This window comes from Salvelinus namaycush, chromosome 28, assembly GCF_016432855.1.
Source record: "Salvelinus namaycush isolate Seneca chromosome 28, SaNama_1.0, whole genome shotgun sequence".
NCBI classification, from domain to species: domain Eukaryota; kingdom Metazoa; phylum Chordata; class Actinopteri; order Salmoniformes; family Salmonidae; genus Salvelinus; species Salvelinus namaycush.
This window is the reverse complement of record NC_052334.1, coordinates 33,134,880-33,279,058: the sequence shown is the minus strand read 5'-3', so window position 1 is coordinate 33,279,058 and position 144,179 is coordinate 33,134,880. Positions and strand designations below refer to the sequence as shown.

The following is a 144,179-nucleotide window of genomic DNA, read 5'->3' as shown; positions in this document are numbered from 1 at the left end:
CGGCCTTGGTTGAACCTGTCGGTGGATTTTCTTACCGATCTTCCCCCCTCACAGGGTAACACCACGATCCTGGTCATCTCAAGTCCTGCCATCTCCTCCCTCTGCCCGGTCTCCCTACGGCCCAACAGACTGCGGAGGCCTTGTTTACGCACGTCTTCCGGCACTACGGGGTACCTGAGGATATAGTGTCTGATCGAGGTCCCCACTTCACTTCGAGGGTCTGGGGGTCTCGATCAGCCTTATCTCTGTGTTTCATCCCGAGAGTAATGGGCAGGTGGAGAGAGTGAACCAGGATGTGGGCAGGTTTCTGCGGTCTTATTGCCAGGACCGGCCGGGGGAGTGGGCAGCTTTCTTACCCTGGGCCGAGATGGCTCAGAACTCGCTCCGCCACTCCTTCACTAACCTCTCCCCCTTCCAGTGCGTACTGGGGTACCAGCCGGTTCTGGCGCCTTGGCATCAGAGTCAGACCGCGGCTCCACCGGTGTACGACTGGTTCAGGCGCGTGGAGGAGACATGGGTCGCCGCCCATGTTCACCTCCAGCGGGCCGTGCTGCGCCAGAAAACCAGCGCAGACCGTCACCTTAGTGAGGGCCCGGTGCGACTGGGTCTGGCTCTCGATCCAAAACCTGCCCCTCCGCCTGCCCTGCCGGAAGCTGGGCCCACGGTTTGTGGGGCCATTTAAAGTACTGAGGAGAGTGAACGAGGTTAGTTACAGGTTACAGCTTCCCCCGATTACCGTATTAACCCCTCGTTCCATGTGTCTCTCCTCAGGCCGGTGGTGGCTGGCCCAATCCAGGAGTCTGAGGTGCGGGAGGTTCCTCCGCCCCCTCTGGACATCGAGGGGGCTCTGGCGTACTCTATTCTCTCCATACTGGATTCGAGGCGTCGAGCGAGGGGCCTTCAGTACCTCGTGGAGTGGGAGGGGTACGGTCCGGTCCGGAGGAGAGGTTCTGGGTTCCGGTGGAGGACGTGTTGGACCCTTCAATGCTGCGAGAGTTCCACCGTCTCCGGCCGGATCGCCCTGCGCCTCACCCCCCAGGTCGTCCCCGAGGCCGGTGTTGGCGCTCTGCTGGAGCCGCGCGTCAGGGAGGGGGTACTGTCACGACTCAACGTCAACGACGTTGGTCAACGTCAACGACGTTGGTCAACGTCACCGGTTTTCTAGCCAATGCCGCTCCACCTTTCATTTTCCATTTGTTTTGTCTTGTTTTCCCACACACCTGGTTTACATCCCCTCATCACTCTACGTGTATGTTTTACTCTGTTCCCCCCATGTCTCTGTGTGTAATTGTTCGTTACGTTTATTGTGTGACGCGTTAGGCTGTTTTTTTCCGGGTATTGTTTTGAACCCGTGGTATTGTATTGTTGTACATTATTTTGTGTGACAGGTGCGCTATTCACTTTTTCCTCTGGCTGGAGTGTTGGGACGCTGTTGCGTCCGACAGATTTGCTTCTGCCAATTAAAGTGTGCCTGTTCACTCATCTCTGCTCTCCTGCACCTGACTCCAGTTGACCAGTTGCGCACACAGTCTGACAAGTTCTTTAGCCATGTTCTGGCTCTCATCTCTCCCAAGGTCAGCACTGGTTTTCCCCTGCCTATGTGGGAGGCACTAGCCATGGATTTAATCCCTTGCCAGGCAACCCTTTTATTTGTATTTTTTTATTTCACCATTATTTAACCAGGTAGGCCAGTTGAGAACAAGTTCTCATTTACAACTGCGACCTGGCCAAGATAAAGCAATAAAGATAAAGCGACAAATACAACACAGTTACACATGGGATAAACATACGTACAGTCAATAACACAATAGAAAAATCTATATACAGTGTGTGCAAATGTAGTAAGAATAGGGAGGTAAGGCAATAAATACGCCATAGTGGCAAAATAATTACAATTTGCATTAACACGAGTGATAGATGTGCAGATGATGATGTGCAAGTAGAGATACTGGGGTGCAAAAGAGCAAAAAATATAATATGGGGATGAGGTAATTGGGTGGGCTATTTACAGATGGGCTGCGTACAGGTGCAGTGATCTGTAAGCTGCTCTGACAGCTGATGCTTAAAGTTAGTGAGGGGGATATAAGTCTCCAGCTTCAGTGATTATTGCAATTCGTTCCAGTCATTGGCAGCAGAGAACTGGAAGGAAAGGCGGCCAAAGGAGATGTTGGCTTTGGGGATGACCAGTGAAATATACCTGCTGCAGTCCATGCTAAGGTTGGGTGTTGTTATGGTGACCAGTGAGCTGAGATAAAGCGGGGCTTTACCTAGCAAAGACTTATAGATGACCTGGAGCCAGTGGGTTCGGCGACGCATATGTAGCAAGGGCCAGCCAACGAGAGCATACAGGTCGCAGTGGTGGGTAGTATATGGGGCTTTGGTGACAAAACAAATGGCACTGTGATATACTACATCCAATTTGCTGAGTAGAGTGTTGGAGGCTATTTTGTAAATGACATCGCCGAAGTCAAGGATCGGTAGGATAGTCAGTTTTACGAGGGTATGTTTGGGCATTTACAAAATAGCCTCCAACACTCTACTCAGCAAATTGGCCTCCAACACTCTACTCAGCATGAGTGAAGGAGGCTTTGTTGCGAAATAGGAAGCCAATTCTAGATTTAATTTTGGATTGGAGATGCTTAATGTTAGTGTGGAAGGAGAGTTTACAGTTTAACCAGACATCTAGGTATTTGTAGTTGTCCACATTTTGTAAGTCAGAACCGTCCAGAGTAGTGATGCTAGTCAGGCGGGCGGGTGCGGGCAGCAATCGGTTGAAGAGCATGCATTTAGTTTTACTAGCATTTAAGAGCAGTTGGAGGCCACGGAAGGAGTGTTGTATGGCATTGAAGCTCGTTTGGAGGTTTGTTAACACAGTGTTCGAAGAATAGCCAAATGTATACAGATTGGTGTCGTCTGCGTAGAGGTGGGGTCCGAGAATCACCAGTAGCAAGAGCGACATTGATATATACAGAGAAAACAGTCGGCCCGAGAATTGAACCCTGTGGCACCCCAATAGAGACTGCCAGAGGTCCGGACAACAGGCCCTCCGATTTGACACACTGAACTCTATCTGAGAAGTAGTTGGTGAATTAGGCGAGGCAGTCATTTGAGAGACCAAGGCTGTTGAGTCTGCCGATATGAATGCAGTGATTGACAGATTCAAAAGCCTTGCCCAATTCGATGAAGACGGCTGCACAGTACTGTCTTTTCTCGATGGCGGTTATGATATCTCCACCCTTTGCTTGTATGCCTCCTTGTCCACCAGTATCTGTCTTTTGATCTCACGTTGTTTGTTTTTCTATAGATTTCTCTGATTTTCACTCTCAAAATCACAAAATTAGATGGGCTAAGTCCACAACAATGCTTAAACCACATCAGTCTGATTGGGTGTGCCGGTCAGGGCCTGGCTTTCAAGTCGATGAGCCTTGGTCCACCCAGGCCCATCCATATCTACACCCTGATACAAACAGCCCATGATGACAATTGCACATCACAAATAGGCTACTAACCAACACTTCGGTCTAAACTTTTTCAATACCTGGTTTGCATACCATTGTTGTCTTAGTTAGCATTTAGTGATAGATATAAGTTGAAACGTCTTTCCTACCCTACCGGCTACCGAAGTCATTCATCTGTGAGCTGATCCATGTCAAAACCAGTTGAGAGCTGCACACTCTGGCTGCCTGCAGATTATATTTTGCTGAAACTAGGCTTTGTGTGCGGTGCACATGAGAATATACTTCACGTGCTTTGCGATTTATGTTGGAAACTTTGTGCATGATTTCTCTATTGCACTACAAGTCGTATACCTCCTACACTACTTTGATACGCATCAGTAGGGCTTAAGGAGTGAGTCTACGCAATGCCAACTGAAAACAAAATGGGTATACGGTTTATACCTGCGTATACCCTCCACTACACCACTGTCCCTTTGTGTTTTACAAAAAGTGCACTCTCCTACATGAGAGCTCTGGTATTACGGTTGCTGTCCTTTCAGAATCACAAACCTGGCACAACCTGAAAGTGAATAGGTTTGCCACTGTGCAAACATGTCTATAATAGATAAAGGCTGTGAAGATTTTGTTTCAAGAAAGGAGTGTATATATTTTTGGCCTGGGGAAGCGCTTTTATGCGCTGACTTAATGGAAGCTTATAATTATGAGTTTTTTTTACTCCGCTGGTCTCAGGAAGAAATGATGAGTCCTCACTGTCCGAGACAGAGTCAAGACCAAATACAAATGTATCCAACAATGAGACAAGACCGAGACGCTCAATATGTGGTCTCGAGAGAAGATTCTGAGTACTACAACAACTGAGTACAACAACACAAACATAAATATCAAGATCTTAGGTACTAGTGCCAATTCTATATGCAGGCTGTATGACGTAATTGAGGTATGTACATATACAGTTGAAGTCACTTAGGTTGGAATCATTAAAACTCGTTTTTCAACCACTCCAAAAATGTCTTATTAACAAACTATAATTTTGGCAAGTCGTTTAGGACATCTACTTTGTGCATGACACAAGTAATTTTTCCAACAATGTATTTCAAGGCCTACCTTCAAACTCAGTGCCTCTATGCTTGACATCATGGGAAAATCAAAAGAAATCAGCCAAGACCTCAGAAAATAAATTGTATCTGTACAAACAATAGTAAGGAGAAACGTTCTGTCTCCTAGAGATGAATGTACTTTGGTGCGAAAAGTGCAAATCAATCCCAGAACAAGAGCAAAGGATCTTGTGAGGATGCTGGAGGAAACAGGTACAAAAGTATCTATATCCACAGTAAAACGAGTCCTATATCGACATAACCTGAAAGGCTGCTCAGCAAGGAAGAAGCCACTGCTCCAAAACTGCCATAAAAAGCCAGAATACGGTTTGCAACTGCACATGGAGAAAGTCCTCTAGTCTGATGAAACAAAAATAGAACTGTTTGGCCATAATGACCATCGTTATGTTTGGAGGAAAAAGGAGGAAGCTTGCAAGCCAAAGAACACCATCATAACCGTGAAGCACAGGGGTGGCAGCATCATGTTGTGGGGGTGCTTTGCTGCAGGAGGGATTGGTGCACTTCACAAAATAGATGGCATCATGAGGTAGGAAAATGATGTGGATATAATTGAAGCAACATCTCAAGACATCAGTCAGGAAGTTAAAGCTTGGTCGCAAATGGTTCTTCCAAATGGACAATGATCCCAAGCATACTTCCAAAGTTGTGGCAAAATGGCTTAAGGACAACAAAGTCAAGGTATTGGAGTGGCCATCACAAAGCCCTGACCTCAATCCTATAGAAAATTTGTGAGCAGAACTGAAAAAGCATGTGTGAGCAAGGAGGCCTACAAACCTGACTCAGTTACACCAGCTCTGTCAGGAGGAATGGTCCAAAATTCACCCATCTTATTGTGGGAAACTTGTGGAAGGCTACCCGAAACGTTTGACCCAAGTTAAACAATTTAAAAGCAATGCTACCGAATACTAATTGTGTATGTAAACGTCTGAACCACTGGGAATGTGATGAAAGAAATAAAAGCTGAAAGAAATAATTCTCTCTACTATTATTCTGACATTTCACATTCTTAAAATAAAGTGGTGATCCTAACTGACCTAAGACAGGGAATTGTTACAAGGACTAAGTGTCAGGAATTGTGAAAAACTGAGTTTAAATGTATTTGGCTAAGGTGTATGTAAACTTCCGACTTCAACTGTATCTAGTTATGAGGTTGGGAGATTGAGAACCTATCTAGCTGGCTAGATAAAGCCAAATTCATGAAAATGCTAGGTGGATAGTATTACAGAGAAACAACAAAACACTTGTTTTATTTTTTGATTAAGAAGGAATCAATAGGCTACATAGCTTAATCAAATGAATTTACAAACATACCACCTGCGAGTCCTTGCCTGATAATCCTTGCCTGGTCCAGTCAGTGTGCCCTCTCCGCAAAATACCGCTGGCAGATATTTTCTATGAATAATTATGATAGAACGTGGGCTAAAAATGAAGTTGAGTAATTCATTTAACATCTGAAAAAAAAAAAACTGGACAAATCTGAGGGGGCACATACCCTTGTGCATGAGGCCACTGTCCACGCTAGCCACTGGGAGGATGCTCTTGTGCATCCTCTGCTTTAGTATGTAATTAAGGAGAGGAGGACACTCCTTTGTTCACCTACTATCATTTACACTATCCTCAACCCCTCAACTACTTAGTGGTTTACGGGTCACAGAGGAGAGGAGGACGGAGGAGACAAGGAGAGGATGGCATAGCCACGGGAAGATGTTTTGAGTAGGGGGTGCTGACTGAAAAAAAATCACCTTTATTATAAAGTTACTACTTTTCCAATATTTCTCTATTTTCTTTCTCTCTGCATTGTTGGGAATGGCCCGTAAGTAAGCATTTCACTGTTAGTTTACACCTGTTGTTTACGAAGCATGTGATGAATAAAATTTGATTTGATTTCAAAAGAACTCCATCTCCACCGCAGCCCCAGCCCCCCTACTTCCTGCAGCTATGGAGGATGGGCTTTAGACCAATTGAGAATCTCCCAATGCCAACCATAATGACACAGTGATAGACATTTTAAATGCTACTGCTCTTTCACCATTTCAGCTACAAACATTAAAACAACTTCAACATTTTCAAAACTTTATAAATTATAACTATTTACATTTTCATTAATTAGCATAAATAACCCACCAACAGTAATATTATAGGTCTAACTCTAGAACCGTTCAAGCTAGAGACACCCAACCAACTTTCACCTGTTCCAGCTATCCTATTCTATCAACCACCATATTACTTCAAGACAAGCTAGCAAGCACACACATTTTCTTTAGGAAATGTACTTTTCGAGTATTCACTTGATCTTAGTCACCGCCGGTGAATTATAGCTTCCATGTGAGATCAATAGGCCTACTACTACGGACGAGGAATGGACATATGAACTGAATTGCGTTGTGGTAAAAAGCTTATATTTACCGCAAGAGGTCGCTATATGAGCTGCTTATGTGTAAAACTTTTCTTTGCCATTTACCAGGCAAAATATCCCCATAAATATATTTTGAACAACATAAACTAGACTACCTGTATAATTATTATTGTTTGAAAAATGTCCCCATCATGCTCATGGAATCAACCTTCTCTGAGGAGGAAGGTAGAGAGAATAATTGTCTTAAACTCTTCAAATTGTAAACCAGTGAATTCATATTAAAGACAATGATTATAGACACAAAGGCTACTTGTGAATTCATATCAAAAGACAATGATTATAAACCCAAAGGCTATTTGTATTGCTGACAGTCACACCCTAACATGTAGAAGAAGAGGTCTCAGAGGTGTAGTTTATGGGAAGTTTCTGATAAACTGTAGGTTTCCATTTGATTGGAAGGCTGTACAGGTGGTTTGGGGGATGCGCAGTGTTGCCTAACGTCACACTCGGTGGTGGTATAAAAGCCCCTGGGTTTGTCCTCTAGTCATTCATCTTGAGAAAAGGCGGAGGCAGGAAAGCTACATTACGCGTAATTGTGGCTGGGAAGAAACCGATAACAAGATGACTAAAATTGTGATGGCTTGCATTGGATTTCTTCTCCTTGCCATGCATATTTCATCACAGGTAAGAAGTTTTCTTCTAAAATGATGTACTTTTTACCATGTTTGTTTCAGATTAACCCAGATTTGAATTAGGCTACCCATTATTCTGGAGAGCAAATGTATTTCAACAGGACCGGTGCAACTTTCATTGCTTATTAATCAGACATGTGTTACCATAAATGTATGATTTTTGACATTGACAAGCGAATGATGGCCTCAGATGTTTTCAGTCAGTATGATTGACGACATGTTAGCAAGATCTAGCGTGCCAGGGCAATGTGGAACGGTGACGCCTCTCTTCAGTTAGGTCAAGGATTCAGTAGCCTAAGGTTACTACGACATGCATAGGCTGACTAATGTAATTTGAGCGCGACGGTGTATTTTTATCCTCCACTGCGCAATTCAAATGCAGGACGTTGCCCGTTACCCTATAGGCTATGGAAAGCATTGTCCACAAGGTGATGGCACTTACGACATGTCTAAGTTTTCTAAGGTGCATTTTGTTGGAACATATTGCCATAGGGCTATTGTGTTTTTACTGCCTAGGCTACTCCGTGTGCCTAGCTGAACGTTTGCTTCTTTTAAAATTAGTCGGACGGAAGTAAGTCCTATTGATGATTGTCCCGATTCGTCAAATGTTTCAGGTTTACGTGTTTTTCACATGTGACAAGCCCCTCTGCTCTTCTGTTTTAGGTCCACGCGCAAAACGCTACCACACAGTCCCCTGCCATGAATGCTACGACCAAAGCTGGCGGCGCGAGTTCCAACATGACCAAGATGCCCGACGTCACCAAGAACAACAACATTCCCAAAGGAGCCAGTGCATCCTTGAAGTCCAGCTCGGTCGCGCTCATCATACCCATCATGGTGGGGGGCTCACTACAGGGGCGCTTCTAGAGGGCTGTTGAGCAGTGAACAGACACCGGCAAGACTTTAACAGATGGGGAACACTTTTTTAAATGCATTTCAGAAAGGCAGTCATGTGCGTTCCTAACCGACGCGTTTCGGTGGAGTGTATGCTGGAGGATAACCCACTTCTACTTCACTGATGGGAATTGTTATTTGCCCTCACAACTTCCGGCTGCTTCAAACCATTAGGCCTTCACACCTCACACACTGGCCCCATGCCCATAGGCTGAATGGTACGGTCCTCTCCATGGAGGCAGTCCATGATGAGGATGTACTGTACGGAACTCTGCTCTTTGAACCGTTTGGTCCCGCTGTTCCTGTGTAGACACCAGGGGGTAGTTTAGTAATTTCTTAAGAAGTTAACATATCTCAAGAAATGTTGGTTGAGGCACTTTGAAAATAAGGTATAAATGCACTAACAGTGGTATTTCTGCAACTGCAGTGAGTACGTTGTCAGAGGCTTGATGTACACTTGTGATTTATTTCTAGAATATGGAGTTGTATGAGTTAGCATATGTGAGATTGAATTATGTAAATCATGATGTGATATGCTTAGATTTGTTTTTAAGGCCAGGTTCAATAAACCGTTGAAATGTAGGCTACTTGTGACAATTTTCTTGTATAATAAAAATACTTTAACATAATGTTGCCTTCTCGTCTCTAAATTCTAAAGCTTGACCTGCCAAGTAATTTGCTCAGTTCCACTTGTCTCCAGCCCCTTTATTGATCACATAGCTAAGCTTTGTGATCAGGGCTTTTTAAGGTAGACAAGGTTTGACGTGCCATAATTTAAATCCTTATTTTAGAATGGGGTATAGGAATGTTCGCCTTTGGCCAGTTGTGACATTTATGCCATGTCAACTAGGACATGTCTTGGCCTAAACAGTTAGGCTTCCTGACAGTAGACTCACTTGTAGGCTGCTTTAATTAGATTGTACTTTACCCTAGCTACATTGACTTGTGACCAGTCATTTACAAACTAGCCTACAAAGATGTTCAGGGGAAGGCTGGCTGTAAAGTATGTTTGAACTAACTAGTTGACACTTGGTCTTGCTGGTTGGCTCTCAGCCAAAGGGATGGATAACTTTTTAGAATGGTGACGTTGATCCCATAAGTCTCAACCGGGCGTTCTAAGCTGACTGGGGTAAGGTCATACCAAGGATGATTGTGATATTTATAGTTTTACCTCCCTTGAATCAAACAATGTAATTTGACATTACTGCCATTAGCCCTTACAGTTCTAAATTCTGTCCTAGATCTGAGATCAGGACACTTTTGTAAAATGTATTTACTACTTTGGCACCATCTCTTTTTCAACTGATACTGTGGGACCTTCAAGCAACGTTTGAGTCTCACCTTTCCAGCGGGGTCGTAGTGTGTAGACTGTTCATATGCTACAGACAAGTAAAAGGCTGTTCAGACCAGTCCCAAGATGGTTGTAGAGAAACTGAATGTGTTCGCTAGTGACGTGAGTAGACTGGTTTTCAGGATGTCTCATGGTCTTACTAACACACCTTACACACAGGCAGATGCGGTGGATTGAGATGCATCCAATGCAAAAAAAATACCTATCTTAAACTGATTTGTGGGGATTTAATGCTATTCAACTAAGGGGTTTGAAACGATGCTGTAGATTGGTCATTTTCTATTTGTTTTTGGGGCTTACCTGTTTTGCATGTTAGGCATTAATGTGTCACATCAGTTTGTAAAAAGTATTAATAAAGCCGTATACAAACACGGTCTCTTTTTGCTTAAGGCAGCTCCAAAATCCAGGTGTTTCAATCTTGCTCAGTGCTTTCTGTGGTGGGGTAGCCAGCGGAAAATATGTAGTACGTGTCGGTAATGTTCTCTAGTTGCACCATGATTATCTCTGTACTGTCACTCGTGGGGAGGGTAGACCTTGAAAACCATAGTTACCATTAGTGTCCATCCGAGAAGGCTCAAGGTCATTGGCCACAGTTAAAATCACGTTATATCTACAGTAGCTTTGATTGGACTGTCAACATACTTTCAAAATCTGAGCTACCAGTCATGAATCAAGTCGACAATCTACTGGCAAATCATTTTAAATCCTTGTCATATTAAGAGAAATTATAGTGCATCGGTGCTCATTGGACATAAATATTACACAAGTTGGAAATCGCAAATTCAACATAGTGGTTTGGAAGGAATCAGTGAAAGTGGGGAACTGCAAGCATGGCAAAGCGTTCACTAGCCTGCTATTCAGTGGAGTGGCTGTGTGGTCTCAAATCTGGGATTAAGTGTTTTCCAAGTTTTAAATGGATAAACATTCAACATTGGCCATGCTGTCAATGAAGCATGATTTGTGCCATGCTCAAAACAACTGACTCGGATCTGCGAAGTCTTGAACTCACTGACGTCAAGTTAACTGGGAATTCTGTAAAAAACGAGCTCCGCCTGGGAAATATGTTTTGAACGGTCATCCAACTCGTAATTGTAAATTGGGAACTCGGGCCTCTTTCTAGAGCTACAACCTGAAGATCAATGACGTCATGATTTTACCTGTTTTTTTCCCCCGAGTTCCTAGTTGTCTCGAAGGCACCATACATCCAGAGAATGCCGGACTTTGATGACAAAATTTGCCCACGAAGGACCGCCGTGCCACCTTCCTGTTCAAGTGAGGACAGCACAACAAGGTGAGTCCAAAAATGTTGTGTATGCCACTGCATAAATGATGTAATATGCCAGGGAGATATGTGTACTGTAGCTAAGAAAGTAATACTAAGTGTATGTTGTGTAGTAAGATGTTAGTAGCCCATGTGCCTCACCCTAATCATTTGGTCTATTTACCCCTCTTTATTTATCCAATGGTTCTGACTTGGTGTACATGGGTTCATCTCCTTAAATCCTTGTTTTCCTGCTTTTGATGAGCGACGCTCCGTCAAGGTGTATTGGTTGGCAGCAAGATACAGGTGCCTGATGGTTTGCACCAGTTCATTTACACCTTCAATTGGAATCAGAACTTTGCCATAGATGTGCAGAAGTGTTGTTCAAGAAACATAACAGATCACATCAAGATGAAACAAGTCCCTCTGACATTTCTACATATGTATATCCTTGGGGCTCAAGTGGAAGGAGTTTGCATTGATTTTACATCCATTTGTTTTAATTTGAATCCCTCTCTTTTGCATCCATCTCCTCCCTGCATGGTGTTTCCTACTTCACCACCTTTGAGGTAAAGTAGGCTGTTTATCATAACACATCTAAAGGAACAGCATGAAAGCTCATATCTGCTTGTTGTACATGATAGTTATGGTGTGTGCATTTTAATATCATTTTGATGCAAACCTAAGCTGGAAGTGAAACAACTGAGCACAGCGGTCGGGCTGGTTTACGAGGCTAGGAAACACTGGGACTAGATGATGAACTGGCAGGTGATATGTTCTTTAAAGGTTCTAAGTTATTGAGTGTTCAAAATGTAACTTGGTGGAATCCGCAATGACCCAAGGAAACTCTAAGGTTTAGTGATTATTTTTCTGCCTTTGAATATCATTACCTCAGTCACAACAGAACCTTACCATGCACGTCACTGACCAGTAACACTCACTTGGAATGGAAGAAGTAAAAAAACAGGACATCTGTGGCTTTCCATATGCCCCAGTGGTGGAACACTTCTTTACCACGCTGTGCTGTGAAAACAAGCACCAAGGATGGTTGAACTGAACTCCTGATAACTTTTACTTATTTCAAAGGTTGAGAGGGAGCATTAGAACCATTGTAAACCAGATTTGCCTTTGGTGGCATGTTGAGGAGGGAGGCCATTCTGAAAGGTCAACTGATAGCATCAGGGAGCAAACAACCATATTGACCTTTGATTATTGCTCATATAGTAAAAAATCATGACCCAGTGAATTTGCTTTGACATAAAAAGGCAACAAGCACTTCCTATAGAATGCATCTCTAGCGGTGTATAGCCACCGAAAAACGATATAAGGGGAAAAAGTCAGTCACTCAAATCAAATCAAAGTTTATTTGTCACGTGCCCCAAAAACAACAGGTGTAGGTAGACCTTACAGTGAAATGCTTACTTACAGGCTCTAACCAACAGTGACATTTTTAAATTAAAAAAAGGTATTAGGTGAACAATAGATAAGTAAAGAAATAAAAACAGCAGTAAAAAAAGGCAGTGAAAAATAACAGTTGCGAGGCTATATACAGGCACTGGTTAGTCAGGCTGATTGAGGTAGTATGTACATGTAGGTATGGATAAAGTGACTATGTATATATGATAAAAAGAGGGGTTGGCGGGTGGTGGGTGGTGGGTGGCGGGACACAATGCAGATAGTCCGGGTTGCCAATGTGTGAGGGCACCGGTTAGTCGGGCTAATTGAGGTAGTATGTACATGAATGTATAGTTAAAGTGACTATGCATATATAATAAACAGAGAGTAGCAGCAGCATAAAAGAGGGGTTGGGGGGGCACACAATGCAAATAGTCCGGGTAGCCATTTGAATACCGGTTCAGGAGTCTTATGGCTTGGGGGTAAAAACTGTTGAGAAGCCTTTTGGTCCTAGACTTGGTGCTCCGATACCGCTTGCCATGCGGTAGTAGAGAGAAAAACCTGTGGCTGGGGTCTTTGACAATTTTTAGGTCCTTCCTCTGACACCGCCTGGTGTAGAGGTCCTGGATGGATGTCAGCTTAGCCCCAGTGATGTACTGGGCCGTACGCACTACCCTCTGTGGTGCCTTGCGGTCAGAGGCCGAGCAGTTGCCGTACCAGGCAGTGATGCAACCAGTCAGGATGCTCTCGATGTTGCAGCTGTAGAACCTTTTGAGGTTCTGAGGGCCCATGACAACTCTTTTTAGTTTCCTCAGGGGGAATAGGCTTTGTCGTGCCCTCTTCACGACTGTCTTGGTCTGTTTGAACCATTCTAGTTTGTTGGTGATGTGGACACCAAGGAACTTGAAGCTCTCAACCTGCTCCACCACAGCCCCGTCGATGTGAATGAGGGCTTGCTCGGTCCTCCTTTTCCTGTAGTCCACAATCATCTCCTTAGTCTTGATCACGTTGAGGGATAGGTTGTTGTTCTGGCACCACCCGGCCAGGTCTCTGACCTCCTCCCTATGGGCTGTTTCGTCGTTGTCGGTGATCAGGCCTATCACTGTTGTGTCGTCTGCAAACGTAATGATGGTGTTGGAGTCGTGCCTGGCCACGCAGTCCTGGGTGAACAGGGAGTACAGGAGGGGACTGTGCATGCACCCCTGAGGGGCTCCAGTGTTGAGGATCAGTGTGGCAGATGTGTTGCTACCTACCCTCACCACCTGGGAGCGGCCCGTCAGGAAGTCCAGGATCCAGTTGCAGAGGGAGGTGTTTAGTCCCAGGATCCTTAGTTTAGTGATGAGCATTGAGGGTACTCTGGTGTTGAACGCTGAGCAGTAGTCAATGAATAGCATTCTCACATAGGTGTTCCTTTTGTCCAGGTGGGAAAAGGCAGTGTGGAGTGCAATAGAGATCGCATCATCTGTGGATCTGTTTGGGCGGTATGCAAATTGGAGTGGGTCTAGGGTTTCATGGATAATGGTGTTTATGTGAGCCATTACCAGCCTTTCAAAGCACTTCATGGCTACGAACATGAGTGCTATGAGTCTGTAGTCATTAGAGCAAGTTGCCTTAGTGTTCTTGGGCAATGGGGCTATGGTGGTCTGCTTGAAACATGTTGGTATTACAGACTCAATCAGGGACATGTTGAAAATGTCAGTGAAGACAACTGCCAGTTGGTCAGCACATGCCCGTAGCACATGTCCTGGTAATCCGTCTGGCCCAGCAGCCTTGTGAATGTTGACCTGTTCAAAGGTCTTACTCACGTCGGCCATGGAGAGCGTGATCACACAGTCGTCCGGAACAGCTGATGCTCTCATGCATGCCTCAGTGTTGCTTGCCTCGAAGCGAGCATAGAATTGATTTAGCTCATCTGGTAGGCTCATGTCACTGGGCAGCTTGTGGCTGTGCTTCCCTTTGTAGTCTGTAATAGTTTGCAAGCCCTGCCACATAAGACGAGTGTCGGAGCCGGTGTAATACAATTCAATCTTAGCCCTGTATTGATGCTTTGCCTGTTTGATGGTTCGTTGGTGGGCATAGCAGGATTTCTTATAAGCTTCCAGGTTAGAGTCCCGCACCTTGAAAGCGGCAGCTCTAGCCTTTAGCTCAGTGCGAATGTTGCCTGTAATCCATGGCTTCGGGTTGGGGTATGTACATAGAGTCACTGTGGGGACAACGTCCTCAATGTACTTATTGATAAAGCCAGTGACTGATGTGGTGTACTCCTCAATGCCATCGGAAGAATCCCAGAACATGTTCCAGTCTGTGATAGCAAAACAGTCCTGTAGTTTAGCATCTGCTTCATCTGATCAATTTCTTTATAGACCGAGTCACTGGTGCTTCCTGCTTTAATGTTTGCTTGCAAGCAGGAATCAGGAGGATATCATTGTGGTCATATTTACCAAATGGAGGGCGAGGGAGAGCTTTGTACGCGTCTCTGTGTGTGGAGTACAGGTGATCTAGAATTTTTTTCCCTCTGGTTGCACATTTAACATGTTGATAGAAATTAGGTAGAACTGATTTAAGTTTCCCTGCATTAAAGTCTCCGGCCACTAGGAGCGCCGCCTCTGGGTGAGCGGTTTCCTGTTTGCTTATTTCCTTATACAGCTGACTGAGTGCGGTCTTAGTGCCAGCATCCGTCTGTGGTGGTAAATAAACAGCCAAGAAAAGTATAGATGAAAACTATCTTGGCAAATAGTGTGGTCTGCAGTTTATCATAAGGTTCTGTACTTCAGGCAATCTAGAGACTTCCTTAGATTTCATGCACCAGCTGTTGTTTACAAATATGCACAGACCGCCGTCCCTCGTTTTACCGGAGTGTGCTGTTCTATCTGGCCAGTGCAGCGTATATCCCGTTAGCCGAATATCAATGTCATCATTCAGCCACGATTCCGTGAAACATAAGATATTAATTTTTGATGTCCCGTTGGTAGGATATTCGTGATCGTACCTCGTCTAATTTATTGTCCAATGATTGCACGTTGGTGTGTAATATTGACGGTAACAGCAGCTTTCCCATTCGCCTTCTGTGAATTATATTAATCATTCATTAATCAAACTTTTACAGATGCACAATCAAGAGCATCCTGTCGGGCTGTATCACCACCTGGTATGGCAACTGCACCGCCCTCAACCGCAAGGCTCTCCAGAGGGTGGTGCAGTCTGCACAACATATCACCGGGTGTAAACTACCTGCCCTCCAGGACACCTACAGCACCCGATGTCACAGGAAGGCCAAAAAGATCATCAAGGACAACAACCACCCGAGACACGGCCTGTTCACCCCGCTATCATCCAGAAGGCGAGGTCAGTACAGGTGCATCAAAGCTGGGACCGAGAGACTGAAAAACAGCTTCTATCTCAAGGCCTTCAGACTGTTAAACAGCCATCATTAACATAGAGAGGCTGCTGTCAACATACAGACTCAAATCTCTGGCCACTTTAACAAATGGACTTAATAAAGGTATCACTAGTCACCTTAAATATCACCACTTTAATAATGTTTACATATCCTACATTACTTATTTCATATGTCTATACTGTTCTATACCATCTACTGCGTCTTGCCTATGCCGCACAGCCATCGCTCATCCATATATTTATATGTACATATTCTTATTCATCCCTTACATTTGTGTTTATAAGGTAGTTGTTGTGAATTTATTCGATTACTTGTTAGATTTTGTCAGAACTGGAAGCACAAGCATTTCGCTACACTCGCATTAACATCTGCTAACCATGTGTATGTGACAAATAAAATGTGTTGCTTGTCGAGCGAGGATTGGAAAATGTGTGTAAAAACACCAGACAATTGTTCAGCACAGTGCTTTAACACGTATATTGTCTGGGCCTGGGCCTGTGTGCATTACATCACCTGAAAAATGTCAAAACATCAGCCTGTTGAACAACAAACCTTTCATACATTTGTAATGATGCTTCCATTTGTTTTACCTCTGACACAAAGTTGTCTGATTTAATGTTGAGAAGAAAACATTCAGTTCTGTCACGACTCCCGCCGATGTCGGCTCCTCTCCTTGTTCGGGCGGCGCTTGGCGGTCGACGTCACCGGTCTTCTAGCCATCGCCGCTCCACCTTCCATTTGTTTTGTCTTGTTTTCCCGCACACTTGGTTTACATCCCCTCATCACTCTACGTGTATATTATCCTCTGTTTCCCCCATGTCTGTGTGTGTAATTGTTCGTTACGTTTATTGTATGACGCGTGTGGCGGATGAAGATGGGTAACATAGATAATTAAGATTTATTTGCATAATATGCTTATGTGATATACTTGTTATTAGAATGTATCCCTTTGGACTCTAGTGTTGGCAGTTGCACTTTTCCCTCAGCTAGGGCTCAGTCACTTGGGGCCCAGAGAGGGGAGAGGTCAGGCTTGTCTTTCACATGTCCCTGGTGCTATGCAGAATATCAGAAAGGGAAGAGGACAGAATGGAACATTGTCTTCATATGTGAATGTGTCTTTTCCTATTCTTAAACCATGTGAAGGGATGGCGTGATTAATGGGGAACCAATTACTTGTCTCCACAATATCTGTGCGCAAGTCACTCCTTCCTTTGGCATTGGGGGGAGGTGTATGGCAGTGTCTGGAACCATTGTATGTCCTCTCTGATGTTGCACTTATCCTGGGATAGTGTATGACCTAGAAGCTCACTCCCCTCAGTGAGCTTGTCCAGGAGTGGGGTCAAGAGGGGGTTTACTTGAGATGGGAGTATCTAGAGTTGACAATTGATTTATGCCATTAGATGAGTTGGTGTTTTTGTGCTATGAAGCACCAGGAACGGGAACAGAACCTCGTCTTAGGGACCAAACTGAACGATCATTTATAGTGAATGCTATCTGGCTATGGGATACTCCCCTCTCAAGTAAAAGTCTTTCTTTGTGAACTGTTCCTAAATATCTGTGGTTTGTCATGTCAAACGGGGGTGGATCTTTGCTATAAAAGATCTCAGTAGCCATTGTGTTGACACTCTCAACGGTTCATTAGAAATGGTGAATCGTTGAAAGTCAGTGCTGATGCAAAATTCTTATTATTAAAGATGTAGTTTAAGTATAACTCTGACTGGTGTGTGAAGTTTGTCTCTCCTCATTTGGTAATACAGAAATTAACCACCACACGCGTCAGGCTGGATCTTCCGGGTATTGTTTTGAACCCGTGGTATTGTATTGTTGTATATTATTATTTTGACCAGTGCGCTATTCGCTTTTGCCTTTGGCTGGAGTGTTGTGACGCTGTTGCGTCCGACTGATTTGCTTCTTCCAATTAAAGTGTGCCTGTTCACTCATCTCTGCTCTCCTGCACCTGACTCCAGTTAACCAGTTGCGCACACAGTCTGACAGAATTACACACCACCATGGAGTCAGCAGGAGCAGGTACCCCGGTTATAGGGGTCGAGGAGCGCATCAGAGAACACGCGGCGATGCTGCAACATCTCGGCATCGCGATAGACTGCGTCGTCCAGACCATGGACCGCTGGGAGAGACAGAGAGTCCCTCCAGCGCCTCCACCAGCACAACAGGGGTTACCACTACTCGTCCCTCCTGTACCCGGTCCCAGTGAGATGCGTCTCGCCCTTCCCAGGGAGTATGATGGGACGACGGCACAGTGCCACGATTTCCTGCTACAGCTGGACCTATACCTGGCCACCGTTTACCCGGCTCCCTCGGGAGGAAGAGGGTGTCCGCCCTTGTCTCGTGCCTCTCGGGGAGAGCTCTGGAGTGAGCTAACGCCGTGTGGGGAGAAGGAGATGCGGCGTTGGACGACTTTGAGGAGTTCACCCGCCGCTTCCGGGCAGTCTTCGACCACCCGCCCGAGGGTAGAGCGCCGGGTGAACGTCTCTTCCACCTGAGGAAGGGGACGAGGAGCGCCCAGGAGTTCGCCCTGAAATTTCGGACCCTGGCCGCAGTAGCGGGATGGAACGACAGGGTCTTTATCGACCACTACCGCTGCAGCCTGTGCGAGGATGTCCGTCGGGAGTTGGCCTGCAGGGATACCACCCTCACCTTCGACCAGCTGGTGGACCTGTCCATTTGGTTGGATAACCTGCTGGTCACTCGCGGACATCCAGAGAGGGCTCTGTCGGTTCCCTCTCCCAGCACCACCGCGCCGGTGCCTATGGAGCTGGGAGGTACTGCGCTCAGGGAGGCCGGAGGAGGGGCTTTCACGTGCACCATCTGTGGCCGCAGAGGTCACACTGCCGGTCGGTGCCGGGTTGGTTCCTCTGGGGGTCGAGGCAGCAGGTAGGGCACTCTGGCGTCACCTCAGGTAAGCCTGCACCACTCTCATCCAGAGCCCTCTGTTGTACACCTGTTTGTGCATGTTTACTTTCCTGAGTTTTCCCCGCATTCCCAGCATAAGGCGCTCGACGATTCAGGCGCGGCTGGGAATTTTATCAACAGAGCATTCGCCCATAGGCTAGGGATCCCTATTGTTCCAGTGGTTAGGCCTTTCCCAGTTCACGCTCTGGACAGTCGACCATTAGGGTCCGGGTTGATTAGGGAGGCCATCACTCCCCTGGGCATGGTGACGCAGGGGGTCACGAGGAGAGAATCAGTCTCTTCCTCATTGACTCTCCTGCGTTTCCCGTGGTACTAGGCCTTCCCTGGTTAGCTCGTCATGACCCCACCATTTCATGGCAACAGAGGGCTCTCACGGGGTGTTCACGAGAGTGCTCGGGGAGGTATTTAGGGGTTTCCGCTGATGCTACTACGGTGGAAAGTCCAGACCAGGTCTCCACCAAGGGCATTGCCCCCGGATATTCCGATTTGGCTCTTGCCTTCTCTAAAAAGAGAGCAACTCAATTACTACCCCATCGTCGGGGGGATTGTGTGATTAACCTCCAGGTAGACACCGCACTTCCCAGGAGTCACGTGTATCCCCTGTCACAAGCGGAGACGGCGGCTATGGAAACGTATGTCTCCGAATCCCTGCGTCAGGGGTACATTCGGTCCTCCACTTCACCCGCCTCCTCGAGTGTATTTTTTGTGAAGAAGGAGGGAGGTCTGAGCCCGTGTATTGACTATCGCGCCCTAAACTGGATCACTGTGAGGTACTGTTACCCGCTGCCTCTCATAGCCACAGTGATTGAGTCAATGCACGGGGCGCGCTTCTTCACCGAACTAGATCTCAGGAGCGCGTACAACCTGGTGCGTATCCGGGAGGGAGACGAGTGGAAGACGGCACACAGTACTACCTCAGGGCACTATGAGTACCTCGTCATGCCGTACGGTTTGATGAATGCTCCATCAGTCTTCCAAGCCTTTGTAGACGAGATTTTCAGGGACCTGCGTGGGCTGGGTGTAATGGTGTATATTAATGACATTCTGAAATACTCCGCTGCACGCGCCGAGCATGTGTCCCTGATGCGCAGGGTGCTTGGGTGACTGTTGGAGCATGACCTGTACGCCAAGGCTGAGAAATGCCTATTCTTCCAGCAGTCCGTCTCCTTCCTAGGGTACCGCATTTCCACATCAGGGGTGGAGATGGAGAGTGACCGCATTGCAGCCGTGCGTAATTGACCGACTCCCATCACGGTAAAGGAGGTGCAGTGGTTTTTAGGGTTTGCCAATTACTACCGGAGGTTTATCCGGGGTTTTGGCCAGCTAGCGGCTCCCATTACCTCACTGCTGAAGGGGGGTCCGATACGTCTGCGGTGGTCGGCTGAGGCGGACAGGGCTTTTGGTCACCTAAGGGCTCTGTTTACCTCGACTCCCGTGCTGGCCCATCCGGATCCTTCTTTGGCATTCATAGTGGAGGTGGCTGCGTCCGAGGCTGGGATAGGAGCCGTGCTCTCTCAGCGCTCTGGTATGCCACCGAAGCTCCGCCCCTGTGCCTTCTTCTCGAGGAAGCTCAGCCCGGCGGAGTGAAACTATGATGTGGGGGACCGGGAGCTGTTGGCTGTGGTTAAGGCTTTGAAGGCGTGGAGACATTGGCTTGAGGGGGCTAAACACCCTTTTCACATCTGGACTGACCACCGCAACCTGGAGTACCTCCGGGCTGCGAGGAGACTGAATCCTCGTCAGGCAAGGTGGGCCATGTTTTTTACCCGTTTTGTGTTCACCCTTTCCTACAGACCAGGTTCCCAAAATGTGAAAGCAGACGCACTGTCCCGGCTGTATGACACAGAGGAGTGGCCCATGGATCCCACTCCCATACTCCCAGCCTCCTGCCTGGTAGCGCAGGTAGTGTGGGAGCTGGACGCGGACATTGAGCAGGTGTTACGTGCAGAGCCCGCTCCCCTCCAGTGTCCCGCTGGGCGTCTGTACGTTCCGTCTGCTGTCCGTGACCAGTTGATCTATTGGGCCCACACGTCATCCTCCTCTGTTCATCCTGGGATCGGTCAGACGGTGCTCTGTTTGAGTGGGAAGTACTGGTGGCCTACCTTCGCCAAGGACGTGAGGGTTTATGTTTCCTCCTGCTCGGTGTGCGCCCAGTGTAAGGCTCCTAGGCACCTGCCCAGAGGTAAGCTCCACCCCTTACCTGTTCCACAACGGCCTTGGTTGAACCTGTCGGTGGATTTTCTTACCGATCTTCCCCCCTCACAGGGTAACACCACGATCCTGGTCATCTCAAGTCCTGCCATCTCCTCCCTCTGCCCGGTCTCCCTACGGCCCAACAGACTGCGGAGGCCTTGTTTACGCACGTCTTCCGGCACTACGGGGTACCTGAGGATATAGTGTCTGATCGAGGTCCCCACTTCACTTCGAGGGTCTGGGGGTCTCGATCAGCCTTATCTCTGTGTTTCATCCCGAGAGTAATGGGCAGGTGGAGAGAGTGAACCAGGATGTGGGCAGGTTTCTGCGGTCTTATTGCCAGGACCGGCCGGGGGAGTGGGCAGCTTTCTTACCCTGGGCCGAGATGGCTCAGAACTCGCTCCGCCACTCCTTCACTAACCTCTCCCCCTTCCAGTGCGTACTGGGGTACCAGCCGGTTCTGGCGCCTTGGCATCAGAGTCAGACCGCGGCTCCACCGGTGTACGACTGGTTCAGGCGCGTGGAGGAGACATGGGTCGCCGCCCATGTTCACCTCCAGCGGGCCGTGCTGCGCCAGAAAACCAGCGCAGACCGTCACCTTAGTGAGGGCCCGGTGCGACTGGGTCTGGCTCTCGATCCAAAACCTGCCCCTCCGCCTGCCCTGCCGGAAGCTGGGCCCACGGTTTGTGGGGCCATTTAAAGTACTGAGGAGAGTGAACGAGGTTAGTTACAGGTTACAGCTTCCCCCGATTACCGTATTAACCCCTCGTTCCATGTGTCTCTCCTCAGGCCGGTGGTGGCTGGCCCAATCCAGGAGTCTGAGGTGCGGGAGGTTCCTCCGCCCCCTCTGGACATCGAGGGGGCTCTGGCGTACTCTATTCTCTCCATACTGGATTCGAGGCGTCGAGCGAGGGGCCTTCAGTACCTCGTGGAGTGGGAGGGGTACGGTCCGGTCCGGAGGAGAGGTTCTGGGTTCCGGTGGAGGACGTGTTGGACCCTTCAATGCTGCGAGAGTTCCACCGTCTCCGGCCGGATCGCCCTGCGCCTCACCCCCCAGGTCGTCCCCGAGGCCGGTGTTGGCGCTCTGCTGGAGCCGCGCGTCAGGGAGGGGGTACTGTCACGACTCAACGTCAACGACGTTGGTCAACGTCAACGACGTTGGTCAACGTCAACGGTTTTCTAGCCAATGCCGCTCCACCTTTCATTTTCCATTTGTTTTGTCTTGTTTTCCCACACACCTGGTTTACATCCCCTCATCACTCTACGTGTATGTTTTACTCTGTTCCCCCCATGTCTCTGTGTGTAATTGTTCGTTACGTTTATTGTGTGACGCGTTAGGCTGTTTTTTTCCGGGTATTGTTTTGAACCCGTGGTATTGTATTGTTGTACATTATTTTGTGTGACAGGTGCGCTATTCACTTTTTCCTCTGGCTGGAGTGTTGGGACGCTGTTGCGTCCGACAGATTTGCTTCTGCCAATTAAAGTGTGCCTGTTCACTCATCTCTGCTCTCCTGCACCTGACTCCAGTTGACCAGTTGCGCACACAGTCTGACAAGTTCTTTAGCCATGTTCTGGCTCTCATCTCTCCCAAGGTCAGCACTGGTTTTCCCCTGCCTATGTGGGAGGCACTAGCCATGGATTTAATCCCTTGCCAGGCAACCCTTTTATTTGTATTTTTTTATTTCACCATTATTTAACCAGGTAGGCCAGTTGAGAACAAGTTCTCATTTACAACTGCGACCTGGCCAAGATAAAGCAATAAAGATAAAGCGACAAATACAACACAGTTACACATGGGATAAACATACGTACAGTCAATAACACAATAGAAAAATCTATATACAGTGTGTGCAAATGTAGTAAGAATAGGGAGGTAAGGCAATAAATACGCCATAGTGGCAAAATAATTACAATTTGCATTAACACGAGTGATAGATGTGCAGATGATGATGTGCAAGTAGAGATACTGGGGTGCAAAAGAGCAAAAAATATAATATGGGGATGAGGTAATTGGGTGGGCTATTTACAGATGGGCTGCGTACAGGTGCAGTGATCTGTAAGCTGCTCTGACAGCTGATGCTTAAAGTTAGTGAGGGGGATATAAGTCTCCAGCTTCAGTGATTATTGCAATTCGTTCCAGTCATTGGCAGCAGAGAACTGGAAGGAAAGGCGGCCAAAGGAGATGTTGGCTTTGGGGATGACCAGTGAAATATACCTGCTGCAGTCCATGCTAAGGTTGGGTGTTGTTATGGTGACCAGTGAGCTGAGATAAAGCGGGGCTTTACCTAGCAAAGACTTATAGATGACCTGGAGCCAGTGGGTTCGGCGACGCATATGTAGCAAGGGCCAGCCAACGAGAGCATACAGGTCGCAGTGGTGGGTAGTATATGGGGCTTTGGTGACAAAACAAATGGCACTGTGATATACTACATCCAATTTGCTGAGTAGAGTGTTGGAGGCTATTTTGTAAATGACATCGCCGAAGTCAAGGATCGGTAGGATAGTCAGTTTTACGAGGGTATGTTTGGGCATTTACAAAATAGCCTCCAACACTCTACTCAGCAAATTGGCCTCCAACACTCTACTCAGCATGAGTGAAGGAGGCTTTGTTGCGAAATAGGAAGCCAATTCTAGATTTAATTTTGGATTGGAGATGCTTAATGTTAGTGTGGAAGGAGAGTTTACAGTTTAACCAGACATCTAGGTATTTGTAGTTGTCCACATTTTGTAAGTCAGAACCGTCCAGAGTAGTGATGCTAGTCAGGCGGGCGGGTGCGGGCAGCAATCGGTTGAAGAGCATGCATTTAGTTTTACTAGCATTTAAGAGCAGTTGGAGGCCACGGAAGGAGTGTTGTATGGCATTGAAGCTCGTTTGGAGGTTTGTTAACACAGTGTTCGAAGAATAGCCAAATGTATACAGATTGGTGTCGTCTGCGTAGAGGTGGGGTCCGAGAATCACCAGTAGCAAGAGCGACATTGATATATACAGAGAAAACAGTCGGCCCGAGAATTGAACCCTGTGGCACCCCAATAGAGACTGCCAGAGGTCCGGACAACAGGCCCTCCGATTTGACACACTGAACTCTATCTGAGAAGTAGTTGGTGAATTAGGCGAGGCAGTCATTTGAGAGACCAAGGCTGTTGAGTCTGCCGATATGAATGCAGTGATTGACAGATTCAAAAGCCTTGCCCAATTCGATGAAGACGGCTGCACAGTACTGTCTTTTCTCGATGGCGGTTATGATATCTCCACCCTTTGCTTGTATGCCTCCTTGTCCACCAGTATCTGTCTTTTGATCTCACGTTGTTTGTTTTTCTATAGATTTCTCTGATTTTCACTCTCAAAATCACAAAATTAGATGGGCTAAGTCCACAACAATGCTTAAACCACATCAGTCTGATTGGGTGTGCCGGTCAGGGCCTGGCTTTCAAGTCGATGAGCCTTGGTCCACCCAGGCCCATCCATATCTACACCCTGATACAAACAGCCCATGATGACAATTGCACATCACAAATAGGCTACTAACCAACACTTCGGTCTAAACTTTTTCAATACCTGGTTTGCATACCATTGTTGTCTTAGTTAGCATTTAGTGATAGATATAAGTTGAAACGTCTTTCCTACCCTACCGGCTACCGAAGTCATTCATCTGTGAGCTGATCCATGTCAAAACCAGTTGAGAGCTGCACACTCTGGCTGCCTGCAGATTATATTTTGCTGAAACTAGGCTTTGTGTGCGGTGCACATGAGAATATACTTCACGTGCTTTGCGATTTATGTTGGAAACTTTGTGCATGATTTCTCTATTGCACTACAAGTCGTATACCTCCTACACTACTTTGATACGCATCAGTAGGGCTTAAGGAGTGAGTCTACGCAATGCCAACTGAAAACAAAATGGGTATACGGTTTATACCTGCGTATACCCTCCACTACACCACTGTCCCTTTGTGTTTTACAAAAAGTGCACTCTCCTACATGAGAGCTCTGGTATTACGGTTGCTGTCCTTTCAGAATCACAAACCTGGCACAACCTGAAAGTGAATAGGTTTGCCACTGTGCAAACATGTCTATAATAGATAAAGGCTGTGAAGATTTTGTTTCAAGAAAGGAGTGTATATATTTTTGGCCTGGGGAAGCGCTTTTATGCGCTGACTTAATGGAAGCTTATAATTATGAGTTTTTTTTACTCCGCTGGTCTCAGGAAGAAATGATGAGTCCTCACTGTCCGAGACAGAGTCAAGACCAAATACAAATGTATCCAACAATGAGACAAGACCGAGACGCTCAATATGTGGTCTCGAGAGAAGATTCTGAGTACTACAACAACTGAGTACAACAACACAAACATAAATATCAAGATCTTAGGTACTAGTGCCAATTCTATATGCAGGCTGTATGACGTAATTGAGGTATGTACATATACAGTTGAAGTCACTTAGGTTGGAATCATTAAAACTCGTTTTTCAACCACTCCAAAAATGTCTTATTAACAAACTATAATTTTGGCAAGTCGTTTAGGACATCTACTTTGTGCATGACACAAGTAATTTTTCCAACAATGTATTTCAAGGCCTACCTTCAAACTCAGTGCCTCTATGCTTGACATCATGGGAAAATCAAAAGAAATCAGCCAAGACCTCAGAAAATAAATTGTATCTGTACAAACAATAGTAAGGAGAAACGTTCTGTCTCCTAGAGATGAATGTACTTTGGTGCGAAAAGTGCAAATCAATCCCAGAACAAGAGCAAAGGATCTTGTGAGGATGCTGGAGGAAACAGGTACAAAAGTATCTATATCCACAGTAAAACGAGTCCTATATCGACATAACCTGAAAGGCTGCTCAGCAAGGAAGAAGCCACTGCTCCAAAACTGCCATAAAAAGCCAGAATACGGTTTGCAACTGCACATGGAGAAAGTCCTCTAGTCTGATGAAACAAAAATAGAACTGTTTGGCCATAATGACCATCGTTATGTTTGGAGGAAAAAGGAGGAAGCTTGCAAGCCAAAGAACACCATCATAACCGTGAAGCACAGGGGTGGCAGCATCATGTTGTGGGGGTGCTTTGCTGCAGGAGGGATTGGTGCACTTCACAAAATAGATGGCATCATGAGGTAGGAAAATGATGTGGATATAATTGAAGCAACATCTCAAGACATCAGTCAGGAAGTTAAAGCTTGGTCGCAAATGGTTCTTCCAAATGGACAATGATCCCAAGCATACTTCCAAAGTTGTGGCAAAATGGCTTAAGGACAACAAAGTCAAGGTATTGGAGTGGCCATCACAAAGCCCTGACCTCAATCCTATAGAAAATTTGTGAGCAGAACTGAAAAAGCATGTGTGAGCAAGGAGGCCTACAAACCTGACTCAGTTACACCAGCTCTGTCAGGAGGAATGGTCCAAAATTCACCCATCTTATTGTGGGAAACTTGTGGAAGGCTACCCGAAACGTTTGACCCAAGTTAAACAATTTAAAAGCAATGCTACCGAATACTAATTGTGTATGTAAACGTCTGAACCACTGGGAATGTGATGAAAGAAATAAAAGCTGAAAGAAATAATTCTCTCTACTATTATTCTGACATTTCACATTCTTAAAATAAAGTGGTGATCCTAACTGACCTAAGACAGGGAATTGTTACAAGGACTAAGTGTCAGGAATTGTGAAAAACTGAGTTTAAATGTATTTGGCTAAGGTGTATGTAAACTTCCGACTTCAACTGTATCTAGTTATGAGGTTGGGAGATTGAGAACCTATCTAGCTGGCTAGATAAAGCCAAATTCATGAAAATGCTAGGTGGATAGTATTACAGAGAAACAACAAAACACTTGTTTTATTTTTTGATTAAGAAGGAATCAATAGGCTACATAGCTTAATCAAATGAATTTACAAACATACCACCTGCGAGTCCTTGCCTGATAATCCTTGCCTGGTCCAGTCAGTGTGCCCTCTCCGCAAAATACCGCTGGCAGATATTTTCTATGAATAATTATGATAGAACGTGGGCTAAAAATGAAGTTGAGTAATTCATTTAACATCTGAAAAAAAAAAAACTGGACAAATCTGAGGGGGCACATACCCTTGTGCATGAGGCCACTGTCCACGCTAGCCACTGGGAGGATGCTCTTGTGCATCCTCTGCTTTAGTATGTAATTAAGGAGAGGAGGACACTCCTTTGTTCACCTACTATCATTTACACTATCCTCAACCCCTCAACTACTTAGTGGTTTACGGGTCACAGAGGAGAGGAGGACGGAGGAGACAAGGAGAGGATGGCATAGCCACGGGAAGATGTTTTGAGTAGGGGGTGCTGACTGAAAAAAAATCACCTTTATTATAAAGTTACTACTTTTCCAATATTTCTCTATTTTCTTTCTCTCTGCATTGTTGGGAATGGCCCGTAAGTAAGCATTTCACTGTTAGTTTACACCTGTTGTTTACGAAGCATGTGATGAATAAAATTTGATTTGATTTCAAAAGAACTCCATCTCCACCGCAGCCCCAGCCCCCCTACTTCCTGCAGCTATGGAGGATGGGCTTTAGACCAATTGAGAATCTCCCAATGCCAACCATAATGACACAGTGATAGACATTTTAAATGCTACTGCTCTTTCACCATTTCAGCTACAAACATTAAAACAACTTCAACATTTTCAAAACTTTATAAATTATAACTATTTACATTTTCATTAATTAGCATAAATAACCCACCAACAGTAATATTATAGGTCTAACTCTAGAACCGTTCAAGCTAGAGACACCCAACCAACTTTCACCTGTTCCAGCTATCCTATTCTATCAACCACCATATTACTTCAAGACAAGCTAGCAAGCACACACATTTTCTTTAGGAAATGTACTTTTCGAGTATTCACTTGATCTTAGTCACCGCCGGTGAATTATAGCTTCCATGTGAGATCAATAGGCCTACTACTACGGACGAGGAATGGACATATGAACTGAATTGCGTTGTGGTAAAAAGCTTATATTTACCGCAAGAGGTCGCTATATGAGCTGCTTATGTGTAAAACTTTTCTTTGCCATTTACCAGGCAAAATATCCCCATAAATATATTTTGAACAACATAAACTAGACTACCTGTATAATTATTATTGTTTGAAAAATGTCCCCATCATGCTCATGGAATCAACCTTCTCTGAGGAGGAAGGTAGAGAGAATAATTGTCTTAAACTCTTCAAATTGTAAACCAGTGAATTCATATTAAAGACAATGATTATAGACACAAAGGCTACTTGTGAATTCATATCAAAAGACAATGATTATAAACCCAAAGGCTATTTGTATTGCTGACAGTCACACCCTAACATGTAGAAGAAGAGGTCTCAGAGGTGTAGTTTATGGGAAGTTTCTGATAAACTGTAGGTTTCCATTTGATTGGAAGGCTGTACAGGTGGTTTGGGGGATGCGCAGTGTTGCCTAACGTCACACTCGGTGGTGGTATAAAAGCCCCTGGGTTTGTCCTCTAGTCATTCATCTTGAGAAAAGGCGGAGGCAGGAAAGCTACATTACGCGTAATTGTGGCTGGGAAGAAACCGATAACAAGATGACTAAAATTGTGATGGCTTGCATTGGATTTCTTCTCCTTGCCATGCATATTTCATCACAGGTAAGAAGTTTTCTTCTAAAATGATGTACTTTTTACCATGTTTGTTTCAGATTAACCCAGATTTGAATTAGGCTACCCATTATTCTGGAGAGCAAATGTATTTCAACAGGACCGGTGCAACTTTCATTGCTTATTAATCAGACATGTGTTACCATAAATGTATGATTTTTGACATTGACAAGCGAATGATGGCCTCAGATGTTTTCAGTCAGTATGATTGACGACATGTTAGCAAGATCTAGCGTGCCAGGGCAATGTGGAACGGTGACGCCTCTCTTCAGTTAGGTCAAGGATTCAGTAGCCTAAGGTTACTACGACATGCATAGGCTGACTAATGTAATTTGAGCGCGACGGTGTATTTTTATCCTCCACTGCGCAATTCAAATGCAGGACGTTGCCCGTTACCCTATAGGCTATGGAAAGCATTGTCCACAAGGTGATGGCACTTACGACATGTCTAAGTTTTCTAAGGTGCATTTTGTTGGAACATATTGCCATAGGGCTATTGTGTTTTTACTGCCTAGGCTACTCCGTGTGCCTAGCTGAACGTTTGCTTCTTTTAAAATTAGTCGGACGGAAGTAAGTCCTATTGATGATTGTCCCGATTCGTCAAATGTTTCAGGTTTACGTGTTTTTCACATGTGACAAGCCCCTCTGCTCTTCTGTTTTAGGTCCACGCGCAAAACGCTACCACACAGTCCCCTGCCATGAATGCTACGACCAAAGCTGGCGGCGCGAGTTCCAACATGACCAAGATGCCCGAGGTCACCAAGAACAACAACATTCCCAAAGGAGCCAGTGCATCCTTGAAGTCCAGCTCGGTCGCGCTCATCATACCCATCATGGTGGGGGGCTCACTACAGGGGCGCTTCTAGAGGGCTGTTGAGCAGTGAACAGACACCGGCAAGACTTTAACATTTGCGGCCTAGATGGGGCAAACTGTTTTACAAAGAGCACATTTTTTAAATAAATCAGAAAGGCAGTCATGTGCGCTCCTAACCGAAGAGATTCGGTGGAGTTGCGTGCCGGATGAGAAACCCATTTCTACTTCACTGATGGGAATTGTTATTTGCCCTCACAACTTCCGGCCGCTTCAAACCAGTAGGCCTTCACACCTCACACACTGGCCCCATGCCCATAGGCCGAACGGTACGGTCCTCTCCATGGAGGCAGTCCATGATGAGGATGTACTGTACGGAACTCTGCTCTTTGAACCGTTTGGTCCCGCAGTTCCTGTGTAGACACCAGGGGGTAGTTTAGTAATTTCTTAAGAAGTTAACATATCTCAAGAAATGTTGGTTGATGCACTTTGAAAATAAGGTATACATTCATGTGGCACATGCATGAACAGTGGTATTTCTGCAACTGCAGTGAGTACTTTGTCAGAGGCTTGATGTACACTTGTGATTTTTATTTGAAGAATATCTAATTGTTTGAGTTGGCATATGTGATATTTAATTGTCAAAATCAGTGTTGTGATCTGCTTAGATTTGTTTTTAAGGCCAGGTTCAATAAAGCTTTGAAATGTAGGCTACTTGTGACAATTTTCTTGTATAATAAAAATACTTCACCATAATGTTGCATTGTCTCTAAATTCTAAAGCTTGACCTGCCAAGTAATTTGCTCTGTTCTACTTGTCTCCAGCCCCTTTATTGATCACATAGCTAAACCCAGGTGTTTTTAAGGTAGACTAGGTTTGACGTGCCACAATTTAAATCCTTATTTTACAATTGGGTATAGGAATGTTTTCCTTTGGACAGTTGTAGCATTTATGCTATGTCAACTAGGACTTGTCTTGCATTCCTTTTGTGGCCTAAACAGTTCAGTTGACTCACTTGTCTGCTTTAGTTAGTTGACTTTACCCTAGCTACATTGACTTGTGACCAGTCATTTACAAACTAGCCTACAAAGATGTTCAGGGGAAGGCTGTCTAAGGTATATTTGAACTTAAACTAATAGTTTCTTGACACTGGGTCTTGCTGGTTGGCTCTCAGCCAAAGGGTTGGTTAACTTTTTTTGAATGGTGACGTTCATCCCATAAGTCTAAGCCGGGGGGTTCTACGCTTTATTGCATGGTTTATAAGGTCATACCAAGGATAACTTCACTACTGCCTTGACTCAGACAATGACATGATTTGACATTACTGCTATTAGCCCATACAGGTTGTTCTCAAGTGTCAGATCAGGGAATGTTAACTTTTGCCACTAAACAATCTATTTTTCAGATGGTACTGGGGGACCTTCAGGTGAGGTGTTTGAGTCTCACCTTTCCAGAGGCTTCATAGTGTGTAGTAGATTGTTCATATGCTACACAAGTTAGAGGCTGTACAGACTTCAGACTAGTCCCAAGATGCTTGTGGGGGTTGTGGAGAAATTGACTGCTATTGTGTTCGTGAGGACTTGAGAAGACCGATTGAATTTTTTTCCGGGATGTGTCATGATCTGACAAACACCTGTTACCTTTCACGTAGGCTGATGCGGTGGATTGAACTGTCTTTTTTAAACTGATTTATGGGGATATAATGCTAATCTATTTTAGGAGGTTTGAAACGATGCTGTAGATTGTGGCAATAGTCTGGTAATTTTAGATTTATTTAAATTTGTTTTATTTTTTGGGGTTTGGCATGTTATTTTGGTATTAATACGTTTCACATGTCAGTTTGTTTAAAAAAAAATGTATTAAAACCGCATACAGTGTCTCTTTTGCTTGAGTAAGGCAGCTCCAAAATGTAGGTTTTTCAACCTAGCTCAGTACTCTCTGTGGTGGTTGGGCAGCCAGTGGAAAATACGGAGGGTTAATGTTCTTTTGTTGTGCCTCGATTAGCTCAGTGTTCTGTCACCGCCAAGTCTAAGGGTAGACCTAGAAAATTCAAGCCCCTTGGGTGCTGCCATAGTTACATTAGAAGTGCCCATCCATAAAGGCTCAAGGTCATTGGCCACAGATAAAATCACGTTATATCTACAGTAGCTTTGATTAGACTGTCAACATCATACTTTCAAAATCTGAGCTAGCAGTCATGAATCAAGTCGACAATCTACTGGCAAATCCTTTTTAATCCTTGTCATACTAAGATAAATTATAGTGTATCGGTGTTCATTGGACATAAACATTGTTGGAAGTTGGAAATGGCAAATTCAACAATGAGGGGTTTGGAAGGAATCAGGGACAGTGTTGACTGCTGTTGGTACAGCTTTATGTAGTCCCTGTTTGTGGGCACTGTTTGCCACTGTTATAGTGCAATTTATGTATTGTTTAGTGGCTTTGCTTGCATGCATCCCACAATTTTTTTGTTGTTGCCCCAGCAAGATTTACATGCTAAAATCACCACTGGTTCCAATCGAGTAGTTTCGTGTCCCTCCGCTCCCTGTGAGCAAAGCATCTTCTCAGTTACCTAAACCACCTACACCATGGATTCTATGCATCAACCAAATGGGTTCATCTCCTTAAATCCTTGTTTTCCTGCTTTTGATGAGCGACGCTCCGTCAAGGTGTATTGGTTGGCAGCAAGATACAGGTGCCTGATGGTTTGCACCAGTTCATTTACACCTTCAGTTGGAATCAGAACTTTGCCATAGATGTGCAGAAGTGTTGTTCAAGAAACATAACAGATCACATCAAGATGAAACAAGTCCCTCTGACATTTCTACATATGTATATCCTTGGGGCTCAAGTGGAAGGAGTTTGCATTGATTTTACATCCATTTGTTTTAATTTGAATCCCTCTCTTTTGCATCCATCTCCTCCCTGCATGGTGTTTCCTACTTCACCACCTCTGAGGTAAAGTAGGCTGTTTATCATAACACATCTAAAGGAACAGCATGAAAGCTCATATCTGCTTGTTGTACATGATAGTTATGGTGTGTGCATTTTAATATCATTTTGATGCAAACCTAAGCTGGAAGTGAAACAACTGAGCACAGCGGTCGGGCTGGTTTACGAGGCTAGGAAACACTGGGACTAAATGATGAACTGGCAGGTGATATGTTCTGTAAAGGTGCTAAGTTATTGAGTGTTCAAAATCTAACTTTGGAATCCGCAATGAACCAAGGAAACTAAGGTTTAGTGATTATTTTTCTGTCTTTGAATATCATTACCTCAGTCACAACAGAACCTTACCATGCACGTCACTGACCAGTAACACTCACTTGGAATGGAGGAAGTAAAAAAACAGGACATCTGTGGCTTTCCATATGCCCCAGTGGTGGAACACTTCTTTACCACGCTGTGCTGTGAAAGCAAGCACCAAGGATGGTTGAACTAAATCAATCAAATATATTTATAAAGCCCTTTTTACATCAGCCGATGTCACAAAGTGCTGTATAGAAATTCCTGATAACTTTTAATTATTTGAAAATGTTGAGAAGGAGCATTAGAACCAGTGTAAACCAGATTTGCCTTTGAGGGCACGATGGGGAGGGAGCCCATTCTGAAAGGTCAACTGATAACAACAGAGAGCAAACAACCATCTTGCCCTTTGATTGTTGCTCATGCAGTAAAAATTCATGACCCAGAGAATTTGCTTTGACATAAAAAGGCAACAAGCACTTCCGATAGAATGCTACATGCCTTTTCATATTTCTCAAGGTATGTCTGGGTAAGCAGAATGCATGCATTGATGTCAATATGAATGTTGCATGTTAGTTTAAAATTACGATTCAGCTCTTAGTGAATAACAATATAGGCCAAAGCAATATTCATTTACCCCGGTGCCTAAATAGACACTGAGCGTACAAAACATTAGGGCACCTTCCTAATGTTGTGTTGCACACACTCAAGCCGGTGTTCAAGGCACCTACTACCATACCCCGTTCAAAGGCACTTTAAATCTTTTGTCTTGCCCACCCTCTGAATGACACACATACACAATCCATGTCTTAATTATCTCAATTTATGATGTCTCCTCTCCATCTACACTGACATCAATAATGGATCATAGCATTCATCTGGTCAGTCTATGTCATGGAAAGAAGCAGGTGTCTTTAATGTTTTGGACTCTCCGTGTATAAGGCATGTGTTCAACACACAAAGGGAATTGATAAAGAAACCACTTTTTTCTTCTCCAAAAAAAGCCTTCTTGGTTTAAACTAAATCTTCAAATTCTCTGTTTGTAAAACTTTGAGAGGAGTTGAGCTCTGATCTGGATTTTGTGTCATTAATCTGCTCTTACCTTCAATCGCTGTTAGATGCTCAAGTTATGGTCACTGGTGGTGCATTTCTCTACAGGATTTAATCCGGTCTTTTACCCAAAAGGCCATCTATCCGGGCCGGCACCCTGTCTCACTGGGCAAAGGCTCTGGTATACCTGCTCTCACTTGGGGCCAAAGCCAGGCCACTGGTACTTTTCAGCTGGCATTTACAATACGAAGCAACTCTTGATTATGCAGAGGTTATTGATTCTGCTCTTCATAAGTCCTCACTGTCAGCCCTAGATATAGAAACACAATTTCCCCAGTATAACATAAGAGTGTATGCACTAGTGTAATACCGGTGTTACAGTCGAAAAGCAGCATGGGAGTGCTCACTGTAAGATGGACAGCCAGCTTAGTGGTGCTCGCATGTTAGTGTTTACATGTCGCTCTTCATTTGCAAACTAGTCTACAAAGATGTTCATGGTACTGTAGGGCTGTCTATCTGCATAAGGTATGTTTTAACTAAAACTGGAATGCTACCTTGACACTGGGTTTCGCTGGTTGGCTCTCATCCAAAGGGATGGTTAACTTTTCTAAACTTTTTAGAATGGTGACGTTCATCCCATAGGAGTCTAAGCCGGGGGGTTCTAAGCTATATGGAATGGTTTTAAGGTTGTTACAAGGATCATTTTGCTATTTGATTTAGAATTTCAAGACTCCCTTGAATCAAACAATTCAATTATTTTTTATCTTACTGCTATTAGCCCATACAAACACTAACAGATTCACTACATGGAACAGTCCCAAAAAAATCAAAAGGAAGTTTGTTCTGAAGTGTCTGTCTTAGATCTGAGAAATCAGAAAACTTTGTGCATTTGATTTTAGTTGGTAATTAACCCTTTTTGACACTAAACAGTCTATATACTTTTTCCCCCCAACTGGTACTGGGGGACCTTCAGACGAGTCTTGTGAGGCCTGTGCATGTCCCCACGCAAAACAAGCAAAGTGTTTGAGTCTCACCTTTCCACAGAGGGGTCATAGTGTATAGACTGTTCATATGCTACAGACAGAAGTTAGGCTGTACAGACTTCAGATGAGTCCCAGGATGCTTGTGGGGGTCGTAGAGAAAAATGGCAATGCCATCGTGTTCGTGAGTCATCTTTCCATAATAGTTTTTAGGCCAAAGCGTTTTGTATGCTACAGACGATGTGAGAAGACCGAATTTTGGGGATGTCTCATGGTCTGACGAACACCACCGTCACCTTTCACCACATAGGCGGATGCGGTGGATTGAGACGCATCCAATGCATAAAACATATCTCTAGCTTAAACTGACTGATTTTTATGGGGATTTTTTAATGCTAGTCTATGATGCTGTAGATTGTAGCAATAGTCTGTGGTTATTTTAGATTTGTTCCAATCGAGTAGTTCGTTTCCCTCTTCTCCCTGTGAGCAAAGCATCTTCTCAGTTACCTAAACCACCTACACCATGGATTCTATGCATCAACCAAATGGGTTCATCTCCTTAAATCCTTGTTTTCCTGCTTTTGATGAGCGACGCTCCGTCAAGGTGTATTGGTTGGCAGCAAGATACAGGTGCCTGATGGTTTGCACCAGTTCATTTACACCTTCAGTTGGAATCAAAACTTTGCCATAGATGTGCAGAAGTGTTGTTCAAGAAACATAACAGATCACATCAAGATGAAACAAGTCCCTCTGACATTTCTACATGAGCATCGCTAAAAGGTCCTCAAGTGATTCATATGTAAACTCAGCAAAAAAATAAACATCCTCTCACTGTCAACTGCGTTTATTTACAGCAAACTCAACATGTGTAAACATTTGTATGAACATAACAAGATTCAACAACTGAGACATAAACTGAACAAGTTCCACAGACATGTGACTAACATAAATGGAATAATGTGTCCCTGAACAAAGTGGGGGTTAAAATCAAAAGTAACAGTCAGTATCTGGTGTGGCCACCAGCTGCATTAAGTACTGCAGTGCATCATCTCCTCATGGACTGCACCAGATTTGCCAGTTCTTGCTGTGAGATATTACCCCACTCTTCCACAAAGGCACCTGCAAGTTCCCGGACATTTCTGGGGGGAATGGCCCTTGCCCTCACCTTCCGATCCAACCGTTCCAGACCATGACGGACCTTCCACCTCCAACTCGATCCCGCTCCAGGGTACAGGCCTCGGTGAAACGCGCATTCCTTTGACGATAAATGCGAATTTCGACAATCACCCCTGGTGAGACAAATCCACAACTCGTCAGTGAAGAGCACTTTTTGCAAGTCCTGTCTGGTCCAGCAAAGGTGGATTTGTGCCCATAGGCGATGTTGTTGCCGGTGATGTCTGGTGAGGACCTGCCTTACAACAGGCCTACAAGCCCTCAGTCCAGCCTCTCTCGGCCTATTGCGGACAGTCTGAGCACTGATGGAGGAATTGTGCGTTCTTGGTGTAACTCGGGCAGTTGTTGTTGCCATCCTGTACCTGTCCCGCAGGTGTGATGTTTGGATGTATCGATCCTGTGCAGGTGTTGTTACACGTGGTTTGCGACTGCGAGGACAATCAGCTGTCCGTCCTGTCTCTCTGTAGCGCTGTCTTAGGCGTTGCACAGTATGGACATTGCAATTTATTGCCCTGGCCACATCTGCAGTCCTCATGCCTCCTTGCAGCATGCCTAAGGCACATTCACACAGATGAGCAGGAACCCTGGGCATATTTCTTTTGGTGTTTTTCAGAGTTGGTAGAAAGGCCTATTAGTGTCCTAAGTTTTCATAACTGTGACCTTAATTGCCTACAGTCTGTAAGCTGTTAGTGTCTTAACGACCGTTCCACAGGTGCATGTTCATTAATTGTTTATGGTTCATTGAACAAGCGTGGGAAACAGTGTTTAAACCCTTTACAATGAAGATCTGTGAAGTTATTTGGATTTTTATGAATTATCTTTGAAAGACAGGGTCCTGAAAAAGGGACGTTTTTTTCTGAGTTTATATCCTTGGGCCTCAAGTGGAAGGAGTTTGCATTGATTTTACATCCATTTGTTTTAATTTGAATCCCTCTCTTTTGCATCCATCTCCTCCCTGCATGGTGTTTCCTACTTCACCACCTTTGAGGTAAAGTAGGCTGTTTATCACAACACATCTAAAGGAACAGCATGAAAGTTGAATCTATGCTGAATCTAATCTACCACGCCCATAAATCCACTCCTTTTATACTCTGTTCCCAAGCACTAGATGACTAGTTCTCATAGCCTTTAGCCGTACCCTTATCCTACTCTTCCTCTGGTGATGTAGAGGTTAACCCATGCCCTGTAGCCCCCAGTTTCACTCCTATTCCCCAGGCGCTATCATTTGTTGACTTCTGTAACCGTAAAAGCCTTGGTTTCATGCATGTTAACATCAGAAGCCAACTCCATACGTTTGTTTTATTCACTGCTTTAGCACACTCCGCCAACCCTGATGTCCTAGCCGTGTCTGAATCCTGGCTTAGGATGGCCACCAAAAATTCTGAAATTTCCATCCCCAACAACAACATTTTCCACCAAGATAGAACTGCCAAAGGGGATGGAGTTGCAATCTACTGCAGAGAGAGTCTGCAGAGTTCTGTCATGCTATCCAGGTCTGTGCCCAAACAGTTGTTGCTCCTACTTTAAAAACATAAGCCTCTTACTGTTGCCGCTTGTTATAGACTCCCCTCAGCCCCCAGCTGTGCCTTGGACACCATGTGTGAATTAATTACCCCCCATTTATCTTCAGAGTTCATACTGTTAGGTGACCTAAACTGGGATATGCTTAACACCCCGGCCGTCATACAATCCAAGTTAGATGCCGTCAATCTCACACAAATTATCAAGGAACCTACCAGGTACAACCCTAAATCCGTAAATGCGGGCACCCTCATAGATATCATCCTGACCAACCTGCCCTCTAAATACACCTCTGCTGTCTTCAACCAGGATCTCGGCGATCACTGCCTCATTGCCTGTGTACGTAATGGGTCCGCGGTCAAACGACTACCCCTCATCACTGTCAAACATTCCCTAAAAAACTAAAGTGAGCAGGCCTTTCTAACCGACCTGGAAGGAAATTGACCTCATTTTGTCAGTAGAGGATGCCTGGTTATTCTTTAAAGTGCTTTCCTCACCATCTTAAATAAGCATGCCCCATTCAAAAAATGTAGAACTAAGAACAGATATAGCCCTTGGTTCACTCCAGACTTGACTGCCCTTGACCAGCACAAAAACATCCTGTGGCGTACTGCATTAGCATCTAATAGCCCCCGCAATATGGAACCAATATACACGGGCAGTTAGGAAAGCAAAGGCTAGCTTTTTCAAACAGAAATTTGCATCCTGTAGCTCAAACTCCAAAAAGTTCTGGGACACTGTAAAGTCCATGGAGAATAAGAGCACCTCCTCCCAGCTGCCCACTGCACTGAGGCTAGGAAACACTGTCACCACCGATAAATCTACGATAATCGAGAATTTCAATAAGCATTGTTCTACGGCTGGCCATGCTTTCCACCTGGCTACCCCTAACCCGGTCAACAGCTCTGCACCCCCCACAGCAACTTGCCCAAGCCTCCCCCACTGCTCCTTCACCCAAAACCAGATAGCTGATGTTCTGAAAGAGCTGTAAAATCTGGACCCCTACAAATCAGCTGGGCTAGACAATCTGGACCCCCTCTTTCTAAAATTATCTGCCGCAATTGTTGCAACCCCTATTACTAGCCTGTTCAACCTATCTTTTGTATATTCTGAGATACTTAAAGATTGGAAAGCTGCCGCGGTCATCCCCCTCTTCAAAGGGGGAGACACTCTAGACCCAAACTGTTTACAGACCTATATCTATCCTACCCTGCCTTTCTAAAGTCTTCGAAAGCCAAGTGAACAAAGAGATCACCGACTATTTCGAATCCCACCGTACCTTCTTCGCTATGCAATCTGGTTTCCGAGCTGGTCATGGGTACACCTCAGCCATCCTCAAGGTCCTAAACGATATCAGAACCACCATCGATAAAAGACAGTACTGTGCAGCCGTCTTCATCGACCTGGCCAAGGCTTTCGACTCTGTCAATCACCGCATTCTTATTTGCAGACTCAATAGCCTTGGTTTCTCTAATGACTGCCTCGCCTGGTTCACCAACTACTTCTCAGATAGAGTTCAGTGTGTCAAATCGAAGGGCCTGTTGTCCTCTGGCAGTCTCTATGGGGATGCCGCAGGGTTCAATTCTCGGGCCCACTCTTTTCTCTGTATACATCAATGATGTCGCTCTTGCTGCTGGTGATTCTCGGATCCACCTCTACGCAGACGACACCATTCTGTATACTTCTGGCCCTTCTTTGGACACTGTGTTAACAAACCTCCAGACGAGCTTCAATGCCATACAACACTCCTTCCGTGGCATCCAACTGCTCTTAAATGCAAGTAAAACTAAATGCATGCTCTTCAACCGATCGCTGCCCGCACCTGCCCGCCCGTCTAGCATCACTACTCTGGACGGTTCTGACTTACAATATGTGGACAACTACAAATACCTAGGTGTCTGGTTAGACTCTAAACTCTCCTTCCACAGTCACATTAAGCATCTCCAATCGAAAATTAAATCTAGAATCGGTTTCCTATTTCGCAACAAAGCATCCTTCACTCATGCTGCCAAACATACCCTCGTAAAACTGCCTATCCTACCGATCCTTGACTTCAGCGATGTCATTTACAAAATAGCCTCCAACACTCTACTCAGCAAATTGGATGCAGTCTATCACAGTGCCATCCGTTTTGTCACCAAAGCCCCATATACTACCCACCACTGCGACCTGTATGCTCTCGTTGGCTGGCCCTCACTTCATTTTAGTCGCCAAACCCACTGACTCCAGGTCATCTATAAGTCTTTGCTAGGTAAAGCCCCGCCTTATCTCAGCTCACTGGTCACAATAGCAGCACCCACCCGTAGCGCGCGCTCCGGGAGGTATATTTCACTGGTCATCCCCATAGCCAACACCCCCTTTGACCGCCTTTCCTTCCAGTTCTCTGCTGCCAATAATTGGAACGAATTGCAAAAATCACTGGAGCTGGAGTCTTATATCTCCCTCACTTAAGCATCAGCTGTCAGAGCAGCTTACCGATCATTGCACCTGTACACAGCCCATCTGTAAATAGCCCACCCAACTAACTCATCCCCATATTGTTATTTATTCTTTTGCTCCTTTGCACCCCAGTATCTCTACTTGCCCATTCATTTTCTGCACATCTATCACTCCAGTGTTAATGCTAAATTGTAATTATTTTGCCACTATGGCCTATTTATTGCCTTACCTCCCTAATCTTACTACATTCACACACACTGTATATATACAGTGGGGCAAAAAAGTATTTAGTCAGCCACCAATTGTGCAAGTTCTCCCACTTAAAAAGATGAGAGAGGCCTGTAATTTTCATCATAGGTACACTTCAACTATGACAGACAAAATGAGAAAAACCCCACTGTATTTTTCTATTGTGTTATTTCTATTGTGTTATTGACTGTAAGTTTGTTTATCTCATGTGTAACTCTGTGTGTTTTTTGTGTCGCACTGCTTTGCTTTATCTTGGCCAGGTCGCAGTTGTAAATGAGAACTTGTTCTCAACTGGCCTACCTGGTTAAATGAAGGTGAAATAACCCTTTTTTTAAAAGCTCATATCTGCTTCATGTACATGACAGTTATCATGTGTGCATTTTAATCATTTGGATGCAAACCTAAGCTAGAAGGGAAACAATTGAGCACAGCGGTCGAGTTGGTTTACGAGGCTAGGAAACACTGGGACTAGATGATGAACTGGCAGGTGATGTAAAATCAGCAAAAAAAGAAAAGTCACTTTTTCAGAACCCTGTCTTTCAAAAATAATTCGTAAAAATCCAAATAACTTCACAGATCTTTATTGTAAAGTGTTTAAACACTGTTTCCCATGCTTGGTAAATGAACCATAAACAATTAATGAACATATACCTGTGGATCAGTCGTTAAGACACTAACAGCTTACAGATGGTAGGCAATGTCCGTACTGTGAGACGCCTAAGACAGCGCTACAGGGAGACAGGACAGATAGCTGATTGTCCTCGCAGTGGCAGAAAACGTGTAGCAACACCTGCACAGGATCGGTACATCCGAACATCACACCTGCGGAACAGGTACAGGATAGCAACAACAACTGCCCGAGTTCCTGGTGTAACACAATCCCTCCATCAGTGATCAGACTGTTCGCAATAGGCTGAGAGAGGCTTGTAGGCCTGTTGTAAGGCAGGTCATCACCAGACATCACTGGCAACAACGTCGCCTATGTGCACAATCCCACCGTCGCTGGACCAGACAGGACTGGCAAAAAGTGCTCTTCACTGACGAGTCGCGGTTTTGTCTCACCATTGGTGATGGTCGGATTCGCTTTTATCGTCAAAGGAATGAGCGTTATACCGAGGCCTGTACTCTCTGGAGCAGGATCGAGTTGGAGGTGGAGGGTCCGTCATGGTCTGGGGCGGTGTGTCAGAGCATCATCAGACTGAGCTTGTTGGCATTGCAGGCAATCTCAACGCTGTGCGTTACAGGGAAGACATCCTCCTCCCTCATGTGGTACCCTTCCTGCAGGCTCATCCTGACATGACCCTCCATCATGGCAATACCACCAGCCATACTGCTCGTTCTGTGTGATTTCCTGCAAGACAGGAATGCCAGTGTTCTGCCATGGCCAGCGAAGAGCCCGGATCTCAATCCCATTGAGTACGTCTGGGACCTGTTGGATCGGAGGGTGAGGACTCGGGCCATTCCCCCCAGAAATGTCCGGGAACTTGCAAGTGCCTTGGTGGAAGAGTGGGGTAACATCTCACAGCAAGAGCTGGGGAGTCTGGTGCAGTCCATGAGGAGGAGATACACTGCAGAACGTAATGCAGCTTGTGGCCACACCAGATACTGACTGTTACTTTTGATTTTGATCCCCCTTTGTTCAGGGACACATTATTCAATTTCTGTTAGTCACATGTCTGTGGAACTTGTTCAGTTTATGTCTCAGTTGTTGAATCTTGTTATGTTAATACAAATATTTACACATGTTAAGTTTGCTGAAAATAAACGCAGTTGACAGTGAGAGGACGTTTCTTTTTTGCTGAGTTTATACAGTTGAAGTTGGAAGTTTACATACACTTAGGTTGGAGTCATTAAAACTCATTTAACCACTCCACAAATTTCTTGTTAACAAACTATAGTTTTGGCAAGTCGGTTAGGACATCTACTTTGTGCATGAGACAAGTAATTTTTCCAACAATTGTTTACAGACAGATTATTTAACTTATAATTCACTGTATCATAGTTCCAGTGGGTCAGAAGTTTACATACACTAGGTTGACTGTGCCTTTAAAAGGCTTGGAAAATTCCAGAAAATGATGTCATGGCTTTATGTAACAGTCATCGTTGCATGAAGAAGTGGACCAAAGCGCAGCGTGGTAAGTGTTCATGATTTATTAATAAAACTGAACACTAAGTAACAAAACAACAAAGAGAACGAACAAAACCGAAACAGTTCTGTCTGGTGCAGACACAAAAACAGAAAACAACTACCCACAAACACAGGTGGGAAAAGGCTACCTAAGTATGGTTCTCAATCAGAGACAACGATAGACAGCTGCCTCTGATTGAGAACCACACCCGGCCAAACACACAGAAATAGAAAACATAGAACACAAAACATTGAATGCCCACCCCAACTCACGCCCTGACCAAACCAAAATAGAGACATAAAAAGGATCTCTAAGGTCAGGGCGTGACACTTTAGAAGCTTCTGATAGGCTAATTGACATCATTTGAGTCAATTGGAGGTGTACCTGTGGATGTATTTCCAGGCCTACCTTCAAACTCAGCGCCTCTTTGCTTGACATCATGGGAAAATCAAAAGAAATCAGCCAAGACCTCAGAAAATAAATTGTAGACCTCCACAAGTCTGGTTTCCAAATGCCTGAAGGTACCATGTTCATCTGTACAAACAATAGTACGCAAGTATAAACACCAGAACAACAGCAAAGGACCCTGTGAAGATGCTGGAGGAAACGGGTACAAAAGTATCTATATCCACAGTAAAACGAGTCCTATATCGACATAACATGAAGGAAGAAGCCACTGCTCCAAAACCGCCATAAAAAACTGACATCTGCACATGGGGACAAAGATCATACTTTTTGGAGAAATTTCCTCTGGTCTGATGAAACAAAAATAGAACTGTTTGGCCATATTGACCATCATTATGTTTGGAGGAAAAAGGGGGAAGCTTCCAAGCCGAAGAACACCATCCCAACCGTGAAGCACGGGGGTGGCAGCATCACGTTGTGGGGGTGCTTTGCTGCAAGAGGGATTGGTGCACTTCACAAAATAGATGTAATCATGAGGTAGGAAAATTTTGTGGATATAATGAAGCAACATCTCAAGACATCAGTCAGGAAGTTTAAGCTTGGTCACAAATGGGTCTTCCAAATGGACAATGACCCCAAGCATACTTCCAAAGTTGTGGCAAAATGGCTTAAGGACAACAAAGTCAAGGTATTGGAGTGGCCATCACAAAGCCCTGACCTCAATCCCATAGAAAATGTGTGGGCAGAACTGAAAAATCATGCGCGAGCAAGGAGGCCTACAAACCTGACTCAGTTGCACCAGCTTTGTCAGGAGGAATGGGCCAACATTCTCCCAACTTATTGTGGGAAGCTTGTGGATGGCTTCCCAAAACGTTTGACCCAAGCTAAACAATTTAAAGGCAATGCTACCAAATACTAATTGAATGTATGTAAACTTCTGACCCACTGGGAATGTGATGAAAGAAATAAAAGCTGAAATAAATCATTCTCTCTACTTTTATTCTGACATTTCACATTCTTAAAATAAAGTGGTGATCCTAACTGACCTAAGACATGGAATTTTTTATTTAATAAAAAAAAAAAATCACAGTTCAGGAACTGTGAAAAGGTGAGTTTAAATGTATTTGGCTAAGGTGTATGTACACTTCAGACTTCAACTGTATGTCCTGTAATGGTTCTAAGTTATTGAGTCTTCAAAATCTAACTTGGTGGTTTCCGTGATGACCCAAGGAGACTCTAAGGTTTTATGATTCAATTTCTGCCTTTGAAAATCATTACCTCAGTCATAACAGAACCTTTCCATGCATGTCACTGACCAGTTCCACTCACTTGGAAAGGAAGGTTTTACATATTCCCCAGTGGTGGAACATTACCACTTCTTTACCACGCTGTGCTGCGATAACAAGCGCCAAGGATGGTTGAACTAAACTCCTGATAACTTGGGGCATGTTGGGGAGGGAGCCCATTCTGAAAGGTCCTCTGATAGCCTCAGGGAGCAAACAACAGTCTTGCCCTTTATTATTGCTCATGCAGTAAAAATTAATGACCCAGTGAATTTGCTTTGACATAAAAAGGCAACAAGCACTTATCAACTATCCCATACACAAATACATCCATACACCCAGGCATGCAAACACCACCCAGACTGACGGTATCCCCTTTCCCTTTCCCAGTCTTCATAGCTGTGGAAACTTCCTCCTATCCTGATCACATGACAAAAGCCCCATTGTCCCTCCAAGGCTTGCATTTTACCTGTGTCAGAGGTAGATTCAACTCAAGGGCTTTCTCCTAAAATCCCCTCTCCTGGCTCTCTGTCTTTCTTTTATTTCCCACCGCTACTCTATTATATGTTGAATCCAGAAATGGGGTCCTCAACTACTTTCCTAGTCCTTCAGCCTCTCTTTCTCGCTTTCTTCCCTTAGTTCATTACGACCACATGTGCATGCTTTCTCGAAACTGAGGACTGTTGTTTGAGGTGACGTGGAGAGTTGGGTTTGGCCACTTTCACTCTAGTCACCATTACATGACCACTTCAATCCAGTGTGTTCCACTCTCTTTAACCCCGACCTCCCCTGCAACATCACCCACCTAAATCCTACCTGAAACCTGAGTGGAGGTGTGGGAAGTATAGGTTGGGGATTAAAAGCAAGTAAAAGGAAGAGAGAGAAAGGGAAGGGGAAAGGGGAGGAGAGGAAGAGTGGAGGGGGTTGGGAGGTATGCTATCAGAAGTGGGAAGGAACATAGAGGGCAGGTGGGGGGATATGGTCAGTCTGAAAGGTGAAGGACACTCTATGAACCCTCACCACTTAACCAGAACACCATGCAGGGTCCTTGAACCAGGAATCAGCATTCCAGAAACTACCGGTCGAAACCGCCGACATGAAAAAATACTATAGTATATAAAAACTATTGTATTCGCTGTAGTGTTTTTGCGGACATTACTGTAGTATTCACTGTAGCATTTACTGTAGGATACTATAGTATAATGTACTGTTTACAGTTAATTATAGTATAAATACTGTAGTAAAAGAAAACTACTATATACTGTACTATAATAATTAATGAAGTGTTTTTGCGAATTGTACTATACTGTAGTATTTACTGTAGTGTTTTATGGCGAGAATGACTGTAGTATACTGTAGTATTTATTCCTATAGTTTTGTTGTTTTATTATCTTTGGCATAGAAGTGGAGGGCTACCAGTTCAGACAACCTACTGGAGACAACCTACTGGCTTGGAAGTACCGTCCGGAACACATTGAGAAAAAAATTGACTAACACAATGTGGCAGCGCAGCAGACATTAAACAGCCAAGTAGCCTACTATCTATGGTAGTGAAACGGACAGCACTCTCCAAGGTGCTGATTAATTAAAAGCATTTTAGACGTCACTGCAGTATGTCCACACACTTGTGTATAGCTACGGGGCTTACACAAGTCCGAATTTCTTATAGCCTAATTTTCTATACATCAATGTACAGGAAAATGTTTTGACAACACTGCAGAACACCTGCCATATGCATATGCACACATGCTCAGCTGTGGTGCTTACAAGACCTGAATTTCATATAATTTTCTAGACATCAATGTAGCTGTAAAACAAATATCGGAACATAACTTCAAATAAAATAAATCAATGTTGGCTACAGCAGAACACAGTTATGAGAATATATAGGCTTCCTGCCTATGTGATAATATGAAGCACATATTAAGATTACCTTCACAGTACAGAACAAGTTTGTAAAGGAAATTCCTACTTTAGTTTTCAAAACCTCCTACAATGACTCTCCCCATGTCAAATCCATTTAACTCCTGAGAGTCAATTTCTTGCTCAAAGCCATGAGCGGGCCTGTGGCTGTGACGTTTAGCGTCCTTCTAAGGTTGTTCTGAAGACTCTGGCTGTAGTGTCTATTTTTTCATTTTGAGTGTTAACTATAACCTGGGTGTCCGCTTTAGCTTTTTCTACAAGGCTTGCTGCCACCAAATGCACCTGTTGAAAAAGCTTTTTTCTTTTTACGTCTGAGACATAGAATGTCAACTTGCTGTACATTCCACTCACTCTTTTGCTAGTTTAATCCCTCCAGTTGTTTCTAGACCCAAACTCCCTACCTTTTTGCATGTTGTACAGCCTAACTTTGAATTCTGCATGACAAGCCAGGGGTTATACTTTTGCTTGTTCTTGAACTGCAAATTGCACCTGTTCCGAGCACTTCGTTGGTGGATGCACTGCCTTCCTCCCCCCCAGCTCCCCGTCTTCCTCTCCAGCTGAGTCTGACTCGCTAATAGGGCTGGTGGTGATGCTGAACTGGCAGGATTAATAGGATGGTAAGTTGGTGGTTGAATATATCCCTCTAGTGGTGTTGGGGCTGTGCTTTGGCAAAGTGGGTGGGGTTATATCCTGCATGTTTGGCCCTGTCCGGGGGTATCATCGGATGGGGCCACAGTGTCTCCTGACACCTTCTGTCTCAGCCTCCAGTATTTATGCTGCAGTAGTTTATGTGTCGGGGGGCTAGGGTCAGTCTGTTATATCTGGAGTACTTCTCCTGTCTTATCCGGTGTCCTGTGTGAATTTAAGTATGCTCTCTCTAATTCTCTCTTTCTCTCTTTCTTTCTTTCTCTCTCTCGGAGGACCTGAGCTCTAGGACCATGCCTCAGGACTACCTGGCATGATGACTCCTTGCTGTCCCCAGTCCAACTGGCCGTGCTGCTGCTCCAGTTTCAACTGTTCTGCCTGCGGCTATGGAACCCTAACCTGTTCACCGGACGTGCTACCTGTCCCAGACCTGCTGTTTTCAACTCTCTAGAGACAGCAGGAGCGGTAGAGCTACTCTTAATGATCGGCTATGAAAAGCCAACTGACATTTACTCCTGAGGTGCTGACTTGTTGCACCCTCAACAACTACTGTGATTATTATTATTTGACCATGCTGGTCATTTATGAACATTTGAACATCTTGGCCATGTTCTGTTATAATCTCCACCTGGCACAGCCAGAAGGGGTCTGGCCACCCCTCATAGTCTGGTTCCTCTCTAGGTTTCTTCCTAGGTTTTGGCCTTTCTAGGGAGTTTTTCCTAGTCACCGTGCTTCTACACCTGCATTGCTTGCTGTTTGGGGTTTTAGGCTGGGTTTCTGTACAGCACTTTGAGATATCAGCAGATGTAAGAAGGGCTATATAAATAATAATAATAATAAATTTGATTAATAGCAGCGCTGCTAGCTAAGGCATCGCTATCAGGAACAGTTTGCCCCTAATTTCTCTCCTTTGGCACTAACAGTTCTCTGACTCATTCTGGGTTCGATTCACCATCTTTCTCTGGATTTTTGAACTTGAAAAATGTCTTCAAACTCGATTGCTTTTTCTTATCCATTTTTTATTTGACTTTCCCATGATTCAAATTGAGTAGCAAGACAACTAGCCTAGGCTACGTGACGTAAATACATAGGGAGCTCTTCACTGGCTGACCACCACTACCAAGACCTGTGTCAAGATCAGTTACTTACCCCACCGGCCCTCCTCATAACCTCTATGTACAAATACGATAGCAGTTCTGTATTCAGTGTGGCCACACTTTTACATGATGGTCTTTCTGGGGGGCGGGAGAAATAACGAGGAGGCAACTTGATTTAATGCTGATCGCATTTATTAGAATGTCTACAGTGAGAACAGTGAAACAATTAATAAATCATGCCACGAGAAGTACCGGATCCGAGCAAATAGGTGCTGGAACCTGAGAGGTGCCGGATCCTATTCCAGCAGGATCAAATTAAGCACTGGGTTTGCCCAAGTTGAGGGAGAGGTTGTTGTCCTGGCACCACACTGCCAGGTCTCTTACCGCCTCCCTATAGGCTGTCTCATTATTGTTGGTGATCAGGCCCACCACCGTTGTGTTATCGGTAAACTCGATGATGGTGTTGGAGTCGTGTGCGGCCATGCAGTCATCGGTGAACAGGGAGTGCAGGAGGGGACTAAGCACGCACCACTGAGGGGCTCCCATGTTGAGGGTCAGTGTGGCGGATGTGTTGTTGCCTACCCTTACCACCTGGGGGCGGCCCATCAGGAAGTCCAGGATCCAGTTACAGAGGGAGGTGTTCAGACCCAGGGACCTTAGCTTAGTGATGAGCTTGGAGGGCACTATGGTGTTGAACAATGAGCTGTAGTCTATGAACAGCATTCTCACGAAGGTGTTCCTTTTGTCCAGGTGGGAGATGGCAGTGTGGAGTGCAATAGAGATTACATCATCCGTGGATCTGTTTGGGCGGTATGCGTATTGGAGTGTGTCCAGGGTTTCTGGGATGATGGTGGTGATGTGAGCCATGACCAGCCTTTCAAAGCATTTCATGGCTACAGAATTGAGTGCTACGGGTTGGTAGTCATTTAGACAGGTTACCTTGGCTTTCTTGGGCACAGGAACTATGGTGGTCTGCTTGAAACATGCGGGTATTACAGACTGGGTCAGGGTGAGGTTGAAAATGTTAGTGAAGACACTTGCCAGCTGGTCAGCGCATGCTCTGAGTACGTGTCCTGGTAATCCATCTGGCCCTGTGGCCTTGTGAATGTTAACCTGTTTACTCAGGTTAACATGAGGTCTTATGAGGTCTTATGATATGAGGTCTTACTCATATCGGCTACGGAGAGAGTGATCACACAGCCGTCCGCAATAGCTGGTGCTCTGATTCATGGTTCAGGATTGCTTGCCTCGAAGCGAGCATAGAAGGCATTTAGCTTGACTGGTAGGCTCGCGTCACTGGGTAGCTCTCAGCTGAGTTTCCCTTTGTAACCCGTGATAGTTTGCAAGCCCTGCCACATCCGACTAGCGTCAGAGCTGGTGTAGTAGGATTTACTATAATATTCTACAACATTCTCTAGGAAGTACTACATGTAATTGAGGGATACTACAGTGTGTAGTATAGTATTCTACAGTTTACTATATAATTCTATAGTAAGTACTGTAGTATTCTATAGTAAACTGTGGCAATTGTTCATTTAGGCAACTCTACCAGCAGCAAACCATTCAGAAACACGTAATAATTTGGTCATCAAACATCTACAGCACGTGTTCGTCAAGCACATCAAGGTCATACCCTGTGATGATTTTGTTATTGTTGCTATGATGCCAGACATCACATACTGTATGCACAGTACCACTTCTTATGTTTCTGTTTACACCCAGATATTGTTGGTGGACAACATTTCAGGAACATTCCTAAAATGTTATTGCAGCCTCGCCACAGTGAATCAACATTGTTCCTAATTTCACTGTATCACTATTATGCTGCTTAGGACAATGGCTTGGAGTTTGTCTTACATTAATTGGTTAAAGACTAGCATGGCTGGAAACAGATATCCTTATTCTCTCTCTCTGTGCTTTGCCAGCATGTTGCCTAGCACCCAGAGGTTGTGCCCTGGCCTCCACCAGCAGGTGTGTGTTGTTTTGGTCAGAAGAAGTCGAGTTGAGACATAAAACGTGGATTGCTTCATACAGTACATTTAGTGGAAAAACAGTTTGCTTGCTTCATGAGTCGTGAGTGACCCACCATAAAGTCCATAAAATTTCAAGGACCTTCCAGAAATATCTTACCGTATCCTTCGAAAAAGGATTACGCTGATGCTACAGTTTAATTACCTCTGGTTATGGACACTTTTGCCATCACTCTCCTGTTCCTTGGAAAGTGAACATCTGGCAATATCAACATTTTCGACCCCTTGATCAGTTCGCTCTCTGGAAGTAAAGAAAACAGCTTATTCTTTATTAATATGAAAACAATAACTGAGATATGACCGTTCACCCTAAAGCAGCAGATGTAATTTTCAGTGATGCTTACCTGAAATGCTATCATCACACAGTCTGTCTTTGTAGGTGTCCGCTATGACTTCCCTTGTGTCGGAAAAAAAGTTGCTTTCAGAACAATTATTTTTGATTGAAAATAAAAAATAAGTTTTGCTCTCGACAAAAATACACAAATGTACCTCCATAGCATATAACAATTTCCCTGTGAATAACCACACCTTCATACAAACGTGCTACTGTATGCAGAATTCTTGACGCACAACCGAAGATGCTGCCATATCCTGCCAGCACGCCCACAAGAGAGCCACTCAGGCGCAGAATGATGATGCGTGGAAGAGGGAAAGGAACGAGACGGGAACACCAATTTGTTGCAAGTTGGGGAGGGGGGCTAATAGCTGAACAATAGACTGTTCAGCGTTTACTAAAGAATAGTCTAATAGCTGCGCTAGGTGTGAAAAAAAACTCCTATCACAGACTAGATTTTCCCTAACGACCAAGGGGTAGCTTGCTACTCAATGTAATAAAGTAGTGACTTTTCAAATAAGTTACACGTTATGTTGGCTGACAATTTGTTAGCTACGCTGTCCTTACGAACCACATAGCATATCATTACAGCAGTATGTACCGCTATGTTAGCTAGCTACCTAACGTTAGTAGTTATACATCAAACTTGCCAGTATATTATCTATAGGTTATCTAACTACCCAACATTTATTGACTTGATTATTCCCGTAATTTTTAGCTTAGCTAAAAGGTATAGTCGTTGTGCTTTCTCAATGGACATTTGGGTGCTTTCGTGAATTCGCTCTGGCTGTCTATAGGCTGGATAATAGAACGAGTCAAAATTCACCCAAGGTTTAAGAACGTTGACTAAACTGGAACACTAGCGCGAGCCCATAGCAAATGAATGGAATCGAACATTCGCAGAGCCTGTTTTGACTGGAGTGACGCTTAGAATTCAATTTCGCCTAAATGGCACAACAAAAATGTATCCCTTTTTATTTTACCAGTACAATCTGTTTCTTCAGACGAAACTGGAAAAAAACGACTTGTGTAGAAAGTAAACATCCGCACCTCGATGGTGTCAACTGTGCTTATGTCTGCGTAATGAAAAAGTAGGGAACAAATAAAAACTTCTGACTATTTCTGGTCTAGCGATCGATGACAAATGAGCTCGCTGCCCAGACATACATAATTACAAAGAGGAGATTCTCCTGATTAAAATGGTGCCCGATTTGAAATGAAACAATACATACGCAGTGAGATATTTGGTAAAATAGACCATAGGAAAACATAGGAAAACAATGGGGGGAGCTCAGCGCTCCAAGGGCAAAAAGTATTTTGGGGCTAGCACTTGATGACAACCGAGCTAGCTGCCCAGGCTTACATAATTAGAAAGAGGAGATTCTCGTGATTAAAATGGCGTCTGACTTGATTTTTTTTTTTTAAATATACACATTGCGAGATATTTGGCGAAATAGACAGACATATGTTTCCTATATTTACCCCATAGGAAACAATGGGAAGACCGCAGAGTTCCAATATAATTTTTTGTTTGTTTACATTTTAACTATAAAACAACGTGAGCAGGTCTCATTGCCAACAATAGCAAAGCAGGCATTGTGACATTGAACAATAAGCTGGGAATAGAAAGTTCGGAAAGCGAGTTGGTGCCACGGTGCTCAATAGAACTAATAGGAGCTGGCAGGGTGAAAAATGCACTAAAATAAGGCCTGTTTTTTCGTGATTACTTCAAAACGATGGCAAGCAGCTGGGAAATATGGTCATATTATGAAACTGGGCTCCACGGCGGATGCAATGAACTAGTTTTTATCAGAAAAGAACATTGTTAAAAATGTCATGTGTCCAGCCTATCTACACGGATTTCAGAGCACTCTCGTCTGAGTGTAAGGAGCGCAGAATAATTAATTTACGAGCGCTCCACCCCCGTTGAATATGGCCGGTGTCAGTAAACGTCGGGGAAAAAAGCGTAATTAAATTGTTTCCAGCAGCACATTTACAGTCATCAACGCTCTGGTTAACACGAAAACTGCCTAACCAGCTCTGCTAGGGCGAGTAAAATGGTCAGAGTGGTCTTATTTGTGTCTGGAAGTAGCTAGCAAGCTAGCCAACATTAGCGTAGGTGCTTGACTGCCGTTGTAAGGCCAGAATGCTCTAATCAACCCTGCTCCTCGGCCTGAACGTCCAGTGTGCGCTCCGAGAGCGAAACAGTCTGAATTTACAAACTGACAATTTGACAACGCTCTGAATTTATGAGCGTCACGTTGTACAGCGCCATATTTTCTGTTCCATCCTAACAGATTTTTTTTCTCTGAATAGAAACACCATAAACACCATAATATTAATCAAATTAATTAAGCCAAATTTCTGAAAATCAATCCCATATACTATGTTATTACAAAAAAGGTTTTAAATTCTCTGGTAATGCCAGTACGGAATGCTTCTCAAAAATGCCCTCTGGTGGTCAAACTAGCAATAATTTTCAGTAACAGAAACAATGGCTGAGAATTAAATGACGTGCCACAGAATGCTGCAGCATCACGGAAGGTATGACGCAACCTTTAAAGGAGGAACCACTGTATGTCCTTATCAGTGGCGACCCGTCATTCAGGTATATATCTGTTTTTGTTGTTGCCTGTTTTGCATGTTATTTTGGCATTAATATATGCAAAAACTTGAATTAGTAAAGCCGCATACAAACATGGTCTCTTTTTTTGCTTTCTTGAGTAAAAATACAGGTGTTTCAGCCTAGCTCAGTGCTTTCTGTGGTGGAGGGTCAACCAGCAAAAAATACAGAGCGTAGAGGTTGATAACGTGACGTGCTACCTGGAACGTGCTACCTGTCCCAGACCTGCTGTTTTCAACTCTCTAGAGACAGCAGGAGCGGTAGAGATACTCTCAATGATTGGCTATGAAAAGCCAACTGACGTTTATTCCTGAGGTGCTGACTTGTTGCACCCTTGACAACTACTGTGATTATTATTGTTTGACCATGCTGGTCATTTAAGAACATTTGAACATCTTGGCCATGTTCTGTTATAATCTCCACCCGGCACAGCCAGAAGAGGTCTGGCCACCTCTCATAGCCTGGTTCCTCTCTAGGTTTCTTCCTAGGTTTTGGCCTTTCTAGGGAGTTTTTCCTAGCCACCGTGCTTCTACACCTGCATTGCTTGCTGTTTGGGGTTTTAGGCTGGGTTTCTGTACAGCACTTTGATATATCAGCTGATGTAAGAAGGACTATATAAATAAATTCGATTTGATTTGATAATCTTTTCTAGTTGCGCCGTGATTGGCTCAGTGTTCTGTACATCACCGCAAAATCTACAGGGAGAGCTATAAAGTTCAAGCCCCCTTAGGTGCTGCCATAGATTTACATTAGAAGTGCCCATCCAAGAAGGCTCAAGGTCATTGGCCACAGATAAAATTGTAAAATCATGTTATATCTACCATAGCTTTGATTGGACTGATCATGTCAACATCATACTTTCAAAGTCATCCTCATGAATCACATTGACAATCTGTCTCCTTTTCAATACTTGTCATATGAAGAGAAATTATAGATAAATGTATCAGTATTCATTGGCAATTGAACATAAACATTACACAACAAGTTGGAAATCGCAAATTCAACAATGAGTGGTTTGGAAGGAATCAGTGGCTAACTGCAAGTGTTGCAAAGCAATCACTATTTTGCTTCCCCTGCTATTTAGTGGAGAGAGTGTGTGGTCCAAGTCTGGGTTTAAGCGTCTCTTTTCAAAGCTTAAAAGGATAAACATTCACACGCAACACCATGGGCCAGAAAGGTTGAATACATTGGCCATGCTGTCAATCCAGCATGACTTCTGCCACGTTCAAGACAACTGGGAACTCTGAAAAAATGAGTTTCGACTGGGAAAATACGTTTTGAACAGTCATCCAACTCGGAATTCCAAGTTGGGAACCCAAGCCTCTTTCTAGAGCTCCGACCTGAAGAACACTAATGTCAGGATTCAACCTTGTTTTTTTCAGAGTTCCCAGATGTCTTGAAAGAACCATAAATCCAGAGAATACCAGACTTTGATGACAATGTTTCATGGCAAAACCTGCCCACAAGAAGGACCGCCTCGCCACCTTCCTGTTCAAGTGAGCACAGCACGACTGGTGAGTCCAAAAATGTATTGTATGCTGCTGCATAAATTATGTAATATGCCAGGGAGACAGGTATACTGTAGCTAAGAAAGTAATACTCAGTGTATGTTGTGTAGTAAGCTGTTAGTAGCCCATGTGCCTCACCCTTAATAATTTGGTCCCTTTCACCCTCATAACTTAGCCTACTGTTCTGACTTGGTGGTGCACATGTAGCCTATAGCCTGTTTTAGAGAAAACCATTATCAAATATTGTAAGAGCTTTCATTGTCTGCTTATATGTCCCCTTTATTTATCCTACGGTTCTGACTTGGTGTACAGGGAGAATACTGTAAGAACGGCCCATGTTCAGAATTCTGGGAAACCCAGACGCGAGCTGCCCAGTGACGCGAGCCTACCAGATGAGCTAAATGCCTTTTATGCTCACTTCAAGTCAAGCAACACTGAAGCATGCATGAGAGCACCAGCTGTTCTGGATGACTGTGTGATAACACTCTCGGTAGCCGATGTGAACAAAACCTTTAAACAGGTCAACATTCACAAAGCCGCTGGGCCAGACGGATTACCAGGACGTGTACTCAAAGCATGCGCGGACCAACTGTCAATTGTCTTCACTGACATTTTCAACCTCTCCCTGACCGAGTTGGGAATATCTACATGTTTCAAGCAGACCACCATAGTCCCTGTGCCCAAGGAAGCGAAGGTAACCTGCCTAAATGATTACCACCCCGTGGCACTCACGTTGGTAGCCAAGAAGTGCTTTGAAAGGCTGGTCATGGCTCACATCAACAGCATTCTCCGGACACCCTAGACCCACTTCAATTCGCATACCGCTCCAACAGATCCACAGATGACGCAATCTCAATCACACTCCACACTGCCCTTTCTCACCTGGACAAAAGGAATACCTTCGTGAGAATGCTGTTCATTGACTACAGCTCAGCGTTCAACACCATAGTGCCTATGAAGCTCATCACTAAGCTAAGGACTCTGGGACTAAACACCTCCCTATGCTACTGGATCCTGGACTTCCTGACGGGCCGCCCCCAGATTGTAAGAGTAGGCAACAACACGTCTGCCACGCTGATCCTTAACACTGGAGCCCCTCAGTGGTGTGTATGTGTACTTAGTCCTCTCCTGTATTCCCTGTTCACCCACGACTGCATGGCCAAACTTCAAATCCAACACCATCATTAAGTTTGCAGACGACACAACAGTGGTATGCCTGATCACCAACAATGATGAAACGGCCTATAGGGAGGAGGTCAGAGATCTGGCATTGCGGTGCCAGGAACACAACCTCTCCCTCAATGTGAGCAAGACAGAGGAGCTGCTCGTGGACTACAAGAAAAGGAGGGCCGAACAGGCCCCCATTAACATCGACGGGGCTGTAGTGGTGCGGGTCGAGAGTTTCAAGTTCCTTGGTGTCCACATCACCAACGAAGTATCATGGTCCAAACATACCAAGACAGTTGTGAAGAGGGCACGACAAAACCTTTTCCCCCTCAGGAGACTGAAAAGATTTGGCATGGGTCCCCAGATCCTCAAAAGGTTCTACAGCTGCACCATCGAGAGCATCCTGACCGGTTGCATCACCGCCTGGTATGGCAGCTGCTCGGCATCTGACCATAAGGCGCTACAGAGGGTAGTGCGAACGGCCCAGTACATCACTGGGGCCAAGCTGCCTGCCATCCAGGACCTATTTAATAGGCGGTGTCAGAGGAAAGCCCAGAAAATTGTCAGAGACTCCAGTCACCCAAGTTATAGATTGTTTTCTCTGCTACCGCACGGCAAGCGGTACCAGAGCGCCAAGTCTAGGACCAAAAGGCTCCTCAACAGCTTCTACCCCCAAGCCATTAGACTGCTGAACAATTCATCAAAATCGTCACCGGACAATTTACATTGATCCCCCTTGTACACTGCTGCAAATCGCCGTTTGTTTGTTACCACTGCATAGTCACTTTGCCCCCACTTACATGTACAGATTACCTCAACTATCCTGTACCCCTGCACACTGACTCGGTACAGGTGCCCCCTTTATATAGCCTCGTTATTGTTATTCTTATTGTGTTACTTTTTATTATTACTTTTTATTTTAGCCTACTTGGTAAATATTTTCTTCCTGAACTGCACTGTTAGTTAAGGGCTTGTAGGTAAGCATTAGTCTACATTTGTTGTATTCGGCACATGTGGCAAATCAAGTTTGATTTGATTTGACTTGGTGGTGCACATGTAGTCTGTAGCCTGTTTTAGAGAAAACCATAATCGAATATTGTAAGAGCTTTCATTGTCTGCTTATATGCCCCCTTTATTTATCCCACGGTTCTGACTTGGTGTACAGGGAGAATACTGTAAGAACAACCCATGTTCTGAATTCTGTCGCTGTACATTTAAAAAGTGCTGAACAAATAGTTATATTGACAACGTCCGTCTTAGGTTGCTCATTAATGTCTTAATTGAAATTATGGATTGCCTCTTATCCGCTTGTCATCCCCTTATGCCATAGTTTGTACATCTCAATTGTCATTAGAAACCACATTTGTTTAAGCAAGTCAGCCATATCAGCTATGGTTTTTTTAAAGGCAGTAAATGAGGCATAATGCACTGTTTCGCTGCCAGGCAAGGTTCTGCTGATAGCAAGGTGTAGCAGTGATAAGGTGTTGGGACTACTGTTCGGACTCTGCTGTTGGGACAGCTTTATGTAGGCCCTAACAGTTTTGCATGCTTGAATCGCCGCTGGTCATTATTAAATCAGGCAAAAAGCACTTTAGAGCTTTAAACATATACTTTAGGCACAACGTCAGTGTGTTGCTGTGCACAGAGACCGCTCAGAGCCAATATCAGCTGTTTTTCCCTTATGTTCTCCTGTTCTCATTCAATCCAGCTTCTACAAGGACAGAGACGACATTGAGGAGAGTTTTTAACTGATTAATGAGTGTCTAGGCCAATAACATGAAGGCCAGTGACATACAATACCTGTCAAGCAAAAGGGAGAGGTAATTTGTTTCTCAAATGCACAGAGAATAGGGATGTGGATATTCCCTTTTTAATAATTAACATCTCATTGAATTTTACATGATAGAAAAACTAAACGATACACAGTAGGCATCTATTAGTCTGAATACAATCTGTGCCTTATCTTCTCCCAGTGTTCATTGTGTGTTTACTTATTAAACAGAGAGACAGCCGAAACTGAGATCAATCCTCCTAGAGACCACTTGTTGCTGGAGAGACAGGGATGGGGGAGGGACAGCAGAGGAGAAAGGGAGAGAGAGAGAGAGATCAGAGAGTTTGAGAGAGAGATCGGAGGGGAGTATTCAAGGGGAACCCCAGAACAATAGATGGTTGTTATAGCAGAGCTGAAGTGGGCATTGACTAGAGTCAGCATACCTGAGCCACCTTGTTGATATACTGTACGTGGGACCATACAGTTGGCCTTCTCACAGTCCCTGGCTGAGAGAGAGGTATCTGGTTTCAAAGCCTGCTGAGAGCTCCTCATGGCAGCATCAGAGCAAAAGGACCAGGGACATTATTCAAAGAGTATCCAAAGGTGTACTTTGTCTTTGTTTTAAGCAGGTGTGGAATCCACATCAGTGGTGGATCAGGAATAGGAGAGCTTGGGTGCAGTCAAGTGATTTAGGGTGTATGCATAGATGTGTGCTTTATGAATGCCATCTGTTGTTGTGCCTATACTTTTCCTTTTATGATAGTGATTAGCAAGTGTATGATGTCTCTCTACTTTCGTTGATCTACTGCTTTCAGAATTGAACATAAGTATGTTGGCATACAGTACATTGAGTTTGAATAACACATTGACATAAGGTATTTTTATGGTTTTAAAATAGCATGTTTGCATGCACAGGTTATGTAATTATGATGACATCTCTCCATCCATCACTGTGGAGAGATGATGTATGGAGAGATGTCAGCTGAGAACACATGGGGTTTGTCATGCATGACATAACAAAAGTGTCCATGTGAGATTTCCTATTCTTCTTCTTGAGTATGTTTCATATTATGTACTGTATGCACAGTACTCGTTCTTAACCCAGTGGTGGTTCTGCACCACTTTCTATTTAACACTCAGGATCCAAAGCGCGCAAGGGGTCAAATCAAGTCTTCCACTTTTGATTGGGTTCCCTGCTGGTAATGACAGGGAAATCATCCAATCGTCTGTACCTGAGCCTGTTTGTCATCGGCAACCTTCTATGAGTCACCAAGGTGATCTAATAACGACAGACATACTAGCCCTTTCTGTAATCCATCTATCTGACACAGTGGGCCTACAGCATCTCACCCTGATACGGGAAGGCGATAGCCTCATAATAACCAGACTGATTACCGCTGCGCTATCATATGATATCCGTGCAGCGAACATTCATGTAAGCTCACGAGATCAGGTGGCTTGCGAGGCTAGGAAGGAGATAGGAGAATGTTATTGGATTATGATATGGAAATGTTACGTGTAGAATGACTATCAGGCACAGGTAAAGTTGTGTGTGTTCCAAATCTGTATTGAAAGAGGACAGCGCCTATAAACTAAGCTTCTCCCCACGTCGTGTGTACAATCTCAGACACATGCAATCAGAATCCATATCGAAATGGGAAACTAAACCAGCTCTTACCATACGATAGCAAAGCAGATACACTGCCATCACAAAGTATTCTGTCACGTTGTTTGTTGATCATTGCAAGACAGCCATTTTCAAGTCTTGACATAGATTTTCAAGTCGATTTAAGTCAAAACTGTAACTAGGCCACTCATTCAACATTCAATGTTGTCTTGGTAAGCAACTCCAGTGTAGATTTGGCCTTGTGTTTTAGGTTATTGTCCTGCTGAAAGGTGAATTTGTCTCCCAGTGTCTGTTGGAAAGCAGACTGAAGCAGGTTTTTCTCTAGGATTTTGCCTGTGCTTAGCTCTATTCCATTTATTTTTATCCCCAAAAACTCCCCAGTCCTTGCCGCTGACTAGCATGAATAATGTACCCATCTACCAATAGGTGCCCTTCTTTGCGAGGCATTGGAAAACCTCCCTGGTCTTTGTGCTTGAATATGTGTTTGAAATTCACTGTTTGACTGAGGAACCTTACAGATAATTGTATGTGTGGGGTACAGAGATAAGTTAGTCATTCCAAAATCAAGTTAAACACTATTATTGCACAGTTACTCCATGCAACTTTTAAGTGACTTATTATGTGAAACATTTTTACTCCTGAAGTTATTTAGGCTTGCCATAATAAATGGGTTGAATACTTATTGACACAAGACATTTCAGCTTTCATTTGTTTTTTTTGTTTTTGTTTTTTTTAAAAAATTTATCCCCTTTTCTCCCCAATTTTCGTGGTATCCAATCGCTAGTAATTACTATCTTGTCTCATCGCTACAACTCCCGTACGGGCTCGGGAGAGACGAAGGTCGAAAGCCATGCGTCCTCCGAAGCACAACCCAACCAAGCCGCACTGCTTCTTTAACACAGCGCGCCTCCAACCCGGAAGCCAGCCGCACCAATGTGTCGGAGGAAACACCGTGCACCTGGCCCCCTTGGTTAGCACGCACTGCGCCCGGCCCGCCACAGGAGTCGCTGGAGCGCGATGAGACAAGGATATCCCTACCGGCCAAACCCACCCTAACCCGGACGACGCTAGCCCAATTGTGCGTCGCCCCACGGACCTCCCGGTCGCGGCCGGCTGCGACAGAGCCTGGGCGCGAACCCAGAGACTCTCTCCCTAGACCACTGCGCCACCCGGGAGGCCCCCAGCTTTCATTTTTAATGAATGTGTAAAAAAATATTTTTAAATTCAGGCTGTAACACAACAAAATGTGGAAAAAGACAAGGCAGTGAATACTTTCTGAAGGCCCTGTATACAGCAAATCCCTCAGGACAATGGAGAGATCAAATGTCTGTCCAGCTATTGGCCAATTGCTGTAAGATAACCCAGCCTGCGCCCTTGCCATTTCTTGGCAAGGCTGTGTTGCATCACCACCACTCTAATAACACACACTATGTTGGTGTGTGTCCTTGTTTGTTTGTTTGTTTTGTTTGTTTGTATGTACAGTACCAGTCAAAAGTTTGGACACACGTACTTATTCAAGGGTTTTTCTATATTTTTCCTATTTTCTACATTGTAGAATAATAGTGAAGCCATCAAAACTATAAAATAACATATGGAATCATGTAGTAACCAAAAAAGTGTTAAAAAAATCAAAATATATTTTATATTTGATATTCTTCAAAGTAGCCACCCTTTGCCTTGATAACAGCTTTGCACACGCTTGGCATTCTCTCAACCAGCTTCACCTGGAATGCTTTTCCAACAGTCTTGAAGGAGTTCCCACATATATTGAGCTCCTGTTGGCTGCTTTTCCTTCACTCTGCGGTCCAATTCATCCCAAACCATCTCAATTGGGTTGAGGTCGGGTGATTGTGGAGGTCAGGTCATCTGATGCAGCACTCCATCACTCTCCTTGGTCAAATAGTAAAAATAAAGAAAAACCCTTGAATGAGTAGGTGTGTCCAAACTTTTGACTGGTACTGTATACTATGTTAACATGGTTAAAATTGCAACAACTACATTCATTTGCATTTGGGGAGCGTCAGATATTTTCCTTAGAGATAGGCCTAGCTGTTTATGCAACCCAAAGTTTATATTTGTATTAAGAGTAGGACAACCACATTCAGCATCCCATCACGTGGACAGTGCCCCGCTGTGTCGCTAATCCCCAGTTTAAACAGGACACACACTTCCCTGTTCTGGCTATCATCCTCACCTGTTTTCCACTTGGATGAGCAGGAAGGAGACATCAAGTTCATCGGTTATTTTTGCAATGTAAAGTCCCCAACTTCACCATGCAGAGAGAAAGATTTGTTATATACATATGGGACTAAGTGGTCATTGTTTTTTGTCTCTCCATTCTCCTTGCAGTAAAAGTAGTCACCTCCCAGAACAGTCAAATGGCTATTTTCTAATTTTCCCATACAATCAGGAATGTAATACTGTCAATAATGTTTTGTGGACAATGTAGACTCGTTTATTGTGGTGTATGGTCAATGATTATAACATTAACAATCATGTATCTTGCATGTGTGATACTGAATGGGATTAGATTGTCCATGTGGGCTTTGAATCATGAGTGTGAGTGCTGTTAATCAAAAGACCACATCTGAGAATGAAGTATGCATGTCAGAGAATGAAGTATGCATGTCAGAGAATGAAGTATGCATGTCAGAGGGACCATTGTATGGTGACTGCGTACACATAATTGGAATTCTGCGTTGAGCCAATGGTCACCCATTCTAATCTTTGGACAAGTGCAGAGTGGAGACTGCTCATTCGCAGCAGTTGTTGAAGAGGGCCTCTTGTTTGCTTGTCCCTCTCCCACCAGACCAGTAATTTCTGCCTTGCACACTTTTGCCTTATTGTATCAGCTTACTTTGAGTTACATTTACATTACATTTAAGTCATTTAGCAGACGCTCTTATCCAGAGCGACTTACAAATTGGTGCATTCACCTTATGATATCCAGTGGAACAACCACTTTACAATAGTGCATCTAAATCTTTTAAGGAGGGGGGGGGGGGGGGGGTTAGAAGGATTACTTTATCCTATCCTAGGTATTCCTTAAAGAGGTGGGGTTTCAGGTGTTCAGTTACGTAAGTCCATTCTTCTCTTTCCCACAAAATTGTGCCATTTCCTCTCACCTTTTGGAAATGACTTTGTTCATCAATATCTAATTTGTGAGAATTCAAGACTTTCATTGCAGGATATAAAGTGAAAGCTGTTCTCCATCTATTCAAGTACATTGTGTCATAAACTCAGCAAAATAAGAAACGTCCTCTCACTGTCAACTGCATTTAACATGTGTAAATATTTGTATGAACATAACAAGATTCAACAATTGAGACATAAACTGAACAAGTTCCATAGACATGTGACTAACAGAAATTGAATAATGTGTCCCTGAACAAAGGGGGGGGTCAAAATCAAAAGTAACAGTCAGTATCTGGTGTGGCCACCAGCTGCATTAAGTACTGCAGTGCATTTCCTCCTCATGGACTGCACCAGATTTCCCAGTTCTTGCTGTGAGATGTTACCCCATTCTTCCACCAAGGCACCTGCAAGTTCCCAGATATTTCTGGGTGAATGGCCCTAGCCCTCACCTTCCGATCCAACAGGTCCCAGATGTGCTCAATGGGATTGAGATCCGGGCTCTTCGCTGGCCATGGCAGAACACTGGCATTCCTGTCTTGCAGGAAATCACGCACAGAACGAGCAGTATGGCTGGTGGCATTATCATGCAGGATGAGCCTGCAGGAAGGGTACCACATGAGGGAGGAGGATGTCTTCCCTGTAACGTACAGCGTTGAGATTGCCTGCAATGACGACAAGCTCAGTCCGATGATGCTGTCACACACCGCCCCAGACCATGATGGTCACTGTGGCTCCAAATCAATCCCGCTCCAGAGTACAGGCCTCGGTGTAACACTCATTCCTTCGATGATAAACGGGAATCCGACCATCACCCCTGGTGAGACAAAACCACGACTCGTCAGTGAAGAGCACTTTTTGCCAGTCCTGTCTGGTTCAGCGACGTTGCTGCCGGTGATGTCTGGTGATACCTGCCTTACAACAGGCCTACAAGCCCTCAGTCCAGCCTCTCTCAGACTATTGTGGACTGAGCACTGATGGAGGGATTGGGCGTTCCTGGTGTAACTCAGGCAGTTGTTGTTGCCATCCTCTCTGATTCAGAGAGGTTGCGTTAAATGCTGAAGACACATTTCAGTTGAATGCATTCAGTTGTACAACTGACTAGGTATCCCCTTTTCCCTTTTCCTTATGTGTCAGTGTGTGTGTGGGTATCCTTCAGTGCAAAAACATCTACACAGTGAAATGAGACTCTGCATTCATGTCACTAGTGATTTGACACTACAGCTCTGTAACTTCGAAGAAATGGGGGGGGGAATTCCGACCTCAATTATGCATGTGTAAATGGAACGTAATTCCCTTTTCATGCACTTTTCTCTTCATGCGTATTCTGACCTTGAATTTATGCATGAAAATAGCATGCTATTCACCCATTTTCTTTTGGTTTGGAGATCAAAGAAATGAAGGTGTGTGGTGGAGGTGTGTCTGCAGATACACCGTACTCTGACCTTGACTTAATTCCCTCATAATTTCACGACCTTTACGAGCAATGAAACAATGAATATAAATAAATAACACCATTCCTTTATTTTTTTTATTATTATTTTTTAACCTCTTTTTCTCCCCAATTTTGTGGTATATTGGTAGTTAGTCTTGAGTTGAGTTTGAGTTTGAGTTTATTTTTACAGGGACAGTGCACATTAATCAACGTTTCAGTAAAAGTGCCGGTTTTAGCCAGCCGGCTAATTTTCAACCACAGTCCCTGGGCAGGTTATTAAAAACAATTACAATATAGACAATAGCAACATAGAACAAGACATAGCATACAGACATAGCAACATAGGACAAGCAAGACGTAGCATACAGACAGAGCAACATAGAACAAAAAGCAGCAAGACAAAATTCATAAAAGCAACAAAGTGTTTCCACACCTCACAAGTTACAGACAACAGACATGGAAAGCGGCAACACACAGCTAGGGACCATGTTCACAAATCTGATTGACCTTTAGCCATGTCTTCAAGCATCTTGTCCCATCGCTGCAACTCCCGTACGGACTCGGGAGAAGCGAAGCACTGTAATTTACAAATTGAGAAGAGCTATTGATAAGAGCTATGTAAATGAGTAAGCAATTTGGATAAGGGGATTGTAAATATAAATGACAATTGTTTTAGATCTATTTTACCTTATGATTGCTGGGCACAAATGTGAAACCAGTCATATGGCAGCAAACTGAAGCATATCAACACTATATATACAAAAGTATGTGAACACCCCTTGGTAGTCCGATGGATTAATCTTGGTTTGGCGGATTCCAGGATAACGCTACCTGCCCCAATGCATAGTGCCAACTGTAAAGTTTGGTGAAGGAGGAATAATGTTCTGGGGCTGGTTGTTATGGTTTGCACTGGGCCCCTTAGTTCCAGTGAAGGGAAATATTAACACTACAGCATACAATGACATTCTAGATGATTATGTTCTTCCAACTTTTGGGCAAAAGTTTGGGAAAGGCCCTTTCCTGTTTCAGCATGACAATGTCCCTGTATACAAAGTGAGGTCCATACAGAAATAGTTTGTTGAGATTGGCGTGGAAGAACTTGACTGGCCTGCACAGAATCCTGGCATTAAACCCCGTCAAACACCTTTGGGATGAATTGGAATGCCAAATGTGAGCCAGGCCTAACCGCCCTACATTAGTGCCCAACCTCACAAATGTTCTTGTGGCTGAATGGAAGCAAGTCCCGGCAGCAATGTTCCAACATCTAGTGGACAGCCTTCCCAGAATTGGGGAGCAAAGGGGCAAAGGAAAAAAAAGGGGGGACCAACTCCATATTAATGCCCATGATTTTGGAATGAGATGTTCAACGAGTATGTGTCCACATACTTTTGGTAATGTAGTGCATCACCTTTTCCACAGTGAAGTTTATGAAATGCAGGCCTTAGAATTTGGGATGAAATTTTGAGGCCCAAGCTACAGTATAGGCTTCTCTAGCCATACGCAAATGGCAGTATAGCGCCAAACCTACCGAGTTAGGATTTATATGTTTTAATCATTTCCCAGGACTTTTCAGTATTTTTTTAACAATTTGTCTCGTGTTAAACATTAGCCACTATCGGTAGCCACGTCAGTTAAACCCACATACATTTAGAACTGCCACTGACTTTGTTTCCTTATATTTTGCATCATTCCATTACGTTTACCTTTCCTCTGTCACGTTCGTGTGGTTGTTCCTGAGGATCGCTAGCAATAGTGGATCATATTATGCTAACATCTTACAAATTGTGCAACAATGGACCATTGTTGAGGAAAAGTCAATCCAAGGATCAGGGAGAGCTCATTATCCAGTTAATAATAGTTTATTCAAGAATTGCAAGGGAGGTTACATTCAAGATGAATCTGAGAGCAAACAAAACATTTCAGAGTCACACACAGTCATTATAAGGAAGCAATTTTATATGAGAGAGAAGGGGTATTTGGCTCCACTTCCTTAAAGCATTGTACACCAGTCCTCACAGCCCACATGTCTAAGAGAGGGGAGTGGTGACTTCTTTAAAGCCTATGCAGCTGCAAGAAGATTTCAACCTTGAGCTAGGCCTCTGGTGCCCAGAGTGATAAGGTGTTAGCAGCACACCACTCCTTTGTGCGCTATGAGAAGAGGAACACAAGACAGTAATGGACAAGGACCGGTTTAATAGCACTATACAACTCAAGCATATTCATAGCATTTTAGACTGTAACAAAACATTTTTTTGCACCCACACCATGCACAGCAGTTTAAACCTGTAGCCTGGCAAAAGTTTCACAACGACTGGACTGTTGTCATCACAGTTCCATAATTATTGAGGATTATTAGGATAGATTTATAGGACTACTGTTCAACCCCTATTGTACACTTTTCTCACCTTCCAATATTTCATGGATTGAAGAATGGAATATGGCAACTTTCAGGATGACTAAAACCAACCACTGTATTTTTTATTCACCAATATATTTTGTGCGTAAAGGCTCTCCAAACCTGTTTTTTTATGATTCATAAATACTTTCCTAACCCTAAAATAATATACAAGATCAGAGTATTTTTAAATCTACCAATTGGTGCTGAAAAGGAGATGGCTATGCGTGTATTTAGACCTGTGTGGCTTTCTTTCGTTGATCCCATATATTCAGAACTGCTCTCCCCATATATTCAGAACTGCTCTCCCCATATATTCAGAACTGCTCTTCCCATATATTCAGAACTGCTCTTCCCATATATTCAGAACTGCTCTTCCCATATATTCAGAACTGCTCTCCCCCATATATTCAGAACTGCTCTCCCCCATATATTCAGAACTGCTCTCCCCATATATTCAGAACTGCTTTCTCCATATATTCAGAACTGCTTTCTCCATATATTCAGAACTGCTCTCCCCATATATTCAGAACTGCTCTCCCCATATATTCAGAACTGCTCTCCCCCATATATTCAGAACTGCTCTCCCCCATATATTCAGAACTGCTTTCTCCATATATTCAGAACTGCTCTCCCCATATATTCAGAACTGCTCTTCCCATATATTCAGAACTGCTCTTCCCATATATTCAGAACTGCTCTCTCCATATATTCAGAACTGCTCTCCCCATATATTCAGAACTGCTCTCTCCATATATTCAGAACTGCTTTCTCCATATATTCAGAACTGCTCTCCCCATATATTCAGAACTGCTCTCCCCATATATTCAGAACTGCTTTCTCCATATATTCAGAACTGCTCTCTCCATATATTCTAGTGAGTCTGTCCAGAGAAAAAAAATACATAAAGGGATGGCTGTAGAGAAATCTTCTGAAAACGCTATTGAATGAAAACTCCAAGAAAATCTGTTGGCCAGCAAGTGGGAGGGTTTTCAGTGGTAGAATTACATTAATTCAGTGCGCAAGCGAGCCACGCCTGCAAAGCCCATTACGCACCTGCATAAGGTAAGTCTAAATACAACTACTGAGAAGTGTGTAGGAAGGGTGTGGGTAAGAAAGGGTACATTTCTTAAGTCTGATAGAGTCCGATTCAGACTTCGGAAATCTATTTCATTTTTGCAGGTTTTGATTTGAAGACTTCTTAATAGTTGGTATTCAGATTTACCGTATGCAGGTTCGTAACGGGATTTGCAGGTGTGGCTCGTTTACACACAACATATATAGGGGAATAAAAATCCACTGGTTTGAGTCATCCTGAAAGTTGTCATATTCAATTCTTCAATTCATGAAATATTGTAAGGTGAGAAAAGTGTACAATAGGGGTTGAATTATAGCCCTTCAAATCTACGCTAATCTTCACTAATTACAGAACTTTGATGACAATGGTCCACTTGTCATGAACCATGCCCAGGCTCCAGGTGTAAACTGCTACGTATGGTCTGCGTTCCATATTGATTCAAATACGCCACATGTCCGAAATGATTGCATAACTTGTATGCTGTCAGCGCACACAGGTTTGTCAGTGCGCACATGTTTCCATAGGCTACAGCCTAGGCTTAGGTCTCCAAATTTCAGCCCTACAAATTATGAAGCCATAGGCCTACAATTACAATTCTGAATAAATACAGCTATTTGTACTCCACTGTGGAAAAGAGGCCAACATACCTGTCATGTTGTCATACTTTTCAGTTTGCTGAAATATGACTGGTTTCACATTTGTCTCCAGCAACCATGAGGTAAAATAGATCTAAAAGAATTGTCATTTATATTTACAATCCCTTATCCAAACGGATGACTCATTTACAGTTGAAGTCGGAAGTTTACATACACTTAGGTTGGAGTCATTAAAACTAGTTTTTCAACCACTCCACACATTTCTTGTTAACAAACTATAGTTTTGGCAAGTCGGTTAGGACATCGATTTTGTGCATGACAAGTAATTTTTCCAAAAATAGTTTACAGACAGATTATTTCACTTATAATTCACTGTATTACAATTCCAGTGGGTCAGAAGTTTACATACACTAAGTTGACTGTGCCTTTAAACAGCTTGGAAAATTCCAGAAAATTATATCATGGCTTTAGAAGCTTTTGATAGGCTAATTGACATAATTTGAGTCAATTGGAGTTGTACCTGTGGATGTATTTCAAGGCCTACCTTCAAACTCAGTGCCTCTTTGCTTGACATCATGGGAAAAAAAAAAAAAATCAGCCAAGACCTCAGAAAAAAAATGGAGACCTCCACAAGTCTGGTTCATCCTTGGGAGCAATTTCCAAATGCCTGAAGGTACCACGTTCATCTGTACAAACAATAGTACGCAATTATAAACACCATGGGATCACGCAGCCGTCATACCGCTCAGGAAGGAGACGCGTTCGGTCTCCTAGAGATGATCGTACTTTCGTGCGAAAAGTGCAAATCAATCCCAGAACAACAGCAAAGGACCTTTTGAAGAAGGTGTCTGTAAACTTCCGACTTCAACTGTTCCTACTCATCAATTAGTAAATTACAGAATGTTGTTATTTCTATTGGATATTTTTTAAATGTTTTCCCACTAGAACGTAAAGGTGGTGGAATTATGAGGGAATTAAGTCAAGGTCAGAGTATCTGTAGACACACTTCCCCCAGACCTACATTTTATCTCCACTTCAAACACATACCTTGCTGACACTGGCTTTTCCCCAAGAGTAAATTCAAGGCCAGAATACACTTAGAAAGAAAAGTGCATAAAAAGGGAATACAGTTCAGGTCTGAATTCCCCCCTAAAGATCTAATAGGCAAAACCAATCCTATATCATCACTCCTACACTGACTTTGTGAATACGGGCCTAGATTATCCTACACCCAATCCTAAACGTAACCTTTAGGGGTTGAAATTAGCTATACCAGACTTTTTACTCTGTTTATTGTGCCATGTGACTAACCGTGCCTCAGGGTATGGTAATCTAACCTAAGGCAAACTAGTCTCCTCACAACCCTCTCATGAGTATTGCTTGGAACTGCACAAATTAACAACCATTCTCAAAGTTATCAAAACATATTCTGATACGGAAAACATTAGTATATAAGATTACAATTGCCTTGTAAAGTTGTACTATCTGCACTGTGAATGGAAAGTGGTGTGTTCTTTTGTTCCAAGTACAAATATTGATAAAAGCCTGAAAACTCTGCAGACACACAGCAGTTACTTTTAAGTACACATTTCACAAGATAAAGTCTAATTTATAATGGCCATTATGATCAGACAGATGTGTAAACATGCTCCTAATGACACATGTGAAAGGGTTCTCTGTACAAATCAAATACTACTGAAACAGTTTGTTTATCTTCAAACACAAGGGAGCAACATTTCATGGTGTTCCTTTATTAACATTACAAATTGAACTGTATGTGACGCAATGGATAGATTTTCCTTCAGGCCCGTGAGCACTTGTGAAAAACTACTGGCTGAAATTATACAAAAGTTCTGGAGCATCACTTTAAGTGGGTTTATTCGGTGGTAGTACCCTGGAAAAGTAACCAGAAAATACCTTTTTCTGAGTATGTCGTTTCCTTGACCATCATCCATCTGAGTAGGTCTGTATCATTAGTTTAGTGTCCATGTTTCTCCTCATACAACGGAGGTCTGCTCTCTCTCATGGACCTCCTCACCCATCTCCCCTTCTCCGGCATCTCCAAGGTAACGGATGGGGGGAAAGCCCACCTTCTGCTCTATCCACTGGGCTACCGTCAGCAGCTTCCTGTCCTGGAGGGCGGGGCCTATCAGCTGCAGGCCAATGGGAAGGCCTCTGTTTGATAATGCTGTTGGCACGGAAACAGCAGGGAGCCCTGGGGCAGAAATAGAGAGTTGAAGGGGTAAATGTGAGAAGGGAGAAAGGTTGGGAGGGTAAGGTTGTCTGAAGATCAGTGGCTGCGGGGATAAAAGACGGGTGAAAACTTTAACTGCCCTCAAAGTGATCGGTTTCCTTTTGGAGATTAACTGTTTGAGATAGACCTTAATCTGATTTCTAAATCAATGGGTTGACCGAACTATGAATTCCAACCCAATTCCTTTGAAAAGGGAGAGTTAAAAGATTAACATTATTTCCCTTGAAGTGTCGGGGGAGTGTATGTTTCCTCAGTACCTGCCATGTTGACAGGCTGTGTAAAAATGTCCTCCTGGGCACTGCGTGTGCGGTTGTCTTCCTGCATGAAATCCGTGTAGCGCATGGCGTCACTCAGTGTGGTGGGCGTGAGCAGCACGTCAACACCAGAGCTGAACACTCGCTTGAAGTCCTCCGCTATTAGCCGCCGCACCTGCTGGGCCTTCACAAAGTAGTGCTCGTAGTTCCTGAGGGAGGCAACCTGTGAGAGATCTTAATTTTTGTCCAAAAACTCTAATTTCTGCTTCCATCCCCAACATGATCACTGATCTTACAGTAGTAGAAATGTGAAGTATTTTTAAAAATATTACCTATAAATAAGCTATTGAAATTAAAAAAAATTTTTTTTTTACTGAAAATGTGTCTGATGTATCTTACTGTCTGAGCAGGAAGTAGTTCCCGGAGAGAATTCTTCCTCGTACAACATCATTGAATCCCTCGTGGCGAGTGGTGCTGTACATGGCCTCTGTTGAACTGTCGATCCCACTACGGTGGCCTGTGGAGAACAATTCACAAATAATATCATATCAATCTTGCTTTACAATGATAAATCCCTTGTAAATAAATATTATGTTGTTGTTTTTTTGTATATGTTTTATTGTCACATATGCCGGATAGGTGCAATGTTGTTTTACAGGGTCAGCCATAGTGGCATGTCCTTTCTCAGCAAATTAGGGTCAAGTGCCTTGCTAAAGGGCACATCAACCGATGTTTCACCTTGTCGTCTCAGGTATTCGATCCAGCAAGCTATTGGTTACTGCCCAAACGCTGTAACCGCTAGGCTACCTGCCTCCCTACACACACAGCAATACTGAAAATAAACAGAGGTGGCCATCATGGGCTTTGCTGGCTATAGGGCATTTACAATAAATGTAATGTTAAGGAAAACTTCACTTTGTTGGGCTTTCAAATCAAATTACCTTCGTCTTGCATTTACTGAGCTATATATATTCACACCATAGATCATCAAACAATGAGCATAGCCAGACAGTCAGAGAGATCGAACCACTCAATTCAATACAACTTAATCCATAAGCGGCAATTAGAAAAGCATTTTCAGCGCAAGGCATTAAATATTGAAACCTGGTTTGTACCATATTCCAGCCCGTCAAAGCGTGCCATGTTGGATGCCACCTCGGTGTGGCATAGGACGTGGTAGCAGACGATGGAGTGCTGGGTGTGGGGAAGGGACACCTGCTCCACCCGTGCCCCCGCCCGCTCAAACATGTCCGCCACACGGCTCCACTGGGCCAGGGTTTCCTGGGACAGACCTGGGGCGTGGTACTCCTGACGATGAGGGAAAGGACACACAACACAACCAGAACAACAATCTCCACGTTAAACCACTGGAATGAGCAGAGAAGCCTGATCCTACTGGGAGAATAGGGAAAGCTCACCTTGGGAATGCCCACACAGATGTTCCTGACATCAAAGTCTTCAAATAGGTGTGTCAGTGTGGAGGGGTTATGGGTTATGGTAGTAGAGTCTTTGACATCATGGCCTTGGAGAATATCCAGGACTGTAGCTGCGTCATGGACACTCCTGGTTATGATGCCTGGGACGTCCATGGAGTTGACCAGGGGGACGAGGCCATGTCTGGACACTAGGCCATAGGTGGGCTTCAGGGCCACAACACCACACAATGCCCCTGGGTTACGGGTGGAGCCACCTGTATCCGACCCTAAAGCGCTGCAAGTGCCAGAACAAGGAAACAATAAATAATTTGTGTGTTTAAATTGTCATTTCAGTTTGGAACAGTCCAAAGCTCTTGAACGCAGCCCTGGGTCTGCAGACTCACAGGAAGCTGGTGAGAGAGGCCACGGCTGCAGCACTTCCTCCAGAGCTGCCTCCAGTGATGACCCAGTCAGAGTCCATTTCAGTCCCAGTCTGCTCTCTGTAAGGGGCGGCATAGCTCCAGGGGTTCCGGACAGGTCCAAAAGCACTGTCAGTACTGCCTGCACTGGAGAAGGATGGAGGGAGGGGTGTAAATGAAGGCCAGCAGATGATAATACTCTAGTAATTCTGCAAATAAATATAGTTCTTAGTGTATGTATAGTTCTTGAAACGTGTTAAAGAGGCTTACCCCATTGCAAACTCATCCAGGTTAGTTTTCCCCATGAGAACAGCACCCTGATCAAGGAGCTTCTGAACCACTGTAGCACTGTATGGAGGAGTGTAGTCTACAAAACAGACAGCAGGGGATTAGGATTATCAATGTGCACAACTCAAATGAGGAGCAATGAATCCCTTTTTTAGATATTAGGGGGACATACCTTTCAGCATTTTGGAGGCACAAGTGGTCTTGATGTTCTCTGTGCAGAAGTTGTCCTTCACAGCAAAGGGGATCCCATCCAGTGGACCTTTGGGTGCACCTGTAGGAAAGAAAGATAATAAGGCAAGACCTGATCATAATCTGCACTGTACAAAACATGCACATACAGCACACAGAAACAAACAGATACAGACGGATAGGAAGCACACACCTTTGAGGAGCCTACTCTCAGCCTCCTGTGCCTGTTTCAACGCAAGCTCCTCTGTCACAGTGATGTAAGCATTGAGATAGTGAGTTTTCTTGATGCGGTTCAGGCATTTTCGACACAGTTCCGTGGGGGAGATCCTACCTTCCCGCAGAGCCAAGGACACCTGTCAAATAATGTGAAATGTGTATAATTCTATAATAATCACAATCATTTCCATTTTGTGAACATTATGGTTGCTGAATCAACATGACTATACAGTACACTGCTGAAATGGTTGGAAATCTGTGCCATTCAACTTTAACCATGTCTCTGTGGGGATGTGGAATAATACATTGATGTTTTAGATGTGATACTGTAGCTAGCCAACTAACTCCCAGAGTTTAAGGCTTTGCATCAGTTGATATGTGTAGCTAGGTAGCTAACGTTAGCTAGCTACATTACATTGCAACTAGCAGACTAGTCGTTATTGCCAATAAAGTACGCCAAATACAAACTAGCTCATGTTACTGGCAACAAGTTGATTAAACGTACCTCTCTTATAGACAAGCTCAGCATACTTTCTATGTCATGGGCCAAATCAACCTGGGAAATCTACAGCAACCTTCAGCGACAGGAGGCTGCCATGTTTGTTTCGCTTCTGGAATCCCAACATCGTGCTCTGTGATTGGATGGGGGATGAGTAAACCGCATTACCATTGGTTGAGTAGAAGCTGTCAGACGCTGCCAGCAGTAGACGAGGAAGCAGTATTAAGTGCAGAGCTAAGTGAACACTCTCCTTCCAGACTGTAAAAACTATAGTATCTGCAACTTTTCCCATTGTATTGTCTAATGAATGGAAATATTAGATATCAGTCATTGAGCTAATTGTAGTCGCGTGCATGGCTTGATAAATAATGTGCAGAGTACACGATTGAAGAGAAAGTGCATTGACAATTGATATCTGGAGATAATCATGCTTCATTTGAGACAGTTGGCTTGCAGTTGGTGGTCGTGTCTCCTTCACAGTAGAGCACCATGTGTGAAAACATTGGTCCATGGAGATCAGAGGAGACTGTTCAACACCTCAAACAGCCGTATGACAATAATGCCTGCTTGGGTTATCGATAGATACGGCAGCAATGATGTCCTACGGTTCACTAAAAACGCCAGCTTCCCAATCATCAACTATCCGAATGAAGTCGTCGTTCAAGTTCATGCCGCAGGTCTAAACCCCATTGACGTCAGCATGAGAGGTTGGTGCCTGATAAAGATATGTGGTCTTCTAGCTCGTTTGATTCCCGTGATGTAACTTTTTTTATAGGCTACCTTTTCATTGTTCATGTCAGTGGTTTTCCTATAACCTTCAGTTCTTAGAGAACATAGACTATCAGATATTTTACATATAGCCTGTGCTTGACTTGGGTAGGAGCTCACCGGAGCTGAGTACCAGCACCTCAAATGTTCTACTGCTTGAGCTCCTGTTCCTCTTATAGAATATCAGCTCAACCGTATTGTGGAGCTCCTGTACCTATATGAAGACAGATGCAAGACATTTTCACATTTGTGCGCACACCACTAGTGAAAAGAAAATTCAACATCCCTCAGTCTAAACTGCTCTCATTCAGAGTTGACTGAGCATCTGTTTTTTTTTGCCATTCAAATATGGTCTGTGTGAGAGAGCGCTATGTTTGCATAATGGATCACACCAGGTAACGAGTAAAGCTCTTCTGACGCAAAGGGAAAGTAGACTGACGCAACGGGTGGTTGAATTGTGAATCATCAAACTCCTTACCCGCTCCCACCACTCAGCGACTGGTAAACCACAGCTAGGCCTATATGTGCTCTTTGAGGAGGTAGGGTGCCTGGACTTCTTCATGGTTAACTCTCGGCATATTCAGTGATGATCTTGCCAGTTAATCTGTGTTCTCATCATTGTGGCCTCTGTTCTTAACTGAATCAACACGTCTCCACGTGGACTGTTTTTGTGGTTATTTCTAATTTGGTTAGGCCTAATTTCTGTGTTGTTTCTGCCCTCTCAGGCGGGTATGGGGCTGCCACTATGGCCATGAAGAGAGACCCCCTGAACATCAAGCAGTCGGGCAGTGAGTTCCCCCTCATTCTGGGCCGAGATATGTCCGGAGTCATCATGGAGTGTGGTCTGGATGTGACACCAGCCTACTTTAAAGAGGGGGATGAGGTAACACAGGCCCCAGGATGGAGTAGAATAGGGCGACACTTTCTGTCTGTCTGTGCGTGTGTGTGTGTGTGTGTGTGTGTGACTTATAGTATAAATACAATGTGGCTCCACAGTGCCTCTTCATAAAGTCATGTCATTGTAGCATGTTATGACAATGAGGGGCTGTCTGTTTTTTGGCTCTCTGTTAGTGCTTTGTTTACTTAATCCAAGTGCAGCTGAGATGTGGAGTACCTCATTGTATAATGTTACATTTAATTGCACCCCCTTGGGGCAGTAGCGTAGCCATTAATTGGTTGATGGGTGGGTCAAAAAATATACATCTAACTTCCTGCAATTCTACACATTTTGCCACGGGGCAGAGAGAAACATGTGCAGTTTGATAGCTAATCTCATGCTATTCTACACATTTTGCTATGAGGCTGAGAGAAAATGTTACTGTTTTAAAGCTAATTTCCTTCAATTCTACAGATTTTGCCTTGGGGCAGAGAGGAACATGTGCAGTTTCATAGCTAATCTCATGCTATTCTACAAAGTTTTTCCATGAGGCTGAGTGAAAATGTTGCATATTTAAAGCTAATTAAAGCTAAAATATAGGTGTGTTGACTGATAGAAGCACTGGATTATGAGCTGTCTTGTTTGCTAAATTAATAAATGAAGTAGGCAGTGGCATGGTGCATATAGCCATAGAATCAGAGTGACATATTGTATTTATCAATACAGTCATATTCGTGGCTTAATGGGGGTGTGACTTACAGTTAGTTATTTTCGTCCACCCATCCCAAGAGAGTGAATGTCATTCCAGTGCACTGCACTGCTTGCTATGAATTATATCTGATGGTGTTTGCATGTTTAGGTAAAAAGACAAATAATGTCCTGTTTGGAACACTGGGCGGATTCGATTATGCTGAGTACCGGTCTATGGCCCGTGACGTGAACAAGCAAAAGCCGTGACGGAGGAGAGCCCTTCTCAAATGGAACAGTAATCTGCGCCACTCGGTCATGTTGTCAACAAGGTAGCATGGTGCTTCGTTTCAAACTAGTTTTCATTGTTAAGGCAGATAAAGCGTTTTTATCCAAAGCAATCACTTTTGAAAACACAGAAGGCTACAGAATGTTACTCCTCGTGCTTAATTACGTCACTTTGGTTTTGAGCCAACTTCGCTGTGGGCTTTGAACAGGGCACCTGGCTCGCGCCCGGGAGGCAGCCCGGTTTCAAAACGAATACAATCATCTTTCACCTGGTGTAAAACATACCTACCTGGGTGCCCGGGCCAGATTAATCTAATCCCCTCACTGACAAGTAGAGCATCATTTTTTTTTTTTTTTTATCTGATTGGGTGGGCCTGGTTCCCCAGTAGGTGGGCCTGTGGCTTGCAGTGAAACACTATCCCATCAAATGGATGTAAATATAACATACACTACATGACCAAGAGTATGTGGACACCTGCTCGTTGAACATCTCATTCCAAAATCATAGGCATTGATATGGAGTTGGTCCTCCCTTTGCTGCTATAACAGCCTCCACTCTTCTGGGAAGGCTGTCCACAAGATGTTGGAACATCGCTGCGGGGAGTTGCTTCCATTCAGCCGCAAGCTTTAGTGAGGTTGGGCGATTAGACCTGGCTCGCAGTCGGCGTTCCAATTAATCTCAAAGGTGTTCGATGGGGTTGAGGTTGGGGGCTCTGCAGGCCAGTCAAGTTCTTCCACACCGATCTCAACAAACCATTTCTGTATGGACCTTGCTTTGTGCACGGGGGCATTGTCATGATGAAACAGGAAAGGGCCTTCCCCAAACTGTTGCCACAAAGTTGGAAGCACAGAATCGTCTACAATGTCATTGTATGCTGTAGCATTAATATTTCCCTTTACTGGAACTAAGGGGCCTAGCCCGAACCATGAAAAAAAGCCCCAGACCATTATTCCTCCTCCACCAAACTTTACAGTTGGCACTATGCATTGGGGCAGGTAGCGTTCTCCTGGCATCCACCAAAACCAGATTAGTTCGTTGGACTGCCAGATGGTGAAGCGGGATTCAACACTCCAGAGAATGCTTTCCACTGCTTCAGAGTCCAATGGTGGCGAGCATTACACCACTCCAGCCGACGCTTGGCATTGCTTATGGTAATCTTAGGCTTGTGTGTGGCTGCTCGGCCATGGAAACCCATTTGATTAAGCTCCCAACGAACAGTTCTTGCGCTGACGTTGCTTCCAGAGGCAGTTTGGAAATCTGTAGTGTGTGTTGCAACCGAGGACAGATGATTTTTACGCGCTAAGCGCTTCAGCACTCGGTGGTCCCTTTCTGTGTGTCTTACCACTTCGTGGCTGAGCCGTTGTTGCTTCTAAATGTTTCCAATTCACAATAACAGCACTTACAGTTGACCGGGGCAGCTCTCACAGGGCAGAAATTTGACGAACTGACTTGTTGGAAAGGTTGCATCCTATGACGGTGCCATGTTGAAAGTCACTGAGCTCTTAAGTAAGGCCATTCTACTGACAATGTTTGTCTATGGAGATTGCTTGGCTATGTGCTCGATTTTAAACACCTGTCAGCAACGGGTGTGGCTGAAATAGGAGAAACCACTAATTTGAAGGGGTGTCCACATACTTTTGTGTATATAGTGTATATCCAAACAGAGATTATTTTTTTTTCACAATATTTGAATCTGTGCCAACCATGCAGGGTCATACTAGTGCATGGTTGGTTAAGCCATTGTTGTATTTTTTCTTCTCAGGTGTGGGCGGCCATTCCCCCATGGAAACAAGGCAGCCTGGCTGAGTTTGTGGTGTTGAGTGCAAATGAGGTACTGTTTTGTTTCTGACCTGTTTATGTTGTATTTTTTTTTTTATTTTTTTTTTTACCAAAACCACTGTTTGCTTATTTCTACATTGTACATGCAAATATGTGTACGAGTATTTAACATTTCAGCTGAACTACTATATATTTTTTAAATCTCACTTTCTTTACCATTACCAGGGATACTCTGCTTTCTCTTGCATGTTCAAGAGACAATGCACAGTAGTGTTTGGATACCTTGGTATAGGCAATACTAGGTATCTCTTGTGAGCTAAATTATGTTGCTAGGCTGGAATGGACTTTTGGGATAGACTACAATTGGTCTCAGATTTGAGAAGAAAAGCAGCAGGCAGTGTGGCTGCTGCTCAGTGAGGCATGGTCATTAATGGCTTCAGTGTTTCCCCTTTGATAAGTGTGGGTGTGGCCAATAGAGTGGTTTTAGAGGTTCTCTTTAGATTTCAAAATTGTAAAGCAAATTTCCTGCAATTCTACACATTTTTCCATGGGGCAGAGACAACATTTCACAGTTTCAAAGATAGTTTCCTGAAATTCTATGCATTTATTTATGGGGCTGAGAGAAAATGTGCAGTTTTAAGGCTAATTTCCTGCAGTTCAACACATTTTCCCATGGCTTATTCCGTGTTCTGTCAAACATGACATTTTTTGAATTTTATATTCTCCCCGATTTAGGTGATTGTTAGTTCTCAACTATTTTTTTATTTAAAAAAAAATAATGCTCCATTATCTTTTCTACATGCTTTGTATCTGGTTTTAGTCGTTCAAGTTTACACTGAAAACGTTTTACCATCCCCAAAATGATATACAGTACCAGTCAAAAGTTTGGACACACCTACTCAGGGTTTTTCTTTATTTTTACTATGTTCTACATTTCTACATTGTAGAATAATAGTGAAGACATCAAAACTATGGAGTCATGTAGTAACCAAAAAAGTGTTAAACAAATCAAAATATATTTTATATTTGAGTTTCTTCAAAGTAGCCACCCTTTGCCTTGATGACAGCTTTGCACACTCTTGGCATTCTCTCAACCAACTTAATGAGGTAGTCACCTGGAATGCATTTCAATTGCAAGGCATTTCAATTGCCTTGTTAAAACCTCTTTGGGCTGCAGGGGCAGTATTGAGTAGCCTGGATAAAAGGTGCCCATTTCAAACGGCCTCGTACTCAATTCTTGCTCGTACAATATGCATGTTATTATTACTATTGGATAGAAAACACTCTCTAGTTTCTAAAACTGTTTGAATTATATCTGTGAGTTAAACAGAACTCATTTTGCAGCGAACTTCCTGAGAGGAAGTGGAAAATCTGAAATCGATGCTCTGTTCTAGGGCCTGCCTATAAATGTGCTTGATATGTATTAGTATACATGCACTTCATACGCCTTCCACTAGATGTCAACAGGCAGTGAGAGAAGAAATGGAGTGTATAACTTGATCTGAGGTGGAATAAGAGCTCTTGGCATGACGTGACACCAATTTCCTGTTTTCTGGAAGGCGCGAGAAGGGACCGGGTATTGCCTTCTGAAAAGCTGTCGTTATAGACGGCTAATATCTCCGGCTTTGATTTTATTTGATAAATGTGACAATATCATCGTAAAGTATGTTTTTTCAATATAGTTTTATTAGATTATTGAATTTTTTTTGGGACGTTAGGGGTGTTGCGTTGTCTGCGTTTGTTCACGAAGGAGAGCTTCGCGCCACTTTGCTAGCTTTCCGTGCTAATTGACTGGAGAAGAGGACATTCTAAAACCAAACAACGATTGTTCCCGACAAAGGACCCCTTGTACAACATTCTGATGGAAGATCATCAAAAGTAGGACCCATTTTATGATGTTTCATATATCTGTCGAACATGTGTACTATTAGTTTGCGCCCAGATTTTGGGCACTCTCTCGCTATAACGTAAGCTGGATGTCGTAATGAAGTTATTTTTAGAATTCTAACACGGCGATTGCATTAAGAACTAGTGTATCTATCATTTCCTATACAACATGTATTTTTTAGTAACGTTTATGAATAGTTATTTGGTCAGAATAGGTGAGTGTCATAAAAATATCCGGACATTCTGGGAAAAAGATGCTACGTTAGCACAATGTATAACCACTGATTTCAGCTCTAAATATGCACATTTCCGAACAAAACATAAGGATATGTATAACCTGATGTTATAGGACTGTCATCTGATGAAGCTTATCAAGGTTAGTCAAAAATTATATATCCTTTGCTGGTTTGTTACGATCGCTAACTTTTGCTGCTGGTAAATGGCTTGTGTTTCTGGCTATTGTGGTAAGCTAATATAATGCTATATTGTGTTTTCGCTGTAAAACACTTAAGAAATCGGAAATATTGGCTGGATTCACAAGATGCTTGTCTTTCATTTGCTGTACACCATGTATTTTTCAGAAATGTTTTATGATGAGTATTTAGGTATTTGACGTTGGTGTCTGTAATTACTCTGGCTGCTTCGGTGCTATTTCTGACGGTAGCTGTGATGGTAGCTGCAATGTAAAACTGATTTATACCTCAAATATGCACATTTTTCAAACAAAACATAGATTTATTGTATAACATGTTATAAGAATGTCATCTGATGAAGTTGTTTCTTGGTTGGTTCTTGGTTAGTTAGGTTGGTTTTGTGCATGCTACCTGTGCTGTGAAAAATGTCTGTCCTTTTTTGTATTTGGTGGTGAGCTAACATAAATATACGTGGTGTTTTCGCTGTAAAACATTTTAAAAATCGGACATGTTGGCTGGATTCACAAGATGTTTATCTTTCATTTGCTGTATTGGACTTGTTAATGTGTGAAAGTTAAATATTTCTAAAAAATATCTTTTGAATTTCGCGCCCTGCACTTGAAGTGGCTGTTGTCATATTGTGCCCGGCTTCGGGCTTGCAGCCCAAAGAAGTTAATTTGTGGAATTTCTTTCCTTCTTAATCTGTTTGAGCCAATCAGTTGTGTTGTGACAAGATAGGGGTGGTATAGGGGTATAGGGGTGGTGCTCCTCCTGCTCAAAGGCGGAGGTAGCGGTCCTGCTGCTGGGTTGTTGCCCTCCTACGGCCTCCTCCACGTCTCCTGATGTACTGGCCTGTCTCCTGGTAGCGCCTCCATGCTCTGGACACTACGCTGACAGACACAGCAAACCTTTTTGCCACAGCTCGCATTGATGTGCCATCCTGGATGAACTGCACTACCTGAGCCACTTGTGTGGGTTGTAGACTCCGTCTCATGCTACCACTAGAGTGAGAGCACCGCCAGCATTCAAAAGTGACCAAAACATCAGCCAGGAAGCATAGGAACTGAGAAGTTGTCTGTGGTCACCACCTGCAGAATCACTCCTTTTTTGGGGGTGTCTTGCTAATTGCCTATAATTTCCACCTTTTGTCTATTCCATTTGCACAACAGCATGTGAAATTTATTGTCAATCAGTGTTGCTTCCTAAGTGGACAGTTTGATTTCACAGAAGTGTGATTGACTTGGAGTTACATTGTGTTGTTTAAGTGTTCCCTTTATTTTTTTGAGCAGTGTATTTTGATTTGTTTAACACTTTTGGTTACTTCATAATTCCAAATGTGTTATTTCATAGTTTTGATGTCTTCACTATTATTCTACAATGTAGAAAATAGTAAAAATAAAGAAAAACCCTTGAATGGTGTGTCCAAACTTTTGACTGGTACTGTATGTATAAATAATGTGGCGGTGCGCCCCTGCTAAATGCATTTAGGGGAAACGCTGCCCTTTCTATGTGAAGAGGAGGAGAAATTAGGACTGCAGACAGATTAGTCAGCTTTTACGTGGCATCATAATGCATAACTTTTAATGGGTGATTACTGAACCGTTTCAGATAGTGACAGGTTTGGTGGGAGGTTTGTCAGGCCCAAGGTGGAAGTTGATCTAGGATCAGATTTCTCTTCCCCCTAATCCTTACCTCAACCTTTTGACATATGGACAGATATTTGTGACCTACTTTTGAGTGTGCCATTTTGTGTCCGTGTCAGGTGTCCAAAAAGCCCAAATGTCTGAGTCACATAGAGGCGGCGGCTGTTCCTTACGTGGCTGCCACAGCCTGGTCTGCCCTAGTCAACACAGGAGGCCTCAACAAGGACAACTGTGCCAAGAAACGGCAAGTACACACATGCACACTCTCTCTCACACACACACACACACACACACACACACACACACACACACACACACACGTTTCCTGCCACTTTGAGTTCAAGTTGTCTCTTTCCCCTTCTAACCTATGCTGTTGTCCATATTCATCTAAAATACTTCTCGTGTCTTTGATCTAGTTCAATATTCAACTTGGTTATTTCATAAAAATCCTGTCTCTATGAGGCCTGTGGGTAATGAGCATGTGGAGGGAATTGTACTGTGGGCGAGATTGGTTCTTTGGAAACGGGCTTCATCAGTGGTTGGAATGGCACTGGACTCTGAAGCACCTGGTTCACATGCAACATATAGAACAATTGGACACATTTTTGTGTATAACTTTGATAAACACTGAGTGTACAAAACATTAGGAACACCTGCTCTTTCCATGACAGACTGGCCAGGTGAATCCAGGGGAAAGATATGATCCTTTATTGATTTCAGTTGTTAAATCGACTTTAATCTGTATAGATGAAGGGGAGGAGACAGGTTAAAGAATGATTTTTAAGCCTTGAGACAATTGAGACATGGATTGTGTATGTGTGACATTCAGAGGGTGAATGGGCAAGACAAAATATTTAATGCCTTTGAACAGGGTTTGGTAAGGGTGCCTGGTGCACTGGTTTGAGTGTGTCAAGAACTGCAAAGTTGCTATGTTTTTCACGTTTCCCGTGTGAATCAAAAATGGTCCACCACCCAAAGGACATCCAGTCAACTTGACGAAACTGTGGGAAGCATTGGAGTCAACATGGGCCAGCATCCCTGTGGAACGCTTTCGACACCTTGTAGAGTCCATGCCTCAACGAATTGAAGCTGTTCTGAGGGCGAAAGGGGATGCAACTCAATATTAGGAAAGTGTTCCTAATGTTTTGTACACTCAGTTTAATGTGTGTGTGTTTTGTACACACGTGAAATGTACATCAAAGTCAAACACAAAAACCTGGATTAGTGAAGGACATACTTTTGTCTCCATTATGACTCTGTGTTTACTTCTCTGTGTTTTAATCCGGTGTTTTTCATCCTCATGCAGCATTCTGATCCTGGGAGGTTCAGGAGGAGTCGGAACATTTTCCATACAGGTGATTATGCTGCTGATGATAACCATGATGCTCTCATTCTGTAGATTCATGACTTCATCTTCAATGTGACTCTGTTTACTTTCAATCTTAGGTATTCAAACCACATCGCAGTGACGATAGCTGCATGGTCATAATACAAAACAATGGTGGAAAAGAAAGATCCTTGATAATAAACAAACAATTATATTATCTAAGTTTTGTTCCATGGACAGCTGTTTATAATTATGTCAGTGATGTTATACACTCGTCTTGGATCGGGTGTCCTAGTGTGCCACTTCAGCCTTTTGCTGTGACCTCAATCTGCACATGTATCTTACATGAGGGATTCAGTGCTGGTTCATCTGATCTCTCCTGTTATAAGAGATGATATGTGTACCGGCTGCACCCTCGCTCACCCTCACTTCTATTACACAAGTCTTACTGATATTATCAACATCATTCCAGGTACCCGCAAAAAGTGTGATGATGATGTAGATCCCGTTTTCTCGTCTCAGATGCTCAAGGCCTGGGGAGCCCATGTGACAGTAACCTGCTCCCAGAATGCCGAGCGGCTGGTGAGGGGTCTAGGGGTGGATCACGTGGTGGACTACACAGCTGGGCCTGTTGAGGTGCCACTGAGAGCGCTGGAAAAGTGAGCTCGCCCACGAACACACTCACCTTTTCCCTTGTCACACAGAAAGAAGCACATGCAGACACACAGAAGCACATGCAGACACACTTTAAAACCTCCAAGGTGGCATTTATCTGAATAGGATGAGGAGTGTTCCCCATTGGTCAGTTTGCTGTAATCAAGGCTTGGGCACATCTCTCTCATAGCCACAGTCAACTCTCATTGGTGTGTGGGAAAATGACTCTCCATGTAACGAAATGAACTCTCTCTCCATCTCTCTCTACCTCTCCCCCCTGTCCTAGGTTTGATCTGGTTCTGGATAATGTGGGCGGGGACACAGAGAGCTGGGCGCTGGGCCTGCTGAAGCCGTGGTGCGGCGCCAAGTATGTAACACTGGTAACGCCCTTCCTCTGTAACACTGACCGGCTAGGTATCGCTGATGGAATGCTCCAGACCGGGGTCACCGTGGCATCCAAGGCCCTCAAGGTAACTGTGGCAGCATTTCTGTATTTAATTTTCTGTGTCCTTTATTTATACAGGTGATCACAGAACCATCAAACCTGTCAAAAGTTTGGACACACCTACTCATTTAAAGGATTTTATAAATGTTTACTATTTTATACATTGTAGTATAATATTGAATACATCAACACTATGAAATAACACATATGGAATCATGTAGTAACCAAAAAAGTCAAAACAAATCTTTTTTTTTTTTTAATTATAGATGCTTCAAGGTAGCCACTCTTTGCACTGATGACAGCTTTGCACACTCTTAGCATTCTCTCAACCAGCTTCACCTGGAATGCTTTTCCAACAGTCTTGAAGGAGTTCCCACGTATGCTGAGCACTTTTTGGCTGCTTTTCCTTCACTCTGCAGTCCAACTCATCCCAAACCATCTCAATTGGGTTGAGGTCGGGTGATTGTGGAGGCCAGATCATCTGATGCAGCACTCCATCACTCTCCATCTTGGTCAAATAGTCCTTACACAGCCTGGAGGTGTGTTTTGGGTCATTGTCCTTTTGAAAAACAAATGATAGTCCCACTAAGCGCAAGCAGATGGGATGGCATATCGCTGCAGAATGTTATGGTAGCCATGCTGGTTAACTTCTTCGGGGTAGGGGGCAGCATTTTCACTTTTGGATAAATAGCGTGCCCAATTTCAACTTCCTTCTACTCATCCTCAGAATATAAGATATGCATATTATTAGTAGATTTGGATAGAAAACACTCTGAAGTTTCTAAAACTGTTTGAATCATGTCTGTGAGCATAACAGAACTTATGTAGCAGGCAAAACCCCGAGGACAAACCATTCAGAATTTTTATTTTTTTGAGGTCACTGTCTTTTCAATGAGTTTTCATTGGGACACCAGATTTCTAAGGGACTTGTTTGCAGTTCCTACCGCTTCCAATGGATGTCACCAGTCTTTGGAAATTGGTTGAGGTTATTCCTTTGTGTAATGAAGAAGTACGGCCATCGTAAATGAGGGTCACTTGAAGTAAATTGTTTGAGAGAGGCACATTACCAAAAAAGTTGTTTTCTTTTTGTATTGAACACAGATCATCCTGTCTTCAAATTGATCGATTATTAACGTTTAAAAATACCTATCGATGTATTACAAAAGTAGTTTGAAGTGTTTTGGTAAAGTTTACATGTAACTTTTGATATATTTTGTAGTGACGTTGCGCAAGTTGGAAGCTGTGTTTTTCTGGATGAAACGCGCCAAATAAATTGACATTTTGGATATATATCAACGGAATTAATCGAACAAAAGGACCATTTGTGATGTTTATGGGACATATTGGAGTGCCAACAAAAGAATTTCGTCAAAGGTAAGGCATGAATTATATTTTTATTTCTGCGTTTTGTGTCGTGCCTGCAGTGTTGAAATATGTTACTCTCTTTGTTTACTGTTGTGCTATCATCAGATAATAGCATCTTATGCTTTCGCCGAAAAGCCTTTTTGAAATCTGACATGTTGGATTCACAACGAGTGTAGCTTTAATTTGGTATCTTACATGTGTGATTTAATGAAAGTTTGATCTTTATATCATTTTATTTGAATATGGCGCTCTGTATTTTCCCTGGCTATTGGACAGGTGGAACGATTGCGCCCCACCTACCCCAGAGAGGTTAAGTGTGCCTTGTCTGATAAATAAATCACTGACAGTGTCATCAGCAAAGGACCATCACACCTCCTCCTCCGTGCTTCACGGTGGGAACCACACATGCGGAGATCATCCGTTCACCTACTCTGCATCTCACAAAGACATGGCAGTTGGAACCAAAAATCACACATTTGGACTCATCGGACCAAAGGACAGATTTCCATTGCTTGTGTTTCTTGGCCCAAGCAAGTCTCTTCTTATTATTGGTGTCCTTTTAATAGTGGTTTCTTTGCAGCAATTTGACCACGAAGGCCTGATTCATGCATTCTCATCTGAACAGTTGATGTTGAGATGTGTGAAGCATTTATTTGGGCTACAGTTTCTGAGGCTGGTAACTCTACTGAACTTATCCTCTGCAGCAGAGGTAACTCTGGGTTTTCCTTTCCTGTGGTGGTCCTCATGAGGGCCAGTTTCATGATAGCGCTTGATGGTTTTTGCGACTGCACTTGAAGAAACTTTCAAAGGTCTTGAAATGTTCCGTATTGACTGACCTTCATGTCATAAAGTAATGATGGACTGTCATTTGTCTTTGCTTATTTGAGCTGTTCTTGCTATAATATGGACTTGGGCTTTTACCAAACAGGGCTATCTTCTCTATACCACCATTACCTTGTCACAACACAACTGATCAGCTCAAAAACATTAAGAAGGAAAGAAATTCCACAAATTAACTTTTAACAAGGCACACCTGTTAATTGAAATGCATTCCAGGTGACTACCTCATGAAGCTGGTTGAGAGAATGCCAAGAGTGTGCAAAGCTGTCATCAAGGCAAAGGGTGGCTACTTTGATGAATCTCAAATATAAAATATATTTTTTTAGTTTGTTATCACTTGTTTGGTTACTACATGATTCCATATGTGTTATTTCATAGTTGTGATGTCTTCACTGTTATTCTACAATGTAGAAAATAGTACAAATTCAGAAAAACCCTTGAATGAGTGTGTCCAAACTTTTGACTGGTACTGTATAAGACCTCTGCCTTGAACATGTGCGGTAAAGCACGTACAAGACATCTGCAGTGTCCCCTTATAAAGCAAAAACCCATCTCACTCCCCTTGCTTGTCATCTCACCCCGACAGAGTGACACTGGCATCCTGTTGGCATTTTGTGGTGTACAGACCGCAATATGTGCAATGCATTTGAGGCTTTGTGCGTGCCAAGTGTCTTCTTCTTACTCCCACTCACCACACAATACCCATAGAACTACAGATAACTGTATGTTTAAGTGAATCTTATCAGGGAGAACCAGAACTGTGATGTGCGGATTGCATTCATTGAATACAGCACTGCTGGAATACTGTAGAACTTCTAGGCTGAAGTAGGACTTGGAACACATTGTACTCCAGTGCCATAAGGTTCTCACTTTATCAGTACTGTAATAGTATCTAGTAACATAAATGGAAAAACATTGACTCTGGGAAATAGAAACTGAAGACAAGGTGGGTGTGTGAAGACATGGTTTGGGGGAACCCCATGGAAACATGCACCGTTATTCTCCCCCACTATAGGTAGAGTGGCACGGTGGATTTGTACCATGGGGTTTGTCCCGGGACAGTGTTGACAGTAGAACGTGTCAGACCTTGGCTAGAATATAGAAGATATGGGGGAAGTTAAATCAACACACTTTATCAACACCCCATACTGTCTATCACTTTTTGAACACCCACTGGTCTCCCCCTCTATCCCTTAATGTCTCTCTCCGCTCTCTAAAACATATGATCTCTCATTTCCAAGACATAGATTTGGTTCATGTTTAAATGTTTACCTTTGTTTAAATGTTTACCGTTTGGTGGTTAGATACTTTGGAGGCGTATTTTGTTTGACTATTACTAACACAGACAGTGTATGTTCACCTGGTTTGTTAGGTGTCAAAATGAGTTCCAAAGGAACCGAGGTTATCTTATTCACACACACACACACACACACACACACACACACACACACACACACACACACACACACACACACACACACACACACACACACACACACACACAGTGGCTCTCCTAAACATCTCTTTCTTCATCCAACCATTGCAACTCTGTTAACTGTGGTTTGTATGTGGCAATGGAGCAGAAGATTGGTCACCGGTAGAATAAAGCACTGAATGCAAAAACTCAAAAGTGGAAAGTAATGAATGACGGATGTAGTCTGTGGGTTAAGACAGGAAATAACCCAACCTCTCAGTTCCAACATTTCTTTCTCCGCAAACTCTTAGTGCTCATAGTGCACGCACAGTGTAATCAGAACTAAAGTGCAGACAACCGGTTTGCCAGTCGAAGTTGTCCTCATTTAAAAATCCTATAATCTCCCTAGATGCTTTATGTTGAGGAACCTTCTCCTGGACCACGCCCCCCTTGAGACACCACCCACAAACCCTAGCACTCAGCCATCTCCTTTTTCCATTTGGAATGTGGCCAGGAATCCCATCTCGATGCTGGAAAAAATAATGGATAGGGAATGCCTTCATGAAAGAGGGGCGCTCCACGCCCTGTCGCCTGACATACTTTGACAATTAGACAGTCCTCTTTGGGTTAAAATGTCACCTCATTAAAAAAAAGGTGCTTTGTGTGTATGGTGTCTGGGATAGAAGGCAGTTGATACAGCCAGGGATGCCGTTGTCTGTGTGGGTTGGTGTCTTGCCTTTTGTGTGCCAACACTGCCTCACAATGGTATAGTGAGTGATCGACAGCAGAATAATAAAACCAATGCATTTGTAATGAAAAGCATTATAAACCACGGATATACCACATGCAACGAAGGCAAATGTAACCAGAGATTCAGACAAAGGTGCTCATCTACATATGCATGTTTCTATTTTACAGGCCACTAGTTAGGAGTGATTTATAAACTGGTAATAATCTCAACCTAATTATGGACTGATAAATTTGTATGTGAAGTTTGTAGTTTGTTTAAGTTTATATATAGTACATCTGAGACATATATCTTTACTTAAGCATCTGCATTTAAGTCTGTATGGGTGGACAACAACACCAACAGTCTGTGTATGGGTGGACAACACCAACATCAATGTCTTTGTTTTATTTGAGTGTACAAAACCTTGTTCATCTCCCTTTTTATCCTTTGTCGCTCCTAGCATTTATCCAAGGGAGTGCACTATCGCTGGGGGATGTTTGCACCCAACGGACTTGCCCTGGATGACATCAGCGAGATGGTGGATGCAGGAAAGGTACTGTTCAGTCTTAGCGTTCACTTTCTCAGTTGAGCCACCAGCTGTTTACCCTTTTATAAGAGTAATCAAGCTGAATAACAGGTGCTGAAAGCATCCCGACTGAATGGTTATTGGTATAATAATAAACTATGCAACCATCCAAGAAATGTTGAATACTTACAAAGACTAACAGAGAATGTGACGGTTCATGGTCTTTGGATTTGATGAAAACCTCTGTTCCACTTGACTTGTAACCTGACTTTTGTAATCTGAATCAAACTAAGAGAAATTGAAATGTTGAAGGAATTAACAGAATTGAACCACATTCTTTATATGGCAGTTTTGTGCTTGGCAAAACACTTACTGCCAAATACGATCTCTCACAACAAGGAAGTTGATTTGTAAGAATGCTAATGAATAAACACAATTTGAAGTCAAATGATACAATTTCATTGTAGAATGTACATTATGTACATTATTTATAGTCCATGAAATCAAAGTCCAGTAGGCTGACTTAGCTGCCAGAAACATATAGTTTGATGACGACGCCCTTCTGTGGCTGAAGCCTCAGTGTTTCCAGGGAGTTGGGGCCCAGGCAGTCCAAACTCGAGCTGGTCACAAACCAGGAAGTGAACACAGCCCCAGGAGCGTAGGAAGGCCAGGATGGGGGTGATGGCAGGGCTTGGTAGAAGGTGGAGGAGGAGAAGGGGATGGAGTAAGTGTTGGAAGTTGAAGCTGCCAAAAAGGAGGGTTTCCTCTCTAGACCGGGAGTGACTGAGGGAGCGGAAGAGATCCAAGCTGGAGCTTTTGAGTTTCCCCTTTTCCCCCTGTGGATCCCCCTGTCCATTTGGTCTGGTCTGATAATGTGCCCTGCCCTCTACAGACATGCTCTGTTAAGGGCTGAGTTCTTTGCTGTATTTGACAACAGGCGTTCCAGGTAGTGTCATCACCAGAAACATGAGTAGCCTCTGCAGCCCCTGTGATGCTTCACCACTGCCCACAATCAGACTCTGCAAAATGTCTCCCTGGAGTGTTTGCATGTGTCTCCATGGCAAGGGCCACTTCCTGTCCGGACAGGCTGCAGTGACCTCACATCTAAATCCACCAATGAGATGTTGGGAGCCCATCAGGGCAGGTAGAGACTCCTGTCTTTCTCATCATCACTTTCCTGTCATCGTCCTCTGAACTGAACTTCTAGAACACAACTCTCCAGAATCTGACCCCCCTACCCCAAGGGACTTCAGGTAGGGCATACTGATTTTTAAAACATTTATTTAACCTTTGTTTAGCTAGTCAGTGAAGAACAAATTCTTATTTACAATGACGGCCTACCCCGGCCAAACCTGGACGACGCTGGGCCAATTGTGCGCCACCCTATGGGACTCCCAATCACGGCCGGATGTGATGCAGCCTGGATTCGAACCAGGGACTGCAGTGATGCCTCTTGCACTGAGATGCAGTGCCTTAGACCACTGCGCCACTCGGGAGCCCCCTGGTCTGGCGATCTCTATGTCCATGAAGGAGGCTGGCTGCAGGGCGGAAGAACAGTGTCCTCTGCCACCAAAGAAGATGTGGCGGAACTGGCCGAGGGCAACGTAGCCAGCAGAGCAGCAACAGGCTGGAATGCACCTTCCTCCACCCTGGTCCCCCAGTCACAAGCCTTAGTCCCTCCTTGGACATGGGCTGCTATTTGGATTCTTCTGGTTTGGGCTTCAGCATCAACAGTGGGTCTCAGAACCACCCAGACTGATTAAGAGCCTGGGGCCTGCGCTGGCCGCCATGCTGCATGTATCCGGGATCGCAATTCCCTTTTGAAGGCATTCTGAATGACGGATAGGTGAAGGCTGTTGACTTGGTGAGGAGTGCAGCTATGTGCAACTCCGAATGTAGCAGTTTTCTCTCAAAGAGGGAAGGAAATTCATCCGTAAAACTTGCCCCGCTTCAGAACACTTATTTGTGTTATCGCACAGTGCCATATCATAGCCTGGCTCTATACTATTGTATTTAAAACATTTTTTAAAAATTTAAATTGACCCTATATTTAACTAGGCAAGTCGGTTAAGAACAAATTCTTATTTACAACGACGGCCTACTCCGGCCAAACCCAGATGATGCTGGGCCAATTGTGCGCCTCCCTATGGGACTCCCAATCATGGCCAGTTGTGATACAGCCCGGGATCGATCCAGGGATCGAGTCATGGTCTGTAGTGACGACTCTAGCACTGAGATGCAGTGCCTTAAACTGCTGCGCTATTCGGGAGCCCTCGTAGCATCAGTTTTACTGCACTTTTAGGCTTTAAAGTATATCAGCTATACAATGAAAGTGGGACCAGTACTCCAGGTCAAGGCATAGCATCATATTGTAGGTCTATTTCATGTGCTGCAAGAAAGCATGTGTGAATACCTTTCAAATGTTGTTGTGATATAGTGTTGTGTAATTGAAAATGGAACAAATAGTGTTTTCTCATTGCAATTTTATTCCGCAAAAGGGAAGTACAAATCATGACAAAAGGGTCAAACAGGAATCAATTCAGTAGGAGTTGCCAGTTGGGCATCTGGGCAAGACACAGGGGTTAACACCCCCTAGTCCCTACTCTTGGTGAATGTTCCATGGGATCCTCAGTGGCCATTGTCAAGACTCTGGCCGGTATCATTTACAGCATCTGAAAGGGAAAGCATCCAATAGATTTGGTTTGGAAAAATACGCAACACCAACATTTATAGCTGTATACAAAACATTGAATATTACCAACCTGGCCTCGGGAAATTCTAAAGATTTGGTACATAAATCTGTTCCCCTCTATTTAGTATGATACATTACTTTACGACCAACTCAGTGGCCTTGTGGTTAGTGTCCGCCCTGAGATTGGAAGTTTGGGAGTTCAATGCCCGGCCGAGTCATACCAAAGACAGTAAAAATGTGAACCAATCCGTCTTTGCTTGGCACTCAGCGTTAAGGATATAGATTGGGGGAAAGGCCCTATGATAGACTAGCGTCCTGTGGGGGCTGTACTTGTACTTCAAGCTGCCTCACGCTACAGAATTAGAAAATAGGCTTCTCCTACGCTGCTGCTAAATTGATTATTGACTAGATTTATTACTACCACTATGCTGCTGTTCATTGATTATTGATTGCCATTAACATTAGTATCTATCGACACTGAACAAAAATATAAACGCAACATGTAAAGTGTTGGTCCCATGTTTCATGAGCTGAAATAAAAGATCCAAGAAATGCTTTCAAATTGTGTTCACAAATTTGTTTAAATCCCTGTTAGTGAGCATTTCTCCTTTGCCAAGATAATCCATCCACCTGACAGGTGTGGCAAATCAAGAAGCAGATTAAACGGCATGATCATTACACAAGTGCAGCTTGTGCTGGGGGCAATAAAAGGCTACTCTAAAATGTGCAGTTTTGTCACACAACACAATGCCACAGATGTCTCAAGTTTTGAGGGAGCGTGCAATTGGCATGCTGACTGCAGGAATGTCCACCAGAGCTGTTGCCAGAGAATTTCATGTTCATTTCTCTACCATAAGCCGCCTCCAATGTTGTTTTTAGAGGATTTGGCAGTACGTCCAACCGGCCTCACAAGACCACGTGTATGGCGTTGTGTGGGCGAGCGGTTTGCTGATGTCAACGTTGTGAACAGAGTGCCCCATGGTGGTGTTGGGGTTATGGTATGGGCAGGCATAAGCTACGGACAACCAACACAATTGCATTTTTATCGATAGAAATTTGAATGCACAGAAATACTATAACGAGATCCTCAGGCCCATTTTTTTCAAGGTATCTTCGACCAACCGATGCATATCTGTATTCCCAGTCATTTGAAATCCATAGATTAGGGCCAAGCAAATGTATTTTAATTGACTGATTTCCTCATTTGAACTGTAACTCAGTAAAATCTTTGAAATTGTTGCATGTTTCATTTATATTTTTGTTCATTATATTCACTATTACTCCTGTTTATATTACTGTTTACTCAGTTTACAAAAGTATGTGAACCCTTTGGAATTACCTGGATTTCTGCATAAATTCGTCATAAAATCTAATTTGATCTTCATCTAAGTCACAACAATAGACAAACACAGTGTGCTTAAACTAACACTCAAACAATTATACGTTTTCATGTCTTTATTGAACACATTGTGTAAACATTCACAGTGCAGGCTGTAAAAAGTATGTGAACCCTTGGATTTAATAACTGGTTGGACCTCCTTTGGCAGCAATAACCTCAACCAAACGTTTTCTGTAGTTGCGGATCAGAACTGCACAACGGTCAGGGGGGATTTTGGACTGTTCTTCTTTACAAAATTGTTTCAGCTCAGCAATATTCTTGGGATGTCTGGTGTGAACCGATCTCGAGGTCATGCCACAGCATCTCAATCGGGTTGAGGTCAGGACTCCAGAAGGCGTATTTTCTTCTGTTGAAGTCATTCTGTTGTTGATTTACTTCTGTGTTTTGGGTCGTTGTCCTGTTGAGCTTCAACTGGTGGACAGATAGGGAAGGGGGGATACCTAGTCAGTTGTACAACTGAATGCATTCAACTGAAATGTGTCTTCCGCATTTAACCCAACCTCTCTGAGTCAGAGAGGTGCGGGGGACTGCCTTAATCGACATCCACGTCTTCGGCGCCCGGGGAACAGTGGGTTAAATGCCTTGATCAGGGGCAGAACGACCTTTTTTTTTTTTTTACCTTGCCAGCTTGGGGATTCGATCCAGCAACCTTTCGGTTACTGGCCCAATGCTCCTACCCGCCAGGCTATCTGCCGCCCCAGATAGCCTTACATTCTCCTGCAAAATGTCTTGATAAACTTGGGAAATAATTTTTCCGTCGATGATAGCAAGCTGTCCAGGCCCTGAGGCAGCAAAGCAGCCCCAAACCATGATGCTCCCTCCACCATACTATACAGTTGGGATGAGGTTTTGATGTTGGTGTGCTGTGCCTTTTTTTCTCCACACAACTCAAATGTAGTTATCTGTCCACATAATATTTTGCCAGTAGCCCTGTGGAACATCCAGGTGCTTTTCTATGAACTTCAGATGTGCAGCAATGTTTTTTTTTTGGACAGCAGTGGCTTCTTCCGTGGTGTCCTCCCATTTACACCATTCTTGTTTAGTGTTTACGTATCATAGACTCGTCAACAGAGATGTTAGCATGTTCCAGAGATTTCTGTAAGTCTTTGGCTGACACTCTAGGATTCTTCTTAACCTCATTGAGCATTCTGCGTTGTGCTCTTGCAGTCATCTTTGCAGGACGGCCACTCCTAGGGAGAGTAGCAACAGTGCTGAACTTTCTCCATTTATAGACAATTTCTTACCGTGGACTGATGAACATCAAGGCTTTTAGAGATACTTTTCTAACCCTTTCCAGCTTTATGCAAGTCAACAATTCTTAATCTTAGGTCTTCTGAGATCTGTTTTGTTCGAGGCATTGGTTCACATCAGGCAATGCTTCTTATGAATAGCAAACTCAAATTTTTTAGTGTTTTTTATAGGGCTGGGCAGCTCTAACCAACATCTTCAATCTCATATCATTGATTGGACTCCAGGTTAGCTGACTCCTGACACCAATTAGCTTTTGGAGAAGTCCTTAGCCTAGGGGTCACATACTTTTTCCAACCTACACTGTCAATGTTTAAATTATGTATTCAATATAGACAAGAAAAATACAATCTGTGTGTTATTAGTTTAAGTGTTTGTCTATTTTATGACCAATTTATGCAGAAATCCAGGTCATTCCAAAGGGTTCACATACTGTTTATTGCCACTGTATATATTACCATTAGTATATTACCTTAAGTATTTATGTATTCCTGCTACCAGACACTTTTCATCCATGTTTACATGTAAATCCGCCTATGACGCCTACACTGCCACTCTTGCACAATACACACACACACCACCTATGCTGCTGCCATACAGTTTACTCTTATTATTATGATTTCTCCTGCCAGTTACTTTCTCCTAATCCCTGCCTACATGTACATATCTACACTATATACAAAAGTATGTGGACACCCCTTCAAATGAGTGGATTTGACTATTTCAGCCACACCCGTTGCTGACAGGTGTATAAAATCGAGCACACAGTCATGCAATCTCCATAGACAAACATTGACAGTAGAATGGCCTTACTGAAGAGCTCAGTGACTTTCAACGTGGCACTGTCATAGGATGCCACCTTTCCAACAAGTGAGTTTGTCAAATGTCTGCCCTGCTAGAGCTACCCCGGTCAACTGTAAGTGCTGTTATTGTGAAGTGGAAATGTCTAGGAGCAACAACGGCTCTGCCGCGAATCGGTAGGCCACACAAGCTCACAGAATGGCACCGCTGAGTGCTGAAGTGCGTATCATGTAAAAATCGTCCAAGCTGCCCTGGAAGCAACTAGAACTGTTTGTCGGGAGCTTCATGAAATGGGTCTCCATGGCCGAGCAGCCGCACACAAGCCTAAGATCACCATGCTCAATGCCAAGTGTCGGCTGGAGTGGTGTAAAGCTCAGCCGTTAGACTCTGAAGCAGTGGAAACGCATTCTCTGGAGTGATGAATCACGCTTCACCATCTGGCAGTCCGACGGACGAATCTGGGTTTGGCGGATGCCAGGAGAACGCTACCAGCCCAAATGCATAGTGCCAACTGTAAAGTTTGGTGGATGAGGAATAATGGTCTCGGGCTGTTTTTCATGGTTCGGGCTAGGCCCCTTAGTTCCAGTGAAGGGAAATCTTAACTCCACAACAATGACTTTACTTGTCTCATCGCGCTCTAGCGTCTCCTTGTGACGGGTCTGGCGCCTGTAGGCTGACCTTGGTCATCAGGTGAGCGGTGTTTCCTCCGACCCATTGGTGCCGCTGGCTTCCGGGTTAAGCAGGCGGGTGTTAAGAAGTGCGGTTTGGCGTGTCATGTTTTGGAGGACGCCTGACTCGACCTTTGCCTCCCGAGCCCGTTGGGGTTTGCAACGATGAGACAAGATCGAAATTGGGGATAAAATACAACAAAAAATAAATGGTTTGTCGAGATCGGTGTGGAAGAACTTGACTGGCCTGAACAGATCCCTGACCTCAACTCCATCTGACACCTTTGGAATGAATAGGAACGCCGACTACTAGGCGGTCCTAAAACTCAACATCAGTGACCGAACTCACCAATGTTCTTGTGGCTGAATGGAAGCAACATCTAGTGGAAAGCCTTCCCAGAAGAGTAGAGGCTGTTATAGCAGCAAAGGGGGGACAAACTCCATATTAATGCCCTGATTTTGGAATGAGATGTTCAATGAGCAGGTCTCCACATACTTTTGGTCATGTACTGTACCTCAAATACACCAATCCCTTTTTATTTAACCTTTATTTAACTAGGAAAGTCAATTAAGAACACATTCTTATTTACAATGACGGCCTACTGGGGAACAGAGGGTTAACTGCCTTGTTCAGGGGCAGAACAACAGATTTTTACCTTGTCAGCTCGGGGAATCAATCCAGCAACCTTTCGGTAACTGGCCCAACGCTCTAACCACCTGTCGTGCCAAATTTACCCTGCATATAGCTTCCTCTCTTATTTCTTGTGTATTTGTCAGTGGATGAAAAAGTACCCAATTGTCATACTTGAGTAAAAGTATAGATACCTTTTTAATAGAAAATTACTCAAGTAATAGTGAAAGTCAGCCAGTAAAATACTACTTGAGTAACAGTCTAAAAGTATTTGGTTTTAAGTATACTTAAGTATAAAAAGTACAGGTATAAATCATTTAAAATTCCTTATATTAGCAGACAACACCATTTTCTTGTTTTTAGCCAGGGTCACACTCCAACTCAGACATTATTTACAAAAGATTAATTTGTGTTTTGTGAGTCTGCCAGGCCAGAGGCAATAGGCATGACCACGTGTTCTCTTGATAATTGCTTGAATTTGACAATTTTCCTGTCCTGCTAAGCATTCAAAATGTAACGAGTACTTTTGGTTGTCAGGGAAATGTATGGAGTAAAAAGTTTTTAAAATCTAGGAATGTAGTAAAGTATAAATAGTAAAGTACAGATACCCCAAAAAACTACATAAGTAGTACTTTACACCACTGGTATTTTTCTTATCTTTTCCTCATTTAGTTATACTTTCTTATATATTAAATACTGCACTGTTGGGTACTGCTTACAAGTTAAGCATTTCACTGTATTTGAGCATGTGACAAATAAACGTGCCCCTGTGAGATGTTCCGGCTTGCACAAGCCAAGGCTCGTGCAATGCTATTTACGTTACATTACGTTATGAATGGAATAGTGGTCAATGCAATATACTATATCATACGAATTAGAGGAGGTATAGTATCATAGGTCGTACCCGTCCGTACAATAGCATACGAATTGGATGGTGTATCTTATCATATGTCTTGGGAGGACTTTTAGTAATAGAGATCTTTCTCGGAGACCAAATTGCTGGTTGCGTCTAACAAGAAAGAATAATTACGGTGAGAATTTACGTTGGTGGTTAGGAGAAAATGTACGTAGAACGAAAACGACAAAAGGTTAGAAGAATTTAATAAAAGGTGAATTGGGTCAAGGTTAGGGGAAGGGTAATGCTACACTTGTCCCGGATGCACATCGAACACGCGCTACTCGGTCGCAGTATACGCCACCCACCCCCACCAGTCACCCCCTCCACTAAGTAATCTTCTGTTTTTAGTAACGATACAAAACGTTCCATATACTTATTTGAGGAGCAAAGATTTACGTAAAATAGCAAACGTGAGTCCAGTCTGATATTACTGCTATGCATACAGTAATTGGAATGTATTTGAAATTCATAATGGGACGCTACATTTCTGATTTATCAAGTCATTGATAAACTTACACATTCGGCCATGTACATCCCATTTTTCCAATGTTAGTACCACCAGAAGCAAGGCACAAACGAAGATTTCTGCACCCACCCCCACTAATGAAACATAAGTGTAGAGATGCAGATGCCTCTTGTATTCCACCTGGAATTACCAGAAAAATGTCAATCTCATTATTGCCTACCATTATAGCACATTTATCAAGTTTTTAAAATAGTTTTTACAGTTTATAGTTTTTACATTTTACAAAAACAGTTAAAAAAATAAAAAATCTGTTCAACTGTATAATCGAAGCTGAGTTAGAGGAGCTGTTGCACATATACTGCCTTTTTAAGAATGAATTTGATTTGACTTACAAGCAATGACTAAAAGAGCCACTAGCATGAAGATCATCAGGCAGTTCATGGTCTGAATATGACTCTCTGTTTAGAAGAATGCAACGAAGCTGAATTGCAAATGTATTTTCCAATCTCTGTGTTGTTCTTTTATGACCTGATTTTAGTGCCATCCCTATTTAGGGGTGGAGATGATTGTGGTCCAATTGAATGAAAGAGTCTTATCTGATCAGTCAATAAACAGTAGTACTAATTATTAACATTTCTTTCATGTTAAATATTAGCCACTGTCAGTATTGACCGTAAGTAGGCCTAATAACCACATATTCAACTCTCAATTTACTGTTTGTTTCCTTCAGTTGGTATAGCCTACATTATAATTCCATTTATTTCCATTGTTTAATTTACTTTCATTTGCTTCCTCTTAACACGTCACTGCTGTGTGGTTGTAGCTGAGGATCATTAGTAACAGTTTAAAATATAAAAATAATCAAATACATGTAGGCTAATTGAAATCTTTATGGAGCGGAGCCCAAACCAAGTCATAACAGTTTGAACCCCATGGTTAGTGCAGGCAATAGACAAGGTCATTCTACACTATTCTGCCTATTATAATTCTATGCTCACTAACCTTCCAACATTACCATGGGTTGAAGAACTGAATGTGGACATTTTCAGGGTGACAAATATGCATATTTAGATGGCTTTTTTTTATTCCCTAATATTCTGAACCGTACATGTAGCTGCGGGAAGGAGGGGTGCCCTAAAAAAATTCAGAATTACAACAATATATATACACTGTGTTGTTTAAGTGTTCCCTTTATTTTTTTGAGCAATGTAACTCCAAGTCAATCAAACTGTCCACTTAGGAAGCAACACTGATTGACAATAAATTTCACATGCTGTTGTGCAAATGGAATAGACAAAAGGTAGAAATTATAGGCAATTAGCAAGACACCCCCAATAAAGGAGTGGTTCTGCAGGTGGTGACCACAGACCACTTCTCAGTTCCTATGCTTCCTGGCTGATGTTTTGGTCACTTTTGAATGCTCACTTTTGAATGCTGGCGGTGCTTTCACTCTAGTGGTAGCATGAGACGGAGTCTACAACCCACACAAGTGGCTCAGGTAGTGCAGCTCATCCAGGATGGCACATCAATGCGAGCTGTGTCAAGGTTTGCTGTGTCTGTCAGCGTAGTGTCCAGAGCATGGAGGCGCTACCAGGAGACAGGCCAGTACATCAGGAGACGTGGAGGAGGCCGTAGGAGGGCAACAACCCAGCAGCAGGACCGCTACCTCCGCCTTTGTGCAAGGAGGAGCACTGCCAGAGCCCTGCAAAATGACCTCCAGCAGGCCACAAATGTGCATGTGCCTGCTCAAACGGTCAGAAACAGACTCCATGAGGGTGGTATGAGGGCCCGACGTCCACAGGTGGGGGTTGTGCTTACAGCCCAACACCGTGCAGGACGTTTGGCATTTGCCAGAGAACACCAAGATTTCCAAATTCGCCACTGGCGCCCTGTGCTCTTCACAGATGAAAGCAGGTTCACACTGAGCACATGTGACAGACGTGACAGAGTCTGGAGACGCCGTGGATAACGTTCTGCTGCCTGCAACATCCTCCAGCATGACCGGTTTGGCGGTGGGTCAGTCATGGTGTGGGGTGGCATTTCTTTGTGGGGCCGCACAGCCCTCCATGTGCTCGCCAGAGGTAGCCTGACTGCCATTAGGTACCGAGATGAGATCCTCAGACCCCTTGTGAGACCATATGCTGACACATGCACATTTGTGGCCTGCTGGAGGTCATTTTGCAGGGCTCTGGCAGTGCTCCTCATTGCACAAAGGCGGAGGTAGCGGTCCTGCTGCTGGGTTGTTGCCCTCCTACGGCCTCCTCCACGTCTCCTGATGTACTGGCCTGTCTCCTGGTAGCGCCTCCATGCTCTGGACACTACGCTGACAGACACAGCAAACCTTCTTGCCACAGCTCGCATTGATGTGCCATCCTGGATGAGCTGCACTACCTGAGCCACTTGTGTGGGTTGTAGACTCCGTCTCATGCTACCACTAGAGTGAAAGCACCGCCAGCATTCAAAAGTGACCAAAACATCAGCCAGGAAGCATAGGAACTGAGAAGTGGTCTGTGGTCACCACCTGCAGAACCACTCCTTTATTGGGGGTGTCTTGCTAATTGCCTATAATTTCCACCTTTTGTCTATTCCATTTGCACAACAGGATGTGAAATTTATTGTCAATCAGTGTTGCTTCCTAAGTGGACAGTTTGTTTTCACAGAAGTGTGATTGACTTGGAGTTACATTGTGTTGTTTAAGTGTTCCCTTTATTTTTTTGAGCAGTGTATAATAAATAAATTGTTTTTATTTGTTCTTTTTTGAAGAATTTTTTCTCTCTCACAAAAGTAGTGCACTAGGTCTTTAATAGTCTTCCATGAGGGGTAAGTCTTTTAATAGACATTCCCCTCATGGGTTTCTCGTTGTGCCATTAAAATGGTATAGTAACAGAAGGGAATAGATAGTCAACAACATGCCATAATAGTGAGAGACTCAATTAATAGTATTGCGTCAATTTGTGAGTCTGACATTTCTTTAGGTTTATATGGCTTTTGTGTAAGTGTACTTTAAAATGTAAAAAATTAAACACAGGCTGCCTTAGAAACCTCACCCTATTACTCTTGTGACCACAGAGAATTAGACACAGGTGAACGCTCACTCACTCACTCTCTCAGAGACAGACAGTAGGTAACTAAGCCATATCTAGGACCTATAGTGGAGCAGATGGTTGTGACTTGATCATCTCTGCCTGTGTTGACATAAAAGGGTGAGTGAGATGTACAAAAGACCTGGATGGGTCTTTGCCCAAAGGGGGGATGTGACACACTTCACTGTGAGTGTATGTGTGTCTCCCAGCGGGTCAGTGGGCACCCACTTCATTACTCTATACAGAGTTTTTGTAAAGCTGAAGACAGCCATGAAATTATTTCTAGCATGCTAGCAGATACCCATAGACTTTGTCATTGCGCAATTGCTAGTTAGCGTTGGCTCACGAAATACCTCTGCCTTCCTTAATACTTTACACAGAGACATGAAAATGGTTTCCACGATTTCAGCTGACTCTGGGGAAGTAGATAATCCTGAAATATCCCTTTGATATGGTTAGCAAATATCATATTGCGCCTATTGATTCAAGGGTGAAAATATATTGGTCAATAGTGGCACCATTACATCCGAGTGCCACATTATATTTGTCAATAGATGGGGTTTTATGACCCCCTTGGCCAAGTGGAGGAACTAATCGGTACGCTTCAGCCATCAATTGGCTGAAGCCACACAAACACACGTACACTACACACACCTCTCCTTCTCCTTTGTCAGACAGACAGTAAGGCAGGCTGGGTTTGGTATGGTCAGACCAGATAATCACCTGCTATGTCGGGGCTGTCCTGACCGGCCAAGATGGAATGCCAGTGTAATCTTGGTGCTAGGCCCTTAATCCGGGCCCTTTGTCAGCCCCCGGGTCCACTCCCCAGCCTGGAAGCGGGACAGATTCCTGTCTCTTGATGGCCTGCCTGGGTTTTATGGAAGCGTTCCACAATGACATCATGGTTCCATTCTGTTCTGATAAAACGGTGATGGCTAGCTTCAGCCTGGCCTGGTCACCAGATCCGCTACAGTTGGTTGTCCTACCATGCTGTTGGTATGTTTGTCATGACAACAAACACAACAGGATGCAAAGGTGTGTGTTGACTCATTACAATGTTAGGTTAGCAACAGACTATGCGATATACTGTGTCAATGATGTCATTTTTTCATGTTTAAAGTAAAACTCATTTTCAAATATACAATACACCTACATGATGAGCATCCTAGGCTGAACAGGGTGCTGTTGTGTACAGTGTTGGTGTACGTCGTAGTTTTGTGAAAGATGTCAGTACATCCTCACCACTTCAATTATAGGTTATCTTCAATCCACACAAAGGTAAGGATCAGGTCATTCTGTGTAGAAGAGGAACCGGTGGCCTAATCATCATCACAGCCATCCTCTCCATTTTTCAATGTAGGCTACTGTGCCGACAGATGCACCATATCTGACTCAACTTTTTTTGTTATTCATTTTCTTTTTTGGAAGATCAATTTGGCCGGGATTCATTCAAAGGCCCGTTGCAGAACTGTGCACTGCACTACCAACAATGCGCCTTTTAAAGGTAATTTCTCAGATGTTTGTGGAGATCAATTCATGCTAAGTGCTGCAGAGATTTTGGCTAAAGTATACATTTTATTTTGAAGGTAAGTGCAATGCACTTGTCGACAACACGCCTTTGAGTGAATCCCGACCTTGTCCCCTTCACACATGTCTAAAGTCAGGTTTGTTTTCGATTTTTTTTTAAACTTCCTGTGACCGCATTTCCTGTTCCTGCAGATCCGTGCGGTGGTGGAGGAGGAGTTTACCTTCTCCCAGGTGCCCCAGGCCATGCTGAAGGTAGAGAAGGGACACGCTCGGGGGAAGACTGTGGTCAAGATCAGCAGCGGAGAGGACTCGTCCGAGTAACCAGCGAAATCCTTAGGCATCCATTATGAGAAATTATCCTTTATGATCGTCTGTGCTAAGGCTATGACTGTGTGTCTGTCTGAGAAGAGGCTGCCTGTTGTAGCTATGTGATAAGTAAAACGTATTCAAGTCCTTGACCTTGTGATCTTCATTGAAAGTGTAATTGAGATTCTTCGCCATAGTAACACCAATCAAGGAAACCATTTTTTTTGTAGATGTAACAGCATCTTGATGACATATTTACAAGACCGTGGTTAGCATGATACTGTAGCACAGTGTTGAAATTGATATTTAGTCATTCAACAAAATCTATACCTGCAGAAGTTAATGTACTGTGCAGTGATGTCTGTAGAAAAATATTAAGTTCACTTCAAAAGACATGAAAAAACATTATTTGGAGAATGTAAGGAGTGTTCATCTATGACATGAAGAATCTGTGACCATAGAACAATAAGTGTGCTGAAAAGGATATACATTTGCAACATTGTTGTAAGAAAACAGATCTCAGTAATTGACTGGTAAAGTACCATAGAAAAGAGATTTGTGGATAAAATCAGCATCAACACAGGGCTTAAGTCATTGTAAATGATATGAATACAGGAGAGCCACTAGCACATTCCCAAACAGTTATTCTTTGGTATGCTCAATGAGAGGTAAGTGAACAAATGAATTGTGGTATTTGTACAGCATCAGTCAAGTCCTCAAAGTAAAATGCTGTGCTCCTTGCTCGATAGATTGTTCTATAGCCGTGTGTAGTTTTGTCTTCAGAGAGTAGATCACTGGTTTATGGTTGTATTTCACAAAGACAGTTTGGAATTTCTGCTCTCAAGCTCAACAAATGTTGCAGAATGTTTTGGAGGCCCACTGCAGACCAGCATCACAGAGCACTAAGGCCCATGGAGAAACTTCATCAAGAAGCAAGAGTATGGGCCCCATGGTGGAGCTGCATCACAGAGCTGAGCTGCTGTGGAAGGGCAAGGGCCAGATGGACATTCCATTACAGGATCTCCAAAGACCATCTTTGGGTGTGTTTTCTCTCATCGAATGTATTGAGAATCACTTGAGTTTTGTCATAACTTTGTCCACCTGTGAAAAGAAGACAATGCAGTTAAACGTGCACTCCAGGAGCTTAAGCACAACAAATGTGTAACATATTATATGAATTGCAAAAAAAAGTGGTCAGGACGTAAAATATCATATGAAATGGATGACGTAGTACACAAAACGGGAACCACTTTTGTCTCGTGCGCACCGCTTTCAAAACTACTGGCTGAAATTATACAAAAGTTTGAGAGTGTATCTTTAGGTTTGGTGTAGGCTACCTATTCAATAGCTTGAGAACGTGGCAACATATGGATAATACAAAGAACTACACGTCCTAAACCTACCACCAGAAGGAGCCAGACTATAACTATGGGGACTGAGCTGAACGCCAGAGCTCCTATCTTTGTAGCTCTTAGCTAATGATAGTAAGGCTAGCTGAGAGAGAGCAGAAGAACTGATCTGACCTTTAATCTCCAGCACCAGGTCAGGTTTGAGGTGGCATCGGACCAGGCCGTCTGGGGTAATGCTCCACAGCTGGTTGTCTATCCCTGGCTCCGGAGGAGACACACTCAGCCTGCTGCCCGCCATGATAATGCTCCCTGATGTCTGCAGGCAACAGTCCTCCACCAGCTATAGAGACAGAGAATATGGGTTCAGATGTGGGTGGATTCTGTATGAATACAAACTGACAAGCATGGTACAGATAAAGTTTCATTTGATTTTATATGAGAGATAATTGACAATTGCACTGGGATATGCTCAACACGTGATATGAAACTATGTTGAAAGAACGAGGAAGCCAGTTCTGCAACACTTGAAGTTGGTGGCGATGGAATGAGTGGAAATGATGATTCAGTGCAAAGGCTTGAGCCCATGAAGTACCTTGCAGCGTAGGACTCCGTCACGGTAGATCCAGATCTGGTCCACTCCCCCTGTCTCCTCCAGGGCCTGCACCCGCAAAAGCTTGATTTCATCCAGAGGCCCTGACAGGGTCATCACATAGCCCGTCTCCCTGCTCCGCAAACGGAAGTACACCTGCTTCTGTAGAGGGCAATAGGCAAACAACACACTTAACATTAGCTTGACTAGGCTAGATAAGAGATCTTCTCACCCGACAGTGGTCATTATCCAAATCCTAACTTGAGGTGGCTGCATATTATTTGCATTATGGGGTAATTCATGCAGTGATGGCAAAATGAGATTAGTGCAAAAGTTGAGTTGCGTACACAGATCTCATGTTAGGATGCAATCCATTGACTGTTGTTTAGTTATAGGGAAAACTGTATTGGATAGACAGCAATATGTGAATCTAAAATGGAACCATGCCCCGCTTCCATACCTGCAATAGTGGTCGCAGGGATCCGATTCGCGGCCAGCTGCTGAACTTACACCAATCATCCAGTTGGCTTGGCAGTAGCAGGATCTGACGGCCCCGGTGGTTACTACCCTCATACAACACCCAACTGTAGGACAGGAGAAATCAATCCAACACAGTCAGTTGGTCTTCTTATACAAAATCTCTGACACACCTCAAATGTAAACAATCAACCTTCCTACACCGTTTCAGTTTACAATAGCCCAGCAAAACTATGGGCTCTATTCAATCCGTATCGAGGAAGTTCAGCTTTACTGTGCGATTGAAATTTGAAGGCAATGTTCCCGCGTTAGCGGAGACTGCATTCACTGTAAACGCTGCATATGTCGGCTCAAACGGAAATTACCTTTACATTTATATTGCGCAATCTGCATCAATCTGTATCAGGGATACAGATTAAATAGAGGCCTGGTTGATGGTTTATTAGGTGCTTAGACAGTGCTTCAACCAACCAAGATGAATTGTAAATGAAACTCTCTCTTTAAAATGTTAATGTTTGTTTTTAATCGTCTAATAAAAACGGTCAAATCTATCCAGGTATGACTTACATTCCTCCGTGGATCACCAGGGAGCGTATGCGTCTGTCCACCCCAGCCAGCTGCAGGTTCACCGTCTCTCCCGTCAGCACCACCCTACGGCCTCTACAGCCAACCTTACTGAACAGCGTTATGGACGGGAGGGAGAACTCCTGGAGAGACAAGGGGGAAGGGGAGGGTGGGTAAAAACGTGAGCTTATACATCATTGTGGTATTGTAGGTACAGGACATCTCTAAGATATGCAGTCACTTTACACAGACATGACTTAGGTTTACAAATACTGTACGCGTGTATACCATGCCAACGCTCATAACCCACTCTACTCACATGGCTGATGGTCTGTATGGAGCGGATGGTAGAGTCAGGACCCAGACAGCCCATTGACTCAGTGTTGGGGTAATCTCCCTCCTCCAGGACAAACATGTGTTCTGTGAACTGGGATCCCTCATATGCCACCCAGCTGGAACATAACATAGAGGCACACAGTCAACATAGCTCTCTCCAGTACTAAGTCCCCTTTGAGTGTTCAGAGGGCACTTGGACAACGTCTTCGTCAACAGAAAAGGAAAGCCTACACTTTCAGTATTTTTTTCCTATCAAAAGGCACAGTAAAAGGTACAGTATTGATGTTTACATGCTGCATTTAAAGCAGATTTTTTTTGCTCACCTCCCAGCCAGTACTCTACAGGAGCCAGGGGAGAAGTCTTCCTCCAGGGATACCACACTTTCCTCCAGTACCACCACTCTGCCCTGGAACCCAGGCTTTGAGAACAGCTGGACCTACAGTACATACATCGGAGACTGACATGAGACAGGGCCGCCATAATGTACAGTGGATTACAGGTAGGTAGTGGTGGCTGGAGAAGTGGGTATACTCTAATTTTGCCAAAAATTTCCTCAGCGGCCCTAAGCAAAGTTGCCCTGTGTGAAGAATTCTATGAGAAACAGTGACATACAGTCTGAATGACCTAAAATTATAAATCCATATGGGTCTTTCACAGTTAGGCCAACCCAAGCTGTACTGTGCAGTAGTCTAATAGTAGGCCTACTACTGAAACAGATAAATGATGCTGTCAACTAAGTCTGAAATTCACAGGTTTAATAGTAAAACTACAGAATTGGATGTTCTAAGACCACAACAATGCTTAAACCACATCAGCACACCACTTTTGAGGTCTGGGGAAAATATAATCTTTTAAAAAAATTTTTTTTTAAATTGTGTAGTTACCCTTTAATTCAAATGCTCGGGCACCTAGCACTGTTGTTTGGTTAGTAGTGTTTTTTTGTAGCACATGAGATGGAGTTTGCAAAACAAATGTCCACAGGATTGGCAAATAATATAATTCTGCCAGGTAGGCATAGGCTACTTTGTAGCTAGTTAACATTTAATTGAGAAGATTTTTGGGAAAGACTTTCCCATCTACCACAGGGGTGTCAAACTCATTCCATGGAGGCCCGAGTGTCTTCGTATTTTTTTCTTCTTTCAATTAAGACCTAGACAACCAGGTTAGGGAAGTTCCTTACTAATTAGTGACCTTAATTCATCAATCAAGTACAAGGGTGGAGCAAAAACCCGCAGACACTCGGCCCCTGTGGAATGAGTTTGACACCTGATCTACCAGAAGACGGTTAGGCCTATCATTAGCATCGCTATATTTTTCCATGTTTCTTAATTGTTTAAAACCTGGACGTTTTACTTCATATTATGAGGCATGCTTCAAAGTAGCCTGTAGCTAAAATCCCACCATAGAAACTTGGGAGGCAATTATTTTATAAAGACTTTCTCATATGCTTTCTCCTGTTCTATTGGTTTTCTTTTAACTTTCTTTCATTGTTTAGCAGCTAAAGGCATTATCCTAGTCATTTTAGTAACCCATGATCGTTGTTGCATCTTTAGATCTCCCCTCTCTACATTTCTAACAGATATTTCCAACTCTGTCCATGAAACCGCTCACACGTGTGGTATGGATTTTAGAACAGTGTTTTCCCGCAAATTGCATTCTGGAACATTTGCACCGTTCTAGGTCTACCGCCGTGTGCACATTGCTGTGCTGAAAATGTGAAGAAATATTAGTTCAGCAACATTTTAAGCTAAACATTCTGATCTGGTCCACCAGCCTTGTTAATTGATTCGGGGTATATCTCCACTCCACTACTTTCATACGCATCATGGGGATTAAGAAGTGAGTACACGCAATGCCCACTGAAAAAGAAGTGGGTATACGGCGTAAACCTGCTTATACCCTCCACTACACCACTGCACGTAGGCTACTCTTCATGCAAACTGATGGTATAATCACTCCCATACACTATTGACTATGTTAAGATAGTTAATACTATTTGTTTATCACTATCTGACTTTACCTTGAACTTGCTTGATCCACCCAGGTTATCCTGAAAGTAATAAAGAAAATGATGGATTACATTCTTTATCGTCACTGGATAAACAATTTCAAAGTATCCTCACCAACCTCATAACTTATCACTGTCATGCAAGTAAAAACTTAGTATGATAAAGTATGATACTATAAAGGGGTTACTACTGTGATTATTACTTTACAACGGCTTTCCCTAGTCCACCCATTAAAAGTTATTGGACATGTTTACCTGGAAAACTGGCTGCAGTGAGGAGATCTTGAGGTTCTGTCCTCCCCAGTCCTCTGGGCTTCCGTAGAGGCCTTTCTCTAGAACGTAGAGCTCTCCGGAGAACATTGGGTTCTCAAAGGCAACCCACCTGTTTAGAGCACACAACAGGTTGGAACTGGTAAATTAACACTTACAGTAGGACACCCCATAATACGGTAACATTTTACAATATAAACATGTTGTAAATAGCATCATTCCCTCCCGTATTACATAAACTTTAAACAGGTGGTCTGAATATGATCATTATAGGCCTTATCATTTGACTGTAGTCTCTAGTCCTCTAACTTCACTGACATTTTCAACCTCTCCCTGACCGAGTCTGTAATATCTACATGTTTCAAGCAGACCACCATAGTCCCTGTGCCCAAGAAAGCGAAGGTAACCTGCCTAAATGATTACCGCCCTGTAGCTGATGGTGGACTACAGGAAAGGGCGGGCCGAACAGGCTCCCAATAACATTGATCATGATAGTTCACCAAAGAACTATCATGGTCCAAACACACCAAGACAGTTGTGAAGAGGGCACGACAAAACCTTTTCCCCCTCAGGAGACTGCAAAGATTTGGCATGGGTCCCCAGATCGTCAAAAAGTTCTACAGCTGCACCATCAAGAGCATCCTGACCGGTTGAATCACCGCCTGGCATGGCAACTGCTCGGCATCTGACCGTAAGGCGCTACAGAGGGTAGTGCGTACGGCCCAGTAGATCACTGGGGCCAAGCTTCCTGCCATCCAGGACCTATATAATAGGCGGTGTCAGAGGAAAGCCCAGAAAATTGTCAGAGACTCCAGTCACCCAAGTCATAGACTGTTTTCTCTGCTACCGCACGGCAAGCGGTACCGGAGCGCCAAGTCTAGGACCAAAAGGCTCCTTAACAGCTTCTATCCCCAAGCCATAAGAGTGCTGAATAATTAATCAAATGGCCACCGGACTATTTACATTGACCCCCCCCCCCATTAGTTTTGTACACTGCTGCTACTCGCTGTTTATTATCTATGTATAGTCACTTCACCCCTACCTACATGTACAAATTACCTCAAATTACCTCAACTAACCTGTACCCTTACACACTGACATGGTACCGGTACCCCCTGTATATAGCCTCGTTATTGTATTGTTACTTTTTTATTATTTTTTACTTTAGTTTATTTGGTAAATATTTTCTTAACTCTTCTTGAACTGCACTGTTGGTTAAGGGCTTGTAAGTAAGTGTTTTCGGCGCATGTGACAAATAAAGTTTGATTTTATTTATAACTTAAATCACTAGCTGTAACTCCATTATATGACTACCAAACCACCAGCCCTAGCATTAGATGTTTATATCACTAGCTGTAGCTCTATACTAACCAAACAAACCGCCCTGGCATTTTGAAAGGCTATAAAACAATTAGTGAGTAAACAGTAGAATGGTATGAAGAGATGATGTAAGGGTTATCCTCATTCAGTTGTTCATTCTGAACTACATAAGATGTAGGATTATGCTCTACGAGGCCGATTCCGATTTAAGACTGTACGCCTTTCCTACGCACTCCTCAGCATTTGGTATTCAGACTTAACTTATTCAGTCGGGTAATGCGCTCTGCAGGTGTGGCTACCTTGCACGCTCTGAATACATCCCTCCCGCTTGCCAACAGTTTTTCTCTGGGAGTTTTCATTCAATAAGATTTTCAGTACATGTATCTTAAGCCATCCTTTTAAATACGGTGTACCTTATAGTAGGGATTTTGGCGACAGACTCGAGAGAACAGGTTCAGAATAGTAGGGATCAATTAAAGAAAGACATTTAAATATTTGCATACTCAACTCCGTTTCAGCACGAATTGGTAGATTTATAAATACTCTGATCTTGTAGGTTATTTAGGTTTAGGAAAGTATTTATGAATCATAAAAAAACTGGTTTGGGGAGCCTTTATACACGAAAGAAAGAAAACAGTGGTTTGATTCATTATGAAAATTGCCACATTCAGTTCTTTAACCCATGGTAATGTTGGAAGGTTAGTGAACATATAATTATAATAGGGAGAATAGTGTACAATAGTACTATACACTTATGTTTTGCCTGCACTAACCATGGAACAGTGTGATGACACGGCCAAGTATTGTGCTATGTGTCGGGTTCAAACGGTTACGGCTTGGTCTGCGCTCCGCTCAATAACGTTTTAATTAGCCTACATATCTTTTTTTATTATCAACTGTTACTAATGATCCTCCGCAACAACCACACAACCGTAACGGCGTTTACAGAGGAAGCAAACTAAGGTAAACAAAACAATGTAATTGAATGGAATGATAATGTAGGCTACACCAACTGAAGGGAACTAACAGTAAATTGGCAGTTAAATGTGTGTGGTTATTAGGCCTACTGACGGTTGATAATGGAAGTGGCTAATATTTAACATGATAGAAATAGGAGACAGAGAAAGTCGAGGTAACCTATAATTAAGACATTCGAGAGTGCCCATCCCTGCATGTTAAAAAGGCTGTACACAAAAAATTCTGCATGATGGCACAGCATTTCATAAACTTTACTGTGGGATATGCTTGATATACTTCAGTTTGCTGCCATATGACTGGTTTCACATTAGTCTCCAGCGATTATAAGGTCAAATAGATGCAAAACAAGTGTTATTTAGGCCTATATTTACAATTCCCTTATCCAAACGGATTACTCATTTACCTGGCCCTTATCAATAGCTCTTATGAAGTTGCAAATTACAGTGCATGGAGAATGGTGGTGTAAATGTGGTAGAATTATTAGAGAATTAAGTAAAGTTCAGAATACACCTCTGCCACACCTTGATTTCTTAGATTTAACTATGTGAGAATAGCATGCTATTCTCATGCTTATGTTCAAGGTCAGAGTACGCATAGAAAGAAAAGTGCATAAAAAGGGAATTTTGTTCCATTTACATGCACTTAACTCGGGTCAAAATCTGGCCCTACATAACTAAATAGTTTGGGAAGATACATTAAAATGGAAGTGAAAGTTCTAATTTCATTCTAACACAGAGATTTTTGTGACCACTGAGACAACTGAATATACCATATACAAAAAAGCACCGGCATCCATCCTGCTAATAGCCAACGAAGCTGAAGGTGATTCAATTCATGTCTGGAACATGGCCACTCCCTTTCGAAAAACGTACAAAGCTCATAGAGTTTTAATATTGACTCCAGTACTGTGCCTTTACACCCTAATCTCATCTTTTAGAATATAAAGCCCTAGAGAGCGCTCTCATTCCTCCACCCATTATCTAACCTTCAGTATTACTTTACTAAGCGTGACATTCACACACCTCTTTCATGTTTGTGCCCTCCAGTGCTGTGTGTGTGAGTGTGTGTTCATTAAAAGCTTGCAATAAGAGGAAAGAGGATAGGAGAGACACACCTATATATCTCTAGCACAGCAAGCCCAAGCCTTGGTGCAGTTGTGACACACCGCGTTACAGTAGATGCAAGGCCTGCTACATAGGACTGTCAGAGAATTTGACTTACACTCCACCCTGGACATTGATGGACTGCATCTTGGGGCCACAGCAGGTGTCCTCCATGTTAGTGACAGGCCCCAGCAGGTCCATGTGAACCCCTCTCTCCCCAAAGTCCCTCTCACTGAACAGCTTCACATGGGGAGACAGGAAGTCCTACAACACAGGGAATGTACACACAAACACCATTCAAATGGCCCCTCTGGATTAACAAGATCAAAGTAGACCCATCTTTTCAACTTCCTGACCATTCATACTTTGAATCATCAAAACCAATCAAAGACAGGTCGGAAATAGATGAAACAGATTTAAACCATGGTCATGTTCACATAGCTCTGAATAGAGTTGCAATACTTACAGTGCATACAGGGCGTAGTGACAGGAGCTGATCTCCGTAGCCTCCCCACTCCCTCCAGTCAGGGTACTCCCCCTCCTCCAAGAGATACTGGTGACCCTCAAAGTCAAGCTCATCATAGCCCACCCAGCTACAGGGACAATCAGGAGGGTGATGTTCGAGTACATACAACCCAATACAGTACAGAATGAATATCCTGTTAATCTGTGTTATGATAGGTTAATATGGGCAGAAGGGGGTCATTACATAGTTAGATAAGATACACAATTCTACAATACTATCCCTTACTGTACAGTATCTCAGCTGAGATCAACCACAAGTACGTACAGTCCTCTGAGGATCTTGAGGGATCCCACAGAACACAATGTCTTCCTTTTGACTGGATTCCCTTCTTCCTCCTCCTCCCCCCCATCTTCCTCATCTCCTCCCTCTCTGAAGTCGTACACATCATCGTCAATCTCCACACACTTGCCCTCGAAGCACGGCCTCTCGAACACCAGAGCCTGAGGGGGAGAGAAGGGGTTCAAGTTTAGGCTGATGTGCTGAGGTGGGCAGTGTTCTCCATGCCGTCCCCATCCCCATGCCAGGGCTGCATGCTCCTCATACCACAGATTCCAGCTCCCTAGGCCCTGTGCCATCTGGCCAAAACATACTATATTTCACCACTGCCTGTCTGTCAGTGTAATTTAAGCCCAGATGGCTACGTGGTACTTTTTCCTTACCTATAAATCAATCATATGCTTGAATGGATACACAAATGTTCAGCACATACTGGGCCAGACAACTACATTATCAGCCTCTTGAAATGCATAAACTGTGCTTGCATATTTCTACATTTTAGATTGACTATTGAACTTGACCTAAACAAACAGCTCTACTGGTAACCACAGGCCTGTCTTCTGGGTTAGACAGAGAGAGTGAGAGCATGCAGAGACAGCACACGGGTGCCATGTGTCCATAGAGCTGCCAGTGCACACATAGTTCTCTCACTAGTCACTGGCCAATTCACCTGCAACAACAGGCCTGTCTGTCTGATTCACAATGGACAGATTTGATAAGGCAGAGGATTTAGGATGGCAGCGGTGCTATAATAATATGCCATGTCATCATATCATAGCTTGTCTTCAGCCATGTCACAAGAATAACATTTTACAAGCCTTTGGTTATTATGAGTTTTGTGATAAGAGGCTCTTGCAGTTGTTGAAACTTCCCACTGTCATTCACTGACTGTATGTTTATTTTTTTCACCCTTAAACATTGATGTAAATATGAATGGCCATGGAAATAGCTATAAAACAGAAGAATTCACAGAGGGGAAACGTACCTTTACTTCATTAGAATGCTCCACCTTTATCCCACCCTGTAAGACACGGAAAACCACACAGTAGGCTTTTAACATCATAAAGATAAAACAGTAGAAGCTATATGGGGAAAGTGATTTTCAGAAAATAAGTAAGAATGCCATAATGATACCATTTTGAGGGGTTTCAGAGATCCGATGAAGGGCTGAGGGAATCCCCAGGCCTCTGGACAGGGATACTCTCCCACCTCCAACACCGCTAGCAGACCCCCAAACTCTGGGTCACCATACACCAGCCAGCTACAGGACGGGGAAAAGGCCCACACACACACACGCACCGCATACAAAGATTAGACACTAAGTGATGTACATCACACCTTTGTTTTTCAGCTCCCATGTAAATATTAATAAAAATAAAAAATCCCAATACAAGTTCAGGGTGTTAGCCCCGTGATTCTCCTTCACACCTGAGAAGACAGACATGAGTAGATATCCTAAACTATATCTAAAATGACGATATATGTGACTCGTTTCAGGAAACTAGACGTATGTTGCACGTCACTACTTCACAGGAGAGCCATTTGAACGCAAACTTTTTTTAATTTTGATCAAAATTCGTTTTTTGGCAGAAATGCCTTCTGGAAAATGTGAACTTCATGTGTCTTAATAACAAACATGTTTGTCATCTGTAAATAGGAAAACAAATTGTTAAATTACGAGCCTAGTTGGTTTAGCCACAGAAAAAGCAAGCAACCTTTCCACTAGTCATGATTTGCTGAGATTATGACTGGGCTGGACATGCCAAGAGATGAATTCTGATTGGTCTGCCATGTAGGACACTTCTGTCTATTTGAGCTGGTCAGTAACGTTATGTGTAGGTAATCCTGTCTAATGCGGCTTTTAAAATATATATATATTGCATAGTAGAAATACACAAGTGTTGCTCTCCACTTTCTGGAGGACCAAGTTTTGAAATCAGTGGAATTAGAGTATGATACCTAAGGAGATGGAGAAAACACCTGTCTCCAGATTACATCTTCAAACAAAGGGCAACCATGGCATCCGTGACAGAGGGAGAAGCGTCCATCCATACAGGTGATTATTCGTATCTCAGAGCCATTTGCTTTGCTAGTTATAGCCTTGACATTGAACCTGGTTGGTTAGCTACCTGCAGAATCATGCAGGGTAGTAACGTTCATGAGTTGGGATTATGGTTCATTGTTTAGCTAGCTAGCTAGCTAGCTAGCTACATGTCTTAACAAAAGACTCCACTATGCAAGTAACAATTTCAATAGAATGGTAAGGATGTCATTACAACAACTGTTGATAGATGTAGCTGGTAAATTTGTTCTGGCTATCTACTCCGATTTCAGAGCACTCTCATCTAAGTGTGCCAGAGCGCAGAATAACTGACAAATTTACAAACGCTCTGGATAACATAAAAACAGCCTAACCAGCTCTACTAGGGCGAGTAAAATGGTCAGAGTAAGCTGTTCTCGCATTTGTGTCTGGTAGTAGCTAGCAAGCTAACCAACGTTAGCCAGCTAGCTCGGGTGCTTGACTGCTGTAGTTAAGACAGAACGCTTGGATCAACCCTTAAAGAGATGGGTTGGGCTAAAGCTTAAAAGGGTGTGAACGATGCTGAATGGGTGTAGACAAAGAGGTCTCCAGTAGGTGTACCAAAACAGTCAAAGGCCATTTTCTCAAAAGTGAGGTTACAAGTTTATCAACTTTCAAAGCAGAATTACTTTCCCATTGTTCCTCAACTGTAGTGTATGAAATACAATTTTCTAGCTCTGAGTCTCTACTTTTATCCAATGTAAAAAGCACCCTTTCAAATTTTGCTACATTAGACCGAATCGAGCCGGTCGGTCACATACTGTATATAAAATCACCAAGGTAACTACTGTATATAGAAAACAACAATAGTTTGTGTGACTGAGTGAAAACATCTAACTGCAGGTTTAAGTCACTCCGACAAACAAACAGGCCAGCCTACATTCCACTGAGGAAAGAGAAGATGCCAGACCAATACACTCTCAGGTCTTATTGTGTATTTCATATGACACGGTATATCTAAAGTGACGTAAGCTCCGTCTATGAGAAGAGTTGCCAACAATAACGCATACACAAAATAGTGAGTGAACATGCAAAATGATAGTTTGCAAACTGTTTCATCCATTTCAACACGCTTTTGAGCAATAGCAAGCCTGCTGGGGCGATGTAGTACAGTATACTGGATTCAATTTAATATTAAAGCAATATCTGGACTATGATTTGGACCTTCAACCTTGTTGGTATGAGGGTAGAACTTACACTCCAGAGTGGACCTTGATGGAGCCGGTGTTCTGTATGTTCCCATAGGAACAGATCTCGATGGTGTCGTCACAGAATGATGACATCCTCCCCAGACCATTCACCTCAGTGTACAGGTCAATCTGAGGTAAACTGTAGTCCCTCACTGCCAGGCGGATGGATCCGATGATCATGGGTGAAGTTGGGACAGGCTGATCCATCTGGTCCAGTGCCCCTGATGTCACCTCCTCTGCCCACACGTTGACCAGCTCCATGGGTCCCTCCTCCAAGGCGATGGTCCGCCCCTGGAACCCTGGCTTCTCATATAGCAGCCAGCTACACAGACAGGAAGTGATGACACACAGAGGCATGTTCATAACAATGACAATATGTTTAGAGTTGCTGTCATGCTTCGTTAATATGAGACATTCATCAATTCATAAAGGATTGTGTCAAGTTAATAAGATTTTTATGTGTGTGAGATTTTTATTAATCTAAGCATTTATTGATGGAATAAAGAGTAAGGGAACGAGGGAAGAATGTTGTCCCCCACAAACAGTCTTACCATCCCCTGATGACCCTGACTGAGATGACAGGAGACAGCTTCATCATGGAGGCATCCTCCACGTCACCAAACACCTCGTAGGCCACTCCTTCAAACTGAGCCTGCTCATGGAGCACTATCTACAACAGTAAGTAGAGATTGACAGTAAGTATATCTCATGGTCATTACATGTGACACTTGGTGGTTGTATCATGGCCACTTGTAACTTCTTAAACACACTAAGAAAAGAGGGTTCCTCAAGGGTTCTTTGAGAAGGGTGATTGTTCTATGTGGAACCATAATGACTCAAATAACCCTTTGAGCCCTTCAATGTTTTTTTGCAGTTCAGAAAAGGGTTATTTCCTGTTTTAGTGATAATTAAAGTTATATCTTTTTGCACAACCGTGAGTGAGTGTCATTCCAGTTGATCTAATCTGTTACATATTAAATATGACTATGGCCAGTGATGGTGCCTTGTGAAAAACTCATGTATGGCCTTGCGTCAATTGAGAACTGTTGTCTAAATGAGTGGTGTGAATGAATTCTCCTCAGGGACACCCAGCCGTTCCAGAGCTAGCACACGCACACCTGATTCAACTTGTCATTAACACAATAAGGACACCTATGTTTTTTTACAATATATTACGGCTAACCAGAATAAAAAATCCTGATGGTTCTTCAAAGGTTTTGTAGATTGAGAATGTTTCTTTATAAAACCATTCTCCATAAAGGTTCTGTAAAGAACCATTCAAAACGGTTTTATATAGCACCAAAAAGGGTTATAACGATAGCGGAACCCTTTTTGGTGCTATATAGAACCTTTATTTATTGGTTCTTTATAGAACCTTAGGAAATGGTTCTTTAAATCACCATAAAGGTTCCATTTAGAACATTATGAGCATGGTTACTTATAGAACCTTAAAAAAACGGTTCTATGTAACACCAAAATGGGATCCACTATCGTTACGAGCCAAATAGCCCTTATTTGGCACTATATAGAACCATTTGTTTTTAGTGTGTAAAATAGAATTGAATACTGCAGATGTTGTTTTATTAAATATCTTTCCAGATTATCAGCATACAATAAGAAAAAGTATATGAGAGTAAATCATTTAGAACTCTCCAAAACACCACGAGGTGTATACCTTGCATCATATTATAATATCAGTGTGTTACTGTAAAACACTGGATATTGGATAGCTAGTTTAATGTAAAGTCAACTGTACCTTCCCAGGCCGTTTATGAAACCCTCTCGCTTCTGGAATCTGCAAAGGGAAAGAGAGCATGCTGTCTTTCATTTTCTTCTGAGGGACTGGGGGGTGGAAAAGCAGAAGTATCCTGTGTATTTCCTGTACTCCCGACAAAACTATGGACCGCCTCCAGATAAAAATAACTCAAAAGACTAGCAGTTAAAAATTTGCCAGCTTAAAAACATCAATAGTTAGTCATCTACACTGTATTTGGTGTGTAAGAAAAAAACATTGTTGGTCTACACCCACTGCTTGCTGGGAAAGAAGTAAGATGGCAATCATGGCATCTGGATCATATAAACAGAACAGCATGAGAGAAGTAGGGCTATTCGCATGTTGATAAAAACTGGTGCACAAAATGAGGTCGTTCTGGACGTATATGAAACATTTATTGTGAAGAATGCCTTTTCTTCTCCTTGTAAACAATGTATGGCTTGTTTCTAAGAGACATAACTTGTAAAGATCTAAAACTTGTGAATGGATTTCAACATTCCAAAAGAAAAAGATGGACCTGAGGTGATTTAGTGATGTGTTGCCCTGGGGATAGATAATACTGTCACTGCCAGGACTTTGTACAAGGTGAACCGTTTCTGAAGGACCTGCCCAGCCCATAAAATAATGCCTTGCAGGTCAAAACGCATTCAGTTGTTAAAGTGAATTATCAGATTGAAGCAGTAAAGCAGTGACGGTACTGAGCGAATATAATATAAGCAGGTAGAGACAACCATAGCTATACTAAACGGTCAAAAGTTTTAGAACACCTACTAATTTTTCTTTATTTTTACTATTTTCTACATTGTAAAATAATAGTGAAGACATCACAACTATGAAACAACACATATGGAATCATGTAGTAACCCAAAAAAGTTTTAAACAAATCAAAATATATTTTATATTTGAGATTCTTCAAATAGCCACCCCTTGCCTTGATGACAGCTTTGCACACTCTTGGCATTCTCTCAACAAGCTTCATGAGGTAGTCACCTGGAATGCATTTCAATTAACAGGTGTGCCTTCTTAAAAGTTAATTTGTGGAAATTCTTCCCTTCTTAATCATTTGAGCCAATCAGTTGTGCTGTGACAAGGTAGGGGTGGTATACAGAAGATAGCCCTAATTGGTAAAAGACCAAGTCCATATCATGGTAAGAACAGCTCAAATAAGCAAAGAGAAAGACGGTTAGTCATTTCGGAAAATTTCAAGAACTTTGAAAGTTTCTTCAAGTGCAGTCGCAAAAACCATTAAGCGCTATGATGAAAATGGCTCTCATGAGGACCACCACAGGAATGGAAGACCCAGAGTTACCTCTGCTGCAGAGGACAAGTTCATTAGAGTTACCAGCCTTTTTGGTTCCAACCACCATGTATGTCTTTGTGAGACAGGGTGTGGGTGAACGGATGATCTCCGCATGTGTATTTCCCACCGTAAAGCATGGAGAAGGAAGTGTTATGGTGTGGGGGTGCTTTGCTGGTGACACGGTCAGTGATTTATTTAGAATTCAAGGCACACTTAACCAGCATGGCTACTACAGAATTCTGCAGTGATACGCCATTGCATCTGGTTTGGGCTTAGTGGGACTATCATTTGTTTTTCAATAGGACAATGACCCAACACACCTCCAGGCTGTGTAAGGGCTATTTTACCAAGAAGGAGAGTGATGGAGTGCTGCATCAGATGATCTGGCCTCCACAATGCCCTGACCTCAACCCAATTGAGATGGTTTGGGATGAGTCGGGCCGCAGAGTGAAGGAAAAGCAGCCAACAAGTGCTTAGCATATGTGGGAATTCCTTCAAGACTGTTGGAAAAGCATTCCAGGTGAAGCTGGTTGAGAGAATGCCAAGAGTGTGCAAAGCTGTCATCAAGCCAAAGGGTGGCTATTTGAAGAAACTCAAATATAAATATATTTTGATTTGTTTAACACTTCTTTGGTTACTAAATGATTCCATATGTGCTATTTTATAGTTTTGATGTCTTCACTATTATTCTACAATGTAGAAAATAGTAAAAATAAAGAAAAACCCTTGAATGAGTAGGTGTTCTAAATCTTTTGACCGGTAGTGTGTGTCTTAATCATACACTTCTCTATTGTCTCTATGTAAAATAACTTCTAAATCTAGTCAAAGTAGGGGAGACCGGGGTTGGTGTCACACTTTTTACTCTTGTGCGTATTTCTCAATACCAGTGTATCATACAATACTATTTTCAATATTCGGAGAAAGACCAAGGTCTTGGATTAAAATGGGATCCATTTTTATCCTAATATCTTACCCCAACATAATCCATCAAATACTCTGACTACTTCTGACAACCAGACCCATCACGGGGCTAGATGTCACACAGTATGCTGGTGGTTGTTTGCTAGTAGCATCTTCCTTTTGTAACAGCAAATGAAGCAATATAGCATAAATAGTCTTAGAAATAGCCGAGCCTTTCTTTGATCGAACAATATTCCTAACAAAATTCAGCATTTTATGCCGTGAGAATTTCATGTGACATTTTGAGTACATTTGTGACTGAAAAAATGTGTGTGAGAGAGAGGCAAAGAAGGGAACTTTTTATATCACAAGCACAAAAGAGCTTGGGATTTGTTATAACGGAGTTGATAGTGACAACCAACCCCACATTCCATGTGACAACCATCCCCAACCACCGGCTAATTAAGACGCTAGTTACCACATGGCCTAGGAACTCCGAAATAAGAACTTTTCAACAAACATAACTGTTGGATACAGAATACAAGGATCTTTTTCTAATATTTTTTTTTACCTATGAAAAAGAACACAAATTCCCGTCACTTCAATGTTTTGTCATCCTGACATAAATTGACCAACCTGTGAGAAAACCAACCCCGGTCTGCCCTACCTGGCTAAAGAGATTTTAGACAGATAAATAAAATAAGGTAGACACAGCAACAATGCAAAAACCCAAACTGTCAGTTGGTTTCATGCAGTCATCTGAGACTCTTACCTTTGTGTTGGCTGTAAGACCATTCAGGGGGGCCTGTGGGAGGTGGTTATCGGCTGAAAGATGTCCTAACGTAAGTCCATTTACGCCCACATTTAGAGGAGGAAGTCCAGCACCCTGACCTAGGTCCATTACAGTACTAACCAAAGCACTCTGTGTAACATTACTCTGTGAAGCTCCTTTGTCTTTCCTGAGATATTTCTCCAGGTGATCTGGTAGCTTTAGCTCAGTGAATGAGGGCAAAGAAGGAGATGAAGAGGGACTGATTATTGACTCACAAGCTGCACCCACACCCACAAGCAGGCCTGGATCCATACCGCTCCCGCCCGCCCTTCCTGGCACTGTGCCCTGGGTTGTAAGAGAAGGAGGAGCACCATTAGAGACTGAGGAGGAAGGATCCCTGTTGCCCTTTCCGGAAGTCTTGGGGGAACTCAACAATTTGGACAGTATGGACATCCTTCCAAGCCGCGACGAGAGCTGCCCGGTTTCTTCTCCTTTCCCTTGCTCCTCTTCCTTCTCTACCTCCCTCTTCACTTCTACCTTCACTTCCACCTCTCCATCCTTACTGTCAGTTTGATACTCTGGTTTTCTCAGGGCTCTAGATGGAGACTGGAGAGCTTTGTAGAGAAGGCTACCCTCTGCTCTATTCTGTCTTGTCTGTGTCTTCTCCTCCCTGTGAGGTTGTTTCTTTATCAACATGGCCGGGGTTACTTTATCCTTCGTCCTCTTCTTCAGGCCAAACTGAAAGCCCTCAGCATCAAAGGGGTTCTCGAAGCGGTCCTCCTTGATGGCGGGCAGAGCAAAGGGGGGTGAGGGGGTCTTGGGATGACTGTGGTGCCTCTTGGAGGGCAGGGAAAAGGGGGTGCCCAGTTCCTTTATGCTTCTGATGAAGTCCTCCACATCGTCAGACTCAGCCAGACTCTCATCCTCGCTGGCTGAACAGTCCAGCCTCCTCTTGGTCTCCCTCTTCTGCTCCCGCTTGGATCTGTGCTCCACATCTAACCAGCTGGAGGGAGAGGCCTGTTTCAAAGGGAGAGGTTTAAGGGGAGAGGGGTGCTTCAGAGAAGTTGGCGGCTGAAGAGGCAGTTCAGTATTGGGGGTTGCTTTTCTAGTTTTAGGGGTTTCTTTGAGGACCAAGACCTTCTCATCCTGAGATTTTGTGCTTATGGTTTTTGATTCCTGTTTTGTGTTTAATATCTTAAAGACTGTGTTTTTAGTCACTCCTTCACTTGGTCTATCTTCTTGTTTTGTCACCTTCTCCTTCTTTTCCTTAACCTTTGTGGTTATGGACTTTGATTCCTGTTTTGCGTCCATCTTAGTTATGGTACTCTTATTGGCTGCCTCATGGGGTTTGTCCTCTTGTTTCTTTCCTTTGTGTGGCTGCCTATGTGCATTTGCCAAATTATGTGTCAGTGAAGGTACCTCTTTGTTCAGTTGGGCCTCTCCATTTTCAACTGTTTTCTGAACAATCCCACCCTTTGTTAGAATATCTGAGACCTTCACTGGCTCTCCCTCCTTCTGTACTTCACTCTCTTTCCTAGAAACTATGGATATATCAGAAACTATGGCATTACCAATAGGTACTATATCTGGGGTTTGAACATTAGCTAGTGCCTGTGATCTTTCCTCCAAGCCAATCAGATTTGGCTGTGTTGCCATATTGTGACTATCTCCACTTTCAACCACAGTGGAGGCATCTTTGGGTGAGCTTTCCTTAGCTTCATCCAGGCCATTCTCCACAGGCTGATTCGTACTACCTATTTCCTCTCCAGCACCAGATATGAGCTTCTCTGATGCTGTAGAGGTATTGTCCTTGCTCTCATTACTCTTCTGATTGGTTCGGGTGTCAGTGTCAGTATGAATGCGGTCAGTAACTGCAGGCTTGGTAGATGTATCTATTACTTCCTCATGGGTAGGTGTGCCTGAGGCAGACACAATGGGGCTTGGTTCAGATGGGTGTTTCTCCACAACGACACCTGGCTCTACATTACCTGTCAGCAGCTGTGGTGTATCTGTTAAGGCTTCCACATAGTCACTGTCAATCTCTGATGAGAGATCTAAGGGTGGTTTGGTTTGATGTTTCTGTGTAGTAGAGGTAGTTCTGACTGACAGGGATTTTTCTTGTGCAATTTCCGATTTTGCATCCAGTTTTGTTTCAGGTGTACTACTACTGCTGTCCTTCAGTGATTCCGTCGTTCCAGTGATTGCTGGTTTATCTGTTTGATATTTTACAAGCTCAGTGCTACAGTCTGCTCCTAGTGAGGAGCCTGTTACTGGTTTGGTTTGTTGATCTTCTATCGGAGAGTTATCTGTGATCAGCGACACATGATCTTGTACAGATGTAGATTGTGTTTCAGATAGTGTTTCAGAGTTCACAGTTTGCTCAAATTTCTTAAGGGGTTTGCTGCGTTTTCCTTTAGGGGGGGTTTTCTGACGCAACATCGGAAGCTTGCTAGCCACAGTAACAGAATCACTTGGATCTTTCACTGGACTTTTCAAACTCCCAGCATCCTCAGCAGTCTTGTTCATGGTGGGAGATGTGATGTTACTCTGCTTCTTCAGTCTAAGGAAGGCAGGTTTCTCTGACTTGGTTGGTACCAGTGCGGGAGAGGTGGGTGTGTCACCATCGTCATGTGGAGTGCTCTTATTAGAGGGCTGTTGGGACAAGTTTGTTGGCAAAGGGCAAGGCAGCTTGCTTCCTGTTGGTGATACATTAGTTAGTCAGACAATTCGTATAACGGTGTGTTGGTTCGTTTTTAATCATACGATGCAAAATGAGAGCTATCCCTCTATAAAATATGTGAAATGTACAATACTTCAAGTCCATCAAAGCAATTAAACAATTCTGAAACATTACCACTACTAAACACACAGCTAAAGTGTGTTAGCTAGACAGATGCCATAAGCAAGCAGAGAATCTTATCAATACCACATGTTTAAAATTCATGACACATTTGTCTTACCCTTCTCAGGTTCAGGGATCAGGGTCTCATCTGTGGGCCTTTCCTCTGGGCTGGAAAGCTCCTGCTGCTTTGGACTGGTTGGTGTGGAAGGCCTACTATTGACACCTGATGCTCTCTCAGTGGTTTTGGTCTTTTTACTGCCTGTGTCGATGGTTTGGGGTTTGCCATTTTTCACCTTTCTGACCAAAGAGTTGTCAGGGGCTTTGGGTAACCGACTCTTTGGTATCATGCTGCTGTTGTTGCTGTCTGGGTGTGTGGGAGTCTGTTTTTTCACATCTTTGGGTTCCCTTGTTTTGGCAGTGGTAGTGTTGTCCTCTGGGTCATTCTCCAGTCCATTGACCAGGTTAACCTTATCTGAACTCTCTTTGCTCTTGTCTTTGCTGAACTTCACAGGTGACATGAGTGGTATTTTAGTAGGTGAGACCTCTTCTGACTTAACAGGCACAGAAGTTTGTTTTTCTCCTGAACCCACTCCCTTCACCTCCTCAACAATAAGCTTTGTGCCTGTTTTCATCATTAAATGTTTAGGCTCAGGAGTTTTCTGTTGTTTGGAACCAGCCACAGGCACAAACTCTGAAACATCAACCACTGAGGTTGTGTCTGGTGATACTGGGGGTTTCGATGCAGATTCTGATAATGACTTTTTGGGGATTCTCGACTTGGGGCTGTCGGTGACCTCTGTTTTTCCTGCAATGAGTTGACCCTTTGATGTAGACGGCATAACCTCTGTTTTCTCGCCGCCATCTTTAGTTGTCCTTTGCGATGGAGCCTCACTAGAAACCCCCGACTTTCCACCATCTGTGAGACCCTTTCCCTTAGCCATGCCCAGGCCAGCTTTGGACTTGGGTCCAACAGAAGGAGATGGGCTCTTTAACCGACTGGCAACATGTCCTACTTCATCCCCTGATTTAGACGGGGTGACCTGGGGCATCCCCTGACCTCTAACCCCTGAACCCCCAGTGTTAGGCTGTGTTTTGCGTCCTGGCATGGTTGTGGTTGGAGAGGCCTCATCCAGATCTGGGGTTGGGGAACTGTCTACAGCTTTGGGCTCATGGTGGCTTAGGTCAAAGTCTGTACCCTCAGTTATCTCTCCCACAGAGATGATACAGTCATTGTTTGGTTCCTTGAGATTTACATTCACCTTTTTGAGGCTTGGCAGCCTGGAGAGAAAAGATAGAAAAATAGTGAGTAGCCCTTTCCTGCAGTCAGTGACCAAAAGCTCCCTCTTTCGCCTCATGGGTAGAATGTTATTTATATTTTTATTTTATTAATAAAGATTATAAAAATTTATAAAACATTTCTATGTCAAACAGTTTGGTTATATTTCAGTCTTCTGTGATGTATATGAAGTGTAATATTGGGAAGCAAACTCAAAATGGAACACATTTCACCTCTATATCTGACATGGTACAGGTGTCTTCTTTTTTTAAGCCCATAACCATGTGTGTGAGGTGTACACTTTTGTTTTAAAGTAGATTTGTTTAAGACTACCAAGAATCACTCTGCGTGATCCTGATTTAGCCCACTGCAGTAAAAGGTTAACTTTGAGGGGAGGAGGGGAAAACAATTTAGTGTGCAGAATAAACTTGTCACCACAAACATGTGTGCTTGTTAAACTCAGGTAACATGACATTGATGCTACCTGATTTATACATTCAACTTTAAAATATATAAACACATTCTTCAGATAAAGAAAAACAGCCTTTAGCAACACCCATAAGTGCAAATTGAAACTGAAATAAATCTTTCTGCTCTGTGTAACTTGACAAAACAGTTTTTTCTAAACTGCTCTTAATTAAAACTTCCAGCAATGCAGAACATCCCCTCGGGTATCAGTAGAACAGTAGAAATTTGATTCCATTGAGGTACAGTATAACAATAGTTTTAATCTAAAGACAGGCTTTTCTACCTGAATAGGATACAACTAAATACATATTCCTTGTGACAATACTACATCTGAAAGATGGATATCAGAATGGCATGCCTTACTTTTATCAGCATTGTATTGTTTCTATTCAGTAACCTTTTTAGTCAAACAAAGTGAGTGACTTGTGGTCACCTTCAGAGTAACTTTCGTCATGAGTCATCTTTCAGGATGGAAATAACGCCTGAAGTAAACACAGCCCAGTGGTCACAGATGTGTATTCCACATTGGTTTAAAGTAATTTCATTGAAATGACGTGGAAGCAATGTTGAATGAACCAATGAGTGCCCAGTTTGAGATGCCCTCCATTTTGATTGAAATATAACAACAGCTCATATGAACAAACTATTTTTTTATTTTCTTTCAGTGATTTTAATTAGCAGGTTACATCTCATGCAATATATATTATATTTTACACGTCCTACCTTTATCTACGATGAATGTTCTGTTTACAAACTTCTGCTTACTCCAGTAAAGTGTCCTCCAAAATAACTAGTGTGAAATGTTACAGTAAAATTACAGTTGTTTTAAGACAATCTTGGTTGGGCTGAACATTTATGATATTTTCTCTTCAGAATCCCCTGTGCCAGAGGACACAGTTAACAATCTTAACCATATTGTTAAGATAATAGGCTTTGCATCAGTGGTACAAATGTAGGATCTTAATTTGATCACTCTTTTGTTGCTGAGAATGTTCCTGCACAGCAGCAAATGCAAACCTGTAGTGTATTTGAGGTATAAAAAGGCTTCTAAAGTTTGGAATTTCCACTTTAAAATGTCAGACTTGATTTGCCCTACCAAAAATGTAAATTCATTATAATCCACATAATAATTCATATTTCCTGTTGCTGCAGGATTATTTTCCTGCTGTATCAAACTGGCTCAAATAAAGATCCTACATTTGAAGCTGTCATGGTCATTGCTAGCATAATTTAACAAAATTCTTATTAGCTTGGTAAAAGGAACAGTTGCTCATGAGTTTACTTGTTGCATTATTCAAATAACTGCTGCATCATGATTTATTTGCCACTGAATTACAGTATACTACAATATTGAAATGGTTCCCCTGTATTTTCTTTTCTTGCTCAACAGCAGACTCTTAACAATTTAGGGTAGCCTATTGACTCGGATGTAAAGACTGACTGACTGTGCACAGTATATTGTGACGAATACATAAGATATTGTTGTACTGTATAGTCAATGGCCTACCGTACATACAGTAGTCTTGTCAGTATCATTCAGTCAAAGTAAAGTATTAGTACTGTAGGTGAACATTTTAATGACGCAGGAGTTTTTCAGCTGTGTAACCAACTGTTCTTATTGTTCTCCTTTGGCACAAAAAGACATGGGAATACACAGGTTAGGTTGCACACCTCTCTCTCTCTGTCTCCATCTCAAGGATCAAAGTGCTCATTAAAAAGACTCCCAAAAAAGTGAAATAAAGACACTTACAGTTTCACCTCAGACTTCTGAGGAATCTTTGAAGCCAAGTCTACGATGTCATTCTTTTTCAGCTTTCTCTCTGTCTGCTCATCCCCATCAAAACTGGGCTCAGGGCTCACATACACCTTCTTAGTGAAAAGCTTCTCACTGTGGGACAGTTTCACACTCCTGCGCTTTTCCTCTTTGCTCAGGGCCGTCTGATCCTCTAGAGGGGGGCTGCACTCGGAGTCTGTGGCTGGACTGGTCGCCTCTGGCCGGGCTGTGTTTGTTTCGGAGTCCTTGGAGACTGGTGCTGTGGATACAGCCAGCTCTGGCTCTCTGCCACCGGATACCGCTGAAAGGGTTACAGTGGCCAGGACACTGGCAGTATCAGTGTACTCCACAGGGGCCACAGTCACAGGTATGGGCTCTTCTCCCAGGTGTGTTTCCACCCACACAGGTTTGTGTAGCTTCGCAGGTGAGTCCCGCCTCGTCCCCTCTCCCCCAGGTAACGTCATCTGGCTGGGGGGAGCTGTTTCAGCCGTGCTGATGCTGGTGGGTTTCAGAGCCCTTCTCCTGCTCTTCTTCCCCATGGCTGGGCTGTTCTCTCCCTCCTCACCCTCTGGCTGTGGGTCTGAGGAGGACGGGGTGTGAGACTGAGAGCCTAGAGTCACTCCCAGCAGGTAACTCCCCTTCCCTCCAACAGATGTTTTCAGAGAGGTCTTTTTAGACTCGATGCCGAGAGAGATGACGTCAGTCTTAAGGTGAGATTGAGAGAGCTCAAACGACCTGAGGGTGGTTTGGATCACTGGGCCGCCCCACTCCAACCCCTCTCCGTCTTTCACAGTGGTTTGTTCCTTCAGATATACCTGCAGCCTCCTGCTCACCTCCTCCACCACGTCCTTAGTGAGGCCGAGCTCTGGGGCTTGCTCTGCTCCGGAGGGGGACAAGTTTGTGGGAGTCAGATTCCCAGAATTCCTGTCTGCCTCTCCGTCTGACTCTGCTTCCGCCCGGCTGATCCTGCACACCTGCACCTCCCTCACGCTGCCCCGGCCGCTGCTGTCACTGTCTGCAAACGGCAGGTCCTCTGTGTCCGCCACCACCAGAGAGGCTTGGAAGGATGTACTAGGGCTGGAGCTGCTACTGAACACTGACCCCTTCGCATGGAGCTCCGACAGACTCTCCAGCACTGGCCCAGCTCCCGCTTCCACTACCTCCCCCTCTTTCTGGGTAGTGGTGGTCCTCGGCCCGTCCTTCTGGTGGGGGGAGAGAGGAGAACCAGGGGACGAGGGAGAGATGGGAGAGCTAGGACCCAGCCAGGATCCATCCTCTGAGCCTACTGAGAGTGAACCACTCCGGCTCTTCTTCTTCTTGGTGGAAAATAAACTGCTGATGCGGTTAAACATTCCCTCCGAGCTCTGGGAGAAGACAGAGAGACAAAAAAATGAAAAATAAATACCCAGATGGAGAACAGACACACCTGTTGTTTTTGGCACAGCTATACAAATAGCCAGAGGTTGGGTCTCATCTCACTTCTTTCAGTCCTTGATATAATTTAGTACATTTACCTTAATATCCTTAACTATAACCTCGAAGATTAGGTAAATATTCTTGTCAAAATCAAACACCAGCCAAGCTGAATAGTGAAGATTTCTTTCTACTAACAGCCAGGTTGAACATGATCAGGTTGCTACAGCACCTGGGTAATGACAACATTGGAAGGATAGAACATTACAGGAACATTTCTGCGATGCCCACAAGTCAGTAACCACAGGTATTAAAACCCACTGCGGGATAGGTGGAATGAGAACCAACAAGGCAAACTAGGAATGGGAGGGTCATCAAATAATACTAGTTTGTAATAAGATCTATAAAGTATCATTGGATTAAATATCATATCTAAAAGCAAATACAATATATTTCTGTCTTATTCAAACTATACTTAGCCAGGTAAGTCAATAACGACATGGTCTGCTTGTTTCATTTAGCCAGGATAGTCCATTCAGTAACACTTGCCACTGTTTTCCAGGGAGACCTGGGTTCCATCGAATCAATAAAACATAAACAGCACATAAAAGTTGACTAGATAAAAACACAGGTGACACAGTAGCATACATAGAAAAGCACAGCACACTCTGCCTGTTTCCTAGTACAGGCTGGAACAGGATACAGATCATAACAAAAGATAATACACACTAACACAAAAAAAGGAGATCGCTGCATACCATTTTAGTGACACTTGCTGGGATTTAACCGGTAGATTTCCTTTCTTTAGAATCCCAACATACTGACCATATAACTGCACCACTCCAGCCCAGTTGACTACTCGCATATCAGCTGCAAAAAGTTAATGTTTATCAGCTTTCTACTTCCTGCTAAGCTGGGATAAGAGTCATAACGCCGCCAAATCCAACGATGTGGGGAAAAAAATGACCTTCACAGAGAGACCGACAGTCTGTGTGTGATGTATGTGTGTATCTGTATATGTCTAGCCTTGAGTAGACTATCAAACAAACTACAGTACATCGCTTCAGGGCATAAATCAATTTGTACTGCCAAGTACAGTGCAGCATATAGGCTATTGTGAAAGAGCTTTCACAGAGCAAACAACTCACAGGAATGAATGATCCAATGAGAATATATGGACACGGATGTCTGCCTAACAACCCCACCCTTCCTTCCTCAATCAAACTAAGCAAGTAAGTAGTCTGGAAACCTCTTTATCAATATAATAATACCATAGACATGAGAGCTACTTTCAGTTGGACTGAGACAAGGAAATAATACATCTCCTGTGGTTGGACGTAACACAGTATGGACATTTGCATACTTGCAAATCGCAGCATGTTTCAGTTGTGTACAGTATAAATGTTTTGACCAACTCTGACACATGCAAGGACACACATTTTGACCCTTTCCCTCTAAATTGACACAAGTTGAATGATTTACTGGTATTGTTTCATATGGACCTGTGCACATCCTTCATTCAGTAGTCGAAATGGTTTAACAGAGAAGAGTCTGGATCTCAACAGGACTTTTACCTAATACAAAATCCTGTTGAAACAGAGCTCATTGTTCCTTTGTTTCCAAATGGCCTCAGACAGGTCAGGAAACACATGAAAGGAGAAACCACAGACTTTGTGGTTACAGTACTGTACTCCAGTTTATGTTCCAAATTGTATGCCTGGCATAGAAATAAAAGTCTACCCCAGTAACCAGGTTTCCAGGAAAAACATAATTCTTCTTGAATGGCTGAACGTGCTCAATTATGTACTTGTAAAAGTTGGATGAATATTAATAGAACACAGAGTGAATCCTACCCCATTAATTACTCCAGGTTGGAGAACAGGTTGGACAAGTCTGTGACAATGGTGAATAACACAGTAAGAAATTCAATCCGAAAGAATCATTTCTAGCATGCCATTTCACCTAGGATATGTATGACATATTTGAATTTTACCCTTCGCCCCTTAATGATTTGTATGCAATTTGACAGGATGCTGAAAAAGAACAATCAGTCTTACATTCATCTCAATACCTCCAGGCATTGAAGAAAATGCTCATATAGATTGTTATTCTAAACCCAAATATTGCGTAATGCAAAGCTTTAGTATAAACGGAGTCATAAACTTATATTGAGGGGTCTGTCTGAAGAATTTCAGTTGCTGCATAAAATGTTTACGGGCAGTTAAAATCAATTACACTACAGGTGTAAATGACAATCTGTGCAAATGTGCAAATGACACAATCAATATGGATTTCCTTGGACATTGTAAAGACATTCTGCGGAGGATTTGTATATCTGGAATGCATCCTATGACCACACTACCTCTCCTGCAGCTGATGCCCTGCAAAGTGAGTCAATACTGCCCTCCTACGCAACCTTTTTATATGACTTATCAGCCAGGCTCAGTGCAAGCAGTAACAATCAGTAGTATGGGGTAAATGTCTAAGCTAAGAGACAGATTCTGTCACTCTCAAATTATTTTTTATCAAGTGTTATCAAGTGGGTTGGATATTAATCTAACCTCTCTGAAAGTCCTCTATGTTTGACACATACTTTGGACAATTGTAGAACTATGATAAACATGTATGGTACAGTATGATTAGCCACTACGTATACTATAGTCACATTTCATCATTCATCTCAACATCACTCTTAGATGAGTCTGTCCTAAGGCTAGCTGGCGCCATTGGCGTCGGCTAAAGGGGATCCTAATAAATTAAATAAAAAAATCCTAAAGGAGTCCAGATTGTCCTCACAGAAGGTAAAGAGGGGGTGGTTTGAAAGTACAATAATTCAGATACAGTATATAATGGATATTTCCTGATTAGTTCTCCACAACACAAAAGAGTACTCCTATTTGCCTCTACTATATTGTGACGTACCTTATTTCTGGACTTGGTGGGGCTGAGGCTGTTGAAGGCTGACATGTCGAAGCTGAACATGGAGTTAGCGTCCCTGTCTCTCTCCGTCCTGGTGCTGTTGACGCTGTACTCTGTCGACACACTCAGTTGATCAAAACTCCTGTCACAGAGAGAGAAAGATAGGTACTGTTAGGCTTAGAGCAGGCAGATCTTCTCACCCATTACCACTGATAACATGTAACTTTGTTCCTATCATCCTACTCGCTCAGCCTCTCTTTCTTTTCTTTCATATCCTTATCCTTTGACCCACAATCTGTCACACACATTCACAGACCCATGGCATGGCTGATTGTCCCACCCACCCATATGTTGTTGTTATCACATTAATGTTATATGACCTTGTCAAAATGAAAGGTACAAAAGTCCTGTCACCTCCCATGACTGCTTGACCCTCTGAAAATAATATCACCTGTAAAACAGAAAAGTATGGTTTTCTTAAACATCAACTTATCCAAGAAGAAAACGACAACCCTTGTGTTTCCTGTTTCAACTATGGCATCTGTTGTTCTCTTCACACACTGTGTACATACATGTACTGCAGTGCAGGAACAAACACAACCAAAAACATTTCCTGCCTCCAAATGAGGTGAGTCCATTAGAGCATTAATTGTAAGTGTTGACACCTTCATCATTCTCGGCAGACGACAACAACAACAATTATAGCAGAGAGAAATGGGACACTGGTCAGACGACATTCACTCCACACGGCTTAGTCACACCAGTGTGTGTGTGCAGCAGTTAGAATAGACAGCGTGGATTCTGGGACATGCGTGTGAAGAGGCACTGGTCTGTTTTCAGGAGGTTTTGCCTGTCATCACTATACCCAAAGGCTTTTAATTAAGTAGAATCTGTGTTGTCAATAGAAGCAGTTAGGCTAGCTCACCCACTGTGGCGTCCCATAATAGTGAGCTATGGTCATCACTCCCCGAATGCAGAATGGTCAACAGCATTCCTCTGTAGATACTGTAGATACGTGTGCAACACCAGGGGTGTTTTAAGAGGGGTGAAATGTTCCGAAATAATTAGGCTAGCTCACCCACTGTGGCGTCCCATAATAGTGAGCTATGGTAATCACTCCCCGAATGCAGAATGGTCAACCGCATTCCATTGTAGATACGTGTGCAACATCAGGGGTGTTTTAAGAGGAGTGAAATGTTCAGAAATAATTCAGCAATGTTGAAGATTAATCCAGTACCTAGAGAAACACTTTTCACATCAATCAATACGATAATGGTCTACACTATTCACTTACAATTTTATCTTCTACGTTCGGGAAGTTTCAGCCACCTAAACCCTTGCCAAGTGAAAATGGCTGGTCATGTGAATTTTTCACCACAAGAGGACGCTATGTTTGTTCCAAGATAGCTGGTATCACTGACCAGCATCTTCTGGCTTTATTATACCATCTATACCATCAGATTACATTTTCCTGACTTCAAAGTTGACTGATGAGTCATACAGAATAAGAATAAAACATCACACTGCCATTCTACAGAATCTATTGTTTCCCCATGACATATGTTTAGTTACCCTGGTCACGCCAACTTTGCCAACACTTTGAAGCCAGTCTCTTTGGTTAATGATTTACTGGTACAGTGACGTTGGGTAAACTGTGCAGAAAGGTGTGTCACAACATTCAGTCTATGAGCCATGAATTGGGAATGAACCAGGGATGTTTTTAATTCATGAGACATCATGCATGAATGTTTTCTGCAAAATTATGCTGAGTTTGCAAGACTTCCACGGAGGAAGCATCCAGCGCAGATGCATTCTCTTCGCGTCTACGTGAAGACGTCTGGCAGAGCATGATATCTCACATACACGGCTTGATATGAAAAGATCTGAAAGGATGACAATACATATGAATGCTAATTGCTTTCATTAGTTAAATAATGCATATTCACTATTCATTACATAGGCCTATCCAATGCAACAATGATGCACTAAGTTAATTTAAAGACCACAGAAACCATTAATAATTTTGCAGTTTGCAGACTCTTGACACAAAGCCAAGGCCCAAACCAACCAGCTCCAACCTGCATGGAGTCTTTCTCTGTTACATTTACATTTTAGTCATTTAGCAGACGCTCTTATCCAGAGCAACTTACAGTTAGCGCATTCATCTTAAGATAGCTAGGAGGGACAACCACATATCACAAGCATAGAAAGTACATTCTTCCTCAATAATGTAGCTGTCAGTAGAATCAGAGATAGAAGGGGGAGAGGGGTGTCAAGTGCAAGTGCTGGTTAAGTGTTCATTTTTAATTAATTTTATTTAAAAAATGCAGGGGGGGGGGGGGTCGAGGTGAGGAACAAGGTTATTTAAGATACTAGTAGTTTTTCAGATGTTTTCGGGAGATGGGCAGGGACTCTGCTGTCCTAGCTTCAGGGGGAAGCTGATTCCACCATTGGGGTGCCAGGACAGAGAAGAGCTTGGACTGGGCTGAGCAGGAGCGGACCTTCTGTAGGGGTGGGAGGGCCAAGAGACCTGAGGTGGCAGAACGGAGTGCTCGGTTTGGAGTGTAGGGTTTGAGCATAGCCTGAAGGTAGGGAGGGGCAGTTCCTCTTGTAACGCCATGCCAACTGATGTCACCCACACAGTACAGAGCTGTGGAGATAGCGCGTCTTCAGATCAGGCACAATTTTGCATAACAAGAGGAACCGGGTAGACTCGTAGGAAAAAAAATTGCTTTCTAAAACCGGCTGTCCCATAGGAGAACCCTTTGAAAAACCCTTGTTGGTTCAAGGTAGAACCCTTTTGGCTTCCATGTAGAACCCTTTCCACAGAGGGTCCTACATGGAACCCAAAATGGTTCTACCTGGAACCAAAAAGGGTTATCCTATGGGGACAGCAGAAGAAGCTATTTGGAACATAGTTTTCTAAGAGTGTAACATTAACAGTTTGAATAAGCTTTCCTGTAACACTAGCATTAATGTAACTGTTGTACAATGTTTTAGACATAATGGAAGTTCAATGAACTGTTGTGCAATACCTTTGGTCACTCCCACTAGTTTTCTGGGCATGTTCACACGATACACTTACAATGGCAACACAGCACAGCTGTTTTGTCAAAAAGGCAGTGTATCACGCATGGACACACACACACACACTGGACAGCTTGGCACAGCTTGCAGCTTGGCACAGTGCGATGCCATGATAATGCCAACTTGCCTAGGTTTTCAAAACAGTCACATGAATCGCATCACTCATCACACAGAAACAAACACACAAACATGTTTTAATAAACATACGCATGTAAAAAAACATCTGGACCCTGTGGGACTTCATAAAGTCAAACAAGGGATGGAGGGAAGTCAAGGCCTCAAACACTATTCTACAAGTTATGAGTGGGGCTGGCTGGGTGACTCACCAGTGGCTATTGGTGAAAGATACGTTTGTTTTTGCCAGGCCCAATCTAATGCAAACTCCAAAACACACTTAAACGCCTCTGGTTTGGACAGCAGCTTACAATGGTAGCTGAATGATGCATGTGTTTACGTTTAATAGACAGAGAATATGAACATTAAACATTATATAGCACTCTGTGCACATACTGTACATTACGCAACTATGCATAGTTTAGCAGAAAGCTGAAAGACAGAGCTTTTGTCCAGAATAGCAATGTACTATATGAGTTTCAGGGCTCCAGACTAACTTTTTCAGTTGGTTGCACCAGCCCATGATATGATGACACCAATTATTTTTTGCTATGCTTTATTAAGAGGTTTAATAGACTTCTGAAGTGGCATTCAATGTCATGATTCAAGATATTTTGAGGTGCAACCTAAAATCCAGGGAACTTTCCTGGGAGGTTTTAATAACGTTCTGAGAATGGAAATTACAGGTTATTTGAAGGTAATTAAATAATGTTCTGAGAACATGTTTCAATAAGACTTTTAACAACACTGCTAGCTTAGTTTGGGTTAACTGTTTTGAACTCAAAGCACAGATAGGACACATAGAAATGTATTTGCTTGGGCATTAATCATGCAAACACATTTATTTTTTATTGTGGCATGTGAGATTCAAACCTATGATCTTCTTCTGTTCTCTATCCATGGAATAAGTCCACTGCTCCACCAGGATGGGGTACCATGCCATGTTTTTATAACTCATACAAAGCTGTTTATTTCAGTCTATTCAAACAGACCCTATTTCAAAGGAAACAAGCGCTCATTAAGACCAGGTGTGGCCAATGTGTGGGCGCGGCAAACACAGCTGAACACACTTAACAACATAGAGGATAGAGAGAGTTTTGTTGATGCTGAGAACAGTGTACAGTATATATTTTTAAATTAAAAAAATTGAACTCTGAACATTACGGAAGTTTTCTTGTTTTCTTTTATGGAAAGTTTTCTTAATGTTCTCAGAACAATTTGAGAACATTACTCTAAATAGAACCATGAAGAAACCTGTAGTAAACGTACCCACAGAAGAACGTTGTTTCTTAACTTTCTTAGAACAATTTGAGAACATGACTTTAGATAGAACCATGAGGAAACCTGTAGGAAACGTTATACTGAAATATTGAAATTCTCACAGAAGAACATTGTTTCTTTACGTTCTCTGAAATATTTGAGAATATTCCCAATGTCAAAGAAGTTGGAGAACGTTCTTAGAACATTACCAAAATTGTATAAAATGTAACCATGTTTGAACGTTTAGGAAACGTTCTGTTAAAGTAATGAAATAACAAGAAAATGACATTATTTTCTCAAGTTCCTTCAATGTGCTGAGAACGTTCCAAAGCCAAGCAACTATCCTGCAAAATAACTATAGGTCAACCACACTCTCACCAAGCTATAAGAAACACATGTTTCTCAGAACATTATGTGCTAGCTGGGTAGCTAGATAATTAACTCTAAACATAATACCCACTGCTGGTAGCCATGTAATAATCTAACAGTAAATGTAATGTCCTACAAATACTTCTCAAAGCCATATCAAATATCTTAGTTGTAAAATAATTGCTATAGAGCTCAATATTAAATTATACCTACAGAAAGCTGAGAATATTCTCTCTTCAACAGTGACAACATAAGTTGCCTCCAAAGCTATGTTTTCCCCGCAGTTGGATTTTGAAATGTTATAGCCTACAATCAGATTTTTTTATTTTTTATCCTGGAGCGAGTGGGGAGAGGGAGTGTGGTTTGATCATCACAGAAGTAAGCTCCAGTGAAACAGGTACAGGGGCAGCGGAGCGACTTTCATTACAGTAAAGAATGAGGATAATGCACATTACTGTTTGACCAAATCCTAGCCAAATCCTAGCCTAAAATACAGGACGTTTGGAGTGAGGTGAGCATGTAGAATGTGTAGCTCAGTCCGATGCAACTAATAAAAAATGTTACTCGCACAGTTAGGACTTAATTGTCACAGTCACCGTTGAGTGATTTCTGACAGAATTGAAGCAATACAACAGTTCTTGGGATAACTGTTGGCGGCAGAGAAATTAGACTGGTTCTTAGTAAAACCAAGGGGGAAGGGCTAGGAAACACATCTCGTTCAAACAGGCAGGTCTGTATGTTGCAATAAGTCCTGTATTCACTGCAGCACAACAAAGATAGCTTTATTTCCCCAGAAGATGACTGGTGTCAGCGTGATCCCTAGGTCTTTATTGAATACCACTCTGTGTGTCTGTGTGTATACAGTACGTACGGTATGTGATTTTGTCTTTGTATATACAGTGCGTGTGTTCAGGGGGGGTGAGGTTCAAAGCAGGGTTATGTTTGCATTATTGTCCTCTAGAAAGACTGTGTTTGCCCAAAAGAAGCTAGAATACTTATTGACTTCTAACCAGTCCCCTCAAACAACAGAAACACTCCCTCACTCCACACACGCCATCACACATTACATGAATATCCTGCTACTGTGCATGGTTTGCAGAATGATAGGAACTGTATTGACAGGGTCAATAGTCTTTCGAAAGTCATGCGCACACACACACACAGACACACACACAGACACACACACACACATGCACAAATAACAGGATGTGCAGCACACACACCTATAATACGCTGGCCTAGATCGCATTGCATTGGCTTTGGATGTAAAAATAACAAGAGCTACACCTTTAATGTTAAGTGTTATATTCCAAAGTCAGATCATTGTCACATGCCACCAGCTAATCTGGCATTTTAACTAGCTAAAGCTGAATCTGGGTCAGTTGTAACAGTTTGTATGTCTAGTCTCAAGACAGTACCAGCCATATTCCATTGACCGGACTGAAAACAGACCAATAGACTGTCACAGGTTATCTAAACTTCAACTTTGCAGGTGACAGTCACTTATTCTCGTCTAGTTGAACCTGGAGCACCAAATTGCTGCATACATACTGTAGAGACAGACTGCATTCACACCCCCTCGCCTTGTTTATAACAGGCACAAACATGCGTCCTCTGTCTTAATATTGTTCACATTCTGATTGTGCCCACGTTTTCAGAAAAGCATCTACACATGGTATTAAGATGTGTCTCTTATCTGTCCACTGTCTCCGCGTTGTGAGCAGATTTCGTAATCTCCCCAAATGCAAAATATTTGACGGATATTTTTTCTAAATTATATTTCTTTATTTTAAGACTTGATGTCATAAGTCAGTAGTGCGCCACCACCTGTCAAGGATTTTAGATGGGATAATGATAAATGGTTAAATGGTTTCACTGCCCAAATCTGTCTACACCTGTAAAATATCCGGACACAATGTGTGCTCGACTACTTCCTGGGGAGGCCAGGAAGATCTGATCACAATCAGATCACAATGCATCTTTTAAACGTCTACAGCTGTCTAAAAATGTGGGGACAATCAGTATGTGGACAAGACCAGGGAAAAGGATACATGTTAGATTCAGGTATAAATGGGGCTCCTGATGTTACTCTAGAATGGAAACAATGAAGCCAGGTGGGATGGAGGATCTTCAGCCTTAGAAGGCCTTCTTTAATTATCATATCAATCAAAGTCCTCCGAACTTGACAGAAAGGCCTGTCTCAAAGTGGAGAAAACACTCCTTGTCAATAACACCCAGTCAAGTATTCACATAAGCCCACGCACACACGAGAGTCACCTGAGTCACAGCAAAGCTGGATACTTTCCATGTTTTACAGTCCCTTATCTAGGCATCAGGAGCAGCAACACTTTTGAGGGCTGGGCTGGGGAAATGTAACCACTCTGAAATGTAACCACTCTGAATGAACACACACATTTGTTTTACTATCCTTGTGGGGACCAAACAATTGATTCAAAATCCTATTTTCCCTAACCCCTAAACCTTAACCCTAACTCCTTACCCTAACCCTAATTCTAACCCTAAACCTAAAATAGTATTTTGCGAAATGTCCCCACTTCTCAGACTTGTCCATGTTTTACTATCCTTGTAAAGGACTTCTGGTCACCACAAGGATAGTAAAACCAAAATCACACACACAATTTGCCACGATGTTCCCAATCCCCTGCGTATGCCAACACCTTGCATAGTATTGTAGAGAGTGACAGCTAGGTCAGCTGCCTATGTGTCAAAACGAAAGTTTAACTTACAAATGTGTGTGTAATGGCATGGTGTTGTACACATCCACTGAAGTAGTCTCATAGGCCTATGCTTATTATCTTGTGAATATAAGTCACGGATTGCACTGAGAAGGATTGCGCGTCCCTGTCTTTCTCAAGGGCTGCACCCAAACCCCTGTCATGGAACTTGCATAGCCACGGGGCAGGGAGGCAGGTTAAATCCCCATCTAAGAAAGCAATTTTACAGACCATTATTATAACCTAACAGGACTAGCCACTAGTTTGTATGAGGTGAACAAGTGGTAGCCTAAGTTAGTGGTATAGCTGAGCCTAATGCATAGCCTACAGCATAACGGACACTATGCCCCTGTTTTGGGATAACATCCTTGAACATCCTTGAAAACATCCTTGAAAACATCACCGATAGATGGATACGTGTAAGGAGAGTTTACGCTAGGCTACCAACCAAGTCATGTCAGATAAGTGATTATTTCTTTATTGATCATTGATCTAATAGATCAATATTTAGATCAATGATTATTTCAAGAAAAGGAGAATCCATCCAGTCTGAAGTTGCCAGGGGGAAACTTGGTGTGTGTGTGTGTGTGTGTGTGTGTGCAGCGACGCCTGTTTAAACAAGTGTATTAGATCATTAGATTGATGACCATTTGTCTGTTTTGCCCCTACGTTTTACCCCCCCATATACACACAGATGCATACACACACAACCCACCCATCTCTACCTATATAACTACACATACTCAAAATACCTCATCCAAGTCCATGTGGTTCCTCCTTCTGAAAAGACCAGGGTTGGGGAGTATTGGATTACAAAAAAACGGTAACTGTAATCCGTTATGTTACCAGCAAAAATATGGTAATCAGATTACAAATACTTTTGAAAAACTAGATGATTTCTTTGAGGATTACTTTAAAATTCAGAAAGGATGTTTGCAAAACAAAATCTTTGACACTTAAGTTTGTTCCACCTGAACGAGTCTGACCACAAGTCAGAGACCACTATGATGACACACCAGATGTGTTTGATGGATCGCAGGAAAAGAGCAGGAATAGGCTTTTGTAGGCTACAGTCCAAGCTATGTCTTCCAATGGTGCCACTGCTGTCAGCATCCAAAGATTATCCAACTTGAATTAACGCTTGGAGGTAAGAATGACATCAGTGTAGTCTACGGCGATACGGATAACACTTATTATTTATATCATAGCGCATTGATGTGAATCACACTGCTGCACTCTCATTTAGCTATTTGAGCTTTACAGATTGTGGTTGTTGTGGATGGCTGTTCACAAATCTGAATGTGTATTTGAACCCAACAATGGTTGAATTCAAGAAGTTTAAGATGCCTATCAATCACTGCTTTTGAAACTAGTAGACAGCCAGTGAGTGAAAAATGTGCTTGTGTAACAGCTGCATGGTGCGGATCCAAGCCTATGGAATAAAAGTTGGGCTTTAATTGCTCAATCTAATTCATGCTGATACAAGAAAAAATCCATAGGCGTAACGGACACATGCTCAAACTTGCACACTTTTGATAGACTTAATTAAAGGGGCAATCAGTAGCTGCTACATCCATTTTTGGATTTATAAATTATATAATGTCTATGCATTGATTCTTGAAGAAGAAAACGTATAAATGCCTCTGAGTTGAGTTCAACTGTCGCACTTCATGAGAACCTAAAATATAGGCTTGTTTTAATCCAATGTTTGCAAACATTGTAAATGTAACAAACACTGTATAGCCTCATAACATGGTTAAAACAATCGTTGTTATATCATGGAAGGTCAGTCCTTGCATCCATAGCTCTGTCTATTAATCTGAGAATGGTTATATTTTTACAGGCCCATTCCTCAGCTTTTTACCAAAACAGAGGCGGGGCGACCGTTTTTTTATTGTTTTACCTGTGGATTTGCCCTTTAAAACAGCTGCATATTATCAAGATATCAAAGTGTCACCAACAAAAAGGTAAACAACAGGCCTATAGCAAATGCAGCATATGGCATTCATTTTGTAAATAGCACTTTTCAGTAGTGCTCAAAGCATGACATTCCATGAGCGCAGCATTTATTTTTCAACTCGAATCAGTCCTCCATGACAACAAAATCATAAACAACAGAGTAGGGCTGGCTAATAAGGCCTTAGTTTTGGGGTCATGCTCAGGTAAAACAATTTGGCTAATCTATACTTCCATATTTCTAAGTCCTTTTCTTGAAGATCAAGGGGTATAACATTTATTGGAATGACTGGAATTCTGACAGACTTTGGTTTCTAATGTAAAGATATAATTTAATCTTATTATTATATGTAGTAGAAAGCGATGTGTTAGAAGAAGCCTATATAACCAACCCATAACGGAAAATGTAACATCCATACATGGCTAGCTATGTAAACTTTAACATTGATTTATCCTGCAATAGATGTCGTTCAATTGGTAACATACATTTTTGTCTTCTTCTAATGCCACTTAAGGGGAAAGTAATCTAAAAGTAACAGAATGTAATCAGATTACGTTACTGAGTTCTGGTAATCCAAAATTACGCTACTGATTACATAAATCAAATGTCTCTTCACTTGGCCCTAATACGCTTCCGTACATGAAACATATAAAGTAATACAACCTTTTACTTTGGATGACGATTGGTTGGGTAAAACAGGTGTACTAAGTTGAATTGAATTGACCATTGAAAAGCAAAGCCTTGATTCATTGTCTCAAAATCAAGAATTGGCCTTGACGAGATACAACAACACAACCTACAAAATACCCATCAGTGTCAGTAAAAAAACTGTAGGCTACATCCGGCCTTGTCGGCACTGTGATTGTGTCAGTGATTATGTGTTGGGGATGGAGTGATGCCTAAAGCATCCATTTTACCTGGAGGTGTAGAGAGACATCTGTCAACATAGAGAAGTGTAGGGAGGGGAAACAATGAAGACCAATAGAACAGGGACCAACATACTGTCACTCAGAGGGATAGTTGTGATATGGTAACTGTGACCTTGCTCAGTCATTGGGTTTAAATGGTTGTTAACCTTTTCTTTTCTGTATGTATTTTTAAATAAAGCATAAAGGAACTAGGCAAACAACACATTTAATTCAGGAGAGCAAATTCAATAGGATCTCTCAACCTTGGTTCCAGTTCATACCATGCACATTCTATTTCATTGCAGACAAGTGCTCACTGCTGTAACGGCCATCTGAAGAAGAAGGTGACCAAAGCGCAGCGTGGTAGGTGTTCATCATTTATTAAATAAAAACTGAACACTGAAATACAAAAACCAACAAAGAGAACGACCGAAACAGTTCTGTCTGGTGCAGACACAAAAAACAGAAAACAACTACCCACAAAACCCCTGTGGGCAAGAGCTACCTAAGTATGGTTCTCAATCAGAGACAACGATAGACAGCTGCCTCTGATTGAGAACCACACCCGGCCAAACAACAAAGAAATACAAAACATAGAATGCAAAACATAGAATGCCCACCCCAACTCACGCCCTGACCAAACCAAAATAGAGACATAAAAAAGGAACTAAGGTCAGGGCGTGACAACTGCAGACTAGTTTTTAAGGTTTCTAGTTCTCTAGACTCCAGAACCAGTCAGCCATGACAGTTAAAGTCCAAACACATCTCCCAACCCTTTGAAAAGTACTGGGCGATATGCTTTACACATCTTGAGCTCATGGAGACTGTCCCACTGTCCACTGTCCCACTTCCTCATTCCCACTCCTCGCAACTCCTCCCTCTCACTCACTCACTCCTCCCACCCATCCCTCACTCCAACCTCACCCCATCCCCTTCCTCATTCTATCCCTCTTTTTGCTCCCTCTCTCCGACCTCACCCTCTACTCTGTCTCTACCTGCAGGGCTGTCTGTTACTCTCTCTTAATCCACTCAAACTCACACAAGCGCTCAATATGATAATGCTCAATACCTAGGACAGCACAGATAAGACTCCCCTCAACATTTGCCATGACCGATTAGAGTTTTTAATTGTACTTTTTTATGCTTTTGACAACAGTCCTTCAATCTCTCCACTGACAGGCCTTGTGCCATATGTAAGAGTTTTACTGTTTAGGAATCCAGACTGCAATACTGCCTGTCAGTTGGGGATGATGTCAAAAGGGCTGATATGGACAGAATGGTGAATCAATGTCTTATCTAATGGTCCAAAAGTAGGGAACTATTTGTCAAAGCTTTGCTTGCTAAGTGCATTCCACTGGAGTGACTCTGATGATCTAGAGAACACGGAACAAACAGGTAGTGAAATAAATTATGTCACATCGGAGAAGATTTATACAGATTTATCGTCTCACCACAATATTATCAGTAAAACATTATGGCATCTTTCCTTTCGCTTCACAAGAAGTTTCATACAAGCACTCTCTCCGGGCGAGCTGGGATCAAAGGGAAAGCAGGGAGCCGGTTACAGACAACTAATAGACTGACTCTGCTCTGATCTGCAGCATTTGGCAGTAAGGCTACATCTGTTTATTGTTCTGAGTTCCCATGGCAAACTCCATCAACAGAAATGCAAATAACCCTTTACTACAGATACTGTATGTGTCCGCTTCTACAGGAGACAACTGATTTCATACAATCTGTCCCTGAACTGCCACATTCCCACAAAACAAATAAACAATAACATCAAAACATCCAAACTCATAATTCATTCATATATGAATCATATGATCACAGTCTTAACCATGGAAATCTCCTACAGGTAGAATAACACATAACATTAACTTCAGGGAACTAAACTGGAATGTATCTCCTAGGAAATCTTCAGCAAATAAGCAAAACAAAGGTAGTTGAAACCTTGGTAAACATAAACAGGTAGGTAAATTGTACTTTGGCCAATGGCCATGTATAGCTAGTTGTCCAGGGGCACAGCCTACTCTTTGCTTAAAACAACTACCCTTTCAGTTGTAGATAATGAAGACACCAGACAAAGACGACCGGTATACACACACCCATAGAAGATCATTTGGGGATTTGAGAGCAGACTACTTTAACCATCAGTAGGAAACAACGATATTAGTGTCACAAAGAGGACCATCCTTCCAGTTGTTACTGTACAAACCCATTGTAAATGAGTCATAACCATACCATAACCTTGCGTGTGTTAATCAGGAGCACAGGTAGGCCTATAAGCTACAGCGTAGGAGTGTAGGAGCAATCCTACAGTGTGAAGGGAAACCACAGGTGTTGTGTTAGAATCCACTTCTCATTTATCATACAACCTGCTTGGCCCTGTCTACACCCTCCCCCAGGCACTCACCATAACCTGGCTGTTACACATCATATTGGAGGTCCTGTCAGTACAGAGCCTACTAGGAATATAGAGCAGTAGCACGCTCAACGATACTGATAGAGACTTGTCTGTAAGGCTCACAGCCAATGTTCCCTCTAAGCTCAGCAGATGCGTAGGAGAGCAGCGCCCCAGGGACTGCTGTGCAGAATAAATATCAGCCTCTGCAGATAAGCACGAGATTGAACTTTCTAGAGTTTTACCCCTTAGCTAACACTATCAACATGTCCCTTTACTGTGGAAATTGTGATCGAATCAACGCAATATTAGCCACTTTCAACGCAACATACCGAAACAAAACTAACGCTGCAAGAGATGTGGTTGCAGGCAGAACACATCGGAGTAGGATTCTATCGCATTGACAGGCAGGACTCAGTCCTGTTCTCTACACAGACCGTTGCGCCATAACAGCAGTAGGCCTATGCAAATAGACCATTGCCATAATGCATCTGTGCCATTCACTTTGAAATAGGCTGTGTTTACAGCATGAGCCGTCGTGAGTAGATGCGCTTGTTTTGAGACCAAAGCGAGGGCTGCATGTAGCCACGTGTGCACATTTGTTCATA

General features: G+C 43.1%; 3 protein-coding genes and 1 long non-coding RNA gene across 5 annotated transcripts; 1 reads left to right on the top strand and 3 right to left on the bottom strand.

Moving 5' to 3' along the window:
* Positions 1 to 69,197: 69,197 nt before the first annotated feature.
* Positions 69,198 to 72,971, bottom strand: qrsl1 (glutaminyl-tRNA amidotransferase subunit QRSL1). The gene is made up of 10 exons (XM_038967460.1): positions 72,877 to 72,971; positions 72,349 to 72,508; positions 72,139 to 72,237; positions 71,949 to 72,045; positions 71,664 to 71,825; positions 71,263 to 71,554; positions 70,960 to 71,152; positions 70,244 to 70,361; positions 69,848 to 70,053; positions 69,198 to 69,551 (listed from the first exon to the last, which is right to left on the bottom strand). The coding sequence occupies exons 1-10, from the start codon at positions 72,898 to 72,900 to the stop codon at positions 69,334 to 69,336; spliced, it is 1,569 nt and encodes a 522-aa protein (XP_038823388.1). The 5' UTR covers positions 72,901 to 72,971; the 3' UTR covers positions 69,198 to 69,333.
* Positions 72,972 to 73,075: 104 nt separating this feature from the next.
* rtn4ip1 (reticulon 4 interacting protein 1) lies at positions 73,076 to 103,092 on the top strand. The gene is made up of 9 exons (XM_038967907.1): positions 73,076 to 73,577; positions 74,364 to 74,521; positions 77,254 to 77,322; positions 81,333 to 81,457; positions 82,520 to 82,568; positions 83,063 to 83,199; positions 83,481 to 83,664; positions 88,449 to 88,541; positions 102,120 to 103,092. Exons 1-9 carry the CDS (start codon positions 73,298 to 73,300, stop codon positions 102,246 to 102,248), a joined length of 1,224 nt encoding a protein of 407 aa, XP_038823835.1. The 5' UTR covers positions 73,076 to 73,297; the 3' UTR covers positions 102,249 to 103,092.
* On the bottom strand, positions 90,980 to 97,841 carry LOC120023795. Of its 2 annotated transcripts, XR_005472754.1 has the most exons (3): positions 97,710 to 97,791; positions 97,447 to 97,497; positions 90,980 to 91,186 (listed from the first exon to the last, which is right to left on the bottom strand). It is a non-coding gene; the product is annotated as an uncharacterized LOC120023795 (long non-coding RNA). The 2 variants fall into 2 exon arrangements; XR_005472753.1 differs by lacking the exon at positions 97,447 to 97,497 and having other exon boundaries at positions 97,710 to 97,841.
* On the bottom strand, positions 102,388 to 131,823 carry LOC120023793. The gene is made up of 22 exons (XM_038967906.1): positions 131,663 to 131,823; positions 130,741 to 130,879; positions 126,382 to 127,769; positions 123,006 to 124,165; positions 120,046 to 122,741; positions 117,056 to 117,094; positions 115,851 to 115,969; positions 115,307 to 115,621; positions 113,164 to 113,290; positions 113,015 to 113,050; positions 112,018 to 112,193; positions 111,694 to 111,820; positions 111,346 to 111,491; positions 107,812 to 107,938; positions 107,569 to 107,598; positions 105,872 to 105,984; positions 105,532 to 105,664; positions 105,216 to 105,355; positions 104,632 to 104,755; positions 104,175 to 104,333; positions 103,757 to 103,922; positions 102,388 to 103,334 (listed from the first exon to the last, which is right to left on the bottom strand). Exons 1-22 carry the CDS (start codon positions 131,677 to 131,679, stop codon positions 103,246 to 103,248), a joined length of 7,566 nt encoding a protein of 2,521 aa, XP_038823834.1. The 5' UTR covers positions 131,680 to 131,823; the 3' UTR covers positions 102,388 to 103,245.
* Positions 131,824 to 144,179: the final 12,356 nt, after the last annotated feature.

Coding starts and splice junctions, on each gene's coding strand:
- rtn4ip1 (XM_038967907.1), top strand. CDS start 73,298: ATGCTTCATTTGAGACAGTTGGCTTGCAGTTGGTGGTCGTGTCTCCTT. Junction 83,665..88,448: donor TGGCATCCAAGGCCCTCAAG/GTAACTGTGGCA, acceptor TGTCGCTCCTAG/CATTTATCCAAGGGAGTGCA. Junction 88,542..102,119: donor AGATGGTGGATGCAGGAAAG/GTACTGTTCAGT, acceptor CTGTTCCTGCAG/ATCCGTGCGGTGGTGGAGGA.
- qrsl1 (XM_038967460.1), bottom strand. CDS start 72,900: ATGCTGAGCTTGTCTATAAGAGAG. Junction 71,826..71,948: donor CTGGATGAGTTTGCAATGGG/GTAAGCCTCTTT, acceptor ATCCTTCTCCAG/TGCAGGCAGTACTGACAGTG. Junction 70,054..70,243: donor AACTACTTCCTGCTCAGACA/GTAAGATACATC, acceptor TGCCTCCCTCAG/GAACTACGAGCACTACTTTG.
- LOC120023793 (XM_038967906.1), bottom strand. Junction 111,821..112,017: donor CTCAAGATCCTCAGAGGACT/GTACGTACTTGT, acceptor TTGTCCCTGTAG/CTGGGTGGGCTATGATGAGC. Junction 111,492..111,693: donor CACTACGCCCTGTATGCACT/GTAAGTATTGCA, acceptor CCTGTGTTGTAG/GACTTCCTGTCTCCCCATGT.